General features: G+C 38.2%; 1 long non-coding RNA gene and 7 gene segments (V, D, J or C); 1 reads left to right on the top strand and 7 right to left on the bottom strand.

Annotated features, from left to right (window-relative positions):
- Window positions 1–740: 740 nt before the first annotated feature.
- On the top strand, window positions 741–48494 carry LOC124869349. The segment is given in 5 exon segments: window positions 741–822; window positions 46707–46910; window positions 47017–47067; window positions 47155–47262; window positions 48199–48494. Coding segments are annotated over 5 exon segments (405 nt in total).
- Window positions 48495–49700: 1206 nt separating this feature from the next.
- On the bottom strand, window positions 49701–60908 carry LOC124869354. The gene is made up of 4 exons (XR_007038563.1): window positions 60611–60908; window positions 50320–50486; window positions 50104–50242; window positions 49701–49919 (listed from the first exon to the last, which is right to left on the bottom strand). It is a non-coding gene; the product is annotated as an uncharacterized LOC124869354 (long non-coding RNA).
- Window positions 60909–78823: 17915 nt separating this feature from the next.
- LOC124869337 lies at window positions 78824–79841 on the bottom strand. The segment is given in 2 exon segments: window positions 78824–79558; window positions 79662–79841. Coding segments are annotated over 2 exon segments (435 nt in total).
- Window positions 79842–86689: 6848 nt separating this feature from the next.
- LOC124869347 lies at window positions 86690–87728 on the bottom strand. The segment is given in 2 exon segments: window positions 86690–87484; window positions 87588–87728. Coding segments are annotated over 2 exon segments (420 nt in total).
- Window positions 87729–88246: 518 nt separating this feature from the next.
- Window positions 88247–89124, bottom strand: LOC124869345. The segment is given in 2 exon segments: window positions 88247–88647; window positions 88933–89124. Coding segments are annotated over 2 exon segments (420 nt in total).
- A 4610-nt stretch (window positions 89125–93734) lies between these two features.
- Window positions 93735–94744, bottom strand: LOC124869329. The segment is given in 2 exon segments: window positions 93735–94586; window positions 94665–94744. Coding segments are annotated over 2 exon segments (456 nt in total).
- An 8333-nt stretch (window positions 94745–103077) lies between these two features.
- On the bottom strand, window positions 103078–103845 carry LOC124870168. The segment is given in 2 exon segments: window positions 103078–103605; window positions 103692–103845. Coding segments are annotated over 2 exon segments (558 nt in total).
- A 12945-nt stretch (window positions 103846–116790) lies between these two features.
- LOC124870167 lies at window positions 116791–117395 on the bottom strand (the record flags this gene model as incomplete). The annotated part of the segment is given in 2 exon segments: window positions 116791–117107; window positions 117265–117395. Coding segments are annotated over 2 exon segments (366 nt in total), but the record flags the coding sequence as incomplete, so codon positions are not given.
- Between the last annotated feature and the right edge of the window lie 4501 nt (window positions 117396–121896).

The raw sequence follows: 121896 nt of genomic DNA, 5'->3' as shown, positions 1-121896 counted from the left end.
AAATCAGAATAAAATGTATTTTTTAATTTATTTAAAAGCCTTCAGAGAACATTTCTTCTTCTGCAGAGTTTTAAACACTTTATCAGGCAACGAGTCTCTTGGTGTCAGTTCTGGCTCTGGTTCTGGTTCTGACAAACAGCTGCAGGCTGAACGGTTTCAACACGCAGCAAATTAAAACTAGTTTTTAGGTTTTTATGTTGAAAATATTTTTCCATCAGAAAACAATTTGTTTCTTTTGAGAAAAACTGAAGAAAAATTCATTTTTCTGTGATTTTGATCTTCATGAAACCAGATTTCTGCTGCAGAACCGTTCTGGTCGGTTTTTGTTCTGCTGTTTCGTGTTGTGTGAATTCTGGTGCTGGCTACGGTAAACTGCTGTTTGGATCAGGAACCAGACTGACCGTTCACAGCCGTAAGTTCTGGACTAAAAACTTTTGGACCTGATTATTTTATTGATGAGTTCTGAGGTTTTAGCAGAGTTTTTTGTTTCCATAGAAACTAAAACCCAGAACTTCTTAGTAAAGTGAACGAGATAATCCGAATCTGAGTATTTAATGAGGTTCAGAACCAGATAAAAATATGCTGCAGTTTGGATCAATGTTTGGATCCGAGCTCAACCTGGATTAAATTAAATCTGCCAGAACCGTTTTACTAAATGGATCCAATAATTTCAACAAGTTCGAAGAATAAATTCTAAGAAGTTAAAATGACTGAGAGGATAAACGGGCCGGATCAGTTTTGGGTCAGCTGTCAGTCACTGTGTGACAAGAGGAAACGATAAGATGATCTTTGGAGAAGGAGTTCTGCTCAGAGTTGAAACAGGTCAGTTTTTCAACCAGAACAAATCAATTTGGGCCCGGTTGGTGGATTTACAGTAAATTCAGGAAATTCAAAGATCAGGTTTGGTTAAGAATCAGCTGCCGGTTCTGGTCGGATGGAAAGAAATATGGTATGTGGTGCTGAAGGCTCTGCTTCTGGGTTTTTATTCAGTGAAGTTAAAGAAAAACTGGGTTTGAACTCAGTTTGGATCTTTATCACAGTAAGACATTATAAAACGGGTCAAAGTTCTTGGAACCCAACCATGAATCTGGTTCTGGACTTGGTTCCATTATAAAAGTTTGTTGTGTTTCAGATTATTTTGGAGGTTTTTCTATGAGTTGAAAACTGGTTTAATGACCCAAGGCTGAGAGGTTCTGGTGCAGAAGGAGCTCAGCTAAAGATTTTCAAAAAGTTCCTGAAACAGACCCAGAGCCGAGGTCCAGTTGAAGTTCTGATTATTGGTGTCGATCAAGTAAGAATTTTCTGTCTCAAAAAAGAGAAACGGCTCCGGGTTTAAGTAAAAACTTTAGTCTGCTGCCAGGACCGGTCCGTTTGGCCCAGTTCGTTTTTCAGTTTCTGTGTCAGGCAGCAGCAGAACCAGATATAATGATCCAAACCCGTTTGGCAGGATTATCTGCTGTGAGCTATTCTGGGTTTCAGGTCTCTGTGTGAACTGGTTTGGGTTTTTGTGCTGCGTTCTGGAGCTGTGTGAAGGGTTCTGGTCTGGATAAAATCCTGTTTGGATCTGGAACTAAACTCATCATAAATTCCAGTAAGTTTCACCGTCTCCATGGTTCTGTTTGCAGTTCTGCAGGAACATAAAGTAGAGAATAAACCTGTTGATAGTTAAAGGTTTCAGAACCTTTTCCATCTGGTCTCAGAACCAGGAAAACTGGGTCAAGTTGCTTTTAAATCTGAAACCAGTGAAATAAATTTAGGCTTAAATATCGGTTTAAAATTCAGCTGATTGACCTTAAACAGATTCAGGACTGGATCAGAACCAAAGCTCCAGTTTTTTGGCTGCGAGTCGGGTCTAAAGCATCTGTTCTCAGCAGTTTTTGTTCTGAGGCTTTGTGATGTGTGAATTCTGGAGGTTTGGAGAAAATCCACTTCGGCTCCGGAACCAAACTGACCGTCGAGTCCAGTGAGTCTCACCAGTTTTATGTTCTATCAGAACTTCTGAACCATTGTTTCAGATGCTGAACTGGGTTTGGACTGAGATCTGATCAAAATGTTCAAACTAAAAATATTCCACCTTAAAATCAGACTAACAGAACCGAACCGATCCGGTTCTCAGCTTCATGTTTTTGAAAGTAAAACATTTTCTTCATGTTTCTTTAATCTAAACATGTTTTCAATTTTCAAAATTTTAATCTCCGAAAAATTCTAACAAAATTCCCAGAAATGGGTCAAATGAAAACAGCTTGTTTGGGTCCAGCAGAGGTCCAGGTAATCAGAACCATGTGAAGGAGGGATAAAACATCATTTTTGGGACTGGAACCAGTTTAACCATCAGGACCAGTGAGTCCTAGTTTAGATCAGAATCAAGTAAAAATGGTGAAATTTGCTGCAGTTTAAAGGTTAAAGTTTTTCCATCAGTTAAAATCTGGAATAAAAACAGAACCGACTGGAGAGAAAACAGATAAAAAAGTCGATTCTGAATCTAAAATCGTTCAAGAAAATCTAGTTTGTCCAGAAAATTTTCCGATTTGCAGGAATAAAAAGTTCATAATTTAAAAAATCATTTAAATAATTATCTGCAGCTTGATTTGGAGACAAACCCAGAATTTGGTTCGGTTCTTCTGTGAGTTCATGTGATGGAGCTTCATGTTGTGTGAATACTGGTGCTCAAAAGATCCTCTTTGGACCTGGAACCAGACTAACCATTGAAACCAGTAAGTGCTGCTATTCATGAGGATTGGATTTTTATCAAGGTTTATTATTTAAAAAAAAAATTTATTTCTGAAATTATGAAAATATTTCAGAACAACAGAAGTTTTATTACAAATCAAAGAGAAATTCTCACATTTTAAACAGGTGGTTCTGTTTCTGAGTTTATGTTCTGAAGCGTCATGTTGTGTGAATGTTGGACAGAAGCTCATCTTTGGACCTGGGTCCAGTTTAACCATCAGAACCAGTAAGTGATCAGAAAAAGGAATGTTTAGCAAATGAAGCTAAAATAATCCTCAACATTCTGAAATATTTCTGTTTAAAAATCCAAAGAGAGATTTGGTCCAAAGTCTGGAAGATATGATTCTGTAAGGTTCTGTTCAGAGCCGAGGACAAAACTGGAGCATAAATAGAATCATTATAAAAATATAAAATGAATAAAAGCGTCGGTTGTTCCTGTAAATATTTAAACTTTTATCATTTCATCTGATTCAGTTAATGAACAGAACTTTTTGTTCTGAGACATCCTGATGTGTGAAAACTGGAGGTTTCCAGAAGATCCTGTTTGGATCCGGAACCAGTCTATCCATCAGAACCAGTAAGTGTAGGAAAATGTTGGAGCTGTGAGATTTGGTCCAGTTAAAGTAAAATAAAAACTGATAAAATGTTTGAAATCTGAACTATTTAGTCTGTTGGGTCCAAATTCTGCAGAACTCTGCAGTAGCTGATGTTTAATAGAGAGAGATGTTGACTGGAGGTTCTGGAAACGGGTTCAGATTAACCAATAAATCCAGAATCTAAAGATGTTCAAGAAGAAAAGCAGAAAAATAAAATTAACTGAAGGCATAAATTCTGTTTTATTGCAGCTATAAATAAACATAAAGCTTTTCACCTTTGGTTTAAAAATATTAAAATGATTTTTAGAAAAATAATCAGAATCAGTTTGAATATGATCAGAATAAATTAATTCATTTTACAGAAACTCTTCATTAAATCGTGTTTTTAGTTTCTGCCATGAAGCTTCCTGATGTGTGACTGGAAGCAACAACAAGATCATATTTGGGACCGGAACCAGTTTAACCATTGAAACCAGTAAGTGCTGGTTCTGATTCTAAAAATAACTATCAGGAATATCATTTCTGATGATTGTTTAAAGCTGAAGAATTAATCATCTAAAATCAGAACCACTGAAGATAAAAAAGGAAAATCTATGTTGATGGTTTCTAAAAATTCTGCAGAATTTGAAATGTTTCATAATGAACCGGACCAGTTTGGGTCCATAAATGCAGCGTTTACTGTGGGATACTGCTGAGAAGCAAGCAGATTAATTATTGAGAAATTTGATTATTTTTATGTTGATCAAAAACAGCTTTTTTTGGACCAGAATCTGAACCAGAATCTTCAAATCACTTTTTCAAAAACCAGAATAAAATCAGCAGAAAATGTTTCAGAAAGAAAAGAACAGGAGGTCCGAGTTTTATCTGACAGAACTCGTGATTTATACCAACCGGGTCAGAAGGTCCGAACATGTTGGAGCAAAAGAACCTTCTCATCGGTAAAAACTGAAGAGTCTGGTTTAATGATCAGAACCGAAGAACTGGACTTTTTCTGAACACAGTTTGGTTCGGCTCATCTTCTCAGTGTAACTTGTGGACCTGAATGTTGGACTGAACAGAATCGTCTTTAGTACTGGAACCAGATCAAATGGATCAGTACCAGTCTGGTCCCATAAACGACATAAGCTTCTGTTTTTGTTACATTTCTGTAATAATTTTTGCACAGATGTGACATATCTGGGTCAGAACCTGCAGATCACTGATGGAGTTTGGGTCATCGTCTTTCATGCTGTGTGACTGGAACAAACCAGTATAAGATCTTCTTTGGGACTGGAACCAGTTTAACCATAGAAACCAGTAAGTGTCTGGATTTGGTGTTCTGACATCTTTAATCTGGTTCGGTTGATCCAGATTGGGCCACATGTGTTGGGTTTTTAATCATAGTTTGTTTGTTTGGGTTGTTCTGCCGGGTCACATCAGCGGCTGCTGTCCAGGGTCCGTGTTTGTGGTTCAGTTCGGCTGAGTCGGGTCTTATTTGGGTTAAAAACGATTATTCAAATGTGAAGCCGTGGTTCTGAGACGGTGGAGAAGCGCTCAGATGGGTATCGGATCACCAGAGTTCTGCTTCTAAATGGGTTTTATTTGGATCCAGAGGGAAGCATATTGGGATCTGTGTTTAATGATGACGGATTCGGCTTCCTCTGCTGTTTAGATGGTTGGGTTTAAAAGTTCTGATTGGACCAGTTGCTGGATCTGCTAAGTGGAGCTAGAAGACAAATTCTGTTGACTTGTGAAGCTTTGAGCCCAGTTTGCTGCAGTGGGTCGGGTTTGTGTGCTGACGGTTCAGACTGTGTGACTTATTCTTCTGGAGGAAACCGGGTTGTGTTTGGTACCGGAACCAGACTGTTGGTGAACAGCAGTAAGTTAAATTCTGATGTTTTTTATTGCTAATAATTAAAACTGGGTTCTGCAGCCTGTTTATATGAGACAGAACCATTTCATTTAAACTAGTTGATCAGATTGGGTCACGGAGCTTCATGCTGTGTGAACACTGCTGGATATAAGCTGCTGTTTGGTACCGGAACCAATAAGTCCTAAACTAGATCTTCCAGTTGGGAAAAAATAGTTTCTGGAAACCTCCAGTTTGTTCTGTAGAGTAAAAACAATCAGAACTTTTCAACAGAACCAGATATGATGGTCAGATGCTAGGATTCAAACCCAACAATGTTCTGGTCCTCATCTGAGTTTATGCTGAGGAGCTTCATGTTGTGTGACTGATGGCAGAAAGATGATCTTTGGAACCGGAACCAGAGTAACCGTTGAACCCAGTAAGTCATAAATGGCAAAGGTTCTGAAAACCCGAAACCCGATAAACCCAAAGTTTATCAGATTTATTCATAAAATATCTTTTAAAAATTGTACTTATCAAAGTGTTTAGATGTCAAATAATTATCAGAACCAGACTGGCTACTGAAACTGGGCAGAACCAAAATTATTGAGGATACTTCTCTGAAAACAAAGACTTGACCTTGTCATCCAAACCAGAACAGAACCAGAAGCTCAATCAGACGTTTAAATGAGTCCAATTAGTGAATTAATAAGAAATGGATTCATATTTATGAAAGAAGAAGAACAGAACTTTTTATTACTGGAGCTTCAGCTGCTGGAGCTCCAGGTTTATGTTCTGGAGCCTCGGGCTGTGTGAATCAGAACCAGAATAAGATGTTCTTTGGATCAGGGACCAAACTGATGGTAGAAACCAGTAAGTTCAGAAATATTCTTCCATATTCAAAAAACAGAGCTAATAATATTAATAATTGTTACATTTTTACTGATGAGATTATTTGAGTTTAAAGATTTATTATAAATATGAACATGAAAAACCTGCTAATGACACCGGAACCAGTTTAACCAGTGAAACCAGTCTAGATAAATATTATCAGGCTGAAGCATCTTTCTATTAATCCCAGCATGACGTCTGGGAGTTAAAACATGAATCCCAGTTTAACTGGAAAAACGGCGAATGCCGATAAGTGGATCTCAGATTTGAACGTTTGGACTTGGTTCTGTTCACTGGTGCTGTGAACTTCTGTTGTGGACCTTCATGCTGTGTGACTGAAAGCAACGTTAATAAATTGATCTTTGGAGCTGGAACCAGATTAACCAGTGAAACCAGTAAGTAGCGACATTTTAGATAAATTCATCCTTCTCTAGTTTCATATTTAACCAGTTTTAGGGTCGGTGCTGTAAAAGCTGATCCCTCTAAAGGAGGTTCTGGTTGAACTGGTTAAACTGGTTGAACTGGTTTGTGTTGGGGAGAGTCGTGCTGTGTGACTGGTACTGATCGGAATAAGTTGATCTTTGGTTCTGGAACCAGATTAACCATCGAAACCAGTAAGGCTGTTTTTCTGATTTCATTTTTTTTTTTTGAAATTTAACGTCATAAAACTCAGATTTAAATATTTTTATTCATCTGAAGTTTAATAAAATCTCAATAAAACGTTAAGTTTTAAGAAAAGTTTTACTATAACATTAAAAAAATGAATCTTTCAGAACCTTTTGCTGAATCTAAAAACTGAATTCCAGTCAAACAATAATTCTACAAACATGGATCCAAATTCTGCTAAATAATAATTCTTCAATTATGAAAACAATTTAAATGATGTTTCAGTAACAGAACCGTCCTTTAAAATCAGAAATTAGTAACTAAAAAAACTGTTTTTCAATAGAACCGGGTTCAGTTTCTCATGAACCCGTTTGTGTTCTGGGTCATCATGCTGTGTGACTGGCAGCAGTGGATATAAGATCATATTTGGACCTGGAACCAGACTAACCATAGAACCCAGTAAGTTCTGATCTACATTTTTAATGGTTCCAGTCAAAGGCTGATTAAAACTTCTTGTTTTCTAAAAAACCGACCCGATAGTCAGAACCGGACCTCTGCAGGAAAACCAATAAAGTTTTTAGGTATTTTAATAAACAGTTATTAATCCAAACATTTAATTGGATCAGTTTTCCTGTAGAACCCGTCTTGGTTCTAGAATGAGTGTTTATGAAATGGACCCGGTTCAGATTGTTTCTGCTGGGTTTTTGTGGTGGAGTTTCATGTTGTGTGAATGCTGGGAACAAGATGTTCTTTGGACCTGGGACCAGTTTAACCATTGAACCCAGTAAGTTCTGACAGAATTTAATAATGTTTGGTCCAGTTAAACTGAACCTTGTTCGGGTTCTGAAAAAGTGAGCGGATTGTTCCTCTTGGTTCTGTTAAAGTGACAAAAAGCCCAAAGTTTATTTATTTGTTTCATGATCTTCTTGAAACGGACCAGCAGAACCAGAAACAATAAGTTCTGGTTCTGTTTATCACAGCTGAGATAACCTCATGGACCTTAAACTAACTGTCGAACCCAGTAAGTGCTGATCCAAATCATTCATGATTCTTGAGATGTAATCTTTGGTCCGGTTTTCCTGAACCTGTTTATCAGTGAAACGGGTCCAGAAAATGTTCTGAAAGGATAGAAATTAAAATAAAACCAAAATATCTGGGTTTTTATCGATATAAGAAGCAGGTCCATATTGACTTGGATCTTTAAAGTAAAAGTTTTTAAGACCAAAGTTTTCAGATGGGTTCTGGTTCTGATTCTGTCTGTCAGGATGAAAACTTGGATCAGCAGAATGTTGAAACAGGGTCAGAACCTAATGACAGGTGTTGGATGTTCTGGTCAGAGTTCTGTTACAGTAGATGTGAGTAGAGTCCAGATTTGGTTCCGACTGAGTTTGTGTTGAGGAGCTTCAGGCTGTGTGAATTCTGGAGGTGGAACTAAGATCTTCTTTGGAACCGGAACCACTTTGACCATTGAACCCAGTAAGTTCTGACAGAATTCTGTCCATTTGGATGTAGAAATGGTTCTGTTGACAAGGATGAAATTCCAGTAAGAAACTCATAACAGGTCAGAACCAGGTTAGAACCAGGTTAGAACCAGGCGGAAAATATGTTTATTTTAGTAAAAATGAAACATAAAAAATTGTTTAATTAATCTTAAGAACAACAACAACAAAAAATCTTTAAATAAACAATGAAATCCTTCTGTCCAGGTTCTGTCCAGGTTCTGTTCAGGTTCTGTCCACGTTCTGTCCAGGTTCTGTTCAGGTTCTGTTCAGCTGTAATAATTTAATAACATTATGCTGCTTCCTGTTGTGAGAACGGTGGAGGTAGAACCAAGACCGTCTAAAGTAACCATAGAACCCAGTAGGTTCTGGTTTTAATTGTTTTCTGGACTCTTTTTAGAACCAGATCTGTGAATTTTTGGATTTTTTTCATATTTCAGAGAAACAAATAAATTAAAATGTTATAAAATAAGAAAAAGTTATTAGAAATTAAGAAAATCTGATTTAATGTTTTATGTTTTCGTCTGAAACCGGTTTTTCTGTAGAACCAGGTTCTGGTTCCTTATGAACATTCTCTGTTTAAAAAGCTTATTCTGATAAATATGTTGGAATAAGTTCGGTCCAGCTTGGTACCGACTGTTTGTGTTGGGAAGCTTCATGTTGTGTGAATGATGCAACTGGAAAGCTTCTCTTTGGAACCGGAACCAGTCTAAACGTAGAACCCAGTAAGTTCTGGCTTTACTTGTTTTCTGGACTCTTTTCAGAACCAGATCGGGTTTTAGAGAATGTTGTTTCTCCAACAGAACCTGTAGATCAATGAGTTAATGGATAATTTTCTCAATTGGACTCGGAACCAAATGAGTTTTAATAAATGATGTTTCAGTAACAGAACCGTCCTTTAAAATCAGAAATTAGTAACTAAAAAAACAGTTTTTCTATAGAACCAGGTTCTGGTTCCTTATGAACCCGTTTGTGTTGTGGCTCATCATGCTGTGTGACTGATAGCGGTGGATTTAAGATCATATTTGGACCTGGAACCAGACTAACCGTAGAACCCAGTAAGTTCGGATTTATATTATTTAAAGGAAGATAAAAAGTTCAATTTGATAAATTATGTTGATGATTTAAAGAGGTTCTGAACGAAGTTAAAACGGGTCAAAATGAACTGAATCAGTTTGGTTCTGGTTAAACTAATGGAACCAGTTGGAAGCAGATTGGACATTTTTACAGTACGTTGGATCATAACCAGAACTATTTTAACGCAGATAAAACAGTTCAAGCTTTTATTTAGTCGGGTTTTCACGACCCGATTTTAAATCCGACCCGGCAAACTTCAGAAACAGAAATTAAATATTTAAGATTCAATAATTTTTTGGAGTTAATTAAAAAAACAAAACAGAAAAACAATAAAAATAAAAATAATTTTTTGCTTTAATGAATCAAACTCCTCATCATGAGGAGAACTTCTCAGAACCGGGTTCTTGTTGGGGAGCTTCATGCTGTGTGACTGGTGCTGATCGGAGTAAGATGATCTTTGCCCGTGGAACCAGATTAACCATTGAAACCAGTAAGTAGCGACATTTTAGATAAGTTCATCCTTCTCTAGTTTCATATTAATTCAGTTTTAGGGTCGGTGCTGTAAAAGCTGATCCCTCTAAAGAAGGTTCTGGCTGAACTGGTTGAACTGGTTTGTGTTGGGGAGCTTCGTGCTGTGTGACTGGTACTGACCAGAGAAAGGTTCTGTTTGCCAGTGGAACCAGATTAACCATTGAAACCAGTAAGTAATGATGTCCCATCAGAAGAGAAGTTCTTTTTCAGTTTTCTAATCATGTAGTGAAACCAGATCAGAAGTTTATCAAACTATCATCATTTGGACAGAATTCATATTTCTTCATGTTCTGTTTATGATTTAAAAGCCTGATGTTGTAAACGATATAACTGGTTAAACTGGGCTGTGATCCAGTTTGTGTTCTGGACCTCCATGCTGTGTGACTGACAGCAGTGGAATAAGGATGATATTTGGTTCTGGAACCAGATTAACCAGTGAAACCAGTGAGTTATGTTTCTTTTCATGTTAATACAAAATCATTTATGACGTAAAAATAAAACTTGAAACCATCAGTTCTGCAGAATATTTATTATATTTATAAATCTATAAATCTATTGATAATATTTAGAATTTGATTTCTTTAGTTTATGAATCATAAGAGTCTCTGATAAATGCTGCTAATAATCATAAAACTGGAGGCTTTTAGGACCGATTTTTGACCTGAAAAATTCTCTGTTTGACTTTTTATTACATTAAAAACAGAAAAACAAACTAAATATTTAACAACGTAAATGATGGACTTCTCCAGAACCATGAACGGGTTCTTTAGATCCATCTTCTCCTCAGTTTATGTTCTGGAGGTTCTTGATGTGTGAATGTTGGATCTGCAGAAAGAATCAGGTTTGCTGACGGAACCAGAATAACCATTGAAACCAGTAAGGCTGTTTTTCTCATTTAATATTTTTTTGAAACATCATAAAACTTTATGCAGATTTTTACATTTTTATTTATCTGAAATTTCATAAAATGTCAATAAACTGTTAAATGTTTTACTAAATGTCAGAAATGTTTTACCGAATAAATCTAAAAAATAAATGAAATAATTCGATAAAAAAAAGTTTGATTTTAAAACTCAGATTTTTAATCAAATTAAAAATAAATTTGCAAACAGGATCATCTTTGGATCTGGAACCAGACTAACCATTCAAACCAGTAAGTGAACAGAAATAAACTTCATATTTTTACTGTAAATCTACTGATCAGAAGTTGATTTAATTATTTATAAACTGAATTATTATTGAATATTTTTATTCAGTAAAAAAGAAATTCTGCAGATTTTATAGATTTTATTCCTAATGAACTTTGACTAGGCCCTTTTAAATCAGCAGCAAAAAGAAAATTCATCAAATGATAAAAATATTCTGTGAGAAATAAAAGTTTTAGAATTGAAATAAAAACTAATTCAGTAAATTTATCAGCCGGAACCATCTTTCCATCACATCAGAACCTCAGTCGGGTTCTGCTGAGTTTTTGTTGTGGACCTTCATGTTGTGTGACTTCTGGAGGTGTTTATAAGATCATCTTTGGTTCTGGAACCAGATTAATCGCTGAAACTAGTAAGTTCTGATATTTATCACATGTTTTTCTGAAGAACCTCCGGAGAAGAATTGGGTTTCATATTTAAAACCCAGAACCATGTTTAGAATCATTTTGTGGTTCAGTTCTGAAAAAAGAAAAAGTCTAAAATGAAAAATTGCTTCTTAAAAATGTTACAAATTTCCTAAATAAAAAATTTTAATGAAGATTTTTTTAGAATAAAGAGATTCATGAGAATAATAAAAAATAATTTTTTGTTCTCAATGTTTAAAATTTAAAATAATTTATATTATGCATAAAAATCCATAGAAACGTCTCACTAATTATAATAATGATGATGAGACTCTGAAAACGGTTCTGGTCCAGTTTGTCTTGGCCCAGTTTGTGTTATGAAGCTTCATGCTGTGTGAATACTGGGTACAAGATGTTCTTTGGACCTGGAACCAGACTAACCATTGAAACCAGTAAGTTCTGATCAATAATATAAAAACTAGTTTTATCAGATTTTATGCTGAGTATGAATCCAGTTATGATGCTGTTTGGACCTGGAACCAGAAGTTGATTATTGACCCAAATGTCTTTCAGAACCTTTTGGATGAATCTAAAAACTGAATTCTAGTCAAACAATAATTCTACAGATTAAACTTCAAAAATTGATCCAAATTCTGCTAAATATTCATAAATTTGACCTTTTATTAAAAACAATATTTCAATGTCAGGTTGCTGTTCTGTTCTGTTCTGCTCGGCCCAGTTTCTGATGTGAAGCTTCATGATGTGTGAATCAAGTTAAGACAGTCTTTGGGTCTGGAACCAGTCTGACCATTGAAACCAGTAAGTTCTGCTATTTATATAGAAGTAGAATAAAAATATTAAATATTTCTGTCAATCCAGTTTGTGTTCTGATGTTTCACACTGTGTGAACACAAATCAGAACAGGATTATCTTTGGAACCGGAACCAGTTTAACCGTAGAACCCAGTAAGTTCTGGTTTTAATTGTTTTCTGGACTCTTTTCAGAACCAGATCGGGTTTTAGAAAATGTTGTTTCTCCGACAGAACATGTAGATCAATGAGTTAATGGATCATTTTCTCAGTTGGACTCGGAACCAAATGAGTTTTAATAAATGATGTTTCAGTAACAGAACCGTCCTTTAAAATCAGAAATTAGTAACTAAAAAAACAGTTTTTCAATAGAACCGGGTTCAGTTTCTCATGAACCCGTTTGTGTTCTGGGTCATCATGCTGTGTGACTGGCAGCAGTGGATATAAGATCATATTTGGACCTGGAACCAGACTAACCATAGAACCCAGTAAGTTCTGATCTACATTTTTAATGGTTCCAGTCAAAGGCTGATTAAAACTTCTTGTTTTCTAAAAAACCGACCCGATAGTCAGAACCGGACCTCTGCAGGAAAACCAATAAAGTTTTTAGGTATTTTAATAAACAGTTATTAATCCAAACATTTAATTGGATCAGTTTTCCTGTAGAACGCGTCTAACCATAGAACCCAGTAAGTTCTGATCTACATTTTTAATAGTTCCAGTCAAAGGCTGATTAAAACTTCTTGTTTTCAGAAACAACACATAAAGTTCAGGAAGCAGCTCCACGTGCAGAAAAGTTGTTTGATGGTTCAACTAAAAGTTAAAAGTTCTGAAGGTTCTGAAAGGTTCTTTAACCTCCAAACCAACCCGGCTGTCAGGTTCTGGTCCGGCAGCTCTCAGGGCTCAGGTTCATGTGATGGAGCTTCATGCTGTGTGAATTCTGGAGGAAATCAATTCAAGATCTTCTTTGGTTCTGGAACCAGACTCACCATTGAACCCAGTAAGTTCTGACATCTTCACAAGAAGCTAAATTCCCAGATAAACTGGGTCAACTTGTTCTGCTGAGATAATGAAACAGGGTCAGAACCTAATGACAGGTGTTGGATGTTCTGGTCAGAGTTCTGTTACAGTAGATGTGAGTAGAGTCCAGATTTGGTTCCGACTGAGTTTGTGTTGAGGAGCTTCAGGCTGTGTGAATTCTGGAGGTGGAACTAAGATCTTCTTTGGAACCGGAACCACTTTGACCATTGAACCCAGTAAGTTCTGACACAATGTGAGTTACTGGATCTTTTTTATATTTCAGAGAAACAAATAAATTAAAATATTATAAAATAAAATAAATAAATGTTAAATTTATTAATTAGAAAAAGAAAAAATCTGATTTAATTTTAATATTTTATATCTTCACCTGAAAGCAATTATTCTATAGAACCAAGTTCTGGTTCCTTATGAACCCGTATGTGGAAGCTTCGTTGATACCTAAGACAAAAAGTTCAACTTTATTTAAAGATGTTCTGAACGACTTTAAAATGGGTCAAAATGAACTGAGTCAGTTTGGTTCTGGTTAAACTAACGGTACCAGCTCCTGAGTTTGTGTTGCTGATGATCATGCTGTGTGACTGATGGTGGATATAAGATCATATTTGGACCCGGAACCAGTTTAACCATTGAACCCAGTAAGTTCTGATGCTTGATAACCAAAATCTTTATTCTTTTATCCAGTTTTACTAAAAACCTCTCCAGGTTCTGTTCAGATTCTGTTCAGGTTCTTAGAATGATTGTTCTGTTAATGTTCTTCTGTCAGTGAAATAAAAGCTGTTATTTCATCTTAACTTCATAATGGAGAACATTAGTGCAGAACCAGAACCAGAACCAGTACCAGAAGCTCTCTTGCAAGATCTGGTTCTGTTTACCACAGCTGAGATAATGTTATGGACCTTCATGCTGTGTGAAAACTGGAGTTGCTGCTCGGCTCATGTTTGGATCCGGTTCTAAAATTACCATAGAACCCAGTAAGTGCTGATTTGGATCTTTCATGGTTCTAGTTGGAGATTCTGGAGATGTACATTTTTGGTCCAGAAATGTTGTAGAATAACAAATAAATGTATTGGGTCATTTTATTGTATTTGGGTCTGGTTCTGTTTGTCTGATGGATCCTTTGGGAGTGTGAATTCTCTCAATGACACAAATAAGATGTTCTTTGGATCCGGAACCAGTTTAACCAGTGAACCCAGTAGGTTCTGGTATATCATCTCCATGTTGTTCTCCAGTTCTGTTCAGGTTCTGTTGTTAAAGTAAAACCCCAGATTATTGAGCTGCTAAGTCTGAATCATGTAAGCATCAGTTATGGCTGGTTCTGATGGACCCAAGTTCAGATTTGGACCTGGAACCAGTTTAACCATTGAACCCAGTAAGCGTTTCTTATCTGAATGAATCTTTTCAGTTGGAGAAGGTTCACAACCAAAATGGTTTCAGTCCTTGAACCTTGGATCCGTCCAGAACTCATTTGGGTTTTAGAGAACCGGACACAGAGTAGAAAATAAATGTTAGAATAGAAGATTAAAAGCGGTTCTGTTCTGATTGGTGCTGCTCGGTTTGTGTTGAGGAGCTTCATGCTGTGTGTTTACTGGAAATAAGATCATCTTTGGGTCCGGAACCAGACTTACCATAGAACCCAGTAAGTTCTGGTTTTAATTCTTTTCTGGACTCTTTTCAGAACCAGATCTGTGAGTTATTGGACTTTTTTATATTTCAGAGAAACAAATAAATTAAAATGTTATAAAATAAGAAAAAATAAATTTAAAAAATATTAATTAAAAAAAGAAGAAAATCAGATTTAATTTTAATATTTTATATCTTCACCTGAAACCAGTGTTTCAATAGAACCAGGTTCTGGTTCCTTATGAACCCGTTTGTGTTGTGGCTCATCATGCTGTGTGACTGTTAGCGGTGGATTTAAGATCATATTTGGACCTGGAACCAGACTAACCATAGAACCCAGTAAGTTCTGATTTATATTATTTAAAGGAAGATAAAAAGTTCAATTTGATAAATTATGTTGATGATTTAAAGAGGTTCTGAACGAAGTTAAAACGGGTCTCAATGAACTGAATCAGTTTGGTTCTGGTTAAACTAATGGAACCAGTTGGAAGCAGATTGGACATTTTTACAGTACGTTGGATCATAACCAGAACTATTTTAATGCAGATAAAACAGTTCAAGCTTTTATTTAGTCGGGTTTTCACGACCCGATATTAAATCTGAACCTGTTATATTATCTGATCTTGTTATAAAACCGTTTAGACGTTGGTTCTGTTTTTATGGACCTTTGAAGCTTTTTTAAAGTGACGAACGTCTGATGAAAAAACTTCAGAATCTGTTTCATGTTGAGTTTATTTCAGACTACAGCCGACAGTTTGGTTCAGTTTGGTTCCGTTTGGGTCTGTTTGGGTCTGTTTGGTTCTGTTTGGTTCTGTTTGGGTCTGTTTGGTTCTGTTTGGGTCCGTTTGGTCCCGTTTGGTCCCGTTAATGAGCAGCTCGGTTCTTGATGTCAGCTCTAATGTTGTGTGAATTATGGAGGAGGTGCCGCTAAAATGATCTTTGGTTCTGGAACCAGTTTAACCATCGAAACCAGTAAGGCTGTTTTTCTCATTTCTTTTTTTTTTGAAACGTCATAAAACTTTATGCAGATTTTTACATTTTTATTTATCTGAAATTTCATAAAATGTCAATAAACTGTTAAATGTTTTACTAAATGTCAGAAATGTTTTACCGAATAAATCTAAAAAATAAATGAAATAATTCGATAAAAAAAAGTTTGATTTTAAAACTCAGATTTTTAATCAAATTAAAAATAAAATGAATAAAATTGAAACTGATTTGAAGGATTTTAAAATCAGGAATATTTCAGCTGATGAAACGTCCTCCAAGATTAAACTGAAGTTCTGTTCAGTTCGGGTTCAGTTTCTGCAAACAGAACTGGAACCAGATTAACCATCAGAACCACTGAGTCCAAAGCATCAGAAATGATTAATAAGCTTCAGTTAAAACTATAAACAAATCTGGATTCATTGTTGATTAAAACTGATTAGAACTGAAGAGAAAATATGAAAAATAATGATGGCAACAGAAGGGTTCTGATCCGACAAAGTCTGATGGTTCGGATTCTAAACACAAACCCAAAGTTCAGCCAATTAAATAAAACTAAAAACTGATGAAAAATAAACTAAATATAATAAACTAAATCAAGTTTTTAACCAATAACTTAAAAATCTGCGGTGTTCTGGTCCAGTTCCAGTTTATGTTCTGGAGGTTCTTGTTGTGTGAATGTTGGATCTGCAAACAGGATCATCTTTGGATCTGGAACCAGACTAACCATTCAAACCAGTAAGTGAACAGAAATAAACTTCATATTTTTACTGTAAATCTACTGATCAGAAGTTGATTTAATTATTTATAAACTGAATTATTATTGAATATATTTATTCAGTAAATAAAAAATTCTGCAGATTTTATAGATTTTATTCCTAATGAACTTTGACTAGGCCCTTTTAAATCAGCAGCAAAAAGAAAATTCATCAAATGATAAAAATATTCTGTGAGAAATAAAAGTTTTAGAATTGAAATAAAAACTAATTCAGTAAATTTATCAGCCGGAACCATCTTTCCATCACATCAGAACCTCAGTCGGGTTCTGCTGAGTTTTTGTTGTGGACCTTCATGTTGTGTGACTTCTGGAGGTGTTTATAAGATCATCTTTGGTTCTGGAACCAGATTAATCGCTGAAACCAGTAAGTTCTGATATTTATCACATGTTTTTCTGAAGAACCTCCGGAGAAGAATTGGGTTTCATATTTAAAACCCAGAACCATGTTTAGAATCATTTTGTGGTTCAGTTCTGAAAAAAGAAAAAGTCTAAAATGAAAAATTGCTTCTTAAAAATGTTACAAATTTCCTAAATAAAAAATTTTAATGAAGATTTTTTTAGAATAAAGAGATTCATGAGAATAAAAAAAAATAATTTTTTGTTCTCAAAATTTAAAATTTAAAATAATTTATATTATGCATAAAAATCCATAGAAACGTCTCACTAATTATAATAATGATGATGAGACTCTGAAAACGGTTCTGGTCCAGTTTGTCTTGGCCCAGTTTGTGTTATGAAGCTTCATGCTGTGTGAATACTGGGTACAAGATGTTCTTTGGACCTGGAACCAGACTAACCATTGAAACCAGTAAGTTCTGATCAATAATATAAAAACTAGTTTTATCAGATTTTATGCTGAGTATGAATCCAGTTATGATGCTGTTTGGACCTGGAACCAGAAGTTGATTATTGACCCAAATGTCTTTCAGAACCTTTTGGATGAATCTAAAAACTGAATTCTAGTCAAACAATAATTCTACAGATTAAACTTCAAAAATTGATCCAAATTCTGCTAAATATTCATAAATTTGACCTTTTATTAAAAACAATATTTCAATGTCAGGTTGCTGTTCTGTTCTGTTCTGCTCGGCCCAGTTTCTGATGTGAAGCTTCATGATGTGTGAATCAAGTTAAGACAGTCTTTGGGTCTGGAACCAGTCTGACCATTGAAACCAGTAAGTTCTGCTATTTATATAGAAGTAGAATAAAAATATTAAATATTTCTGTCAATCCAGTTTGTGTTCTGATGTTTCACACTGTGTGAACACAAATCAGAACAGGATTATCTTTGGAACCGGAACCAGTTTAACCGTAGAACCCAGTAAGTTCTGGTTTTAATTGTTTTCTGGACTCTTTTCAGAACCAGATCGGGTTTTAGAAAATGTTGTTTCTCCGACAGAACATGTAGATCAATGAGTTAATGGATCATTTTCTCAGTTGGACTCGGAACCAAATGAGTTTTAATAAATGATGTTTCAGTAACAGAACCGTCCTTTAAAATCAGAAATTAGTAACTAAAAAAACAGTTTTTCAATAGAACCGGGTTCAGTTTCTCATGAACCCGTTTGTGTTCTGGGTCATCATGCTGTGTGACTGGCAGCAGTGGATATAAGATCATATTTGGACCTGGAACCAGACTAACCATAGAACCCAGTAAGTTCTGATCTACATTTTTAATGGTTCCAGTCAAAGGCTGATTAAAACTTCTTGTTTTCTAAAAAACCGACCCGATAGTCAGAACCGGACCTCTGCAGGAAAACCAATAAAGTTTTTAGGTATTTTAATAAACAGTTATTAATCCAAACATTTAATTGGATCAGTTTTCCTGTAGAACGCGTCTTGGTTCTAGAATGAGTGTTTATGAAATCGACCCGGTTCAGATTGTTTCTGCTGGGTTTTTGTGGTGGAGTTTCATGTTGTGTGAATGCTGGGAACAAGATGTTCTTTGGACCTGGGACCAGTTTAACCATTGAACCCAGTAAGTTCTGACAGAATTTAATAATGTTTGATCCAGTTAAACTAAACCTTGTTCGGGTTCTGAAACAGTGAGCGGATTGTTCCTCTTGGTTCCCTTAAAGTGACAACAAACCCGAAGTTTATTTATTTGTTTCATGATCTTCTTGAAACGGACCAGCAGAACCAGGAACAAGTTTTGGTTCTGTATATCGCAGCTGAGATAACGTTATGGACCTTCATGCTGTGTGAAAACTGGAGCAGCTTCAAGGCTCATATTTGGATCCGGTTCTAAACTAACCATCGAACCCAGTAAGTGCTGATCCAGATGCTTTATGGGTCCAATTGGAGATTCTTGAGATGTAATCTTTGGTCCGGTTTTTCTGAACCTGTTCATCAGAACATTGTTTATTTAAAAATTCCGATCCAAATAGAACAGTATGGGTGGGTCCAGAAAATGTTCTGAAATATATAAATAAAAAGAAACTAAATATTTGAGTTTTTATCGACATAAGAAGCAGGTCCATATTGGTTTAAAAGACCGCGGTTTTCAGATGGTTTCTGGTTCTGATTCTGTCTGTCAGGATGAAAACTTGGATCAGCAGAACGTTGAACCTCAGATGAAGGAAAATTACAGACAAAGAATAAAATAAAAATATTTTTAAACAGAAATCAGTTTTTATGATCAAATCAATCAAGAGTCTTGGTTCTAGAATGAGTGTTTATGAAATGGACCCGGTTCAGATTGTTTCTGCTGGGTTTTTGTGTTGGAGCTTTATGTTGTGTGAAGGGTGGAAACAAGATGATCTTTGGACCTGGGACCAGTTTAACCATTGAACCCAGTAAGTTCTGATGCTTGATAACCAGAATCCTTATTCTTTTATCCAGTTTTACTAAAAATCTTCTCCAGGTTCTGTTCAGGTTCTGAGAACGATTGTTCTGTCATTGTTCTTCTGTCAGTGAAATAAAAGCTGTTCTTTAATCTTAACATCACCACAGAGAACATCAGCACAGAACCAGAACCAGAAGCTCCCCTGCAGAATCTGGTTCTGTTTAACACAGCTGAGATAATGTTATGGACCTTCATGCTGTGTGAACACTGGAGGTGCTGCTCGGCTCATATTTGGATCCGGTTCTAAACTAACCATTGAACCCAGTAAGTGCTGATTTGGATCTTTCATGGTTCTAGTTGGAGATTCTGGAGATGTACATTTTTGGTCCAGAAATGTTGTAGAATAACAAATAAATGTATTGGGTCATTTTATTACGGTGTATTTGGGTCTGGTTCTGTTTGTCTGATGGATCTTCTGGGAGTGTGAATTCTCTCAGTGATGCAAATAAGATGCTCTTTGGATCCGGAACCAGTTTAACCAGTGAACCCAGTAAGTTCTGAAAACAACCAATTAGTCTCCAATATGTTTAACTGAACCCGACCCACTGGACTGTGTTCTGAGAACAGTTGGACCTCATCATTATATTCAGAACATTCTCTGTTTAAAAAGCTTATTCTGATAAATATGTTGGAATAAGTTCGGTCCAGCTTGGTACCGACTGTTTGTGTTGGGAAGCTTCATGTTGTGTGAATGATGCAACTGGAAAGCTTCTCTTTGGAACCGGAACCAGTTTAACCGTAGAACCCAGTAAGTTTTGGTTTTACTTGTTTTCTGGACTCTTTTCAGAACCCGATCGGGTTTTAGAAAATGTTGTTTCTCCAACAGAACGTGTAGATCAATGAGTTAATGGATAATTTTCTCAATTGGACTCGGAACCAAATGAGTTTTAATAAATGATGTTTCAGTAACAGAACCGTCCTTTAAAATCAGAAATTAGTAACTAAAAAAACAGTTTTTCTATAGAACCAGGTTCTGGTTCCTTATGAACCCGTTTGTGTTGTGGCTCATCATGCTGTGTGACTGATAGCGGTGGATTTAAGATCATATTTGGACCTGGAACCAGACTAACCGTAGAACCCAGTAAGTTCGGATTTATATTATTTAAAGGAAGATAAAAAGTTCAATTTGATAAATTATGTTGATGATTTAAAGAGGTTCTGAACGAAGTTAAAACGGGTCAAAATGAACTGAATCAGTTTGGTTCTGGTTAAACTAATGGAACCAGTTGGAAGCAGATTGGACAGTTTTACAGTACGTTGGATCATAACCAGAACTATTTTAACGCAGATAAAACAGTTCAAGCTTTTATTTAGTCGGGTTTTCACGACCCGATTTTAAATCCGACCCGGCAAACTTCAGAAACAGAAATTAAATATTTAAGATTCAATAACTTTTTGGAGTTAATTAAAAAAACAAAACAGAAAAACAATAAAAATAAAAATAATTTTTTGCTTTAATGAATCAAACTCCTCATCATGAGGAGAACTTCTCAGAACCGGGTTCTTGTTGAGCAGCTTCATGCTGTGCGACTGGATCTGGTGGAATTAAGATCATATTTGGACCAGGAACCAGTTTAACCATTGGACCCAGTAAGTTCTGATACACAAGATGCCTGTTTTAGAAGAATTCTGGTTTAAAACCAGTTGAACAGATGAAGGAGATGAGATGATTCATGGGGTTCATGAAGGTCCAGAGCATTTGGCCAAAAATGTAGGGTTGGGTGGTTCTGACCCAGTTTGTGTCACTGAGCTCCACATTGTGTGGCTGGTGCTGGATTTAAGATGTTTTTTGGAACCGGAACCAGACTAACCATTGAACCCAGTAAGAGCTGAAATCTTCTTGCTCTATAAATATAAATGTCACAGAAATAAATAGAATAGAATAGATTCGTGTTTCTAATGGAGCCTCCATGAATCACATTATTATTGTTTTAATAATAATCATCAGTGGAACCAGGGAAGTGTGGAAAGGTTCTGACTGGTTCTGAAATTAGCAAAAAAATATTTGATTAATGTAACAAATATTTTCTCTCCATCTTTTTATGAGTCGTTTTCTAAAATAAAAACTAAATCTAAAAGTTTTATTTGAATTAAAATCTCCTCTAAATATTAATCAGTTTGTTCTCAGGATTAAAATCATGAATTCTGGTTCTGGTTCTGTCAGCTGAGTTTGTGTCACTGGGCCTCATGCTGTGTGAATACTGGAGGTGTAAATAAGATCTTCTTTGGACCTGGAACCAGACTAACCATTGAACCCAGTAAGTTCTGTGTTTACTCAGAGAAATGAACGATTTGGACCAAATAATATGAACATAAATGATTCGTTTTATTTGACTCGGATTAGATTCATAAAATTGGTGAATTTTATTCAGTTATTTATAAAAACTGGTTTAAAAATGTCACAAAATAAAAAAAAATCTGCAGTTAAAATCCAAAAAGAAATTTTATGATCAAATTTAAATCTTCATTTTTCCATTTCTGAGTTGATTTAAAGTCTTATGGGAAGGACTGTCAGTGTTGGGTTTTGGTTCTGAAGCTTCATGTTGTGTGAATTCTGCTGCCAATAAGATCATCTTTGGTACCGGAACCAGACTCACCATTGAACCCAGTAAGTTCCGATACAGACCATAATATTATCTGTTACAGAACAATAATTATATAAAAGTTCAGTAACATCAGCGCTGCTGAGGGTCACAGATTGGACTCACCACACCGGAACCAATCATTAGAAACCAACAGAACTGAACAGAACAACTTTTTAAAATAATTTCCTCCATCTGCTTCACAGATGAAAACTTAGACCAAACTGATCCTGATTAATTTCCTCGGGTTGAATCAGAACCTTATTCAGTTTGGAAGAAGTCCAAATGTTCTTCATCCTGATGAAGAGTTTATGTTGTGGAGCTTCATGCTGTGTGACTCAGGGTTCTAATCAAAACAAGATCTTCTTTGGTTCTGGGACCAGACTAGCCATTGAAACCAGTAAGTTCTGAATTTAAAAGATTTCTCTTCATAAACCGTACAGAACCAAAGATCCAGTTTGACAGAAATAAGCTAAATAATGAGAGTAGGATCAGAACCTTCTGTCCGTTTAGCATCACAGAACATTTAGGTCCATTGACTGGATCTTCTACCTGCTGACTTGTTGTTATGAAGCTTCATGTTGTGTGAATTCTGCTAAGATCTTCTTTGGTACCGGAACCAGACTGATCATTGAACCCAGTAAGTCATGTTCTGGTTACTAGTTACAGGTTAGTTAACAGTTGGGTCACTGAGGCAAATAAACCGATCATTGAACTAAAGGAGAAACGTGAAAAATCTGGTTCCAAATGTTTTTCTGGATTGTTGCAGCAGAGAAATAATTTTTATAAAAGTTTTTATTTTAAATCCTGTAGAGAAAATAACAATAAAATATAAAAAATGCTGCAGATCTTCCAGCAGCTTGTTAGGTTCATGTTCTGGAGCTCGGCGCTGTGTGACAGCTGGAGCAAATCAGAACAAGATGTTGTTTGGATCTGGGACCAGATTAACCATCGAGTCCAGTAAGTTTCGCATTCTGATCCAAAGTGGAATAAAGAAAAGGTTCTGTTGAACTCAGATGAAGAAACAGACAAAAACTTCAAAGTAAAATATCTGAAAATGATCTAAAACAATAAGAGAAAAGATCTTTATAATCAACATGTTTTATTTAGAAGGCGTCTAAATAAAACTGAAACTTGTTTAATTGGCTGAAATGATTTAAATGAATCGATTTAACATGATTTAAAACTTATTAATTTAGACAATAAAGAGTTTAATTTTTATTTCTAATTACAGTAAAAACACAGTTTGTTGCTCCGCATCAGAAGTGATAAATGATTGAATTCTAGCTCAATATTCAGAACATTTGTTTTAAAATAAAGGGAAAAGGTTTTTAAAGTGAACCGGGTTGAACCAGAACCGAGTTTCTGCTCTGGACTTTGATGGTGTGTGAATCTCGGCGCTGCAGACCGGATCATCTTTGGAGGAGGAACAAAGTTAAATGTTGAAAACAGTGAGTATTAAATCCTGCAGGGAGACAGAATCTGGAAAAATTAACCTGAAAAACTAGCTTCACTGTTTCACTTTAGAGTTTAAAGTTGTTTAATATGGACACGGTTTAATGGTCCTGGTTCTGCTGCTAGAGAGAAACGGGTTTTTGGACGTGGAACCAGATTAATCGGTGAAACAAGTGAGATGATTAGAAATGGAGGAAATATTACTATTATTTACTTTAAAACTGTGTAAATTTACTTAGTTTCATCCCAGAATTTCATCTGCTTAATCAGAACCTTTACTCTGGACTCATAATCAGAACCATATGAAAATCCTCCTGATTAAAACTAAATCTTTCATCCGGTGGGACCAATGGGAGTCAGTCCAGATTCTTCTGTGGAAGAGGAACCAAAATAAAACCCAATAAATCAGAATAATTCCTAAAATGATCATAAATTCTGAGTTTAATATTAGTCCGTTTCTCTAACGTCCGACTTGTCGCTGGTTCTTCCTTGAACTCGGACCTGAATTCAGACACAAGTTAAAAATGAAAATAAGGAAAATCTTAGGAGACAAAAGTAAAAACTGCTTCTTCTGCAGATCCATTAACTCCAGAACCGGAAGGTCAGAGAAACCGTTTGGCTTGTTTCTGTTTTCCTGACAAACCAAGAACTTAAATAAACCTCGGAACCAAACTGGACTCAGTCAGAACTTGTTAGTCAGTAATCTCGGTAATGTTTAAATATAAAAGAATCCATTTGAGAAAAAAGGACCGGTTTCTGTGTTTGGACCTGAGCTCGGTTCCCTCTAGTTAGTTTGTGAGCTGAGTCGTCTCGCTGTGTGAATGCTAACAAGATTCTTTTTGGAAAAGGAACAAAACTACGAGTTTCTACCAGTAAGTGGAAACATTTTCCTTCATTTTTTCTGGTTCTAGTTGAGTTCTCTGCAGTTTGAACCGAACTCAGGAATCTAAATGGTTCCTTCAGGAAGATTCTTGTTTGGTTCTAGTTTGAACTTGTCTTTGGCTGACAGTGGATGTGTTGAAGAAAAAACCAAATTATAAATTGTTAAACGACATTTAAAGAAAGTCAGGTGGTTTGTTCCTGGTCCGATGTTCTTGATGTTCTCTCCTGAATGAGACGATGAGAACATTTAGATGTTCTGGTTTTTAACTTTAACTTCCTGCTGTGAGACAAATGCAGTTAAAATTGTGTTTGGATCAGGAACCAAACTAGCAGCAGAAACACATGAGTTTGTTCTCTACATTCACCAGTAAGGAACCACAAACTAAAACCATCAGCAGATTAATTTTCTTCAAAATTCAAAGAATACAATTTTAAACTTGAATATTTGATGTTTTATTTTCACCTTCCATTCAAGCGTTTCTCAGCCCAGATATAAACGTCCTGTAAATGTCACCAAGTAAGATTAAATGCAGGTTATGGTGAATATATCATCTACATATTAGATATTAAATTCAGCATCTCACATCACGTCATCAGAAACCTTTAGAGCTGCAGCTCAATATTGTTAATTATTAGAATTAATAGAATCAGAGAAATTATTTTTAATTTCACAGACAGGAATAAACTGGAGGGACGTTAAAGTATAAAAGGTTTGTCCATGCTGGGGGGTGGGGTGGTTGGGTCAGAGGTCAAACCCAGCCAGTCGGTCCAGTTGATGTTTAGAGACCATTTTAAATCCAAACCTGAAGATGATTGTTCTGTTTTAATTATATTTATTAATGATCCGTTTATGAAATGAATCCTTCAGATAAAGAGTTCAAACAGCCTTTAAAGGACAGGAACTGGTTTTCACAACAGCAGAAATATTCAAATATAAATTTCCTCCCGAGCCGAGGCTGGTTCCTGTGGTTCTTGTTGGGTTCTGATAGACTGTGTGAAGTATACTGGAAACAACAAACTGGTGTTTGGATCAGGGACCAGAATAACCATACAGACCAGTGAGTACTTTCATCCAAAAAAGGGTTTTAAATGTTGAAATTCAGTTTTTATTTGCATCTAAAGGCAAAACTTAACTTTGTTTGAGTTTAAATTGTTCAGCATCCATAAAGTTATATTACTGATTTATATCCAGTCTGCATCATATCTTATATGTTCACCAGGAGGCCAAATACTGGGAAAAATGTTCATAAAATTATTGTTTTAGACCATAATTTTACAAAATTTTACTTTTTATAAACTATTTACCCATTTCAATCGGAGAAAATTATTAGGTGAAATAAAGTTTTCTAGTTATTGTTAAATAAAGAGATTCTCTGAAAGTCTAATTATAGTTTTCAATGGGTAAAGCTGACAGTAATTATAATATTAATTCTGACTAAAATAAGTCCAGTTTGTTCCAAAGAGAATTCAGATTTTAATTTATGATCCGTTTGTGATCTGTGAAGTGATTGACTCCAAATATTGACTGAAATAAATCTGTTTATTTCTTACCCACAAAGTCTAACTAGGTTCAAATTCATTTAAACAAATATTTCTGCAGCCAAACTTTGTGTTTTTAACATTTTAAAAAGTATTTTTTCCCAATATTTGAGCCTGTGAACTGGATGTTTGAACGTTAGATGTTGTTGAGGAAACTCAGACTGTGTGACGACGTCTTCAAACTGGAAAATGCTTTTTGGAAACGGGATCAAACTGACTGCAGAGAGCAGTGAGTATAAAACCTAAAATCAGCTAATACAGCCTGATACTTATTTATATTCATATAAATTATAACTGCTGCTGAGGAGCTAAAAGGACACATTAAATATTCCTAATGAAACATTTGATACCATGCAGATAATGTTGTTAATGTTATTATTTTCTTGGAAAAATCCCCAAACCCTGATGGTCATAAGAGTTATTATTTCATAAACAACGTGATCCAACTTTAGAGGATTTAAGGTTCTTGCTTTTGGTTCCGTTGTGACCATTATTTTCTCGGATCCAACAACTGCTGCTGAGGCAGGCGGTTCTGGTTTGTGATGTCGTGTTTATCAGAGTGTGTCTCTTTCTGCCAACCAACTCATCTTTGGTACCGGAACCAAACTCATTGTCCACTTAAGTAAGTAATGAGGGTAAATTGTGATAAATTATTGGAGAATATGATGGTAAATATATTGCATTAAATATATTTATCATCCAATCATAAATGAATGAAATCGTTTATCTAATCAGTATCTATCAGAATATGAAATTTCTCTTCATTTCTCTAAAGCAGATAAAATAAGTCTCAACTTTTCCTCATGAATACTTTTACATCTAATTGATATAAATAGAAAACAGTTAAATCTTTTCTATTTTACTTTATTACAGTCAGAGAAACCAAACTTGACTATTATTCTCTAAATATGCAACTTTTGATCTTTTTACTTTAAAAACTGTTTTTAAGAATCAAAAAATGCTATATAATATCTGAATGATGTCTTCAGCTTGATGTGGTTTTTGTGAGGAACCAATACTCTGTGTGACTGGAAACTATAAAGTTCTGTTTGGACCCGGAACACGAGTGATCATAGACAGCAGTGAGTATCACATTTTTATTCAGATCTGAATATTAGAACATTTCAGCCCGTTATGGAGGTATCTCCTTAATGTTTACATAAAGTTATAGTAAATCTCCCATAATGTCAGCGGCTCCTTTAATCCAAACTTTAATTTGCTGTTGATTCATTTACTTTAAATCCCAGCCAATCAGGTTAAACCCCTTAAAAATAACTACAAACGCTGTTTGTAATATTTACATGTAATACAACATTATCTGAGTGAAAACAGATTCAGATCTCACAGAATAATCTTCTGATTATTTATCAAATTAATCCACCACCATTTCTTCTACATGGTACCATAAAGCAGTTTGGTTCTGCTGGTTCTTGTTGAGAGCCGCGGTGCTGTGTGACTGGATCTGGAAACAGGAAAATACTTTTTAGTGAAGGAACAAAGTTAACTGTTGAATCTCGTGAGTATAAAAACTAATTTGCTTTGGTTTGGTAGAACATTTTTGTGAAATTCAGAATAATTTTACATATAAAAAAACACAAAATGCTAAACGTTTGATTAGAACTGAAGATATTATTGTTTGTGTCCCAGATTTTGAGCTGTAGTCAGTTTTAAGTAATCTATAATCGATTTGCTGGAGTCAACGGTTAATGTTTACGTCCCACTGACTGTGTGACTCAGTCTGGAAACCAAAAACTCCTCTTTGGAAATGGGATCAAACTGAGGGTAGAAAGCAGTGAGTATCAATGATAAATGATGTTAAATTAAACACATTTGCAGATATTTATAAATCAAACTCTGCAGTAAAACCTAAAGAACCTAAAGAACCGATTATCACAGTGATGATGGAAAAACATAGCATAATATGCAGACGATGTGATATACTTCCTAATAAGTTGGAAAAAAGGCAGCAACCTGCTGTTGTTGGACAAGGACATTATGTCAATTAACATAAAATCCTTTTATTAAGTCAAACTAAAAACAATCTGTTCTAGTAGTTTTGATTTGGCTTGTTCTAATGCTTCCATAAATAATTGAATGTGCAGTTCTTTTAAAGTCCGTGTTCTTGGGTTCTGACCCATGAAAAAGTTTTCTTTCCAAAATGCAAACAGTTTATGTTGCTCTGTTTGTCAGAGTGTGTCTGGATCTGCTTCAGCTAAAATCCTCTTTGGTTCTGGAACAAAACTGACGGTTAATTCAAGTAAGTTGCAGAATTGTTGCTAAACTAAACTGTAGACGAGTTATTTTTATAGCTTTATACTTTAATCAGCCAAACGTTGCGTGACAAGTAAGTTGGAGCAGAACCGAAGAATAAAATCTTCACGTGAAACATAATTTAGCAGAAGTTGCTTCTGTTCTCGCAACGTAATTAAGGTCAGATATTAATGTAGATTAGTTCATATTTATTGTTCTGGAGGTATGAACTTCAGTAGCTAATAAATGTAACAGTAATTAAGTTTGTTAGCTGTTACTGAATGATGGAAATGGACCTAACTGAGCCTCTGTGCAGATATTGCTCAGAGCAGATTCATTGTGTGACAACTGGGTCAGGAAACTACAAACTAAGGTTTGGAAAAGGAACCAAATTGGCCGTAGAAACCAGTGAGTAGCTTCTTATTGTCTGTTTTGTTCAGTTTGTTGGTAAATGAAGCTAAAACAAATGATTAAAGCTTTGACTTTATGAACAGACTTTCATTAAGGCCTCAAGCTTGTTCAACTGGATTAAAAATGTGGTTTTAAAGCTGATTAAAACTAAAAACAAGTTTTCAACTAAACTGCATTTAGAAAAATGTAGATATTGATTTATTTAACTAAACTTACGTAAAAAACAATAAAACTGAGAGATGTTATCAGTAAAACTAATTGGAAAATGTAACTTTTTCTAGAATTAAAATAAAGCTTCAGAAATGTAAAATATTTTTGCTGATTGTTGATTTTGTTCAACAATAAATCTCAGCAGAAGCAAGAAAAGTTGAGGCGGTAAATGTTGAACTCAGATTCACTGTGAGACCTCTGGAGCTGGAAACCTGAAGCTCATCTTCAGCCGGGGAACCGGACTCTCTGTAGGAACCAGTGAGTGTTTCTATCTGGATAAATCTGGTCACATCCGGAGGTTTGTGGTTAAAAATGATAAATATGCTGATGGCTTATTGAGATAAGAGATCCAGATTACTGATGGGTTTATGTTTAAAAAATATGAAGTTTTATTCTGTAAAAAAAAAAAAAAAAAAAAAACACTAAACAGAGAATCTAGAAGATTTTACAGATGAGGTTCGGTAATCCAGTCCTGATCCAGTCAGTTGTCCTGTGTGTGTCCACAGCTGGAGCAGCTGCTTGGGCCCTCACTTTAGAAAGTTAGAGTTAAACAGTAGAAATGAGTATCAAATGAATCCAGAAAGACACGTTTACTGAGTTTATTTAGGCTTTTTGTTCCAATGTTCAACGTGTCATATTTTCAATGCATCCAATCATTAAAAGCCCAAAATCAAAGATGATTTTAACCTGAATAATCAGGAAATGTCTTTATTTTAAACATTAAAATGCCACTAATGGAAAAAACCTCTCAGCTGCTCAGAAATTTAGTCACGTGTTTATTTTAAACTATATTTATTTCATCCAGAAAAAAGATGTTCATTTGTTGTAAACAAACTATATTTATACAAGCTAGACTGAACCGTAAATAGGGAAGCTTTATTGATGTTTAAAAGTACAAATTATCCTTCCAGATACTTTGAATTCATATTTAAATCCTCACACTTTTCCTGGTAAACGTTTTTATTCCCAAGCCTTTTAAATTGATTTAGTTTATTTTGAACCGCTCCATTTGCATCGCTGAGTTTATGTTGACGAATTTCTCAGAGTGTGAAGGGTTCTGGTACCGGTAAACTCCTCTTTGGTTCTGGAACTAAACTTACTGTTTTCTCCAGTGAGTATATTTCAGAATTATTCAATTTGTTGCTTTGGATGTTTAAAATTCCTCCATAGGTTATAAAATCCATGAAGTTTTAAAAAACAAGAAGAAGCTGGATAATTATTACAGCACTTTAGTTATGTCAAAACAGTATTAATGTCTGTTAAATAATATTTTAGGCTCTAAGAAAGTTAAATAAAAGTTTACAGCCACTAGTAAGAATCAGAACCTGCTCCTTTAAAACTATTTTCTCTATTAGAAACTAACGTATGGGTTTTAAACTTTAATAGTTAAACATCAGGATTTTGTCCTGTAATCTTACTGTAAAAGAGATTAAAAATGAACAAAATTAGCCTCTGAACTGTTCTTGCAGTAAGTGTTGGGGTCAGACTGACTGTGTGTCTGGAGCAGGAAACTATAAACTCATATTTGGAAAAGGAACCAAACTCTTCATAGAAACTAGTAAGTTCTTTAAAATAATACATTAATAACTGATGAGTGAAATAATACTTGAATGAGATCAAATATTATCTTTTAATACTTAAAAATAAACCTGATACAGATATTATATCTAATGATCCACTAACAGAAACAATGAATAATTTAATACTTTATTTTAATTTTAACATAACATTTTCTGGTTATCTGTTGGTTTTAGGGTTTATGTGTTCAGAAATCTTTCACAGCAAAGTTAACCATCAAATCAAGGGAAAAAGTAATACTTTACTTGAATATTCACCAATATCATAAATACCTTAATCTAGACAAGAATATTATGGTCTTTAAAAGATGCACATACTCTGCTCATCAAAGCCTTAAGGTTTAATTTGTATCCTCAAATGTTCCAGCAGTTATAGTTTAGGTCCAAGTAATTGTGTGACAACAACAGGAGGCAGAAAGCTGATCTTTGGAAAAGGAATTAAACTTACGGCAGAAAGCAGCGAGTAAGAAAAAATGTCTAATTTATCAGTAAATTATAACTTTTTGACACCAAATATTTTGTCTCAGTGTGAAACGTTTGAGCAGAAGCAAATTTTGATTTTTGATATATATTTGATCAAAAATATAAAGTTTTCTATTATTTTACTACATAAATTGTGCCACTTGGTACAAACACACAATAATAAATAAACTTCCAGACACGTTGTCCCTAAATGCATCATTCTCTGTTAAACATGTTGGACGCTTTGTAGGATTGGAGATTAAATGCTGCAGTTTTAGCTTAGAGCTCAAACACAGTGTGACTGGGACTGGAAACTGGAAAATCATGTTTGGGAGGGGAACCAAACTGGTCGTTGAGAAGCGTGAGTAGATATTAGTTTTAAAGCTGGTTTTAATGATGAGCATAAAGTTGTAAGGCCTTAAAGTGCAGAATAATAACTCAGGCAGTTAATATTCAAAGACATACAGTCAGTATGTTGTTGATTTATTCCTGACAGATTTAAGCTGAATAACTGACTGAATAAATGACCCAAATCTAAAGTTTGAACCCGAGAGCTCGTTCATCCTCAGAGTTACTGTCAGAGTCGTTCCTGCTGTGTGAATAATTATGGAAGTAAACTCATCTTTGGTTCTGGTACCAAACTGGTGGTTCAGACAAGTAAGTTGTAATGCTGTTTACACGACAAATCATCTAGACTTTATCTTACCTGTAATACACTCAGGTGATTAGGTCAAAGGTAAAAAGGTAAAGTTTTAAAGAGAGACTGGAACTCGACCTTTAACCTTATGGTGGTGTGACTGGATTAAGAACAAATGTTTTTCCAATATGGAGTCTTGTATATATTGATTTGATTAAAATAACGCAGTTTCTTTCCCATTAAGGCATTTTTAAAATGGGAAAGAAAATATTGTTGACTTTTAGACCGGTTGATCAGCTTATTATGATGGTCAAAGATGAACCATAATAAAAATGTTTGGTTCTGGTACCAAACTGAACATTTGGACAGGTACGTTTTAATTCTGCTGTTCAAAAAAAGTATTTACAACTTAACCCTATTCATAAATATTGGACTATGATGTCACATTTTCTTTTAAATATGCATTCAGTAGTATCTACTACAGTAAGTGTTTTTCAAATAACTTTTAGAAACACCCAGTTTAATAATATTATATGGATAAGTACGCTGTGGTTCCTGTCAGGGATCAGAGTTTATGCTGATGACTGTCTGACTGTGTGTCTGGTTATGGAAACACAAAAACCATCTTTGGTTCTGGTACCAAACTGATAGTTCAGTCAAGTAAGTTTTTCTGTTTTAATGTAAATCATATATACAACGATCAGTGTATGACCTAAACTACATATTAGAATATTAAACTTCCTTAAAATTTTAATGGAAATTGATGGTTTTCTACAACTACTATAGTAACATTTATTTTCCGTACTAATTAGTATTAAAGATTATTACCAAGTTAATTAGTTGCCATATGTATATATTTTAAGTAGCCTGTGGTTCCTGTCAGGGATCCAAGTTTATGCTGACGACTGTCTGACTGTGTGTCTGAATATGGAAACGCAAAATTCATTCTTGGTTCTGGTACCAAACTGACAGTTGAATCAAGTGAGTTTTTATTCTTTAATATAATAATAATAATAATAATAATAATATGTATTTATATATATGTATATGTATATTCTTAATATAAATATATTTTTAGTTTAACTCTTAAAACATTTTAATAAACTAAACTATAAGTCATACTTCCCACCAAAATGTGGACATTTCTGAGTTTTTTTGTTTGCTTAGGTTTATACAATAAGAGTAAAATAGTTCATTCATTATGCATAATTATGTAGTTTATAGTTTAATGTAGTTTATAACATTTAACCAAAACATATTTCATCGTAATTTAATGACAGCTAATATTAATCTGCAGAGAAAACCCAGTAAATGAACCTGAAGACATATTTCTATTTATTTGGTTCATTTCTTTATATGAGAATTTATATTTCTAAGATGGATTTCATGGATCAGTTTATGTCGTCACCTTGTCTGCTGTGTGAATACCTTTAGCAACACGAAGCTCTTGTTTGGTTCTGGTACCAAACTAATTGTTGAATCAAGTAAGTTTTTTAATTCATTTATGAGAAAACTTTTTTACTTTTGTCAATGAGGAATATTTCTCCTCTGATCGCTGTGTTGAAAGAGTTTCTCCAGAGTTTAAATGCTTTTCTGTAGTCTCATTGGAGGCGACTGGTACCGGATCAGAACCGATCAAACTAAAGTTTTACTCCTGTTTGTACTTTAGTTTCAGCAAACAGAAGATTTTACATCAGTTTTGCTCCTGTAATCACTTTATTTTTACAACGTTTGGGTTCAGCTCTAGGGGTTAAAATGTTCTCCAGGTTTCTGTAGTTGAGGTTCTGACTGTGTGAAGGGATACTCAAACGACAAACTCATCTTTGGTTCTAGCATGAAACTGATGGTGTAACCAAGTAAGCAAACAGATTAACTTTAAGAATGTCTGGTTTCATTGAGGTTTCTACTGTTGGTACCGGGTCAGAACCGATTAGCCATAGTTAGTTATCTCTATGATCATCATGGGATCTTTTTTAAACCGGACCCACAGTGTGGCTGGTTCTGCGGCAGGATGGAAGCTGCTCTTTGGAAAAGGGTCCAATCTGGTGATAATAAGCAGTGAGTATGAAAAGTTTCAAATTTAAAGACCTTTAGACAGACCTGAGAAAATAACTTAAAGTTAATTATGAATCACATTTTATCATTTGAAGGATAAAACCTCAAAGCAGCCTGATGAGTTTAACTTTAGTTTAGACATTAAGTCCAAATCACTGCGAATGATGCGAGTTTTATCACAGGTCAGAAATGGGAGAATCGTTTTAAAGCAGTCAATTAGTTTGGTCCTAAAAAAGGAGCAAAATCTGATTATTCTGATAAAAAGTGATATGTTCCCATGGAGACCGCGAGTACCTTTTGTAAGTGTTAATGTTTTTTTGAGTTTTAGATGAACTGTTAAACATTTAGCTGTAAAAACTGAGCTGGAGTTATTGCTCAGGTCAGATGAAGTGTGTGACTGCTTCAGGATCCAGCTGGAAACTTTTCTTTGGAGAAGGAACCAAACTGATTGTAGCGAGCAGTGAGTTCACTTTAATGTTTTATTATAAACCTTTAAATCAGTTCGGTTTCATAAAATCATACAGTAGTTGTAATATTTAAGGGAAACCTCAGAGACTGAAATCACATCGGTTTAGATCAAAATTAATCTGAAAACAATGAAGTTCCATCTTGAATTCATGTCCATTTAATTTAAACATGTCGCATATATTAAAATATTTATATTCTGCAGCTCACATTACAAAAACATCCTTCCCATCATCTATGAACCAGATCAGATCAGAAATAAAAAAATGTTTTTAACTGTTGTAAGAAAATCTAAATCTCTAAAGTTTAATAAAGACCAAATTTGGATCAGAATCGTTTTAAATATCAGACACCACATCCTTAATATTAGGTTCTGTAATGTGACACAATGATCCGGCAGAGGAAAGAAATCCATCAGTTTTAGTTGAAATATTTCCAGACTTTGTACAAACTTTACTGAGTTTGTTCTTTCTCCTCCATTTTAACACATTTCCATTAAAACCATTAAAACTTCTAAAAGCAGCTAAAACCAATAGAACCCAGACTGAGAGGTTTGCACAGACTTTTTTGGGTGTTTCTGTGGGATCATTAAGTTTTTGTTCAGTTGGTTTCCAGAGTGTGAATGATGGAGTGAAAATCCGCTTCGGTTCTGGAACAATTCTACACATAGAAACCAGTAAGACCAGCAGATTCAGGATATTTAATCATTTCATTAACACCATAACCAGGATTCTAATAAGTTTAAAAATTTTATGTGTTTTATTTTACTGGTGCTGATACTGGAAACCAGTTTAACCACCAGTATTACAGGAAAGAGTTCAATTGGGTTAACTGGTTGAACTGGGATGTGATATACTTTTATTGGGTCGCATCATCAACTTTCAGACCTTTTTATGTTTTAATGCTAAAAACATTTCATTCATAATGAACTCCAGATCATATCTGGTAATATTTACATGAGACCTCAACTTGTTGAGTTGAACTTTTGCTCTGCTGAAAATTGTCCATCAACCGAGTTGGATCTTGTTCATGTTGGTTCTGTGTGAATCTGGAAGGATCCAAACTTCTGTTCGATCGTGGAGTCGCTCTGCTTGTACAAAACAGTGAGAGGTTTCAGATTTTGTTATTTTCAGATTATCACCTGTTGCAGCTGTTCATTATTACTGTTTATTATTAAACCAAAAGAGTTTCTGCAAAAATGACTAAAATGTTTACATTTAACACCTGAAACCAACATCTAAACTATTTAACCCAAAATGAAGATTCTCCAAACAGAACTTGTTTCAAAGCTGAGGTTTATGTTTAGTCGCTGACTGCTGTGTGACTGACTCTGGAGCCAGAAAGCTTCTGTTTGGATCCGGAACCAAGTTAATAATCACAACCAGTGAGTCTCTGCTCAGTTATTTTTATAGGTGATAATAAACCAGGTCAGTTTCCTACCAAAGGGTCAGTGGAGAAAAACCTCTCGGATGCAGGTTCTTGATATCAGATCCTGTCAGTAATATTCCTGTTATTCTGGTTCTGAGAGTAAATGTTAGTGGATCAGATTTAAACTGATAAGATTATTATTTTTCCTTGAGGATAAACACTAAACTAAGATTTAACAGAAAATATTAAAACTTGATTTACTGAGTAGGAAACAAAACCAGTTCTCTGAACCGTCCTGAAACTGTAAACAGTTATTTAAATTTGAATCGACTCATATTTGTACAATATAGTCATAGAGTTGAAACACAGCGATAGTTACTTGTAGTACTTTTTATGAATCATGTGAATCATCAGTTTAAATGAACTCAGCATGGTTGGAGGTATTAGTTCAGAAACCCACGTTCAGCTGCTCTGATGGTTAACGTTGGCATGCGTCTCACTGGGTGAATGATGGGACCAGAAGACTGATGTTTGGACGAGGAACTGAGCTTAAAATACACAAAAGTAAGATTAATAAACATTAAACAACACAAACCAGATCTTCAATAATCATTTTAAACAAAAATCACCAGATAAACAACTAAACGGTTCAACAGTGATAGATAAAATGTTTCACTATTTAAGAATTCATCATTTATTCTCAGATTTTCAACTAATACATGAAAAAGCCCAAACCTTTAAAGTTGCTACATACAAGTTATTGGTCAGTCATCCTGAACTGTGTGACTACGGCTGATTACCAGAAACTCCTGTTTGGTTCTGGAGTCAAACTCTCCATCTACAGCAGTGAGTAAAAAATAATATATTATCTTTAAAAAAACTACATTAGATGCTGTTTCCATCTGCTTTAAACCTTAGTACAAAAAGATTTATACTTTTATGGCATTTTAGAGTAAAAAACATATTCACATCATCTGCGTACGGTTTGACTTTGACTTAATGACGTAGGTTTATATATGCATTTATTCTGATTTTATCAAACAGAGAGAAAAGTTCTTAGTGGGGACCAGACGTTAAATGTTTGGAGGTTTTTGAGATGATAATGTGAGTTGTGTGAATGATGCTGCAAGAAAAATCATCTTTGGCAAAGGAGTCAAACTTTTCATCGAGCCCAGTAAGAATTCACAATTATTGTTAATAATTATGTGACATTTTTGAGTTTGTAAAGCTTCACGATAAACCCTACAGAAATAATTAAATCACTGAAACAATGAGAACTATATTAGTCACAACCACATAATCTTTTCAAACATGTTTAAAACAATCTGTTTTTAACTTTAAGGCAGAAATTTGTTGATAAATAATTTGCTTCTCAGATTCTAGATTATTTTGGTTCTAATTACTATGACTTCAGTTCTAAATAAATCTATTATTATGAAATCAACCATTTAAAGAAACATTTACATTACCTGTTCATATGGTTTGATTGTTAGTTCTTTGTTTTACTGAGAGAAAAACACATTAATTTTGCTGAAATTAATTTTCATTTACGTATCGTTTAACACACAGCTGTATGTGGAGACTTCAGGGTCAGTTTAGATCTTCAGTATTCAGACATTGAGAATCCAAACAGAAACAAACCTGCTGTTCTAAATCTCTGACATCATCTTAAACACTTGAGCAAATTTATGGTAAAACATGTCGGAGTCTTAAATGCTTTGGTTAAAGTTGAAACCAGCAAGGATTCCTGCTGAGTTTGTGCTGAGCTGTATGTTGGTGTGTGAATGACGGGACGTGGAAGATGATCTTTGGACGAGGAACTGAGCTAAAAATTCAAAACAGTAAGAAAATTTATATTTATTAAACACAAGTGAGACAGAGTGAACAACACAACATTAACATCATAAAAAGCTGCTTTATGCAACACTAAGCACATATACGTTCGTATTCAAATGAAATTAATTATTTAAATGTAAGAATGAATCACTTGATTCTTGGAGGCATCCAGTAATAAAATTTCTGTTCTTTATGCCTATGCAAATAAAACAATAAATGAAGTTAATATCAAGTTATCGTCCAGAAAAATGTTTGGCTCACCTTAACTAAAGTCTCTTAACTAAATCAGATTCCGGTTCAAAAATAAAGAATATTCTTAAGAACTCTGGATTTTAAACTCCAATAAATCTATACTAAATCCTTCAGAACCAACCTGAAACGGTGAAGACCTAAAGGTTGTTCCATAGTTTTTGCTGATAGCCGACTGACTGTGTGAATACAAACAGCTACAAACTGCTGTTTGGATCTGGAGTCCGGGTCACCGTGTCGCAACGTAAGTTAGATTCAGATCCGTTTTGTCGGTTCCACAAACATTTAGGATTTTTACACAGAGACTGTAGAGTCTGGGTTCTGTTAGAGAACATAAAGCTTTATTTAAAAATGTGCTTTGACTTTAAATTAGGAAAAACATTATAACAACAGAACAAACCTGATGTTTATCTCAAAGAAACCAAAAACAAGCAAAAAAACCATGTCAACTCTTGATAAATAATGGAATAATCCAAGTAAATCTCCGAACCTCCAAATGATAAATGATTGATTTCTAGTGAACAGAACCGTCAAACATATCTAAAAACCATACCAAGTGTTTGGCTTTCACGTGAATCTGAGTTTGAACAACAATCAGAATTTTATTTCAAATAAATGTTCTAGGTTCTGGAGGAAAGGTTCCTGTTTCACTTCTCAAAATGATCAAATCAGATCATCAGACAGACGCTGGTTCTGCCATAAACAATTAAAGAACCAATGGTGTTTTTGTCCAACACCGGATCGTTGTGTGACACAGAGCGGAATCGTTAAACTCCTGTTTGGACCTGGAACAGACCTTTTAGTGGAGAAAAGTGAGTCAACATTAACATTCATCATTAATTTAACTTTATTTTGGAGGAATTTTCCTAAACAACAAAACGCACATTTATTCAACACATGCTTCAAATCTTCAGTTATTGTAAAATAAACAGTAAATGTTGAAGCTATAGAATCAGATAGTTCAGAAACATTAAACCCAGATACTAATCCTGATTTTAGGTCCAGTTTAAACACTGGAACATATTTCATGGGTGAACTAGTTTTTGTTACTGGTTCCGCTCCAGTGTGAATAACAACAATTTTAAACTCCTGTTTGGATCTGGAGTCAAACTGCTTGTTTCATCCAGTAAGTTGATTTCCAACATTTTAATGATGTTAAATAGTGTTGTAAAAAAACAAAGTTAAGAAAATAACAGTTGTTTTTCATGATCAAAAAACTGTTCTCTTAATATCCAAGAATATTGTTTCAGACTAACATCATCTTCTAATACATGACAGAAAAACCTTTTACAGATGTTATATCCAATAATCTACTAACAGATCCTTTAACTGCTTTATTTTAATTTTAACATAACATTTTCTGGTTATCTGTTGGTTTTAGGGTTTATGTGTTCAGAAATCTTTCGCACCAAAGTTAACCATCAAATCAAGGGAAAAAGTAATAATTTACTTGAATATTCACTGATATCATAAATACCTTAGGCTAGACAAGAATATTATGGTCTTTAAAAGATGCACATACTCTGCTCATCAAAGCCTTAAGGTTTAATTTGTATCCTCAAATGTTCCAGCAGTTATAGTTTTGGTCCAAGTAATTGTGTGACAACAACAGGAGGCAGAAAGCTGATCTTTGGAAAAGGAATTAAACTTACGGCAGAAAGCAGCGAGTAAGAAAAAATGTCTAATTTATCAGTAAATTATAACTTTTTGACACCAAATATTTTGTCTCAGTGTGAAACGTTTGAGCAGAAGCAAACTTTTTCCGAAAAATCCAGTTTCACAAGAAAATCAGTTTACGTTTAGTGGATGAAATCTGTTCAAACACCATTTTCTGTCCATGAAAGTGACGCACTTTGCTGATGATGTGATTGTATTTGACTGTGTTTATGTCTTGTTTTACCTAAACACCAACCTGACATAGACTCATGGTGATCCCTTTAGTTCAATATTTATTAATTCATTTGAGGATAAATTATTCATTTAGGCTTTTGATTTTAATATATATATAATATTTGATCAAAAATATAAAGTTTTCTATTATTTTACTACATAAATTGTGCCACTTGGTACAAACACACAATAATAAATAAACTTCCAGACACGTTGTCCCTAAATGCATCATTCTCTGTTAAACATGTTGGACGCTTTGTAGGATTGGAGATTAAATGCTGCAGTTTTAGCTTAGAGCTCAAACACAGTGTGACTGAGACTGGAAACTGGAAAATCATGTTTGGGAGGGGAACCAAACTGGTCGTTGAGAAGCGTGAGTAGATATTAGTTTTAAAGCTGGTTTTAATGATGAGCATAAAGTTGTAAGGCCTTAAAGTGCAGAATAATAACTCAGGCAGTTAATATTCAAAGACATACAGTCAGTATGTTGTTGATTTATTCCTGACAGATTTAAGCTGAATAACTGACTGAATAAATGACCCAAACCTAAAGTTTGAACCCGAGAGCTCGTTCATCCTCAGAGTTACTGTCAGAGTCGTTCCTGCTGTGTGAATAATTATGGAAGTAAACTCATCTTTGGTTCTGGTACCAAACTGGTGGTTCAGACAAGTAAGTTGTAATGCTGTTTACACGACAAATCATCTAGACTTTATCTTACCTGTAATACACTCAGGTGATTAGGTCAAAGGTAAAAAGGTAAAGTTTTAAAGAAAGACTGGAACTCGACCTTTAACCTTATGGTGGTGTGACTGGATTAAGAACAAATGTTTTTCCAATATGGAGTCTTGTATATATTGATTTGATTAAAATAACGCAGTTTCATTCACAATTTGGCATTAAAAAAATTATTATTGAACTTTAGAGCAGCTGATCAGTTTATTATGATGGGTCTCTGAACATCATAATAAACAACTTTGGTTCTTGTGCCAAAGTGATCATTCGGACATGTATGTTTTTATTCTGCTGTTCAAAAAAAATATTTACAACTTAACCCTAACCATAATTATTGGACTATGATGTCACATTTTGTTTGAATATACATTTAGTTTAATGAAACACAGTAATTATTTTTCAAATAACCAGAAGAAACAAGTAGATATGTTCAAAAGTTAAATTATATGGATATGTAGCCTGTGGTTCCTGTCAGGGATCCAAGTTTATGCTGATGACTGTCTGACTGTGTGTCTGAATATGGAAACGCAAAATTCATTCTTGGTTCTGGTACCAAACTGATGGTTGAATCAAGTGAGTTTTTTATTATTTCAAACAAATATATATTTAGTTTAACTCTTATAAAGAAGTTTCAATGCGATTAAACTCAAAATCATAGTACAGACCAAAATGTTGTCCTAAATATTTAGAAACTCTTGTGGTCATTTCTGAGTTTTTTTGTTTGCTTAGGTTTATACAATAAGAGTAAAATAGTTCATTCATTATGCATAATTATGTAGTTTATAGTTTAATGTAGTTTATAACATTTAACCAAAACATATTTCATCGTAATTTAATGACAGCTAATATTAATCTGCAGAGAAAACCCAGTAAATGAACCTGAAGACATATTTCTATTTATTTGGTTCATTTCTTTATATGAGAATTTATATTTCTAAGATGGATTTCATGGATCAGTTTATGTCGTCACCTTGTCTGCTGTGTGAATACCGTTAGCAACACGAAGCTCTTGTTTGGTTCTGGTACCAAACTAATTGTTGAATCAAGTAAGTTTTTTAATTCATTTATGAGAAAAAATTTTTACTTTTGTCAATGAGGAATATTTCTCCTCTGATCGCTGTGTTGAAAGAGTTTCTCCAGAGTTTAAATGCTTTTTTGTAGTCTCATTGGAGGCGACTGGTACCGGATCAGAACACATCAAACTAAAGTTTTACTCCTGTTTGTACTTTAGTTTCAGCAAACAGAAGATTTTACATCAGTTTTGCTCCTGTAATCACTTTATTTTTACAACGTTTGGGTTCAGCTCTAGGGGTTAAAATGTTCTCCAGGTTTCTGTAGTTGAGGTTCTGACTGTGTGAAGGGATACTCAAACGACAAACTCATCTTTGGTTCTGGCATGAAACTGATGGTGGAACCAAGTAAGCAAACAGATTAACTTTAAGAATGTCTGGTTTCATTGAGGTTTCTACTGTTGGTACCGGGTCAGAACCGATTAGCCATAGTTAGTTATCTCTATGATCATCATGGAATCTTTTTTAAACCGGACCCACAGTGTGGCTGGTTCTGCGGCAGGATGGAAGCTGCTCTTTGGAAAAGGGTCCAATCTGGTGATAATAAGCAGTGAGTATGAAAAGTTTCAAATTTAAAGACCTTTAGACAGACCTGAGAAAATAACTTAAAGTTAATTATGAATCACATTTTATCATTTGAAGGATAAAACCTCAAAGCAGCCTGATGAGTTTAACTTTAGTTTAGACATTAAGTCCAAATCACTGCGAATGATGCGAGTTTTATCACAGGTCAGAAATGGGAGAATCGTTTTAAAGCAGTCAATTAGTTTGGTCCTAAAAAAGGAGCAAAATCTGATTATTCTGATAAAAAGTGATATGTTTCCATGGAGACCGCGAGTACCTTTTGTAAGTGTTAATGTTTTTTTGAGTTTTAGATGAACTGTTAAACATTTAGCTGTAAAAACTGAGCTGGAGTTATTGCTCAGGTCAGATGAAGTGTGTGACTGCTTCAGGATCCAGCTGGAAAATTTTCTTTGGAGAAGGAACCAAACTGATTGTAGCGAGCAGTGAGTTCACTTTAATGTTTTATTATAAACCTTTAAATCAGTTTGGTTTCATAAAATCATACAGTAGTTGTAATATTTAAGGGAAACCTCAGAGACTGAAATCACATCGGTTTAGATCAAAATTAATCTGAAAACAATGAAGTTCCATCTTGAATTCATGTCCATTTAATTTAAACATGTCGCATATATTAAAATATTTATATTCTGCAGCTCACATTACAAAAACATCCTTCCCATCATCTATGAACCAGATCAGATCAGAAATAAAAAAATTTTTTTAATTCTGGTGTTTCTGTTGAATTGTTGAGTTTTGGTTGAGTCGGTTTCCAGAGTGTGAATGATGGAGTGAAAGTCCGCTTTGGTTCTGGAACAACTCTACACATAGAAACCAGTAAGACCAGCAGATTCATGATATTTAATCATTTCATTAAAACCATAACCAGGATTCTAATTAGTTTTAATATTTAACGCAGGTTCTTGAAATCAGATCCTGTCAGTAATATTCCTGTTACTCTTATTCTGAGATGAAATGTTAGTGGATCAGATTTAGATTGAAGAGAAGATTATTTTTTCTCAAGGATAAACACTAAACTCAGATTTAACAGAAAATATTAAAACTTGATTCACTGAGTAGGAAACAAAACCGGTTCTCTGAACCATCTTGAAAGTGTAACCGTTATAAACACTTCAGCAATTAAACCCTGTAAAATTTGTAAAAATGCTCATTGTACATAAATTATAGTGTTGTATGTATTTATATCAAATTCTTAATATTATTTATCTTTATTTAAATTTGAATCATCTCATATTCTTACATTGTGGTCATAGAGTTGAAACACAGCGATAGTTACTTGTAGTACTTTTTATGAATCATGTGAATCATCAGTTTAAATGAACTCAGCATGGTTGGAGGTATTAGTTCAGAAACCCACGTTCAGCTGCTCTGATGGTTAACGTTGGCATGCGTCTCACTGGGTGAATGATGGGACCAGAAGACTGATGTTTGGACGAGGAACTGAGCTTAAAATACACAAAAGTAAGATTAATAAACATTAAACAACACAAACCAGATCTTCAATAATCATTTTAAACAAAAATCACCAGATAAACAACTAAACGGTTCAACAGTGATAGATAAAATGTTTCACTATTTAAGAATTCATCATTTATTCTCAGATTTTCAACTAATACATGAAAAAGCCCAAACCACCTTTAAAGTTGCTACATACAAGTTATTGGTCAGTCATCCTGAACTGTGTGACTACGGCTGATTACCAGAAACTCCTGTTTGGTTCTGGAGTCAAACTCTCCATCTACAGCAGTGAGTAAAAAATAATATATTATCTTTTAAAAAACTACATTAGATGCTGTTTCCATCTGCTTTAAACCTTAGTACAAAAAGATTTATACTTTTATGGCATTTTAGAGTAAAAAACATATTCACATCATCTGCGTACGGTTTGACTTTGACTTAATGACGTACGTTTTTATATGCATTTATTCTGATTTTATCAAACAGAGAGAAAAGTTCTTAGTGGGGACCAGACGTTAAATGTTTGGAGGTTTTTGAGATGATAATGTGAGCTGTGTGAATGATGCTGCAAGAAAAATCATCTTTGGCAAAGGAGTCAAACTTTTCATCGAGCCCAGTAAGAATTTCACAATTATTGTTAATAATTATGTGACATTTGAGTTTGTAAAGCTTCATGATAAACCCTACAGAAAAAATGACGTAAGTGAAACAATGACTAAATAGTTACTAAAGTCAGTCAGTCAGTCAGTCATTTTCTACCGCTTATTCCATAGTGGGTCATGGGGGAGCTGGTGCCTATCTCCAGCAGTCTATGGGCGAGAGGCAGGGTAGTTACTAAAGTCTCTTAACTAAATCAGATTCCAGCTCAAAATTAGGAATAATTTTAAGAACTCTGGACTTTAAACCCCAATAAATCTAAACTAAATCCTTCAGAACCAACCCGAACAGGCAACGAACTAAAGGGTTTTCCATAGTTTTTGTTTGTGGCTGACTGACTGTGTGAATAGAAACAACAACAAACTGACGTTTGGATCAGGAGTCGAAGTCACCGTGATGCAACGTAAGTTAGATTTAGTTTCGTAAATATTTAGAATTTTTAAACAGAGACTGGAGTCTTGGTTCTGTTAGAGAACATAAAGCTTTATTTAAAAATGTAATTTCAATGTAAATTAGGAGAAAACATCATCACAACTGAACTAACCTGATGTTTATCTCAAAGAACTCCTGGTAAATAAGGGAATAATCCAAGTAAATCTCAGAACATCCAAATTATAAATGATTGATTTCTAGTGAACAGAACCGTCAATTTGAAAACCATAACAATAGTTTTGGTTTCACACGAACCTGAGTTTGAACAACAATCAATATTTTATTTAGAATAAATGTTCCAGATTCTAGAGGAAAAGCTCCTGTTTCACGTCTCAAAATGATCAAATCAGATCATCGGACAGACGCTGGTTCTACCATAAACAATTAAAGAACCATGGGTGTTTTTGTCCAACGCCGGATCGTTGTGTGACACAGACCGGAGTCACTAAACTCCTGTTTGGATCCGGAACAGACCTTTTAGTGGAGAAAAGTGAGTCAACATGATATAGAAACGTTTTTAGTTTTCTTTGTTATTCTTCTTACAGCAGCAGTTCGTTTGTTCTTTAAAAAGAAAATAAATCTCCATCATATTCAGATCCTCACATTTATTCAACATGCTTGCAGGATGAGAACAAACAACGGTTTAAAACCACCAAATTAAGCAAAGAGACAGAATATTAAAAACATTTCTAATTTACTGGACGACCCCTTTCCCCTTTTTGACACTAACAGGTTAGTGATATGTGCTTCTATGTCCCTGAATCGTGGCTCAATTTCAGGTTTAATATCCAACAAACTGGAAACAACATTCAAAATGAACCTGAGAATGTTTTTATTTCCATATAAATCAAGGATCAGGAGTTTTCATCACAACCAGAGTTGGAAATGATTAAATTCATGTTCTTCATTAAAATTAGCAAATCAAAAATGGATGTAAATCCATATAAATAATGTTGTTGAAAACATTCTTTATTGTTTTATATAATAATCTTTTTACTCACATTTAAAATAAGCTGATTTTATGTGGATTGTTTGATAAAGAATTGAAGGTTTTTGTCCAACGTCGGATTGTTGTGTGACACAAACTGGAGTCGGTAAACTCCTGTTTGGACCTGGAACCAAAGTTTTATTGGAGAAAAGTGAGTCAGCGTCAACATTCATCATTAATTGAACGTATGGCTTTCATTTTTGCAGGAGTTTGATGAATAATAAACCAACATAAGTGAAAGAAATAGTTACATTTTGAAGCTGAAAGATCAGATAGTTCAGAAACATAAAACCCAGATATTGGTGCTGATTTTAGTCCAGTTTACACACTGGAACATATTTCAGGACTGAATGGGTTCTTGTTGCTGGTTCCGCTCCAGTGTGAACAAGTCAAACTGCTTGTTGCATCCAGTGAGTTGATTTCCAATATTTTAATAATGTTGAATAATCTTGTTATAAAAGAACCAATAAAATCTAAATTATTTACATTATAGATGATTTTATGATCAGAAAGCAAGATTGTTCTCTTAACATCCAAGAAAAATATTTCAAACTAACAAATTTTAGGTTGTTTAAAAAAAATACCTAAATTGTTCCTTTAATTTGTTTGACAATTATTCACTTCAGATTCATATTAATTAAATTTTGACCTGAATATTAAACAGTTTTAGGAGAAATCCAAACAGAGTTAAAAAGTATTTTAATTATGAAAAAGACAACTTAACAGAAAATGTTTTAAACTCTGTAAGGATTTTTAAGATTTTATTCAACATAAATATGTTATTTAATTAAGCACAAAAAGATTGAGTTATGGTTTTCCTTTTTGTAATGACCCAGTTGGTTGTGGTAATCCCAGCGAGAGCTCTACTCCTCCTGGTTGGGTTCTGATCCAATAATGCTGACTAGAACATGTAAGTTAAGACTAATGTTGCTTTAGATAGAGTATTTTACTAAAACCATCTGGCTTTAGGGAAGAAAATCTAATTTACACAGATCAGATCAAAAACTGTCTTTAAAGTTTTGTTTGGTTCTGTTTATGTTTTATTTGAATGACCCGAAGTCTGCTTGGTACCAATGGTTTAAACACAACAAACCCAGTTTTTCCTGGTCTTTACTATAATTGTTGTCTTTATTGGACTTGAAGGAAAAATCCTGATAAGGAAATAAAAGTCTTGGTTCTAAGGTCCAATATAAAAAAAACCCAAACAGAACTTTTTCTTCCACAAAGCTACAAACTAATGTTGAGCTTTAAAGTTTTACAGAAACAATGAGAACATGAAATGGTCTATAAGATGAGGTCAGTCAAGAAAACCTCAACCTGTTTCTGATGTTCTGAATGAGTTGAAGCTAGTTGGTTTTGGTCAAACCGATTCAGAACCACTGAACCAGTTAGACCTGGGTTCCTGTGCCTGATGGATAAAGGTTTACTGAGACGTGTTGTGACTCGGAACAACACAGCAGGAGACCAAACACCCGTCATGTTGATATTTTTACAGGCTGGATGTTCATGACTTCTCCTTCTGTGTGTTTCAGAGCAAGAAGTTGACCCGCAGTACTACAAACTAGGTTCTGATGAGAGTGAGACCAAGGTTTGTCTGGCAACAGGATTTACGAGACACAATGCAACCAAGGACAACATGCCGGATGGAACAGAGGCCAGTCAGATAACAAAAGACGGAAAACCAACAGGTGTCTACAACCAGGTGGCATTTCTAGAAAGTGACCGAAAATGTGGAGGTGAGCCTGAAGGAGTTGAACCTTCCAGCAGTTACAGACATGACATAGTTTCCAGGTATAATTACCAAAATAAAACTAATGATCAGCTGTTGTGTTTGTTTAACAGACAACAGCATAGTAAAGTCACAAGAGCCGTGTATCTCCACTCTAGAACCAGGTACGTGTGGAACCTGACTGAACCTGCCTCTGTGTGTTTTAAAGTGTTTTCATCTTGGTTTAATTGTCCTGTTGCTGCTGTTTGCAGATGAGATGGTGAACCTGGCCTCTTTGACCATCTTCGGCCTGAGAGTGATCTTCATGAAGACTGTTGTCTTCAATGTCCTGATGACGCTGCGGCTGTGGATCAGTCAGTGTGAGTACCAAACCTCAGGACTCACAAACACACAAACATGACCTTCAAAAATCCAGATTATCCAACGTTAATGAGGAAAACATTACAGAAAATAATTCAGTCTTCATTTTAAAAGCCTTAGAAGCTCGTCACAACGAAGGCTTTTATTCTGAAAGTACTGCAGGAAGCTCTGAGCTCAACTTTTAGAAACCCAACTTAGAAAACAAAAAACCAAACAATCCCAGAAACTTTCATCATGATGAGAGAAAACTGGTGCCAAAATCTGCTGGTCATTTATTTACCTGTTTCTGGGTTTTCTGACCCTGTTCTGATTCAGAGAGAATAGTTCTATAATTAAAAAAGTATGAAGACTACAGACAGACGTGGAGTCAGATGGAACCAGAATCGACCCGTTAGTTTTTGAGCTCCGTTGAATTTTTCAGTTTCTCCTAATTTACTCTATTTACTTTATTTATTCATGGGACAAAGATGCATTAAAATAGGACGTTGTTGAACATTTAAGCAGAATTCAGGTCCAGCTGCTGGACTCACAGACCTCAGAACGTTCTGGTCCATTCGTATCTGGTCTCATCAGTGATAAACATCATCTGGTATGAAATGAGCTGAACCTAGAAAACCTCAGAGGAAAACTAAAAGCTGGATTCGGGTTTGGAGACGATTTACTGAAGGACTCATGAAGACAGAATTTTATGCATCCAAACGGGTCAGTTTGACCCGATCATCTGGACCTCTGATGTGGAGACATGTCCAGGTGATTGTCCCAGTTATTATCTGAACTGTTTGTTGTTAACATCAGCAGAACGTTTAAGATGCTGAATAATTCAGCTTTAGATGTTTCTCCTCAGTGATTCAGAGTCAGTGTCTTCAGGTTCACGTTTTGTTGAATAAAACTGTTTCAAATCTGATCAATTAATGATTTTCCTGTTTGTTTTTTAGAAACTGGTCAAAATGAAGAAACCCTCCTGGATGGACCTGGTTCTGGATGAAGCAGAGCTGGAGGAGCTTCGTTCTCTGTAGATAAAACATGTTCAGAAGATCCTGTTAATAACATGATGAGAGCTAATATGAAGTTATTGTGTGAACATTACTTTTAAAATCTGTTCCTGATGAATGAATTATTGTTTCCTTCCTGTTGGTGTAAATATTACAGTTAGAATATCTATCAGAAAAATATCTTCTGTTTTCATGAGTGAAACTTCCTGTTTGACTGAAAATAAAAATCTCAAACCAAACAGAGACGTGATGGTTTTACTTTCTGCCCCAATGAGGAACAAAAAACCACCAGCAGCTTTAAACTGATTGTTGATGCATCCACTACATTCAATTTACATTTTTGAGCAAATGAATATTTTCCCGGCTACATGCTGCGGGAATATGTGGACAGGCACATACAGCATATACCGCCATCTTCAATAAATGAGTTATTATTGAACAGTTCATTTATTCCAGTAACTCCATCGCTGAGTGAAACATATTATATAGATCATTTAGTCACAGACGGATGTTTTAAGCCTTTATTTCTGCTAATTATGATGATTTTCTGTTTCCAGCCAATAAAAACGCAGCGTTTAAGTTTAGAAAATTAAATCAGACCAATAAAAACATTTTAATACAGAATTATGGGTATGTTCAATACCTGTTTAAAAGTTTTTTTCTAAAGGTTCTGACAAACGGACCTCATCAGAACCAGGTTCTAATTTACTCAGTATGAGTTTATATGTGTTTAGTTTGAGCCCAGAGACCTAAACTCCAGTTTACCTTTGAAAAATGAAAATATTTCAAATGAACCTTAAAGTTAAACCTGTTTGGCATCTTTTACAGAAAATGTATCTTTAGTTATGGATCACATTTCAAACCACAGCAGAAATATTACCACAGAAAACTTATAAAGACAAACATTAACATACAGTAGAAACATAAAGAAAGAAGCAAGAATAAGTTTATTAAAGACTATCATCTTTATCCACTTTAGATATTTTCAAAAACAATCAATAAATCAATGAGTTTTTTCTGAGGTGAAGAGAAGAGTTAGATTCTAAAGGAAAGACGGGTTGGGATCCTCAGAAGTTTCTGTGAAACCAGAAGGATTTTAAATGATTTTATCAGGCCTGGACCTGGAGATGAAGTGATCTCTGCATCGGTGCTGCCCGTCAGTCCATGTGGGATCTTCTAGGAGTTATTTGGACACTATTAGGCGGTTAAACACTTAAACGTGACCTTAATAACAGGATGGAAACAAACAGCATTAAGGCAACATATCCAACAAGTTATCATGTGTTCTGATTCCTTTTTATTGGGCTTCCAGGTTTACTGGTTAGTAACTGAGTCAAAGATGAATTCAAGATCATTTTTATCAGGTTTAGAGCCCAAATTCACAGGGAAACCGCTCACTCATCTAATTTAGAGATGGACAAGAGTTTAAAAGGCATCTGTGGAAATCCACCCACTGAACCTACATGTGATGGTGCTTCATGCAGATGAAACCGTCTGCAGGATTGTTTCTGAACAGTCCCAAACAGAAGTGAAACTCTCACCTCTCTGAAAGCAAACAGTTTAATAAGGTGAGAAACAGTCAGAGGAGCAGCTGTTCAGTAAAGGTTAGAAACGTGGAGCTCCTTCTGGTTAACAGAGGATAGAAACATCCAGACTCCAGTGTTCTTCTCAAGGAGGCAGTAGATGGGATGAAACGACATCAGGATGAAGAAATAAAAAAAAAACAGTTGAACATATAGCAAATACAACAGGCCTGAAATACCCAATAATATGTCTGTTATAACAGATGCAGCATGGTCACACGTACAGGTCCAAAGTCTGACCGCTGGTCCGATCCTAGCTACTTACAGCGGTCCTTCATGGGGAGTGGTGGAGCAGATTGCTTGTGTTCTGGCAAGGCAGCAGGTTCATTGGTTCGAATCCCACAGACTGTCACTCTGGGTCCCTGAGCCAGACCTTCAGAAAGCTCCCTGGGTGCTGCAGCCCTCTGCTCCCAGAGGGAGGGATTAAATGCAGAGGACACATTTCATTATAATGTAATATATAATAATATCAAGACCATACCTGTTCTGATGACACAGAACTGTTGATCCTTTGGTTTACATTCAGAACATGTTCTCCATTCTTCATTCAGCTCCTTCTGTGACTTTAGGTAAGCTGAGCTGAATGTTTTATTACCAGATCGGAGCGGTCAGTGATTTGATCCTGCAGCTGCCCTCAGTCAGGGTTCTCTGAAGAAAAAAGTTCAGATCATTATTATTTTAATATTAACACCAAACCTTAATAATTAAAGACACTTCAGCTTCATCATCAGGAAAGTCGGACCATAAATCTCTAAGAATAACTAAACAGACAGGTCCAAGCTTAAATGGAAACAGGAGCTTCTGATCCATCCATCCATCCATCTACCATCCATCCATCCATCCATCCATCCATCCATCCATCCATCTACCATCCATCCATCCATCCATCCATCCATCCATCTACCATCCATCCATCTACCATCCATCCATCCATCCATCCATCCATCTACCATCCATCCATCCATCCATCCATCCATCCATCCATCTACCATCCATCCATCCATCCATCCATCCATCCATCCATCCATCCATCCATCTACCATCCATCCATCCATCCATCCATCCATCCATCCATCTACCATCCATCCATCCATCCATCCATCCATCCATCCATCTACCATCCATCCATCTACCATCCATCCATCCATCCATCCATCCATCTACCATCCATCCATCCATCCATCCATCCATCCATCTACCATCCATCCATCCATCTACCATCCATCCATCCATCCATCCATCCATCCATCCATCCATCCATCCATCCATCCATCCATCCATCTACCATCCATCCATCCATCCATCCATCCATCCATCCATCTACCATCCATCCATCCATCCATCCATCCATCCATCCATCCATCCATCTACCATCCATCTATCCATCCATCCATCCATCCATCCATCCATCCATCCATCCATCCTGGTTGTGATGATTTTATTTTCTGACTTTTGGTAACACCACTTTGGTCCAGTCAGAAATAAAAAAAAACCTCAAAGCTCTGGATAACCGTCCTGCCTACGTTGTGACCTTCACCAAATATGGATCTTGACCAGAAGAACCAGATCCTGGCTACAGTATCAGTATCAACTTATTTTTGTCCCCATATAAAAAGTTTCCTTGCAGCCTGTGGTGAAAAACATCAAAAACACAGACACAGTTACTGTACAACAATGAAGTGTGGTTTCCCTACACAACCTGTTACTCCATGACCTCCATGATCTCAGAGAAACGGAAGAAAGTGAACGGATGGGTCCTTAATAATAGTAATAATAGTACATTTTATTTATAAGTGCCTTTCAAAACACCCCAGGGACAACAAAATTAATATTACACACAGAATAAAATTGGACAATACGATTTTAGAAAATTTTCCATCTAAAACAGGTGGCTTTTGAGTCTGGACCTGAACAGAAGGAGAGTCGACACACAAAATTGTTGGTGCCCCTCGGTTAATGAAAGAAAAACCCACAATGGTCACAGAAATAACTTGAATCTGACAAAGGTAATAATGAATGAAAAGTTAATGAAAAGGAACAAATGAAAGTCAGACATTTTTTTTCAAACATGTTTCAACTGAATTATTTAAAAAAATAAACTCATGAAACAGGCCTGGACAACAATGATGGTACCTTAACTTAATATTTTGTTGCACAACCTTTTGAGGCAATCGCTGCAATCAAATGATTCCTATAACTGTCAATGAGACTTCTGGACCTCTCAGCAGGTATTCTGGACCACTCCTCGTGAGCAAACTGCTCCAGTTGTCTCAGGTTTGAAGGGAGCCTTTTCCAGACAACATGTTTCAGCTCCTACCAAAGATGCTCAATAGGATTTAGGTCAGAGCTCATAGAAGGTCACTTCAGAATAGTCCAATGTTTTCCTCTTAGCCATTCTTGGTGTTTCTAGCTGTGTGTTTTGGGTCATTATCCTGTTGAAAGACCCATGACCTGCAACTGAGACCAAGCTTTCTGACACTAGGCAGCACATTTCTCTCTAGAATCCCTTGATAGTCTTGAGATTTCATTATACCCTGAACAGATTCAAGACACCCTGAGCCAGATGCAGCAAAGCAGCCCCAGAACATAACAGAACCTCCTCCATGTTTCACAGTAGGGACAGTATTCTTCTCTTCATAAGCTTCATTTTTCCATCTGTGAACATAGAGCTGATGTGCCTTGCTAAAAAGTTTAATTTTTGTCTCATCTGTCTGTAGGACATTCTCCCAGAAGCTTTGTGGCTTGTCAACATGTAGTTTGGTAAATTCCAGTCTAGCTTTTTATGATTGTTTTCAACAATGGTCTCCTTCGTCGTCTCCCATTAAGTCCACTTTGCCTCAAACAACATCGGATGGTGCGATCTGACACTGATGTTTGTTGAGCTTGAAGTTCACCTTTAACCTCTTTAGAAGTTTCTCTGAGCTCTTTTGTTACCCTTCGTATTATCCGTCTCTTTGTTTTGTCATCAATGTTCCTCCTGCAGCCACGTCCAGGGAGGTTGGCTACAGCCCCATGGATCTTAGATTTCTGAATAATATGTGCAGCTGTAATCACAGGAACATGAAGCTGCTTGGAGATGGTCTTATAACCTTTACCTTTAACCTGCTTTTCTATAATTTTCTTTCTAATCTCCTGAGACTCTTTCCTTCCCTTCCTCTGGTCCATGTTGAGTCTGGTACCATGTTACCAAACAGCACAGTGACTTCCTGTAGCCCTATATATAGACCCACTGACTGATTACAGGAATGTAGACACCTGTGATGCTAATTAATGGACACACCTTGATTTAAAATGTCCCTTTGGTCACATTATTTTCAGGGCTACCATCATTTATGTCCAGGCCTGTTTCATGAGTTTATTTTTTAAAATAATTCTGTTGAAGCATGTTTGAAAAGCAACATCTGACTTTCATTTGTTCATTTTCATAAACTTTTTATTCATTATTACCTTTGTCACATTCACGTTATTTCTGTGACCATTGTGGGTTTTTCTTTCATTAACCGAGGGGTACCAACAATGTTGTCCACGTGTGTATATTTCCAATGTCTGGTGGGAGTGAAGACCAGAGTTAGTGCTAAGGTGACCAGAGGGTCCAGTCAGGTGGATGGAGAAGGATGTCCTGAGGCAGCGCCCCTAAAAATAATAAGGGGTGAGATTGTGGACCATCCTAAAGGTATGCAGGAGATTTTTTAATTTATGTGACGTGTGCAGGTAAATTCTGGCCCATTTCAAGCTTATAGGGAGATTTGTGAGGGAGACCAAAGATTAGAAGGTTAGGACAGAGCCCTGGAGCACACCTGATGTAACGGGGAAGCGATCAGATCTGAAGGACTTCTGACATATGAGTGAAACCGGTCAAGACGGGTGTTTCTGATGTTTGTGGAAGATGACCTATGAAGAAGGAGGTATTGATCTGCAGTCACACCAGGGAAGGAGAATAGGGAACAGACCAGACTCTGCTGCCATGATCAGATCATTGGTGCCTGCTGACTGCTTTTAGGACAGTATAACTGCTCAGTTGTAGATAAATCTTATGAACAGTGGGTTATGTAAACTAAGCCAGATATTCAGAGAAGCTTCTCCACACGTTTCTGAGAAGGAATCTGTCTGAGGACAGTGTTATGAGTCCTGGCCGTCCGCGACCCTGGAGCATGTGATGAAGGTGAACTGTCTGTAACCTGCATGCCTAGTAAGACGCTGTGGTGATGAGCGATTTCTTTCTCCCTGCACCATGTGAGAGCTTGCAGCAGCTTGTGGTGGTCAGGACGGTCTGATTAACACTCTGTGACTGGTTCCTTCTGTCCAGGACAAACTAAGGATAAACATTTCAGATTCAAATCTGCTTTCTTCTCACAGAACCAAAGACACCTTTAACAATGCGACAGCAGGCTTTGGGGTTATCTCTGTGTTGCCTTATGATGAACATTTCCAGGGTGAACAGCCTCTAGCTGGATGACTGCTGGACAAGGACACAACTGATGAAATTTACTGAATTATTTTGGCTGTATTTTCATGGTCTTCCTAGAGATTGGCTCAAATATGTGAAGGCCTCTTGCAGCTTTTTACTGATTGCCAGAAACATAAAACTTTTTACCTAATCATTGCTCTTCTCACACACCTGAATTTCCCTACTGAGGATCAATAAAGGATCTGTTTTCTTTTTATTCTAGTTTGACAATTAGAAAAACTCCTAATGTATGCTATCTATGTTTGAATTGAGACAGCAAAGATGTCCAACAATGAGACGTTTATGGAGCAAATGACTAAAACATTTCTTAGAAAAATGTTTCAGTTAACACTTGGCGGGTTCATGTGAGGAGTTTATCAGCTGATGTTCTCAGATCTGATTGGTTATCAGTAAAAACCTCCTAATCAAACGTTCTTTCAGCTCAAAACTCTTCACACCTCAGATTCCAGTGAGATGCTGCAGAATCAAACTGGATTTGTCGATTTTCAGTAATTTTTTGGCCTGAAACAAACTGAAATGGGTGATTAATTAAAAGACTGATTTGTAATCAGTGTTTGCGATCAGCAGAGCGGCTCAAACTGGAGCGAGCAGCAATTGTTTCTGTGGTTTCCTGTTTGTTCTGCTGCAAAACCTGCAGCACAAAGATGAGAAGGTGTGTATTCCAACACAACTGTGTTAAGCAATAATGCATGAAAACAGGTCATTTTAACCACACTAAATGACATTATGTGTTGAAAACAATGATACAGTTGGTGATACGTTCATCAGACAGGTGAGACTCTGCAAACCAGTCAGCTTCTGCCTCAGTGACTTTTGGAGAGAAGGAAAATATGCATGAAAATGTTCTTATTATAATAAAAGGCAACAAACAGAAGAAAGAAATAAAAGTGGTAAAAGAAAGATGACAGATAATATAAAAGAAATAACTAATAATAACCGTAAAGCGAGCAAACAAACATCTTAAGGAAATCATCTGCAGAGAAAATCAAAAATAAAAACTTTATTTCAGCCGGAGATTCACCTTCAGACGGAGGAACTGTCAATATTAAATCTCCCTCTTTCCTTCTCTCTTGAAAAGTGTTGAAGCAAATGAAGAAGAACTCTGTTTTCTTAAATATTAATGAGGATAATAGATTATATTCATTGGTCCCAAGCAGCAAATTAAGACCAGAACAAGAATCTCCTGGAAAATGTTGATCCTGCTTCAGAAACTTTATTCAAACTTCTCTGATCTTTGGGAAACAAGGCAGGACAACTAAACCCCGAGGACCAAAATAAAGGTCTAGATGGAGTCCAAACTCTAATCTTGTACAAAACTGTGCAGCACCGTGCTGTCATGGTTGTCTGTTTGGTGTTTAACTGGTTCTGATAACAGAATCCATGAAATAACCCGTCTCTGTAAAGTCAGAAATAGTGCAGAAGAAGAAAATGTTTTAAGGGAATATCATGTATTAAGGTCATGGATCCACTGTGACTCATGAAACACTAAAGTTAGGATCTGCAGAGATTTTAGTCAATTAAATGATAGAAAAAATGAAATCTTAAAACATTTAACACCATAAGTATTTGGAGATTTATAAAATGTGGTCATTATCATTATTGTTCAGGTTAAAAATCAGCATTTTTTTAATGTTGAGTTTGAGGCAGAGTTCATTGGTTCTGTTTTTGTAATTTTGTGGATTTGAACCTGAAAAAAAGAGAACCATTAAACCAAAGCTTTTCTTCATGTGAGAGAAAACCAGATTATAACTGTGTGCTTTCTTGACTCACACCTTTCTTCTGAAAACATGTTCAAGTCCTCAGTCTAGTACCAAACTTTACCTCCATCGAGCCTCTCTGAGGTGATCTCCATCATCTGTCCCATCCAGGAGGGTCTGGAAAATGTGAGCTGCTTTAAATTTATCAAACCACATACTGAGCCACCATCCTGTACCAAAGAAGTTCATTATTGTGAAGTAGAAGTAAGTAGAGATAAATATCTGAAAAGTATGGTGTGCATTATCCAGACCCCTTTACTCTAAACCCCCCAAATAAAAATGCAGTAAGTTACATTCAGATGTTATAGAATTATAAAGTGTTAAATATTCTGAGTCTGACTGTAGATGATCTGTTTCTAGCCTCAGAGGATCTTCACAGAACATTAGAGAACAATCAGTGTGGTGAAGACCAAGGAACACAGCATTACAGGTCTTTAAGAAAGTTCTGGAGAAGTTTAATTTCGAGTTCGGTTCTACAACAATATCCCAGAGTTTTGTTCAGTCCATCATCTGAACATGGAGAGAGGATAGACCACCTGCAGACCTATCAAGACATGGAGGTCCACCTAAACTGACAGGCTGGGCAAGGAGAGTATTAATCAGACAAGCAGCCAAGAGGCCCACGGTAACTCTGGAGGAGCTGCAGAGATCAACAGTCCAGGTGGGACGATCTGTCCACCGGACAACTACTAGTGTTAGACTCCACATCCATCTGATCTTTATGGAAGAGTTACAAGAAGAAAGTTGAAGTAAGTCCTGTTTGCCATGAAGGAGAAACAGAAAACATATAGAAGACTGATTTTTTGTGGTCCACAGTCCTGATATGTGAAGGAAAACTAACACATTCTGAACATGTGGTGATGGCAGCATCATGCTGTGGGGATGATTTTCTTCAGTAGAAACATGGAAGCTGGTCAGACTTGATTTGAAGATGAATGGAGCTAAATACAAATAAATCCTTTTAGAGGCGTCAGAAGTTTAAGATTACATTAAGAACTTCACTGTCATGTTCTGAGTATCTTCTGGGTTGAGGTTTCTACTCCATGGGCTCGCTCCAACACCATGAAAAACATATTGTCATAATTAATCACAAATAAGCACAAAACATCACATTATAACTCCACAGATAACACCACAGACTACTTAGAAGCTAAAAATCTATAATTAATTTAAATTAAGTTGGCAAAACAAAACAAAAAAACAAAACTAAAATCTCAGTGAATTACATTCATGAACTTCATGACATGTGAAAAGGTTCACTGGGTGTGAATACTTTTGTTAACCTCTGTTACTCTTTGAAAGAAGAAGAATATCCACCTCTATGCAGACGATGCCGTATTTTATGATAAGGTTTTCTTTCAGTTTACAAACTGCCTGTGATATCCTTTGTTTAGCCTACTGCCTGTTTCACCATGTTGCTTCTAACGAGAACGTCACGTTCGTTAACACATTCACTCATTTCCTTCCTAAAACATCTTTATTCAGCCTCAGAAAAAATAATGTGGCATTTACACATCAGAAGATGTCACTGAATTTTACTAATTATTATAATAATGACAATATGAAAAGCTTTAAAACACATAAACGGAACCAAAAATAGTGTGATTTGTTGAACAGGTCAGAGGTCAACCAGGTTCCCGGAAAGAAGCTTTTAGAATTTCATGGACCATCTCCTCCTGAGTTCTGTGAAAGCGATAGTTTGATGAAACATCGGGTCTCCTTCATAGTTGACTGCATCCAATGGAAACGAGCAGTTTCATCCTCATCCCAGTTAATCGCTGGACAGTGTTGGACATTTTCCACAACTGCTGGATCCAGTTAACATCCGAAGTGGGAGCCTGGTACCCACATCCAGAGGTCAGAGACTGCAGGGAGTGTTACACCTTGGATGGGTTATGAATCAAGCTATGAATCAATTTTAAAAGATGTTTTTCTTTAATCAGATTAAATCATGTTTGCCTGATCAGAACCCAGAGATGGACGGGTCCGGCTGTTTTACCTCTGAGGTTATTTTATTTTTAGAATGTTTTATGTTTGGTGCTTTTTTGATTGTTGATTAAAATAATTTGAGGCCAGAATTTGTCCCAGTCGAGGGTGTAGAGCTGCTCAGTGTTCTGACCCATAAACGCCTTATATTCTGATCTTGGTGACATTTCTGGCAGGTGACTGATCAACCCGACACATGAAGGAGCCGCGCTCCACTTCCTGGTAGAGACTCAGGAGTTCAGATGTGAGACGATGAATCATGTTGATCTGATGATGAATGTGTTTCATCACTTCCTGCTGACAGACTGAATGGAAAGAAGAGGAACCACAGAGTAACACACAGGTGTGTGTGTGTGTGTGTGTGTGTGTGTGTTAGATCCACAGATACACCTCTGCCCACTTCCACTCCACCTGTTTTCCATTGGCAGAGTTCTGATCATTCATTGCTTCATTATTTTAAGGTTATTTCACACAAAACAAGTTTGTATATTTAAAGAAAATATTCAGCGTATTTATTTTATAATGCAGGTGTCACATAACTATGATTCTTTATAAATCCTTGTTTTAACAAGAAAAATCTGCTCTTCACACTTTATAATCATAAAGAAATAAAACAGCCTTTCTGATGTTTGATGAGGGGATCCGTGAAAATCCAACTAAACAATGACCTTCTCATTGCCATGGCGACAGCGCCTAGACTGATTCTTATTGGTCGTGTTATTAAAGCATCACCTCACAGTATTACAGGTAATGGCTGCATGTTCCTGTAGAGAAGCTGAAGTAAAACCATCAATAACTTTCAATGAATTATTTCCTTAGAAGTATCTGATGTTCTGCTTTCATTTTATCATAATCAGCTCACTTTGATTATAAAACTACAGTTATAAAATTAAAATTGAACTGGATCTAAAAGAGACTGAATGATTGGACTGGGTTGAATCCAATCATTAATTAATCTGAACTGAACCTGGACTAATATGAACTCTAACTTGTTGTAGTCTGATGTCATGTAAAACATTGAGTTGTTTTTTATGTCGATATAATCATGTTTAACGTGTTGCTACATGAAGAAGCTTGACTTGGCTACCAACAAGAATCAGGAGGAATAAAGGTTTGGGATCCGCTGAGCTTCTAATCGACTGACATTAGACCAGAACTTTCCTCTTATTCTTTAACTTTTCAGCTTCACAATGTTCACCAAGGTTTGGGGTTTGGTATCAAACAGTCATCAGTTTCATAAAGGTTGCTGTTATAGCCTCCAGATACAGTCGGGGTCAGAAGGAAAGTAAGCTCCCTTTAGAGGGTTTATTAGTTTTTACAGGTCATGTTTCATAATTCAGGTTTACCAACTTTTGGCCTCATATTTTATCCATTAAATAATGATCGTGTCGAGTCTGGTTGTGTACATTTGAGCTTAGATTTAAATGAACCCAATGTAGATCAGGTCATTTATACTTTAAAATTGGAGAACTGAAAGAGGGTGTACTTTCTTTCAATGGTGGTAAAAACTTACATAAGATAACCAAAGTTAAACCTGGAGGGGCAGCCGGACCAAAACCAAAAGAATCAAATGAAATAAACCTGGATGGACCAGATGAGTTGAAAGTGGCAGAAGAGACCAGGGGGTCCACTGGGAGGAGTAATTACTTTATGGGTGTAAGGTGCTAATAGATAACAGCTGAGTGAGGAGCTGAGCAAGAGACAACTGGGCAAAACTAATGGGAGGGCAGGTCAGAGGGTCATCCAGTAGCCTAACCCAGTAGATCATCCAGTAGATCTTCTGGGAAGAAGTAAAGAGGTGGTGTGGTAAATGTTTTCCTCCTAAATGGAGATCAAAGTGTTTGCTGGAAGGACGAGTTTAGAGACGACCAATCAGAGGCATCAACTGTAATTATTAACTGCTGATAATATAAATGTGCAACACTGAAATCTAAACCATGTGATCGTTCCTGAATGGTTGACCGCTACACCTGACAAGCTACTGAAATGTATTTTTGTATTAAAATTCTTTCCATATCATTAAAATCTTAGTCTGACATCAATTAATCTGTTTTACTGAGAAGAGCCATAGTTACTAATTTATAGAAAAGGAAAGATGGGAAAACATTAAAAATCGATTTATTCTTTGAATCGCAATCTTGAAAATGTAGTGATTATATTGAAACCAGTGACTTATAGAACCACTAATTATCCAATGAGTTATTGTTACATGTCAACGATTAATTCAGTAAAGCAACAAAACATACCATAAAAAAACAAACTCTTAATACGTTAGTATTAAAGAGAAATACTTCAGGGAAGTGAGAATGAACCTTCATAGTATTACTGGTTGATGATCTGCTGTAGATCAACGTTTCTCCATCTGGAACATCTACGCCTGGAACCGTAAACTCAAGCTCTGATGTTTCTCTGAACTTTAAGGAAATTTTCAAGAGGAACAATGAACTATAAGTGGAGGAGGACCACTGAGGTCTGGCAGGTTCTGACACCTAAAAACCTTAATCATGGAACAGGTGGGCTTCGTCCCAACTGTTGGGTCTGTTTTCTTTCTTGGAACCAACCTGGTTTTTGCTCCAGGTTCTGGCAGCTCTCTGCTGACTCTCAGCTTTGGCTTCAACAGTTGTTCTAGTGGCCCAGGGAGGTCGCTCTGAAGCAGGGAGGCTGTTGGTTCTGTGGTGTAGTCCAGATGTCTTGGTGGTGCCTCTCTCTGTATTCGGAGAACTTTTGGGTTTGTACAAACAACTAATTTAGCTGGATAAGCTGAGTTGTCTCCATGGCAACTGCACAAAAACAAAACAGACAAAGCTTGCTGGAACTTGATTGGACAACAAACAAAAACAAAAACGTACCTTGAATGAAACAAATCAACCCTGTTTGTGGTCGGATCAGGCCCAACATGTAGGGTCGGCTCAGTATTATTTTCATTGCTGGTTCTGTGTCTCACCAGTTGGTCGGTCCATCATTCTCACCGTTCGACTGATTCCTTCAGCAGACTCAGAACTGGACACACAGTAGGGTCCAAGCCTGGGATTCGATTTTTAAACCCTGAGGTTCATGTTTTCAGAAAAGTCCAAAACAAACAATAAAAACTGTGCGGAGCTGCAGTCTAACGGACGGTTCTGGAAATGCTTCAAGAACAAGTTGAAATCTGGCAGAATGAGATAATTTGACCGGTATCGATATGCATCTAAATAAACAATTATTTCTAACATTTTATGTAGACATGTAAAAACTGAAGGATAAAAATATATAATGTTTAATGTCATGATGAAGGGTTATGGTGAGCTCAGATTTCTGAGTTTCTCTAATGCTTCAACAACTAGGAAGCGTTGATGAAATGAGAAAAATGGGTCTTTATTAAGTAATGTGTCAAAGCAGCTTTCAGGAGCTGCTTTAAGAAATTCAGTTAGTCGCTCAATAAAGTCACATCTAATCTTATCTTATCTTGGCCCAGTCTCTCTTTCTTGTTGTTGAATCATGACCTCTGACCTGAACTGAGGCAGTGAGGCATGCAGAGGTTTACATGTTCTGGGTTCTTCTGTGACCTCCTGGATGAGTTGTTGATGCTCTGTTGGAGTCATTTTGGTAGGTTGGCCTCTCCTGAGAAGGTTCTCCACCGTTTCGTGTTTTCTCCATGTGTGCACAAGGGTTCTCACTGTGGTTCTCTGGGGTCTCAAAGACTTAGAAATGGCTCTGGAACCCTTTCCAGACTTTGTTGATGTGTTGCTTTTCAAAATGGTCTAGCTTACTTCATGATGCAGTGCTGGTTCTGTTTAGCGGATTTCTTTATCATGCATGTCAGGCAGTAATCATGCCTGGGTGTGAAGTTGAACATAGGGTCAGGTCATGTTGGAGAACGTTTGGTTCCCTTAATAAATAAAATCATCATTCAAAACTGCTTTTTGTGTTTATCTTTGCCTGATATTAAAATCTGTTTGAGGACTTGAAACATCTGAGTGGGACAAAAAACCAAAAACAGAAGAAATCTTTGGGGAAGGAAATGTAGGTGAACATCATCAGAACTTCTTGTTCCAAGCAGGAGACACAGCTGACCCCAAAATCTACCGTTTCATTTTTCTATCTAATACTGAATCTTTTACTCTTTAAATTTGAACAAAATCAGTTTTTTAATAAATGTAAATTCAGTTTGTTTCATTTCATAAAAACAAAACTACATTTTCTGTTTAAAAACAGAAAATATGAACACATTTCTACATGACCTTTGAACTCTGTGAAAACGTTCTCATAACCCAGAGGGAAAGATCAGAGCACATTCAGACCAACGACAAGTCAACATATGTGGAGTGAGAGTGTTTCCAGGCAGTTAGTGGAGACCTGGGCAGAAAGTGAAGGTCAGCAGACATGGTGGACACCCCAAACACCTTCACCAGCCCTTCAAGGAGCTTCATCTGGGTCACATTGTGGGTTTTGCTAATGGTCGTGTCTTGCAGCTGTCCTGCATGCAGGACTAGTTTTTATTATGTAAAACTAATATGACTCCAGAAATAAATGATCCGACTTGGATTGATTCCAGCAGCCACCAATAAAACAATCCTGTGGCCTCAAACCTGATGGAAATGCTACCTGATGCATTCAGAAGGCCTCCACTGTGTCTGCTGACCTTCACGATCTACTGCCTCAGGTGTTGGTTCTACAGGTACCTGATCCTTACCAGTGAGGTCCTTAAATCCTAACAACTGGTCTGCATGTGACTGATCACATCCAAACGGAACAATTCCTTTGGTACCTAACCGGTTTTAAATGCTAGTTCATTTAGTAGCACAATAAATAAAATAAGACCATCCAGCTCCAGTACATGCAGTGGCACAGAGGGGTTTCAATGTTCCTGTAATATTTGTATTATTTCTGAGCATTATGAAGATGCATGAAGGTAAGGATACCATCATCGTCCAGCATAGACATAGGAGGGTTCTTCAGAAGTTACTTTAACAGGAGCATTAATAATAAGATCTTATTAGTATTTAAACTAACTTCTTGAAAGTGAATGGGACAAATTTAGTTTTAACTTTGCAAAACTCCCAGAATGCAGACTGAACAGTGCTGTAGGAGTCCTGTGAAGCTACTTACTAATGCTACTCCAACCTCCAGGTGGTGTCTGTCTCCTTGAGCCTCAATTTAAGTTAAGTTGGGAGAGTGGGTCAAATATTCGGCAAATGAGAAAATGTTTGCAAGAAGCTGCAGGTCTCCTCATTTTTCACGTTTTCCGTTTACTTAAAACCCATGATATGGGGTTTGTCTGCAATATGATGTTTAATATTTAACACTTTTGTCCACTTTACCTCAAATATTGTAGTGAGTCATGATTTCCTTGATTTATTTCTTCTGTAACATTTGACCTCTTCTTACATCACATTAAGACTCAGGACACTCTGAGGCTTTGGCCTGAAGGTGCATTAAAGATTATCGAGCTACGTTTCAGCAGAGCAGCTGAAAACTGTCGTACGTAGAACGTACAAAAAACATAGAAAATCAAAAAGAATGAAACCCTAGTAAGGAACCCTGCAGAATACCAACCCATCCAGCTGCATTGATCAGTCAAATCGTTGTTTAAAAGACATTTTCATGATTTATAACCTCAGTTCTCTCAACCAAACACTAAATAAAAATATGCAGTTATTTTCAAAGTTAATGTTTTTGTATTTTCTACAGTTTAATGGCAAATAGAATCATATTTTATTGCAAACAGATGTTAAACTTGTATTATCAGCATTAATGCCTGACTGCAGACACAATCGTGTTTAAAATCATTGAACCAAAGGTTAAAATCAGCTAAATCAACCATCGAATTGAGGCTTAGTCCTGTTTTTACTCAGGAAAAAGTCAGTCAGAGTTTGTTTAAATTAACCAACATCATTTTACAGCTTGTTACTAAATGTTTTTTATTTAATGAACAAATGATCAGTAGAGTGAAGGCGTGAAGCATAACTCCTGTTTAAATAATCAAGATTATTTTAAAACAAATTTAACACAGATGAAGATTATTTTATTGTGATTTAAAAGTGACACTTTCTGTGGTTCGTCTGATTACTCGTCATGTTGTGTGGGCGTCAGCATCTGTGTTCTGATTGGCTGCTGCTGCTGCTGGAAAATCTTCTGCCTCATTGTTTCCACAGGATGTGGTCGCCCGGTGAGATCGAAGCTGCAGCGCGACGTCACAGACGAAGGCGGCTGCGGTTTGTGCCTCAAAGCCTGCTGGGACAGGAAGTCAGAGGGGCGTGGAGATCTGGGTCAGGCGGTGCTGGAGGTGGAGGCGTATCTTCAGGTGTGGCCTTAGGATCAGTGTGGGAAAACCGATCAGACACCTACATTTAAAGCAGAGCAGGTCACACTCTTCCTGCTGCCTTCAAGCACAAATATGGAGATAATAATCCAGCATGAATGTTCAGGTGTGAATGCATGAGCAGGTGGACCCATGAACAGCTGCTCAGTGGCCGGAAAACCACCATGATGGCTTACCGAAACATGAACAGCAACAAAAAGCCTCGGAGTCCATAAAAACCTCAAACATTTCGTCCTGAGTTCAGTGCAGCCTACAGGTGGTAGGCCTGCATTTATCTTCTTCTACAAGATGTTTATCTAAAGTTCATTATTATCTGAATGAGGCCAAAATAAAACTGACAAAAATGTTTTAGAGCAAAAAATATGTTTGCAGTGAGACTCAGAAACTGACAAAACTTGTTTAAAGGTCATTTCCTGTTTCATATAATTAATAAATAAGTGCTTGCATTATTAAGTGAGCTTTTATGATGCAAACAGGAGTTTTATGGAAAGTTTTAAACATTTTGCATCAAAAATAATTCAATGAACAACATTTACATTTTAGTTACATTTTATTCTAAGGGTTTACAGATAAAAATGATCTTATTCCCTGAGGTAAATACCACCTCAAACATTATAAGACGTGATGTATAACCATCATCACTCAGAAGAACTGAGTCCACCTCAAGATCCAACTGTCTTCAGAACCGTCCATCAGATGTTCTGATGGTCTCTCACATTAGTGTGGAGGATCTCTGGTCCACTCTTCTCTCCAGCGTTGCTTCAGGTCATTGAGGTTTACAGACATTTGTTGCTGCTCAGCTTTCTGAAGGTCCCACCACAGAGGTCTGGACTTTGACTGGGCCATTCCAACACCCTGGTTCTTTCTCATTCATTCAGTAGTAGTTCTGCTGCTGTGTTTGGCCTCATTGTCCTGTTGATTTATTGTCTTTATCGGTGTTCAGTTTCAACAGATGCTAAAACATTACATCTGGAGCCCAAACAAATTTTTGACAACGTCTCAAGATTAGATTCTAGAAGCAGATCTTGGTCCACTCAGTGACTTCATGGTGTCCAGGTTCTGTGGATGGAGAACAAGTCCAAATCATAAACCCTCCACCACTGTGCTTTACAGTTGGTGAAAGATGTGTTTGCTTCTCTCCATCCATGAAGCTGCACATTATGACTGAATGTCTCTGCTTTGGTCTCTTCTGTCCAGAGGACATTATTTATTCAGATGCAACTAACCTAATTCCTGCTGCCACCTTGTTTTTAGAGAGAAGATACTTTCTCCTTCAACCCATCCAAGTCAGACTGGTTCAGTGTCATGACCTTTAACCTTTAACCTGCTGACAGAGGCCTGTAGAGCCTGAGATGGAGCTCTTGGGTTTTCAGTCATTTCTCTGAGCTTTACGCTCTGACCTTGAACTGAATATGTTGGGATGTCCACTCCTGAGAAGACTGACAGCTGTCTGAGATGTTTTCCTCTTGGGAATAATTTTCTGTAGAATGATGGACTTGAGAAGGTTTGGATATGACCTTTTAACCCTTCCCAAGCTGAAGGGCAGCAACTGGTGCTTCTCTACGGTCACTGATGAATTTCCATCTTGGCATTTTGTTGACACACACCTGTGACATTCCATCCATCCATCATCCATCCATCATCCATCATCCATCCATCCATCATCCATCTATCATCCATCCATCATCCATCCATCATCCATCTATCTATTCTCCATCCATCATCCATCCATCTATTCTCCATCATCCATCCATCTATTCTCCATCCATCCATCATCCATCCATCATCCATCCATCATCCATCTATCTATTCTCCATCCATCATCCATCCATCTATTCTCCATCCATCCATCCATCTATTCTCCATCATCCATCCATCTATTCTCCATCCATCCATCATCCATCCATCATCCATCCATCATCCATCTATCTATTCTCCATCCATCATCCATCCATCTATTCTCCATCCATCCATCCATCTATTCTCCATCATCCATCCATCTATTCTCCATCCATCCATCATCCATCCATCATCCATCCATCATCCATCCATCTATTCTCCATCCATCCATCATCCATCCATCATCCATCCATCTATTCTCCATCCATCCATCATCCATCCATCCATCCATCTATCTATTCTCCATCCATCCATCATCCATCTATCATCCATCCATCCATCATCCATCCATCATCCATCCATCTATTCTCCATCCATCCATCCATCTATTCTCCATCCATCCATCATCCATCTATCTATTCTCCATCCATCCATCATCCATCCATCATCCATCTATCTATTCTCCATCCATCCATCCATCTATTCTCCATCCATCCATCATCCATCCATCTATTCTCCATCCATCCATCATCCATCTATCATCCATCCATCCATCATCCATCCATCTATTCTCCATCCATCCATCATCCATCTATCTATTCTCCATCCATCCATCATCCATCCATCATCCATCCATCTATTCTCCATCCATCCATCCATCTATTCTCCATCCATCCATCATCCATCCATCTATTCTCCATCCATCCATCATCCATCCATCATCCATCCATTCATCATCCATCCATCTATTCTCCATCCATCCATCATCCATCTATCTATTCTCCATCCATCCATCATCCATCCATCATCCATCATCCATCCATCCATCATCCATCTATTCTCCATCCATCCATCTATCTATTCTCCATCCATCCATCATCCATCCATCATCCATCCATCTATTCTCCATCCATCCATCCATCATCCATCCATCTATTCTCCATCCATCCATCATCCATCCATCATCCATCCATCATCCATCTATCTATTCTCCATCCATCATCCATCCATCTATCTATTCTCCATCCATCCATCTATCTATTCTTCATCCATCCATCCATCCATCATCCATCTATCTATTCTCCATCCATCCATCCATCCATCATCCATCTATCTATTCTCCATCCATCCATCTATCTATTCTCCATCCATCCATCATCCATCCATCTATCATCCATCCATCTATTCTCCATCCATCCATCTATCTATTCTCCATCCATCCATCATCCATCCATCTATCATCCATCTATCTATTCTCCATCCATCTATCATCCATCCATCCATCATCCATCCATCATCCATCTATCATCCATCCATCATCCATCCATCATCCATCTATCTATTCTCCATCCATCTATCATCCATCCATCATCCATCCATCATCCATCCATCTATTCTCCATCCATCCATCATCCATCCATCATCCATCCATCATCCATCTATCTATCTATTTTCCATCCATCCATCAATCTATCTATTCTCCATCCATCCATCATCCATCCATCATCCATCCATCTATTCTCCATCCATCCATCATCCATCTATCATCCATCCATCCATCATCCATCCATCTATTCTCCATCCATCCATCCATCCATCCATCATCCATCCATCTATTCTCCATCCATCCATCTATCTATTCTCCATCCATCCATCCATCCATCCATCATCCATCCATCTATTCTCCATCCATCCATCTATCTATTCTCCATCCATCCATCCATCCATCCATCATCCATCCATCTATTCTCCATCCATCCATCTATCTATTCTCCATCCATCCATCTATTCTCCATCCATCCATCATCCATCTACCATCCATCCATCTATTCTCCATCCATCCATCTATCTATTCTCCATCCATCCATCTATTCTCCATCCATCCATCTATTCTCCATCCATCCATCATCCATCTACCATCCATCCATCCATCCATCTATTCTCCATCCATCCATCATCCATCTACCATCCATCCATCTATTCTCCATCCATCCATCTATCTATTCTCCATCCATCATCCATCCATCCATGCCTATCTCCAGAGGTTTCTAGGTGAGAGAAGGTGTATATGCTGGTCTTCAGGTCATTACAGGGCTGTTATGGTAGATCTCCAGTAACTTTCCAGACTTTTAGTTTAAAATCATCATTGTAATAAAAATAAGCTTTAACTGTGTTTTTGTGTCACTGCAGTGTGATGCTGCCTGCACTGCCAGTTTTACCAGAAAACATCAGAGTGTTTGTTGCTTTGTGCAGCCTGACCACATACAGGAAGGCAGCAGCTGAAGCTCAGTGTTGCTGAGGTTAAAGACTTGCAAAGAAAAGCTCGAGGCAGCAGCAGCGAGAACGCTTTGAGGTCGGCTCAGAACCTGACAAACATCCGGCTTCAGACGCAGAAGAAGAAACACTCCACCTCAGAAAGTTTCCGACCCAGTGGATGGAAAAAAAAGCTGCAGCTGAAGCTGCCTTCAAACTTTCAGGAAACATTAATAATGTATCCGGTTATAAAATGTTCAAGAAAAACAGCCTGTGAGATCCAACAGGTGGAGCATTTAGATCAACATATTTAGAACCTGGGTTAATGCAGAGGCTTGTGTCAGATTGAAACTAGAACCTTTAAGAGGGACTTTAATCTAGAAACCAGAGATGCTTTCAGATTCCTGCAGGTAAAACACTTCTTCATATAGAAATTAAAAAGGGAATCTAACATGAAGGTAATGAAGTTAACATGATTAATGCTGCTTATAAGAGCAACAGAGCTGGATTCCATGTGGTCTGGTGAACACCAGACAGAGTCACATCTGTTGGTCGTGTGCAAAACTCCAAACCTCCAGGGCTGATGATCTTTTGAAGCTGGACGGTTCGCTGCGGAGCGGGATCACAACCATCCTACTGCTGGGACTGGACTCTACTGGTACTGGAGATCAGCACAGGATCTTACGGCCTTTAAGTTCAAACAGTGATCTCTGCTTCCAGCTGGATCTGCAGGAACGTTCAGGGATGTTTCCTTGTTGGTTCCTGGCATGGATGTCTTCTCTGAAAGTTTTGGATCATTTATACTCAGCCATAATTGCAGCATTTATTAAACGGTTTCTGTTCCCCAGGTATCACACCTGATGAGGCCTCTGATTGGTTCATCAGGTGTGCCTCAGACCACTCCTGATTTGCTCTTATGATTCATTCTTTTCAGCGAGCTGAATCATTTTCAGAGGGCAGTAGTCCTTTTGAGAAAATTCTGATAAAATTTGTTTTATTCAATTATTTAACTGTTTTTTGTATAATTTGCTCTTTGCAGATACCTAAAAGATTTGAATTTTGTCAATAAACCTAAGTTGAAGTTGGAGATAAATTATTTGGATGTAAACATTTCACTCTGGGGTTCTTTTTATTTGATTTTATCATACTTCTGTACTCTTTCTTTTCAATGTTCTCAGAAGTTTGGATTTCCTGCAAATGCAAAGTAGGACTGATGATGTTTGATGTCTGAGAAACTGGCACATTGTTTTTTAATTAGTCATATTTCTGTGTGGTTGCAAAGAGTTGAGAGATGAGTCAGATCAGGCTGCAGGAGGAGTTTCTGCAAACGTTCACTGAAGAGTTAAAATCGGAGTGTTTCCTCCCACAGTCCAGATGTTCAGTTCAGACCAACAACCCGTCTCATGAATCTTCATCTTTACTTCTTATTGTAAAATATAACATAATCAAATTAGAACGAATTAAACATCCAGAACAATCAGAACCAGTTAAACAACAGACCAAAGAGATTCATTTTATGTTTTAATGTTTTTATTCATAAACAGATTTCCAGTAATAAAAACAGTTCTAACATCTTTTCATATCAGCTGGTGTATAAAATGTGATGCATCTGTATGTTCTTACAAATGTTCTGATGCTGAACCCAAACATCTGGTTCTGACTGGATGTCTGGGAACTATTTTGTCTTATATTGGAAGTAAAACCCAGATTCCAGAATTCCTCCACAGTTTTCCATCTCATATTACATTGAAAAACTATTATGAAATGAACTCCAGAGTCTGATGGATGCAGCCGTTGGGACCCATCTGTCCTGCAGGTGGAGTTCTCCATGCTCTCGCTTAGTTTTTTATGTGAGGCAACAGCGCCATCATGAGGACGTTTAATGAACTGCTACAGCGCTGAGAAGGCTGGAGAGTTCTCTGGTCTGGTTCAGGGAGGAAACATAAAGAATATTGGAGATAAAGTCATGATAAGAAGCTTCCTGATGCTGGTAGATCTTTATTCCTGTTTAAAAAGTTGGGCAGCAGATTTGAATGGAAATCCTGTTTATCCACAAACAATTGTGTTTGTCATAGAGCTGAATAAAAAGAGGAATAAATGACCTCTGGTGTTCATCAAACTGTTCCTCTTCTACATCCGGACAGCAGCAGGGAGCTCCAGCTTCAGGAGTTTCCATGTTTCTGTTGAACTTCCCCCAGTTTTATCGCATTCCTTGGATAACAAAGATTAAAAATGAACTCTAACAGTTTTTAATTGACAGATGATCCAGCTGTGTTGGGTCTGATTTCTGGGTAGGGGCAATCTGCATTCCTGAGGAAGGTGGAATGAAGGTCGGAGTGGTCTGCTGTTAACAACCTCGTCCAAAGATCTGGTCTTCAGGAGGAATAATCTCACTCTGGACCTTCTGACAGATGGTTCAGAGCCATGAAGGTTTCTATGCCAGTTTTAGAACAACAGTTTCTGTGTTTATGAAACCAAACCATATAAATGTGGAAATGTTAAGGACTGGTCCCGGTTGTTTTCTAAAATCTTCCATTTATTATTTGATAATTGTTCCAAAACATCATTGTATTGATTTATGATGATGTTGAATATATTCTGATTCAGGTTTCTATGGTAACATTTAAAACCGCTAAAAGCTTTTTATTACTTATGCATCAAGTGCCTCCGTGATTAAACACTAAACCACATTTACTGCAGAGAATAATCTACTCAATATTTGTTGGTTTCTTTCTATATTTCCTCAGTGCATCAGTTCTATTTCTGCTTCTTCCAAAAGGAAAATGTATCACTTCATTCTCTCCATATTTAGTTCAGTCTTTATGTTTGAGACCCAGAACTTACCTGAGTTCTGTGTCAGAACTCAAGTATTTCTTGTATTGATTAGATCCTGATTAGTAGTTTTCTGCCATGTGTTTTATTTCTTTTTCTTTTCTTTTAACTTCCTGTTAACACCCGTTCTTGAGCTGGTTGTCATTTCTGGTCTTAAGTTTATAGTTCCTCTTGTGTTGAAGAGGGATGCTTAACGAGACTCATTGGGGCTGAAGACCACAGAAGATGCAGGGAGGTCTGGTGCTGCTAAAGACTCAGAACTTACATTTTAACAACCTCATAAAGTCTGTTTGTAAATCTGCTTCACTTCATTAGATTATTTTTTTGCTGAGAAAAGACAAACTGCTGCTTGCCTTTGTTGTCAGTAGGTCAGATCAGCTGCAGCCAGAGTCCTGACCAACACGGATCATATCAGAACCAGTCCTTGAATCTCTGCACTGACTCCCTGTTTGTAGAGAGTATAGATGTTCTGCTATTGGTCCATAAAGCACTAAATGGTTTTGGGCCAAAAAACATCCCTAAGTTTCTGGGACCATGAACCATGTTGACCCCTCAGGTCTTCAGTGACCTGTTGACTCAGTGTTCCCAGAACCAGAACTGAACAAGGAGAGGCAGCATTTAGTTTCTATGCTCCTCAGATTTGGAAGAAACTGCCTGTTGGTTCCTTTAAATCAGAACTGAAAACAGCTTTGGATCAAAGAATCAGACTAATAAACTCTGTAAAGTGAAACTGAAGATTACAATTAGCATTTGTTTCTTTTTATACAGTATTTTAAAGCGTTAAACTCTTTTTAAGCAAAGCTTAAATGTTTCTTTTATTTGAATGATTTTTAATGATGTCTTGTAAACAGTTTGGACTGTCTGTGTATGAATGGGGTGTTGTAATTAAACTTGCCCATCTAACTGTCTAACAGCTGAACCTTTCTGTAAAAACTCTCTTAAAATAATGTTTAAAACATGTGTCATCAACTTCACCAGCTTGATGCATGGACTTTCCAATCAATGTTATAAACAACCTCTGTGCTTCCTGCTTCCAAAGCCTTCTTCAGATAATGTTTCATTATTTTGCGATAGAACACCACCACCACCTAGTGGCCATATTTGGTACTAGATTTGCATTTCACCAAACATATTTGGACGAGATTGAGTTGCAATGGTTCGGGTATAGGAGCAAAAACAGCAGCTTCCCCTATGTGTAAAAACATTTAGCAAACTTGGAAAAGCAGCAAAAAAAACCTATTCAGGAACAAAGACAGCAGCATCATGGAAGTAAAAGACTGTTAGCAAAAACTTGGCCAAATTGTGGAAACAGAGCAGATTTTGATTAAGACCAACAGCATCATCCATGTTTAATAGTTTCTGTTAACATATATTATATATACATATACATATAGAAGAAATTTTCACGTTCAGGTAGATCAACCTGACTAAGTCCACATGATGGCGCTGTTGTTCTATGAATATGTGAGCTGAAGTCCTATCACCGGTGTGGTGGGTGAGGTTTCTGTACACAGACTGTGGGTTTCCTGTTACTGTCGGCCTCACAGCACCGCAGTGCACAGCAGAGTGCAGCAGAGGAGATCTTCTGGATCTTCTTACTTTGATGCACTTTGATCTTCAGCCCAGGAACTGGTTTATTTAGCTCCAACCCAGATGATGAATGTGAGATGAGAGACTGCAGCTGATTTCCTGGATTGTGGGAACTAGAAAAAGAAATTATTTGATGAAAGCTTTGAATATTGATATGAAACACAAACAGGGTTTTCTGAAAGAAGACAGGTCTAATTTTTGTTTAGACTCACATCTGCTGGAAAAAAGAATCATTAAATTAGGGATACAGTCTGCAGAGGAACGCGCCTATATTGGAAACTAACCTATTATGTTAATATTTACTTAGTAATTAGCTGACAACTCAATGAAAACGGATAAAGTTACTGACTAATTATATATGAATAAGACCAAAGGCACCAACAGTGTCAAAGCACAAGAAAACCTGTCCATACTCCACATACTGACCCATATAATGAATGTCTGATTAAACTCTAAGAGGTTCCTCTGGTCTGCACACCCCCCCACCCACTGATGTCACTGATAATCAAGCCAGCAGAACTTCTCTCTTCATCTGTTTCACTAAAACTGACCCATTTGGTTATTTTAAACTTGACTGCAATGACATTTATTTTCAGTTACAGTTTCAGCAAATCTTTTTTCCTCATATTACTTTTCAGCAGAATCAGGAATGTCCAGTTTTGTCTGATATTTCCTGTCTCTAGGAGCTGTGGCGAACATCAGAAGCAGATGGTAGCATCTAATCAGTCTGAAAAAGAGGAAAATGGCGCGCTGCTCATTTTCTAACTTTATTGACTGATCTGCAGCTTCCTGATCTAACTGAAGTTACAGGAATAAAAGGAGAAAAAACATTTATAGTTTATATTTCGTTTAGATTAGTCAGTCATTTTTTATTTGCAGGACTTTTGGTACCTACAGGGTGCTTTATGCCGAGTCTTTGTCGTAAAGCAGTTTTACTTCGGATGATGATTTTCTGCAAAGCTTTCTAGGCTTTAAAATCCGATTTTTCAAGTAAGTTGTTGAAAATGAAAGTTGAATGACCTGCGGTTGCTTGCTCTGCTATCCGTTACAAGCATAAAAATAGATTTTATTAGACAACTAGATATTTTACAGTAACTGAAATGTTTTCTGTCAAAGCGGTTTGATGTGATCACAATAAGATGTCTGGTTGTTCTGTAAAGATGGAAAAACAATTCTATGCTCTTTATGTTCTGAATAAAACAGAGTAGAAATCCACAGAAAACATCTGATTTCTGCTGTTTGATGAAACTGGTCACAGTCAAAGGTCTAGAAGCTCATGAGATGTTCTTCCTCCGTAAACTAACCAGACATTTCCTTAACATAGGATTGAAACACGTAAGAATATTTCTACTGATGTTTCATTTAACTGCCATCTTTTTACCTGAATATCAGAAATACATTTTCAGGTTCTGAACTTAACATCTTCTTTCCACTTCCTCTTTCCCCTGCTTGGTTCCACTTCATTTTCCCTCTTAACCTATATAAGAATAATTAAATTAATCCATAGTAACATAACTTCAACACCATCTGCAATTATTCATAAATCATTAAGAATATCCACAGATTAAAGGTGCAGCATTAGACTGGTTCTGTTCATACCTGCAGGACAGAGATTTCTGTGTTCATACAGAAAATGTAAAGTCCATTATAGCTCCTTTTTCCTGTGGAGCTCCTCAAGGGTCAGTTCTTGACCCTCTCTATTTTTCATTAAATCTTCTCCCTTTAGGGTCACTTCTGAGAAATCATGGCATCTTTTTTCACTGTTAAGCAGATGACTGTCAGACTGATCTCTCTATAAAGCCAAACCATCTATGCTCCATCCAGCCTCTTCTTGATTGCATTGACAACATCAATGCTTCAAAGCATCCACCATCATCCCTATCCCCCAAGAAAACCAAGGACCTCAGGAATAAATGACTTCAGACCTTTCTCCCTGACCTCTGTGGTAATGAAGTGCTTGGAGCACCTTGTGTTGACCCACCTGAAGTTCATCACAGAACCATTTCTGGACATCCTGCCTACAGAGCCAACAGGTCTGTGGATCAATAAACAGGGCCCTTCACTACATCCTGCAGCACCTGGACTCTTCAGGAACCAACGCTAGGATCCTGTTTGTAGACTTCAGCTCTGCTTTCAACACCATCATTCCGGCCCTGCTGCAGGAGAAGCTCTCCCAGCTGAGGGTGCCAGACTCCACCTGCAGGTGGATCACAGACTTCCTGACAGACAGGAAGCAACACGTGAAGCTTGGAAAACATGTCTTTGATCCCAGGACCATCAGCACAGGTTCCCCTCAAGGCTGTGCTCTTCTCCCTGTACACCAACAGCTACACCTCCAGCCACCAGTCCATCAAGCTACTGAAGTTTGCGGATGACACCACCTCATTGGGCTCATCTCTGGGGAGGTGAGTCTTCCTGCAGGAGGGAGGTTGACCATCTGGTGATCTGGTTCAGCCAGAACAGTCTGGAGCTCAACGCTCTGAAAATAGTGGAGATGATTATGTCCTTCAGAAAGAGCAGAGCCCCACCCAGCACCATCATCCTGTGGACTCCTTTCATTTCCTGGGCACCATCATCAGGCAGGATCTCAAGCAGGAGCTGAACATCACCTCCCTCGCCAAGAAGGCTCAGCAGAGAAGGTACTTCCTGCTGCCGCTGAAGAAGTTCCGCCTGTCAAAGAGAATGATGGTGCACTTCTACTCCACCATCATTGAGTCCATCCTCACCTCCTCCATCACCATGTGGTACGCTGCTGCCACCATCAGGGACAAGGGCAGGCTGCAGTGTATCATTCACTCTGCAGAGAAGGTTGCAATCTTCTTTCTCTTCAGGAACTGCTTCCAGGACTCAGAGGCAAGCAGGACAGATTACAGCTGACCCCTCCCACCCTGGACACAAACTGTTTCAGACTCTCGCCTCTGGCAGGAGGCTGTGGTCCATCAGGACACAAAAACAGCTTCTTCCTGTCTGCAGCTACACTCATTAACAAGGCCCTGGTCCCCCACTGACACTTGCAAATAATATGAATATCTCAGCACATGAAAATACTATTTCATTTAATGTTCATATTGTTATTTTTATTTACAGTACAGACCACAAGTCTCTCATTCAACACAACTGATGGTCCCAACCCCATTTATAAGGCTTGAAATCCCACTTATTAAACCTGACAGGGCACACCTGTGAAGTGAAAACCATTTCAGGTGACTACCTCTTGAAGTTCATCAACAGAATGCCAAGAGTGTGTGGAGCAGTAATCAAAGTAAAAGGTGGCTACTTTGAAGAACCTAGAATATAAGACATATTTTCAGTTGTTTCACACTTTTTTGTTCAGTATATAATTCCACATGTGTTAATTCATAGTTTTGATGCCTTCAGTGTGAAGCTACAATATTCATAGTCATGAAAATAAAGAAAACTCTTTGAATGAGAAGGTGTGTCCAAACTTTTGGTCTGTAGTGTACATCAACCGTATGTCTATGTGTAGCACTTTACCACCAAAGCAAATTCCTCGGAACAATACTTGGCAATAAAGTTTTCTGATTCTGAGAGCATAAACGGCCATGATTTTTCTCAGCTTTGATAAAAATAAAAGAGAGGAGATTTTATTCAGTCTTAAGAGTAATTCATACACCCCTCCTCCAATTATAGTGATCTGAAACCACATGTGAAGCAGCAGGTTACAAATCTAGGTGTAACCCTGGATTCAGGCTTTACTTTAAAGGCTAGGCTCAAAACTTTCTTTTTTGATAAAGCTTATAGTTAGATAGGCTTAGGTTATCCTGCGCTATAATGACCACTTCCCCTCACTCTGTTACATTTTCCTACTACTCTGCAATTTTGCATTATTTGCTGTTATTCCAGCTTTTAACTCTATGTTCTCTCGCTGTTTTTTCTTTTCCTAGAAACTACACCTGGCCTGACTCTTTGTTTAGCCGTGACACTTTCCTGGAGGGGGCATCAGCTGAGATGCTGGTTCTAACAACTTAATGCTCACCTTCTACAGATGATCCACATAGCCCTGTCTTTCAGTGTTTAACCCTTTCTCTCTCCTAGACATGGCTACTGACTGAGCTTCTACTGTGACTAACTCTATGTTCTCTCTTTCAGACTCTAACCTTGAAAACTGGATCAGAGTTTATCTGTTCTTACCTTTCTAGATGAAACGACTAAAGGAGCTACATCCATTAACATTTACTTTTCCTTCCCATAGAAAGTACTCCTGGATCAGTGCTTCTTTGTTCTCTTTGTGTCTCTGCTCTGTTCTCTCAAACCTCCAGTCGGTCGTGGCAGATGGCCGCTCACACTGAGCCTGGTTCTGGTTCTGCTGGAGGTTTCTTCCTGTTAAAAGGGAGTTTTTCCTCTCCACTGTCGCTACATGCATGCTCAGTATGAGGGATTGCTGCAAAGTCAACACCAGTGACTGTCCACTGTCTCTACATGCTCATCCAGGAGGAGTGAATGCTGCAAGTCACTGACTGGATGCAATCTGCTGGGTTTCCTTAGATAGAAAAACTTTTTATCCAATTTGAATAAAAAACTGAATCTGACTGTTTGATAGTTAGGATTAATTTGAATGTATGAACCTGACTTGAAATCTGTATGATTCGATTAAACTGACTTTGTGAAGTGCCTTGAGACGACATGTGTTGTGAATTGAATAATATAAATAAATTGATTTGAATCGAATCGAATCTGTAGGTCCAGTGTTGGGCCTGAGGACACACTGACAGGAGGTCAAAGCTGGGACGAAGCTAAAAATCGATCAGCTGACATCAGGCTTCCCTCTGATCCACAGCCACCCGTCCTCTGTGGTTTCATCACTACAGTCAGTGTTTAGGAAGTGACTTTGAATAAGTGAAGAATTTATTTTAATTAAGCAAAAGAGCCACAAATATCAAGCTAGACATTCAACATGAAATATCAACTTAACTTTCAAAATAAGCAGATAAAAGCTGCTAACAAATTTAAAATAATTACAAAATTCCTGAGATTCCAAATAACTTGATTTTCTAGAAGCTTTGGCTCAGAACCTTCAAACATCAATTTAGAAATATTGACTTGTCTGCATATTTGTTCTCAACCAAGACAAAGTTTTTATTTTTCTCATTTTTCACTTTTCAAGTTTGAATTAAAAACATGGAATTGAAAATATGGATGAATTATGGAAAGAGATGATAAACTTTCAGCTGGAGTTTTTCTTCAGTTAAAACCAAATATTAGTTATTTTCTTGGAACACCTTCGTTCTTGATGTCTTTGGACAGTCATTTTGTTCTTGTTTACTGATAAGTCTTTGCTGCTCTGGTAAACTTTATCATTGTTTTTGTTTGCAGCTGCAGCCACAAAAGATTCTTTAAAAAAGCAGAAACATCTGATCAGGAGCTGTGGTTTGTGGTTTCTCTTATCTTTGAACCGTAGTCAGATATCTGGGTTCAGGTTTTTGTACAGCCTCTTCTACACTTTGCACCACTGTGTTTCTAGAGCACAGTAGTAGAGAACTGAGTCTGCCAGGGTTGATGCTTTTATCCTTAGTTCAGTCAATGTAGCTGTTGTTACTGATCTGTAATAATTGTTGGGAATGTGTTCATATTGACGTCTTGATTTTGCTCCTTTCCACAGCAAGAACTGAGGAGCTTCAACATCAGAACGTTGTTTGTACCAGTGAAGGTCAGGATACTCAGATGTTGTCTCATAGCTACAGCTGAGTGAGACAGGTTGTCCTTCTGTCCCTCTGACTTCATCTCTATCAGCAGAGATTGTGTCTCCAGCTGTTAGTCCTGGAAAAGAAATGAAGACATTAGACTAACATTGTCCATGAGGCTGAGAGGAGAAGACAGTGGACAAATGTCCTCTGTACAGAGTTACTCTGTGGACATTCACAACTAAATCAACTGTAGAACTCTGTCAGTTCAGTTTCCAAGATGATGAGAAGCTGATTTTCATTCAGTCAGAGCAAAGAAAGCAGAAAAGTAGTGAAATGCAGTCTGTATCTGTGGTTGATGCAGCAGCTGGAACAAAACTTGAATCCCTGATCTTAAACTCACCTAGAAGGTGAGATAGAAGCAAAAAGAGGTAAAGCAACATGTCTCTGGAGCTCTTAAAGCCACACACAGCAGATGAACAATGTTCTTCCACTGTAGTAGAAGGAGGAAGAAATAATGTCATTGGAGGAGCTGAAGTTCAGTGGGCGGGGCCACTTCAACTCAACCAATCACAGAGTTTTCTGCTTCCACAGCAGCTCTGTCTCTGATCTTTACTGCTTCATGTCTCTGTTGTCTTTGTCATCAGTCCAAAGACTCAACAATCAGTGGTTTAACAGTGTGTGAGGTCCTCTAGTGGATGATGTGGAGTACTGCAGGTTCTTGTACAGAGTTCTGGTGTTTCCTGTCACTGTGGGCCTCACAGCACAGTAGTACACAGCAGAATCTGTCACTGCAGCAGAGATGATCTGCAGGTCCATCTGGGTTTTATCATCTCTCACTTTAAAGGAAAAACCAGGAACCGGATCCTGGAGTTGTTGCCCTGTTTCAGTGTGAGAGATCAGGAACTCCGGAGGTTTTCCAGGATATTGACGGTACCAGAAGAAATAATCATTCATTGCTCTTCTTGAAAAAGTGTAGCTCAGACTAACAAAGCTGCCTTCTGAACTGAACATTTCCTTTTCTTGAGGAGTAAGTTGATCACAGCTGACACCTAAAGGAAGAAATATTTGTAACTATTTTAGTTTAAAAAGTTTTCATAGTGAGTCATTGAGACATTTTACCAGTTTTAGCAGGTTTTTAAGATTCAATCTGACCTGTTAGAAGTGAGGCGATGAGTAGAGAAAGTCCATAATAGTCCATGTTGAGCAGAGTAGATGTTTATGTGTTGAACTGTGTTGAATGAGGAAGTTTGAGTTTCTTCTAGAGTTCAGTAACATCTCAGCTCCTCCCTGAACATCTCAGCTCCTCTTCCTCCTGGTTAACAGGTTCTCAGCTTCTTCTGACTCCGAATCATCTTCATTCATTGTTTTGTACCGTCCACCAGGCCCTTTTCTCAATTTGTAGATCAGTTTTCAGACCTTTTATCTGATTTAGTGTTAAATACAGATAAAGTTATTATAGTGGGGGATTTTAACATTCATGTAGACGCTGAAAGTGATAGCTTAAATATAGCCTTTAATGCTATCTTAGACTCAATTGGCTTTGCTCAAAACATTAACAAACCTACCCTCCTTTGTCTTCATTCTCTGGACCTTGTGCTGACATATGGCATTGAGTGTAAAGACATAACAATATTTTCTCATAACCCTGTCCTGTCTGACCATTTCTTAATAACCTTTGAGTTTAATTTAACTGAGTACTCCACACCTGAAAGAAAATTTCATTATAGTAGATCATTATCAGACAATGCTGTAACAACCTTTAAAGAATCTGTTCCACTTTTAATTTCCTCATTATCACTGAAAAAACACAGTGGAGGGCAATAATTCTGTTTCTGCCCCTTCACAAATTGATTCTCTTGTTCATAGTGTTTCTTCATCATTGTGTGATGCATTAGACAATGCAGCCCCCTTGAAAAAGAAGGTAATTATTAATAGGAGGCTAGCTCCCTGGTTTAATTCAGAGCTGCGTACTTTAAAGCACAATGTTAGAAAATTGGAGAGAAAATGGCGCTCTACACACCTAGAGGATTCCTACTTAATCTGGAAAAATAGCCTACTGTTGTATAAAAAGACACTTCGCCAAGCTAGAACAGCTTATTTCTCATCATTAATAGAAGAGAACAAGAATAATCCTAGGTTTCTCTTTAGTACAGTTGCTAAACTTACACAGAGTCATAGCTCTGTTGAGCCATCCATTCCCTTAGCTCTTAGCAGTCATGACTTTATGGGATTCTTCTTAAATAAAATTGATTCTATTAAAAATAAAATCTTTGACATACTCCTGAAGATGATTACTTCATCCTCAGCAAGTGAGACAACATTGGAAATAACTGCAGAACCTGATTTGTGTTTGGACTGTTTTGATCCTGTGGAGCTTCCTGAGTTATCAGAAATATTAGCTTCATCTAAACCTTCAACTTGTATGTTAGACCCAATCCCAACCAAATTATTTAAGGAAGTGTTCCCTCTGATTACCAGCCCCATTTTAGATATGATTAATCTATCTTTAGTAAATGGACCAGAACCACAAGCTTTTAAGGTAGCTGTAATTAAACCTTTACTTAAGAAACCTTCGCTTGATCGAGATGATTTAATAAATTACAGACCTATATCCAATCTTCCATTCTTATCTAACATTCTTGAGAAAATAGTTGCTAATCAAATGTGTGAACATTTATACAGCAATGACCTGTTTGAAGAGTTTCAGTCAGGTTTCAGAGCTCATCATAGCACTGAAACAGCTCTGCTGAAAGTCACTAATGATATTCTTATGGCCTCAGATAATGGACTTGTGCCTGTTCTGGTTCTGTTAGATCTCAGTGCTGCATTTGATCCAGTCGACCATAATATTCTCTTAAAAAGGCTGGAATATGCTGTAGGTATCAGGGGAACAGCGCTAGGCTGGTTTAAATCTTATCTGTCTGACAGATTCCAGTTTGTTCATGTAAATGATAAATCATCTTTAAACTCCAGTGTTAATTGTGGAGTACCACAGGGTTCAGTACTTGGTCCAATTCTCTTTACTATATATATGCTTCCAATAGGTCAAATGATCAGGCAGCATAGGATAAATGTTCACTGTTACGCTGATGATACTCAGCTTTACTTATCCATAAATCCTGATGAACCCAACCAGTTAGATAGACTACAAGCAGGTCTTGAAGATATAAAAACTTGGATGACTTTAAATTTTCTGCTTCTAAATTCAGACAAGACAGAAGTTGTTGTCTTTGGACCGGAGTCTTTAAAAAAGAAACTGCTTAGTCAATCACTTAACCTGGATGGCATTAAATTGACCTCTGATAATAAAGTAAAAAACCTTGGTGTTAACTTTGACTAGGACATGTCATTTAAATCCCATATTAAACAGGTTTCTAGGATTTCCTTCTTTCACCTCCAGAACATTGCTAAAATTAGAAATATCCTGTCCAGGAGTGACGCTGAAAAACTAGTCCATGCATTTGTTACTTCAAGGCTGGACTATTGTAATTCTTTACTATCAGGATGTCCACAAAATGCAGTTAAAAGCCTTCAGCTGATTCAAAATGCTGCAGCAAGAGTTCTGATGAAAATTAAAAAGAGAGATCATATTTCTCCTATTTTAGCTTCCCTTCATTGGCTCCCTGTTAAATCCAGAATATAATTTAAAATTCTCCTCCTCACATATAAAGCCCTTAATGATCTAGCTCCATCATACATCAGAGATCTGATTGGTCCATATGTTCCTAACAGAGCACTTTGTTCTCAGACTGCAGGTTTACTGGTGGTTCCTAGAGTCTCTAGAAGTAGAATGGGAGGCAGATCCTTTAGTTATCAGGCTCCTCTCCTGTGGAACCAGCTCCCAGTTTTAGTCCGTGAGGCAGACACCCTGTCTACTTTTAAGGCTAGGCTTAAAACTTTCCTTTTTGATAAAGCTTATAGTTAGAGTGGCTTAGTTTATCCTGAGCTATCTCTGTAGTTATGCTGCTATAGGCTTAGGCTGCTGGAGGACATAATGACCACTTTCACCCTCTTCGCTACATTCTCACACTACTCTCCAATTTTGTATTATTTGCTGTTATTTCAGCTTTAAACTTTGTTCTCTCTTTTCTCTTCCTAGAAGCTACACCTGGCCTGACTCTGTGTCTACCTGTGACACCTTTCTGGAGAGGGGCATCGTCCGAGCTTCTGCTGGCAACAACTTAATGCTCACCCTCTACAGATGATCCACATGGCCCTGTCTTTTAGTGTTTAACCCTTTCTCTCTCCTAGACATGGCTACTGACTGAGCTTCTACTGTAACTAACTCTATGTTCTCTCTTTCAGACTCTAACCTTGAAAACTGGATCAGAGTTTATCTGTTCTTTCTTTCTAGATGAAACGACTAAAGGAGCTACATCCATTAACATTTACTTTTCCTTCCCATAGAAAGTACTCCTGGATCAGTGCTTCTTTGTTCTCTTTGTGTCTCTGCTCTGTTCTCTCTAACCTCCAGTCGGTCGTGGCAGATGGCCGCTCACACTGAGCCTGGTTCTGGTTCTGCTGGAGGTTTCTTCCTGTTAAAAGGGAGTTTTTCCTCTCCACTGTCGCTACATGCATGCTCAGTATGAGGGATTGCTGCAAAGTCAACGCCAGTGACTGTCCACTGTCTCTACAGGTCCTTCTCAAAATATTAGCATATTGTGATAAAGTTCATTATTTTCCATAATGTAATGATGAAAATTTAACATTCATATATTTTAGATTCATTGCACACTAACTGAAATATTTCAGGTCTTTTATTGTCTTAATACGGATGATTTTGGCATACAGCTCATGAAAACCCAAAATTCCTATCTCACAAAATTAGCATATTTCATCCGACCAATAAAAGAAAAGTGTTTTTAATACAAAAAACATCAACCTTCAAATAATCATGTACAGTTATGCACTCAATACTTGGTCGGGAATCCTTTTGCAGAAATGACTGCTTCAATGCGGCGTGGCATGGAGGCAATCAGCCTGTGGCACTGCTGAGGTCTTATGGAGGCCCAGGATGCTTCGATAGCGGCATTTAGCTCATCCAGAGTGTTGGGTCTTGAGTCTCTTAACGTTCTCTTCACAATATCCCACAGATTCTCTATGGGGTTCAGGTCAGGAGAGTTGACAGGCCAATTGAGCACAGTGATACCATGGTCAGTAAACCATTTACCAGTGGTTTTGGCACTGTGAGCAGGTGCCAGGTCGTGCTGAAAAATGAAATCTTCATCTCCATAAAGCTTTTCAGCAGATGGAAGCATGAAGTGCTCCAAAATCTCCTGATAGCTAGCTGCATTGACCCTGCCCTTGATAAAACACAGTGGACCAACACCAGCAGCTGACACGGCACCCCAGACCATCACTGACTGTGGGTACTTGACACTGGACTTCTGGCATTTTGGCATTTCCTTCTCCCCAGTCTTCCTCCAGACTCTGGTACCTTGATTTCCGAATGACATGCAGAATTTGCTTTCATCCGAAAAAAGTACTTTGGACCACTGAGCAACAGTCCAGTGCTGCTTCTCTGTAGCCCAGGTCAGGCGCTTCTGCCGCTGTTTCTGGTTCAAAAGTGGCTTGACCTGGGGAATGTGGCACCTGTAGCCCATTTCCGGCACACGCCTGTGCACGGTGGCTGTGGATGTTTCTACTCCAGACTCAGTCCACTGCTTCCGCAGGTCCTCCAAGGTCTGGAATCGGCCCTTCTCCACAATCTTCCTCAGGGTCCGGTCACCTCTTCTCGTTGTGCAGCGTTTTCTGCCACACTTTTTCCTTCCCACAGACTTCCCACTGAGGTGCCGTGATACAGCACTCTGGGAACAGCCTATTTGTTCAGAAATTTCTTTCTGTGTCTTACCCTCTTGCTTGAGGGTGTCAATAGTGGCCTTCTGGACAGCAGTCAGGTCGGCAGTCTTACCCATGATTGGGGTTTTGAGTGATGAACCAGGCTGGGAGTTTTAAAGGCCTCAGGAATCTTTTGCAGGTGTTTAGAGTTAACTCGTTGATTCAGATGATTAGGTTCATAGCTCGTTTAGAGACCCTTTTAATGATATGCTAATTTTGTGAGATAGAAATTTTGGGTTTTCATGAGCTGTATGCTAAAATCATCCGTATTAAGACAATAAAAGACCTGAAATATTTCAGTTAGTGTGCAATGAATCTAAAATATATGAATGTTAAATTTTCATCATTACATTATGGAAAATAATTAACTTAATCACAATATGCTAATATTTTGAGAAGGACCTGTACATGCTCATCCAGGAGGAGTGAATGCTGCAAGTCACTGACTGGATGCAATCTGCTGGGTTTCCTTAGATAGAAAAACTTTTTATCCAATTTGAATAAATAACTGAATCTGACTGAACTGTTCAATGGTTACGATTAATTGGAATGTATGAACCTGACTGTTGTGAAGAACCTTGAGACGACATGTGTTGTGAATTGGCGCTATATAAATAAACTGAATTGAATTGAACAACAAAAACCAGCGCTGCTGATGTTCCTTCAAGTTTCCTCTCAGTGACACTGACAATCTGAGTTGTATTTAAACTGAATCTGCTTGTTTTTAAAGAAATATCTGCTAATAATCTGAATTTAGTTGAATTAAATTGCCTGTTTCTTGTGTTGTTGAAAAAAATGAAATGATCCAATTATGCTAAGAATTATTCTGTGATGTTTATTAAAGGTTTTGAAAGATGAGAACAAAAACAGTCCAACGAGAATGACAGAGTTTTTCCTCAGTCATACAGTCAAAGCATTTATAATGAAGATGGGAGGAAATTAAATAAATTATTCAGGAGACCCAGTGAGATCAAGCTACTGGAACGTCAGGTTATAATGGGAACGGACCCTTTTTACAGTTTCAGTCTAGCAGACAACCTCCAGGCTGGGAACAGAGAGGATCTACACGATGAAACAGAACATAACCCCTGAACTTAAAACAGTCATAATGAGATTTTATCATGATCTACCTCTGTTAGGTTTTCAGTTTGAGCTCCTTGTCTGTTTTCATTATTTCTGTCACTATTGTTTCAGTTCATTCAGATTTATTAGAATCATCATTCATTCTTGTGTTTAGATTATGTTCTGGGATTCCTGAGTTAGATGTTTTAGTTTGTATTTCCTTGTAGATCTGGTCCTCCCTGTTGATGTTTCTTAAGTTAGATCCACTGTTTACTTATTTCTGTTCACTTAGATGGTTTGGTTATTCCCCTGGATTCCCTGATCATCTGAGTTATTTAGCCTTCCTCCTTCAGCTGTCATGCATTATCTCCCATCAGCTGCTCCCAGTTCCTTCTGATTACCTTCCTAGTTCACTGGTCCATTCTCCTCCCTATCCTAGTATTTATACCCTCTGGTTTTCATTGTTCTCTGCTGGATCCAACAGTTTACTCCCCTGTAGCATGTCTCCATGTTCCTGCCTGTAATCCTGCCTGTATTCCATTTTGTAAATTCTCAGTTGAAGTGATAATTTAAACTTTTCAACTCACCCTGCAGCTCCAGGCCTCCTGCTTGCTCTTGGGTCCTTTACTCAGTAAACTATGATAGATTTAAGAAGGAAACAGTTACTTTCCATCACATGTTTAATACATCAATGGCTCTTCAAAGATGATCTGTTGAGTTTTTCATGATAAATTTAAATCATTTGATGGTTTTGTTTCCTGCTGGATTGTTGAATTGCTTCTCCTCTGCTGGTTGGACTTCAGCCTCCTGTTTCCAGGGTAACACTGGAGCTGTCCTGCCTCCTTTAAAGATGCAAACAGATCAGTCATGATTTATTGAAAGACTTTTGTTCCACAATATTTTAGTTTTAGGTTTTTTCCTTGTTACAGTTGGATTGGGAATAATTCCCTAACAGTTGAGTTTTTCCTCTTAGGACACTTGACTAAGTGTCCTAAGACAGGTCCTTACCTGTTTTTTGTTACTTCTGTCTTTTCTTGAGTTAAAGTAATTCATAAATGAAGCACCGCCTGTGAGCTTAATCGGGCAGTCAACTCAACCTGTCCTGGTGCTTCACATGGGATCTCTCCTACATTCTCAGCATAGATCTAACTTGTTTTTGTTGTTTTCATTCTCAGGATAATCTAAACATACGAGCAACAAGCATTTTCCTGCTTTTCTTGGTTGTGAAAAGCTCAAAAGATGTCACACAAAAAGCAACAGTTTGCATCGAACACATTCAATCTTTTATGATTTTTAAATATTTTTTATTTTAATACACTTAAACCAAAACCAAACCTGAAGACATTTTAGAATAGAAACAGAATATAAAAACCCATTATTGTCCTGCAGTGGGAAAATTCAGGTGTGTCAACAGCAAAGTGAAAGACAAATGGAAGCAACCAGACACTGAAAGAGGTACCAAATATAAAAATTAAAAAGTAAGAGCAGAGCATAAAAGAACAAATCATGGACAGTTATTAAAATGGCACTCAGATTAATGAAATGTGAAACTGAGTAGGTTATTTGAAAATTTACAACAGACAACCAAAGACTGCATTTCTCCGTCACACAACGTAAGGTCACTGAAGCCATAGAAAAGAACAATCCTGGATCCAGATGCTTCTTCGCTCAGAGATTCACAAGAATCCATCTGTAACTTTTCTATGAAGTTCCTCTAGTGGATGATGTGGAGTACTGCAGGTTTTTGTACAGAGTTCTGGTGTTTCCTGTCACTGTGGGCCTCACAGCACAGTAGTACACAGCAGAATCTGTCACTGCAGCAGAGATGATCTGCAGGTCCATCTGGGTTTTATCATCTGTCACTTTACAGGAAAAACCAGGAACCGGATCCTGGAGTTTGGTTCCTGTTTCAGTGTGAGAGATCAGGAACTCCGGAGGTTTTCCAGGATATTGACGGTACCAGAAGAAATAATCATTCATTGCTCTTCTTGAAAAAGTGTAGCTCAGACTAACAAAGCTGCCTTCTGAACTGAACATTTCCTTTTCTTGAGGAGTAAGTTGATCACAGCTGACACCTAAAGGAAGAAATATTTGTAACTATTTTAGTTTAAAACATTTTCATAGTGAGTCATTGAGACATTTTACCAGTTTTAGCAGGTTTTTAAGATTCAATCTGACCTGTTAGAAGTGAGGCGATGAGCAGAGAAAGTCCATAATAGTCCATGTTGAGCAGAGTTGATGTTTATGTGTTGAACTGTGTTGAATGAGGAAGTTTGAGTCTCTTCTAGAGTTCAGTAACATCTCAGCTCCTCCCTGAACCTCTCAACTCCTCTTCCTCCTGGTTAACAGGTTCTCAGCTTCTTCTGCTTTCTATGACTGTGCTGTCATAGTTGTCAGACCTGTTAGGTGGTCAAAGAAGAGGCCCAAACACTTTGGATCTCTTCATAATGAAGCTCCTCAAGTCATTTTAGACCCAACACATTCCCAGATGTTCCCTGCAGGTTGTTCTAGAGCAGGAAGAGTAAAGAACCCTTCAGGCTGTGGGATCATTAGTATCAATTATTGCAGCAGGTGGATCAGTGGAGTTAAGACCTTATCAGCCACAATGGACAGACTGATGGTGAGATATAACCAGACTCCTAAATACATGGAGGTTTATCTCCAGCATAGTTGCTGGTGGGACCAGTAGGTATCCTAACTCTGATCATCCTAACTGGAGGATCCACTGGTTTCCACTGACTTCTCCCACTTTGAACTGTTGTAGAGGCACCAAGTGAAGGTGCTGCTGCCTCACAGAGTGGATTAAAGTTTGGTTCCAGCAGCTGCACCTCATGATCCTGCAGCCTGATTCATGAGGCCCTCTAGTGGAGGTTGTAGAATATTGTCCTGTTTTCACTCTGCAGGTTCTTGTTCAGAGTTCTGGTGTTTCCTGTCACTGTGGGCTGCAGAGCACAGTAGTACACAGCAGAGTCAGACAGATGGAGATCCTGGATCTTCAGATCAAAAGCTGAGTTGTTAACCTCTGCTTGAAATCTGTCGTTGCTGAACTCTGGAGCATTCTCTCTGGATTGATAGTATTGTTTCAGCATGTACTTTGGAGAACTGTTGAGCTCCAATTTGTACCAGAACAATGTAGGTGCTGTAGAGCTGGTTTCAAAAGTACATCCCAGAGTCCGTGATTCTCCTTCAGCAGCAACAACATCTCCTTCTGGCTGCTTCACTGTGTCTCCTTTACACTCTGGAGAAGAACAGAACATGCAGAGGAAGAGATGAATCAATGAAGATGATTGATTAAAGGAGAACAATCAGCAGCTTTAAAGACTTCTATTACATGTAGAATAGATGTCATTTTCACTGATCATTGTCACTTTGAACCATATCAGGTGTTTCTACAAGGTAACAAATGGCAGCAGAAATGATCTGCTCTGATCTTCTGTAGAAGGAACATTAAAAGCTCTTCATGTAGAGCTCAGTAATGTGTTCAAGTGTTTGAAGAGGAAACATGTTGAGCTTTCTATCTTACCAAAGAAAAGAGCAGCAAGAATAATCCACAGCCAATGTTCCATCTGTCCAACAAGGTTTAAATCAGCAGGAGAAACTAGCTGATGTTCAACATTCAGTCTGACAATTGTTCTCTTCACAGCACCACTTATTATTGACACAATGCTGGAGCACAGAGCACAGGTAGAGCACCGCCTACTGGATCATGTCGCCCTCTAGTGGAGCTAGAAGGTGCTTTCTGGTTATTGCAGATCAAACTGAGGTTCATACCTTGCAGTCCCAGCTTGGTTGTTGGTATTAAAGCCCCTGCTTGGTACAAATCATAGAAAGAAGGTTTCCAGTCTGCATGTTCAGCAGGAAGTGTTGAAGATTCTGTGATTTAGTCCAAATAAATTCTCAGTCCAGCTGTTTGATGCTGGTTTGACAGAACAATGAATGATTTCATGGCTTCATTCCTTGTTTTTCTGTCTGTTTAGATGAAAACCACCAGAAGATGTTAAAATTCCTCCTGAGAGACACATTTTATACAGATTAATGTTTTATTTTTGTTTAGTTTAGAAATATAGAAACATGATCCATTATTAGTCCAAACTTTTAATCTTGATATTTAATGTGTCAAACTTTGAATGTGATCCAGTCCTGAATTTAGAGCAATGATGACATGTTTGAAATATGAAAACAACTCAGTGATGAGACAGTTTAGTAGAACGTTATATATTGTTAATACTTGGAAAACTTGGAATCTCTCCAATTCCCTGAGGAAACATTTCATTAACAGGAAATACACTGCTCATGAAAATAAAGGGAACACTCAAATAACACATCCTAGATCTGAATGAAGGAAATATTCTCATTAAATACTTTGTTCTGTATAAAGTTGAATGTGCTGACAACAAAATCCCACAAAAACCATCAATGGAAATCAAATTTATTAACCAATGGAGGCCTGGATTTGGAGTCACACACAAAATTAAAGTGAAAAAACTCACTAGAGGCTGATCCAACTTTGATGTAATGTCCTTAAAACAAGTCAAAATGAGGCTCAGTATTGTGTGTGTGACCTCCACGTACCTGTATGACCTCCCTACAACGCCTGGACATGCTCCTGATGAGACGGTGGATGGTGTCCTGAGGGATCTCCTCCCAGACCTGGACTAAAGCATCCACCAACTCCTGGACAGTCTGTGGTGCAACGTGACGTTGGTGGATGGAGCGAGACATGATGTCGGCTCAGTTATGGTTGAGGTGCAAACACACCCTCCATTTCTGCTACCTGTATGACCCCTTCTCTTTTCCAATGGTTATAATCAGTCTGACAGAGAGAGGTATCCCAATCCTTCTGGTTTTTAGTATAACAATTACCATCAGTGGGACCCTTTATGAGGTTCCTTGAGACGACATTGTTGTAAATAAGCGCCGTTTAACTAAATAATCTGAACTGAAACTATCTGTGTAGTTATGCTGCTATAGGCTTAGACTGCTGGAGGACATAATGACCACTTTCACCCTCTTCGCTATATTCTCACACTACTCTTCAATTTTGCATTATTTGCTGTTATTTCAGCTTTTAACTTTGTTCTCTCTATTCTCTTCCTAGAAGCTACACCTGGCCTGACTCTGTGTCTACCTGTGACACCTTTCTGGAGAGAGGCATCATCCAAGCTTCTGCTGCCAACAACTTAATACTCACCTTCTACAGATGATCCACATGGCCCTGTCTTTTAGTGTTTAACCCTTTCTCTCTCCTAGACATGGCTACTGACTGAGCTTCTACTGTGACTAACTCTATGTTCTCTCTTTCAGACTCTAACCTTGAAAACTGGCTCAGAGTTTATCTGTTCTTTCTTTCTAGATGAAACGACTAAAGGAGCTACATCCATTAACATTTACTTTTCCTTCCCATAGAAAGTACTCCTGGATCAGTGCTTCTTTGTTCTCTTTGTGTCTCTGCTCTGTTCTCTCAAACCTCCAGTCGGTCGTGGCAGATGGCCGCTCACACTGAGCCTGGTTCTGGTTCTGCTGGAGGTTTCTTCCTGTTAAAAGGGAGTTTTTCCTCTCCACTGTCGCTACATGCATGCTCAGTATGAGGGATTGCTGCAAAGTCAACACCAGTGACTGTCCACTGTCTCTACATGCTCATCCAGGAGGAGTGAATGCTGCAAGTCACTGACTGGATGCAATCTGCTGGGTTTCCTTAGATAGAAAAACTTTTTATCCAATTTGAATAAATAACTGAATCTGACTGAACTGTTCAATGGTTACGATTAATTGGAATGTATGAACCTGACTGTTGTGAAGAACCTTGAGACAACATGTGTTGTGAATTGGCGCTATATAAATAAACTGAATTGAATTGAATGTCCCAGATTGTTCAATCGGATTCAGGTCTGAGGAACGGGCGGGCCAGTCCACAGCTTCAATGACTTCATCTTGCAGGAACTGCTGACACACTCCAGCCACATGAGGTCTAGCATCGTCCTGCATTAGGAGGAACCCAGGGCCAACCGCACCAGCATATGGTCTCACAAGGGGTCTGAGGATCTCATCTCAGTACCTAATGGCAGTCAGGCTACCTCTGGAGAGCCCTCCAAAGAAATGCCACCCCACACCATTACTGACCCACTACCAAACTGGTCATGCTGAAGGATGTTGCAGGCAGCAGATCTCTCTCCACGGTGTCTCCAGACTCTATCACGTCTGTCACATGTGCTCAGTGTGAACCTGCTTTCATCTGTGAAGAGCACAGGGCACCAGTGGTGAATTTGCCAATCCTGGTGTTCTCTGGCAAATGCCAAGCATCCTGCATGGTGTTGGGCTATGAGCACAACCCCCATTTGTAGACGTCAGGCCCTCATACCATCCTCATGGAGTTGGTTTCTAACCATTTGTGCAGACACATGTACATTTGTGGCCTGCTGGAGGTCATTTTGCAGGGCTCTGGCAGTGCTCCTCCTGTTCCTCCTTGCACAAAGGCGGAGGTAGTGGTCCTGCTGCTGGGTTGTTGCCCTCCTACGGCCTCCTCCACGTCTCCTGGTGTACTGGCCTGTCTCCTGGTAGTGCCTCCAGGCTCTGGACACTACGCTGACAGACACAGCAAACCTTCTTGCCACAGCTGGCATTGATGTGCCATCCTGGATGAGCTGCACTACCTGAGCCACTTGTGTGGGTTGTAGAGTCCGTCTCATGCTACCACGAGTGTGAAAGCACCACCAACATTCAAAAGTGACCAAAACATCAGCCAGAAAGCATAGGTACTGAGAAGTGGTCTGTGGTCCCCACCTGCAGAACCACTCCTTTATTGAGTGTCTTGCTAATCACCAAAGATTTCCTCCTGTTGTCTTTTTCATTTGAACAACAAGATGTGAAATTAATTGTCAATCAGTGTTGCTTCCTAAGTGGACAGTTTGATTTCACAGAAGTTTGATTTACTTGGAGTTATATTGTGTTGCTTAAATGTTCCCTTTATTTTTTTTGAGCAGTGTATATTCAGTTTTGACTCTGTAATGTGAACCTTGAGAGGGACCTCTGGCAAACTGAGCCACTGAGCAGAAACCCAAATGTTTCTCAGGCTGCAGGAAGCTGGGAACTGTCAGCAAAGGACCTTGGTTCTATCTCCTTCTCCTCTTTTCCTCATAAGGCAAACTTTGACTATGAAACAGAATAATTGTTCCTGGAACTTTTATTGACCTTTGTTGTTTTTATTGTGAGGTTTTCCACAGTGGAGTCCCACTAAGGACCTTTATAACAGACACAGAGCTGGTAACTCTTCCTGCTGCCATAGTGTTGACCGGGGTCTCCTTCAGACAGCAGCTGAGTGGGAGAGAGGCTCCCATCATGAAATTATATCCAGAACTTAAAAAAAATAAATCTATAATTAATGGTTCTGTAACAGTAATTAAACTTTGTAATTTATATACACTCACTGCTAAGACCAGAGAAAAATATAACTGTATAGATCCTTTTAAGAGGACATTGTGAACTTCTGTGATCTTGTGAGAAGACAGAAGATGAGAGACCACAGCACTCAGGATTAAAAACTTGTTCTTTTTTTCCATGATTCCTGTCTAGGCATTTCACACCACCATGACACCTCCATGCTAGACTCACTGCCACCCCAGGGCACCACCCAAATGCTCAGTCCGCTCATGAAGAGCACCGCCCTGGTGCCAGCATCCCCACACTCCTCAGCCCCCAATGCCGTGGTGGCAAAGCCCATACCTTCTACGCCACTAAGTGAGGTATTCCATTATTGGAGTCCAAGCAGATTCAAGTATTTTGCCGGGTTTTCTTACAATCAGACATTCACTCTGTAGAAACAAAATCTTGTTACAAACTCTTCAAATAAAATTACATTGAAAGTTTTTATCAGGAACGGCTCTTTGAGAGAACCCAAATGCAGACAGGCAGGAGCAGATAGGTGAAAATAAGAAGGTTTGACAAATTTAAAAAACCTACAGGTGAAAATCATAGAGCAAAAACATTAAGGTTTTACCATGAAACTGACTTGACTAGACAAAAACAGTTGACAAAAACAGAGCAGCAGAGATGAATAAACCAGCAAGAAACAAACAAATGAGTATATATGAGGCATGACACAGGTGGTGCAAGGATACTGATTGACATGATGCAGGTGGACCAAATGATGCTGATTGCTTTGGCAGAAGAAGAGAGAGAAAGCAAAACATGGCTGGAACAAAACAGAAGTTCACAGACACAATCTAACCTAAGAAACATAGCTATAACAGAACATAAATCAGAAAGCACTATGAACAGAATACAACAATCATAAGAAACCAAATTAAAGCACCACCTTGAAAACAATAAACAGAAACAGGATCCAAAGCTCAACTGTGAGAACAAAAGATAAGAGAAAAACCCAAAACCAAAATTCAAACACCCCCAAATCGTAAAACATTGTTTATTCTTCCAGTTCTTAAATATCGTTTCTTTTGCAATGTTTAGAACTGCAGGAAGGATGTGGCGTCTATTTGTTTCCAAATACACTTTTGTGGAAGTTTAGAAATGGACCTGATTCCATGAGAGGAAAAGCAACATGTCTCTGGAGCTCTTAAAGCCACACACAGCAGATGAACAATGTTCTTCCACTGCAGTAGAAGGAGGAAGAAATAATGTCATTGGAGGAGCTGAAGTTCAGTGGGCGGGGCCACTTCAACTCAACCAATCACAGAGTTTTCAGCTTCCACAGCAGCTCTGTCTCTGATCTTTACTGCTTCATGTCTCTGTTGTCTTTGTCATCAGTCCAAAGACTCAACAATCAGTGGTTTAACAGTGTGTGAGGCCCTCTAGTGGATGATGTGGAGTACTGCAGGTTCTTGTACAGAGTTCTGGTGTTTCCTGTCACTGTGGGCTCCACAGCACAGTAGTACACAGCAGAATCTGTCACTGCAGCAGAGGAGATCTCCAGGTCCAAATGTTTCTCTCCTGTCAGTTTAGTGGAGAACCTAGTTGCTGATTTCAGAGATTCTGCTGATCTTGATCTGTTGAGCCCTGAGATGTACAGGATGAACTCCGGAGGTTCTCCTGAATATTGTCGGTACCAGAAGAAATGATCACTAGCAGCTATATTGTTGGAGTAACCATAGGACAGAGTAACAGAGCTGCCTTCTAGGCTGAACATCTCAGTCTGCGCTGCAGTGAGATGTTGACAGTTTACACCTGAAATAATAAAGAAGTCAGTTAATCAAACAGCAGAGATGAAAGTCAGTTTCTTCTCTCTGAAAAAGTCCAACAAACCTGTTCTGATGAGCAGAACCAGCAGAGTAAATCCAGAGGTTATTAAAGACAGCATGTTGAGCAGAGTTAATGTTTGTGGTTTGAACTGTGTTGAATGTGGAAGTTATAGTTCAGTAACAGCTCAGCTCCTCCCTGAATCTCTCAGCTCCACCTTCTCTGACTTTCAGCAGGTTTCCTTCAACACTGAAATAACTTTTGGACCAACAGTCTGTTCAACAAACTTTGGCAAAGCTGCATTTTAGCTGTAATTTGACAATATTAGGAAAGTTGTCCTCAGTGATTCAGTCACATTTTGGATTCTCCAACATCATCTGATTGTTTTCTACCAGTGATATCATATAAAATATGTCCATCCATCCATCCATCCATCCGTCCATCCATCCATCCATCCATCCATCCATCCATCCACAGCTTAGATAGAATTTTTTTTGATCCAATTTGAATAAATAACTGAATCTGACTGAACTGTTCAATTGTTAGGATTAATTGGAATGTATGAACCTGACTTTTGTGAAGAGCCTTGAGACGACATGTGTTGTGAATTGGCGCTATATAAATAAACTGAATTGAATTATTCTGGGGGATGTTAAGGTGTTACCAGGACAAAAATTATAAGTTTTAGTTCAGTAACAGCTCATCTCGTCCTTCTCTGACTTTCAGTCTGATCCGGAGAGACGGCATCCATCCCACTTTGGATGGAGCAGCTCTTCTTTCTAGGAATCTGGATGAATTTATTAGTTCTCCAAAACTCTGACAACCCAGGGTTCAGACCAGGAAGCAGGGTCGTAGTTTAACACTCCTCTCTGCAGCTTCTGTACTGCTACCCACCCATTACCCTATTAAGACAGTGTCTCGCCCACGGCCAAAATTGAATAGATTAAAAAATAATCTAAAACGAGGAAATCAGGAAAATCTCATAAAAATAAACACAACTCAGACTGAAAAGAAAAATAAAACAATTAAATGTGGCTTACTGAACATAAGATCTCTCTCTTCAAAGACTTTGCTAGTTAGTGACCTGATTTGTGACAATCAGATTGATTTATTTTGCCTCACAGAAACCTGGCTGCAGCTAGAGGATTATATTACTATAAATGAGTCAACTCCTACTAATTATTTAAATTTTCACATTCCTCAAATTACTGGGCGAGGAGGAGGAGTAGCAACCATCTTTCAGTCTGATTTATTGATTAGTCCCAGACCAATCAATAGCTACAACTCTTTTGAATATTTAATCCTTAGTTTTCCTCATCCAAATTGCAAAGCACTAAAACCACTTCTGTTTGTTGTTTTGTACTGTCCATCAGGCCCTTACTCTCAATTTTTACATCAGTTTTCAGACCTTTTATGTGATTTAGTGTTAAATACAGATAAAGTTATTATAGTGGGGGATTTTAACATTCATGTAGACGCTGAAAGTGATAGCTTAAATATAGCCTTTAATGCTATCTTAGACTCAATTGGCTTTGCTCAAAACATTAACAAACCTACCCACCTTTGTCTTCATTCTCTGGACCTTGTGCTGACATATGACTTTGAGTGTAAAGACATAACAATATTTTCTCATAACCCTGTCCTGTCTGACCATTTCTTAATAACCTTTGAGTTTAATTTAACTGAGTACGCCACACCTGAAAGAAAATTTCATTATAGTAGATCATTATCAGGCGATGCTGTAACAACCTTTAAAGAATCTGTTCCACTTTTAATTTCCTCATTATCACTGAAAAACACAGTGGAGGGCAATAATTTTGTTTCTGCCCCTTCACAAATTGATTCTCTTGTTCATAGTGTTACTTCATCATTGCATGATGCATTAGACAATGCAGCCCCCTTGAAAAAGAAGGTAATTATTAATAGGAGGCTAGCTCCCTGGTTTAATTCAGAGCTGCGTACTTTAAAGCACAATGTTAGAAAATTGGAGAGAAAATGGCGCTCTACACACCTAGAGGATTCCTACTTAATCTGGAAAAATAGCCTACTGTTGTATAAAAAGACACTTCGCCAAGCTAGAACAGCTTATTTCTCATAATTAATAGAAGAGAACAAGAATAATCCTAGGTTTCTCTTTAGTACAGTTGCTAAACATACACAGAGTCATAGCTCTGTTGAGCCATCCATTCCCTTAGCTCTTAGCAGTCATGACTTTATGGGATTCTTCTTAAATAAAATTGATTCTATTAAAAGCAAAATCTTTGACATACTCCTGAAGACGATTACTTCATCCTCAGCAAGTGAGACAACATTGGAAATAACTGCAGAACCTGATTTGTGTTTGGACTGTTTTGATCCTGTGGAGCTTCCTGAGTTATCAGAAATATTAGCTTCATCTAAACCTTCAACTTGTATGTTAGACCCAATCCCAACCAAATTATTTAAGGAAGTGTTCCCTCTGATTACCAGCCCCATTTTAGATATGATTAACCTATCTTTAGTAAATGGATCAGAACCACAAGCTTTTAAGGTAGCTGTAATTAAACATTTACTAAAGAAACCTTCGCTTGATCGAGATGATTTAATAAATTACAGACCTATATCCAATCTTCCATTCTTATCTAAAATTCTTGAGAAAATAGTTGCTAATCAAATGTGTGAACATTTATACAGCAATGACCTGTTTGAAGAGTTTCAGTCAGGCTTCAGAGCTCATCATAGCACTGAAACAGCTCTGCTGAAAGTCACTAATGATATTCTTATGGCCTCAGATAATGGACTTGTGTCTGTTCTGGTTCTGTTAGATCTCAGTGCTGCATTTGATCCAATCGACCATAATATTCTCTTAGAAAGGCTGGAATATGCTGTAGGGATCAGGGGAACAGCGCTAGGCTGGTTTAAATCTTATCTGTCTGACAGATTCCAGTTTGTTCATGTAAATGATAAATCATCTTTAAACTCCAGGGTTAATTGTGGAGTACCACAGGGTTCAGTACTTGGGCCAATTCTCTTTACTATATATATGCTTCCAATAGGTCAAATTATCAGACAAGACAGAAGTTGTCGTCTTTGGACCGGAGTCTTTAAAAAATAAACTGCTTAGTCAATCACTTAACCTGGATGGCATCAAATTGACCTCTGATACCAAAGTAAAAAATCTTGGTGTTATTTTTGACCAGGACATGTCATTTAAATCCACCATCCATCCATCCACAGCTTATTCTGGGGGATGTTAAGGTGTTACCAGGGCAGAAATGATATTTGGTATTTCCAGCAAGTGACCATGGTCCTCATCCCATAGGGAGATACCCAGAAAACATCTAAACGGAGGGGCTAAGGAGGCAACCTGATCAGGGGTCCAATTTATAAATCATTGCAGACATATAAAACCATTCACATGCACACCAGCAAGCAATGTCCCCTTTCTAAATCACAGCTGCATCTCAACGTTTGGTACATGGTTCCTCCTCATGTTCTGCTCTCTACACGCCCACATTCAACCATAGATGGTCGATGCAAAGCACCTCATGAATATCAATGTGTATTTAAATGCTGATCAATGGTTACCAATGGCAACCATGGAAAAAGGAGCATAGAGACGCAGCTTCACGCTGAATGTCTCCACAGTGTTTAGATGTTTACAGCAGTCAGTGTTCTTGCCTCACACCTTCTGGGTTTATCTGTGGTCCAGATCACCCTGGAGGTCATCAGTGAGAGGAATGAGATGGTGAGAAAACTTTGATGAGATGTTGAGAGGACTTTGATTGAAGGTGACTTAAAGACCTTTTTGTATCCATGTGAAAAGTCCTGATGTATAGTTCTGGCCCACCAGCACCAGCATAAATAACACTGTGGTTCTGAATGTTTATGATGACATCAATCTATGATTAAAGTTTGATATGGAGAGAAACTAAATGTCTGAAAGGAATCATGATACAGTGTGGCTTCAGTTCCCCACCTCTCCATCTGCGTCGCTAGTTTCCCTCGTCTTCAAAACGAGCGTACCCATGGGTCAGAGGTCACATAAGGGGCCTCACCTTCTCCATCAGGTTGGTTTTTATAGATCAGAACCTTTTTGAGGAAAGTGACGTACGCCTGTTTCTGGCCTGTTAATAAATGAGACCTCTGATGATTGAACCATTCAGCTGATTCCTTTTGATACAAGGAGACAAAACTCTACTCCAAGGTCTTTGCAGATTAAATTCAAATCCATTTTATTTATTAAATACATTCAATGCTCGTCCTGGATTGTCCATAACTAACACCATGTTCAAACATAAGGGTGTCCATACGTGCTTTTGGCACCAGGACACCCTAGGCCGCAGTTCGATGATCAACTTTGTTGTCTCGTCATGTGATCTGAGGCCGCATGTCTTGGACACTCGGGTGAAGAGGGGAGCGGAGCTTTCCACTGACCACTACCTGTTGGTGAGCTGGCTGCGATGGTGGGGCAGGATGCCGGTCAGACCTGGCAGACCCAAACAAATCTTGAGGGTCTGCTGGGAATGCATTGGGGACTCTCCCATGAGGCGGAGCTTCAACTCCCACCTCTGGAAGAGCTTCAAACACGTTCCGGGGGAGGTGGGGGACATTGAGTCAGAGTGGGCCATGTTCCACGCCTCTATTGCTGAGGTTGCAAGGTTGTTGGTGCCTGTCGCGGCGTCAATCCTGTTCCGCATCAAATAAACAAACTTAAGAACTGCTTTCTATCTCCTGAGTTTTTCTGCATGTGGGTCAAAGCCATTAATATTAAGATGACATAAACTATGAACTATAACCCTAAAACTACTGAGCTTTGCTCAGGTTAGCGTAAAAGGGATTTCTTTTCACACACCAGTTGGGTTTAACCCACTTGAACCAACGAACCCGAGGGTCTCCAGGTCCATAATAATAAAGAAAATACCCAATTATAACAGTAAGTGTAATACTACAAGCAGAAAAAACTAGTTGATATGAAATGTCAGAGAACCCCGACCAAGCTTGTCATCCAACATAAAATAATGAAAGTAAAACAAATCACCAAAACAACAGTCTAACCACAGAATTTCTCTAGCTCAGTACGCAGGATTTAGTTTTATACAAAATCAGAGCAGCAGCACCACCCAATCACAGACACCCAGGGGGAAGGGAGTGGCACTGGGTGACTGGACCTCTTATCCACTCCATTGATGAGAAGGAGGGACTCCAGCTGCGCATCAAGGTGTGACAGCAGGGTTTGGCAGGCCTGCAAACAAACAATAGAAGATACTCTCTTCTAGAGCAGCAATGCCCAATTCCATACCTCCACAGCTGCTATGCTGCAGCTTCTAGCTGCGTCCCTTCTCCAACACACCTGAATCAAACAAATGTCTCATTACCAGGGCTCTGCAGAGCTGAAAGGCTGAATGGTGATGAGGGAATTCAGCTAATTGATCCAGGCGATGAAGAAGGGATGCATCTAAAAGTTACAGGATAGCGGCGATGAAGGTGTGGTCTTGGGCACCACTGCTCTAGAGGTTAGTGGACATAACAGACTCAGTAGTGTTTAAATGTATTTCTTTCAGAACTGTCATCAGTGCAGTCTCAGTGCTGTGGCGATGGACCTGTGATCATTTCTTATTGATGCATCTAGATGTGGTTTCTTTAAAACAGGTTTGATCTCTGATGTTTCAGGTTCTGTGAAAAACGACCCGATTGAGGGTAAGTATGTACTATGTGTAATATTTCTGGAGCATCACAGATAAAAACATGATGGACAACGAGTCAAGGCAGCAAGCTGTGGATTTTGGGTTCTGAAGTGGTTCTGACAAAGATCCATAATTCAATTTGTTAAATTAATTTAGATAGAAGTTTAGTCTTTATCCATAAACAACATAATATTCAGACTAAAGTTTTTGACAAGGTCATGAACAGCAGCTGAAGTGCAGACTGGGTGATGGTGAGAAGACCTGAGTGAACAATGCAGAGGTCTTACCATTGATGCAGCGTTCCACCTTGGTTCTGGTTCTGATTCCAACGATGATCCCTTTAAATAGAAAACAGAAATGGTCAGAAAGAGCAAAATCAGAAATGTTACCTCTGGAAAGAACCAGAACCAGTAGATGTCCCTTGTTATGGGTTGGTTCTGCAACTGGTGAAAATCCAAAACCATCAAGAATTCCCATAACCATGTTACAGTTCTGAACATTCAATTAATATTTGACAATAAAATCAGTGACAAGAAATTATATCAATTTCCCATAATCCCCAGCTCTAATACAGCATCCCATATATTATTAGGAAAGAAACACACAGGAATACAGTGATGATACTAAAAAATTATCATTTAATTTATTCACACAAATTAGAAGGTGATCAGAAGGAAATGAATTTGAGTGTAAAACATGTGGGCTGAAAACTATGGACAGCTGGGCTTCAAGGCGTCACTTCCTCCTACACAAAGAATGCTGAGTCAAAGCTAAAATGCTGACTAATGTGTAGCTAATTTCAGTTAAAACTACATTTTTCATCTTTCAGACTGAATAAAATAGAAGAGTTTGATTTGTTTAAAGTGTCAGCGTCCGGTTTCTGTCCTGTGAGTCTGTGATTCACACCTCAAATCATCTCCTCTACATCCCATTCAGGAACAAGTTCTTCCCACAAAGCTACCAACCTCCTACCTTCAGATCTTCTACCTGCACTAAAGATCTCAGAGGAAGATGTAAACAGGCTCTTTCAGCGCATGAAAACACAGAAAGCTGGAGGACCTGATAACGTCTCCCCATCATGCTTGAAAGCCTGATCAAATCAACTCGCTCTGATCTTCACAAGGATCTTCAACAAGTCACTGGAGAAATGTGAGGTCCCCTCCTGCCTCAAACGATCCACCATCATCCCGGTTCCCAAGAAACCCACCATCCTAGGATTAAATGACTACAGGCCTGTAGTCCTGACGTCTGTGGTCATGAAATCCTTTGAGCGGCTGGTGTTGAAGCACCTGAAAGACATCACAGGCCTCCTGCTGGACCTCCTGCAGTTTGCTTACCGAGCAAACAGGTCAGCAGATGATGCTGTTAACTTAGGTCTACACTTCATCCTGCAACACCTCGACCATCCAGGGACGTACGCCAGGATCCTGTTTGTAAACTTCAGCTCGGCCTTCAACACATCATACCAGACATCCTCCACCAGAAGCTCACCCAGCTCAACGTCCCAGCCTCCACCTGTCAGTGGATCAACAGCTTCCTGATGGACCGACAGCAGCAGGTGAGACTGGGGAGCATCTTCTCCCGATCCAGATCAATAAGTACTGGTGCCCCCCAGGGGTGTGTTCTATCTCCACTCCTCTTCTCTCTGTACACAAATGACTGCACCTCATCGGACTCGTCCGTGAAACTCCTTAAGTTTGCAGATGACACCACTGTCATTGGACTGATCCAGGACGGTGATGAGTCTGCATACAGACAGCAGGTGGATCGGCTGGTCCACTGGTGTTGTCAGAACTACCTGGAACTGGTGGTGGACTTTCAGAGAACACCACCCCCATACACCCCCCTCACCATCCTCAACAACACTGTATCGGCCGTGGACCACTTCAGGTTCTTAGGAACCACCATCTCTGAGGACCTGAGATGGTCTTCACACATAGACACTGTTCGAAAGAAGGTCCAGCAGAGACTGTACTTCCTGAGGCAACTCAAGAAGTTCAACCTTTCACAGGAGCTGCTGGTCATCTTCTCCACTGCCATCATTCAGTCTGTCCTGTCTTCATCCATCTCAGTGTGGTTTGGATCATCCACCAAACAGGACAGGTCCAGACTGCAACGAATAATCAGAGCTGACCTTCCCTCCATCCAGGACTTATACAGGTCAAGGGTCAAGAAAAGAGCTGCTAAAATCTCTGCAGACCCCACACACCCTGCACATAAACTGTTTAGAGTTTTACCTTCAGGTGGCGCTACAGAGCACTGTTCACTAAAACCAGCCGCCACAGAGACAGTTTCTTCCTCCAGGCTGTTTCTCTGTTGAACATTTAATAGAGTACAAAACAACAGCATACAGATGTTGCAAATGTACCTTTTTATTATATATGGGTATATTGTACATTGTAAATATGTATATTCTGTAATGCAAAAACAGAACCAAAGAGCAAAGTGTACCGGAGTCAAATTCCTTGTTTGTATGTAAGAACTTGGCAATAAAGCTGATTCTGATTCTGATCCGAAACACAGTTGGTCCATCTAAGCTGGTAAAGCAGAACCACATCATGTCTTACAGAATCTGCTTGATTGGAAAGTTTTCTTTTATACAGTTGTATAATTGTTCTATTGTTTATAACTGTGTTTAATCAGAAATAAAACATGCTGATGTTCAGCTGCTGTTCTTCATTGTGAGGATATGAAACATCAGTCAGCCTCAGTTCAAAACTTTCTCTTTTATTCTCCTTTATAAATTCAGTCAGATATTATTTAATTAAAACATAAAATCCAAAACTTGTTTCTTCTCACTCAGCTGCCATCACTGTTGTTCTTTTTATCTCCAATGATTCATCAGAAGCACATCCTGGTTTCTGCTGCTGAGGTCCTAACAGTTCAGTGATGAACTACAGACAAAGATGTCTTTTTCAGACAGAATCAGACTAAATCCTAGCAAATCATGGAGGGGGAGCAGTGTGTGGGCCCTCTAGTGGATGTTGGGAGGTATACCAGGTTGTTGTACAGGGTTGTGGTGTTTCCTGTCACTGTGGGCTGCAGAGCGCAGTAGTACACAGCAGAGTCAGACAGATGGAGATCCTGGATCCTGAGAGGAACTGATCTAACAGCAGAATCCAGACTGGATGAAAATCTCTCCTTCTCCACTGTTTTCCCCTCTCCAACCTTAAAGCGACTCAGGATGAATTGGGGACTGCTGCTTCCTTCCTGTTTGTACCAGTAGAGGTAATGGTTGGATGAACTGGTGTTATACAGACAGGCCAGAGTTCCAGTGTCTCCTTCAGCAGCAGTCATGTCTCCATCTGGTTGCAGCACGCTGTCTGTCTGTGCTCTGCATTCTGGAAAACAGTAACAAACAGGATGAGTGAGCCGGTCCAGAATCATGTGTTGGTCTGATATCAAGAACAGAGAGCTGTGTTCATACCGAGGCCCACAGCAGCCAGCAGCACTGAGATGAACAGAGAGCTCATGTCTGCAGTGCTGAGGAACTGGGAGGAACTGGGAGCTTCATCTGCACCAAGTTCACTCTGACAGGAGCTCTGAGTTGCTCCTCCTACTGACAGCTTTACACTCAACATATCTATGTGCTGCTCTGCTTCACTGCTATAGGCTGTCCTAATTTATGTCAAGGATCAAAGCAATAATTTTCATTCAGTTGAATAATTAAAGAATTAGACGAAATACAACAGAAATTCCCAACAACTTGAAATCTTGTCTGGGTCCTCAGGAAACATAGTTTTAGTCCAGATCTACAGACCACCAAACCGGCCTGCAGAGGTCAATTAAAAACCTTAAACTATACCTGCAGTGTTATTTAGACATGTAATATGCTGCTTTTATTAAAAACAACTTTTATTTTTAAGGAGAATGATGTCATCTCTCCGACTGTAGCTACAGTAACAGCTTCTCATGTGGACTAATGTTGGCTCATGATAGAGAGAAACTGCTACAGATATGTCATCATCACAGAGTCAGTTTGTGTGTTCATAATATATTTAATGGTTGTTCACAATATTATTGGTGGTCGTTGCTTCCAAATGTTATAAATTCCCACTTTTCATGCCAGGTACATTTGGAGTTTCACAGCTGAAGATGCTAATAACGATGCAGATGATGGAGATCACCTTGCTGAAGAGTGTTGGAGACACTGATGGAATATTCCAGTCTCCTGAAACTGTGCAGACCTGTTCCTCCACATGTATTTACTGAAGGTGTTTGTGGAGAACATCTTCTTGTTGATCACAGCTTTAATTAATAGCAGAGAAACTTACAGTGAAATGCAACAATTTGCACATTTTCCATTGTTTTTAAAAGTATTCGCTGGCAGATCATCAAAGGTTTTAGCTGTCAGTACAACAGGTTGCATTGCATATATTATATCATTGTTAGGCTGTAATGATTAATATAAAAAGTAGCACATAAAAGAAACAGACTAGAGTTTATTACCAAATATAATTGCAATAAGCGAGTTCAGCCAACGATCTGAAGCTCAACAACAATGGTTTGGAAAACTGCCCACTGATGTTTCAGATGGTCACCTGCTTCAGCATCCCTGTTCTAGATTGATGGGTCGGTGAAAAAGTTCAGCAAAACTCAATGACAACCTGTTGAAGTAAATCATTCCTTCATTGCAGACATGTTGGATCAGACGGTCATCTCTAAACTCAGCAGAACATCGTTCCCTGAAGATCAAAACTGAAGGTCCAGCCAGTGGGAATCTTTGGTGTGTGCAGGAGATGAAGATGCTCTGATTTATGAGTATTTATGACTTTAATGTTGTTTGTTCCCTTTGAAATATATCAGTTACATGCTGTTTACATTTTTAGTTTTTCTCTTTTGATTTTGGAAAAACAAACCAATCATAGACATAGAACAGTGTATGAGGCCCTCTAGTGGCTGTTGTGGAGCATTGTCTTGTCTTTGTTCTGCAGGTTCTTGTTCAGAGTTCTGGTGTTTCCTGTCACTGTGGGCTGCAGAGCACAGTAGTACACAGCAGAGTCTGACAGATGGAGATCCTGGATCTTCAGATCAAAAGCTGAGCTGTTGACCTTTGCATGAAATCTGTCTTTGCTGAACTCTGGAGCATTATCTCCTAGTTTAACGTATTGTTTCAACATGTACTTTGGAGAACTGATTTCTTCTTGTTTGTACCAGAACAAGGCATCATTTCCACCACTGGTTTCAAAAGTACATTCCAGAGTCAGTGATTCTCCTTCAGCAGCAACAACATCTCCTTCTGGCTGCTTCACTGTGTCTCCTTTACACTCTGGAGAAGAACAGAACATGCAGAGGAAGAGATGAATCAATAAAGATGATTGATTAAAGGAGAACAATCAGCAGCTTTAAAGACTTCTATTACATGTAGAATAGATGTCATTTTCACTGATCATTGTCACTTTGAACCATATCAGGTGTTTCTACAAGGTAACAAATGGCAGCAGAAATGATCTGCTCTGATCTTCTGTAGAAGGAACATTAAAAGCTCTTCATGTAGAGCTCAGTAATGTGTTCAAGTGTTTGAAGAGGAAACATGTTGAGCTTTCTATCTCACCAAAGAAAAGAGCAGCAAGAAGAATCCACAGCCAATGTTCCATCTGTACAACAAGGTTGAAAGCAGCAGGAGAAACGAGCTGATGTTCAACATTCAGTCTGAGAACTGTTCTCTTCACAGCAGCAGGTCTTATTGACACAATGCTGGAGCACAGAGCACAGGTAGAGCACCGCCTACTGGATCATGTCGCCCTCTAGTGGAGTTACACTGTCAGTGGGTCAGATGTGCAGGAGGAACTGGTTCTCCTGGAGATTGTTGATAGCAGAAGAAATGATCAGCAGCAGCTGTAGTGTTGGAGTATCTGTAGGATGGAGGACCAGAGCTGCCTTCTAAACTGGACTCTTCATCCTTGACTGCAGTGAGATGTTCACAGCCGACTCCTAAAGGAAGAGAGAAATGTTGCTGAAGACCAGATTAAACTGGCCTCATTTATTCAAGGGATTTCTAGCAAACAGTTCCTTCATTTTTCCTCCTTTCAGATTTATTTTAGTGTGATGACAAACAGAGGAAACATGACACAGTGATCAAGTGACATCATCTTCCTCACATTATCTATTCTGTCTGCTTTGGTTATTGAATTCATCTGACAGTGGGAGTCCTTTTGTGTTCTGATGTCTGACTGTTCTGTTGCTTCTCAGCTTATTCCTCCTCTTAGATCTCTGGATGCGAAAAACACCAAACCTGAACATATTTTTTAGCTTTAAGCTCAGCTCATGAACCTTTGGGTTTTTAACTTCCAGGGGGTTTTCTGGCAACTTCATGTTGAAAATAGTCCAGAAAATGTTCCTGGAGTACCGTGTTGTCTGCTGTGTCCAGTTGTCAACATAATCGATACAAGAAAAATGAAAAAAATTAATTATTCAAAGATATGAATTTGCATCAAAATCTATATTAACTGATCCATTCTTATTTGCCCAAATTATCGCAGTTTTTCCAGCAGCAGCGCTGCAATAACAAACACTCAGCCCCGCCCCTTCCTGCAGCCTCATTGACCAAAAAAATGAGCTGCTGAAGGTTTTAAACTCTGCAATCATGACGAGTACATCCAGAAAAAAACAAATGCAACCCTCTTTAGCCGTTCACAAATCGTTCAGAGGTACTTTCACCATGACTCAGACCAACAAGAATAAAACGAAATGCTGAACGATGCCAGATGTTAGCTGCACTAACAGTACAAGCTAACGCTAAGACACTAATGTTTGAAAGCAGCTTAAAAAGGTCAGTAAATCTCCTGCATCTGCAACAGTGATGTAGTAAACTTCCTGGATGACATAAGCTAACAATATCTGTTTAAATATTAGCTTCATGGACGCAGATACTCCAATGTTCTGTCAGTCTGAGCCTCCTTGACACATGGGTCTCCAGATGCAGATCAAACCATTCAACGCTTGATTGGAATCACTCTGTTCTAATCGTGCAACCGTAGGCGAAAATCCCGAGGGGGACACAGGAGATGTGACCCCCCCTTCCATAAAGCTGCCCCCCACAAAATGATTGTAAACACAAAAATCATTTTTAAATAATAATATAGTACTCTTAAAAATGTACAACTCAAGCCATTTAAATCATAAATGTAAAATGTGCTTCTTAATTACTGAAAGATCATAACCCCCCAATTCCACAAGTGGTTTGGTCCGCATGCTGTTTCCAACAGGTCGGGCTACCGGCAGCTCCTCTTGGCAGCTCTGTGTTTCAGAGTGACAGGCTCACCCGATGAAGAAACTGCACCAATGTGTAAAAGCCAGTAAGTCATTTATCACACCAGATGTTCAACGAGCACAAGGTTGGAACTTGAAAAGTGACATTTCTCTTCCTATGTCCGAAATCAGTCTGTTTTGTTATAAGCTCGCTGGTTACGCAACTAGCCGAGCTGATGATGGTCAACAAGCTCAAGCGAGGACGTAGTTTAGCAACAGTGAAAGGGGACAGAGGAGGACACAAGAAGATGGTGGGAAGAGGAAGAGAGAAGAGGACAGAATGGAGGGAGGAGGAAAAAGAGAGACCACTGAGGACTGAGAGGAAAACTAGATGAGGGAAAAGAGGGCAGGAAAAAAGAGGCCAGAGTTTTGAAAACTTTCTGTCAGGAAGTTAATGTCAGATATAAGCCTAATTTATATTTGCTGTTAAAGTTGATGATTAGTTTGACTGATATCTAATTTATTTTAAACTCAAAGATTGTTCAGTTTTATTGTTAAAAAACTTGATACAAAATAATCTATATATTATTTTTATTTAATATTATTATTAACTATGCATATTCATTTTTTTTGTCTGGTAGTGGATGTGTGCTAATGACATCTGCTGTGTGTGTGTGTGTGTGTGTGTGTGTGTGTGTTCCTGTCTTGGCATCACAGTGAGACCATTTTCCCGATTTCACCATCAAATTGAGGACCGTTTGTACCAAAGTGAGGACATTTTGCTGGTCCTCACGACCTATTTTGCTAACAGTTAGGTTTAGGACTAAGATGTGAATTGAGTTTAGGTTAAGGTTAGGGTTAGATAAGCACTGGTAATGGTTAGGTTTAGGGTTATTGTCAGGGTTAGGGCATAGAAAGGGTTGAAAATGACTGAAAACCAATGGAAGTCAATGGGAGTCAACACATGGTCCTCACTACATATAATAAAACAAGTGTGTGTGTGTGTGTGTGTGTGTGTGTGTGTCTCAGCCAAGCAGGTGAGTAAAGAACAATGCTATAACTACTATTATTACTTTTAATAACGTTATTTAACATTTTGAGGCTAAACCCTACAAGAAACGTCACAAAGGGGCAGGAAAAAGAAAGGCAGAGAGATAATTTTCATGTCCTCCTCACAAATTACTCTCGTAGATGCTGCTTACTGCACCCCCCAAACAACAGTGAATTAACATTAAATGGGATTTTTGCCCCTGCATGCAATGCTACATTTTGATTATGGGACCATTTGCTCACAGTCGATAACTAAACAGTGAATCAACAAAATTAACCAGTGCTCCCATCACCACCCCAGCATCCATTCCTCTTCTGTTTAGTTGTAAAGGCACTGGAGGCACTGGAGGCTAATGTGGCTAATAATAACACAGGTTATGGTGCTGTCAGACTGAAGCTGAATATTAGCGCAGAAAGAAGTAGGAACCTGTAGCATCCTACCCTGCTGTTATAGCTGATCAATAAAGAAAATATTAAGCAAAATTACCAGAAAGACAGAAATTGTACACGTCTGCAGCTGAATACATTTCCATGGACCTTGGTCCTTCCGGGTTTTGACTGCTGCATTGAGCTGATGCCTACCCAATGTGTTGTGGGCTCTGGGGGGGTGTCCCCTGCTTGGTGCCGGGTGGTCTTGCTGCCGGGGGTTGGTGTGCGCCCTGTGCCGTATTTTAATACTGTAACTGTTCCTCTTTGGTTGCTTAAGTCCTTCTTTTCAGGCAAATAGATTCCATTTACCCTTTAAACTATAAATGACATACTACAACTGTAATTAAATTTGGAATATTTTATGCAGAAAAGCAGAAAAATAGTATAACCACGGTACCAGGGTCCAAATCCTACTCCTCTCATGGATGAAGAAGGTGGAACACACCGAAACTAAGAAGACTCATCGTGATATACTCTACGCTCTGCCTTGTTACATGAGACCGAGCACAAACCTCAGTGTATCAATGAAATTTATGTGTCAGCCTAGAGCAGCTTTAACTGGATTGAACAGTGTGGTCAATTGATCTTCTCGTTCCAAACACCACCTCTTACATAAACTATTCTGAAGAAGGAGGTCCAAAGGTGGCTTAAGAAGCGAAGTTGGTCCAGCTCAACCATGTGGTGTGCACAAATAAAGAAACATTGCAGCTTCTCAGTAGCAGCGGGGGTCGGGCTGCATCAGCATGCAGAACTGTGGTTCTGAAACCTTCTTCTCCGGTTGTGGACAAAACCACTTCAGGCGACGTAATAAAAAACGACGTCTCTTTGAGGACATCTCTGGCTCAGGTTGCTTTTCTGCAAAAGCTCAGAAAGAAACGTTGAAGACAAGCTTCTCCTTATTACCCCTTTTGTATGAACACTGGATTATTCGGACAGCAGATCATACTTAACATTGGTTGCTCTCAATCAGCGGGTATTGGACCTTCTGATTGTTGTCAACTCTGGATCCAAGTTTGAAGAATTCGTTCAGCTTGCCAGCAGGTCGGACATTTATGCGCGATGCCTCTCCTGTTCGGTCTTCTGGGAGTCGTGGAAGAGAAACAAAGTTCGGCCAGCAAAGTGTTTTTGTTTCAGTGGCTCTATGACATCACAGGGGTTCCAGCTGTGACTCCTCCTTCCTGGGCTGGACTAGGTGGGGGTTAGCCTACATTTAAAGGTGAAGCGTTTCCTACCAGCATCTTGTTTGTGGACAGTTCAGATTCCATATTTTATCCATGATAATTAATGGCTGGGGGCACAACAGTTATTTGTATCAACATCAATTTGACAGGCAAATGGAAGCACACAGCGGCACACTGTAGATAAGTAATTATAATAAGATAAAATAATTAAATCACTGAATTAAAGGTATATACTTCCATAAAGGATATTAACACTTATACTCAGCTAAACAGGGAAGTAGCACTTAAATCATAGATTTGTCTAAATAAGGGCTGAATTGTTCTATACTTATTGGTTTAAGGAAGTTAAAATATTGTCATTTGTAACTGAACATATTTCATCATTTTTGCTCTTAAGCAGAAAGAACTCCGTACCTTCAAAAAAATTCTGTGGTATCAAAAATTGTATCGAGTATTTTTCTTGGTATCGGTATTAAGTTTGAAATTTAGTATCATGACAAGCCTGGTCTGAACTACATATGGTGATGAATTGTTTTACAGGCATTCAGTAATAATAAAATGCATCATGAATTTTCATTTCACTTGGACCATATCGACCATAAAGAGTAAAGAATGAACCCTCTAAAGTCCCTTCTGCCCAGGTGTCCTTTCACTTCTAGTTCTGCTTTCGACCCCTCAGGACTGGGCTGCAGCCATGGAGTGGACCCACTCCACATCTCAACATGTAGGACTGCAAGAGAAGAACTACAGAAGAGAACCACTGGGTTTACAAGCAAATAATTGTTCAGAACCTTCTAGCTGTGAATTCTGAACATAATATTTAGATCTTTGTGAAAGGAACTTAGAACTAGTTCTTGTTGAGAGTGAATCTGCATAAAACTACAAATCAAAGAGATGTTCGATTTATGGTTGAAGCTAAACCAGATTCTTTGGGGTCTTCTGGGGATATTATTCCAAGAAGAAGCTTTCTCCTTGACTCCTAAAAATACAAATTGGGGCTTAGACCATTGGAAAGGATAGGAGGAAACATTTTGCCAGGACTTCTGCTTCTGTTCTTCCTGAGTCCATCTCAAGCTCATGCTGAAAGGGGATAGCACTGGTTTTCAGCGTTTGTCAGTGAGTTTGTCTTAGATATAACTGGTCTAAGCTCTAGCACCAGTTAAGCACTGACACCAGTTTGGTGAAAAGGCTGAAAGTGACAAAGTTGTGAGGCTCTGGTTGCTTGCAGGAAACCTGGAGTTGGTCTGTTGTGTTAATTGTTCTTTAAGGAGGAGGTTGTTGAAGACATAGGAAGATGGGAATCAATGCCATTTCTCAACTTTGGTTTCCATATTGAATCTGTTAAAATGATAATTCTGCCGAGGTTACTTTATCTTTTTCAGTCCCTTCCTATAGATATACCTGATCAACAGTTTCATGAGTGGGATAAACTCATATCGAGGTATATATGGAAGGGACGAAGACCAAGAATTAAATTTCGGAATTTACAGTTGGCAAAGAATGAGGTTGGTCTAGCGCTCCCTTGCTTCAAAGATTATTATACAGCTGCACAGATCAGACCATTGGTGTCTTGATGCAACCCAGAGTATAGGGCTAGATGGATGGAGATAGAGGGGGCCAGAATGGCAGAGTTTCCAATTCAAGCAGGATTAGGGAATAAGGGAATGATGTATGAGTTAATTAGTCTGGGGAACCCATGGATTGGTCTATCAATTAAGACATGGAAAAAGGTAATAAATACAAATCATTTGACAGAGGCGATAAAATTATTGAGATGGTGCTTATTTGATCTAGACTTTATGCCAAAAAGCATAGATACAAGATTTAAAAGTTGGAAAACTCGTGGTTTAACAGCGTATTGTACTTTTTTGTGTAAAGGGTCGGTGAACAGTTTTCAATGCCTTAAGAGACAGTTTGATTCAATTAATGCTGATTTCTATAGATTCTTACAGGTTCGTCACCGTATTGAGCAAATCAGGAAAGAGATTAAACAAGAACACTGGGACAGTGATATATTGAAAAATTTATGGATGCATACGCTTCAAATTCGAGAAAAAAACAAAAAACTATTGCTAGGCTATATAGAGGTTTACAAAAGAAGAAAGGGAGTTCTACGCAGGTAAAACAGAAATGGGGGAGGGTAGGAAATCTAGTAATAAAGAAGAAGATTGAAAACATCTTTGCGAGATTCAATGGAGAACATCAAACTCGACAGTATGGAGAGAGTTTTGTTGGAAAACCCTAATTAGATATTTCATCACTCCAGTCCAAAAAAGTCACTACACCAATTCTTTGATATGCTGGAGACAGTGTAGATGTCTCAAGACAAATCATTTTCATATTTTCTGGTCTTGTCCAATATTACTCCCTTTCTGGAAAGAGGTATGTGATATTCTGCGAAAGGTATTCCAAACGGGGGTTCTTTTTGAATTTGTATCTTTATATCTAGGAGCTCTACCATTAGGAGATGTCTCTTCCAGTGATAAATACTTATTCCAGATCTTGAGTGCTGCATCTAAGAAAGCCATAACGAGGAAATGGTTGAAACTAGAGAGGCCTTCAGTGGAGGAATGGTTCGACAATCACTTCAAGGACTCATACATCTCTACAGCAAGACCTCCTCTGGGCAAATCAGATCACAATCTTGTTTTTCTCTGCTCGAAATATAAGCCCCTTGTTCAGAGGCAACCTGTAATAAAGAGGACTGTGAGAAAATGGTCACAGGAAGCTGAAGAATCTCTGCAAGGTTGCTTTGAGGCTACAGACTGTTCCAGCCACATGGAGAGGACATCAATGCCATGACTGAGTGTGTAACCGACTATATAAACTTCTGTGTGGATAACATCATCCCCACCAGAACCGTGAGATGCTTCCCCAATAACAAACCTTGAATCACCAGTGACCTGAAGGACCTGCTTAACAAGAAGAAAAGAGCCTTCAGAGAGAGAGACAGATAATTATTGAGGAGTTTACAGAAGCAACTTAAAGTCAAGATAAGAGACAGCAAGGAGGTGTACAAGAAGAAGCTGGAGAGCCGCTCCAGCAAAACAATATCAGAGATGTGTGGACAGGGATGAAGAAGATCACGGGCTTCAAGCAGAGGGATGATCGGACCGATGAAGGTCTGGACAGAGCCAATGAACTGAACACATTCTTCAATAGGTTCAGTTCAGAAACAAGCTTCGCATCTTCCTCTCCTGCTCACAGCCACACAGACATTCCACCTTCCTTTGACCCACAGGACCCACAGCTGTCCAGTAACACCTCAAATTTTTTATTTTCCACCTCAGCCATAGAACCTTCTGCTTCTACATGTTTGCCTTCAACCATATCAGAAGATGCTGATACTTCCTTTGCTTCCCCCTTCCACATGTGTGTCTCAAGAAGTCAAGTGAAGACACAACTGGAGAGACTGAATAGGAATAAGGCTGGAGGTCCAGATCATGTCAGCCCCCCACCCCTTATACTGCTCTATATTTACTCTCACTCACTTAAAACTGTGCACATATATTAATATTATATTGTAGATATGTTTATACTGTTTAATTTGTATTGTATTGCACCGACTACGCCAAAACAAATTCCTTGTATGTCCAAAAACGTACTTGGCAATAAAGCTTTTCTGATTCTGATTCAGAAATACTCGGATGATTCTGCAGTCGTGGGGTGGATCAGAGATGGACAAGAAGCTGCGTACAGGAAGGTGGTGGACCTCTTTGTGGCATGGTGTGGAAACAATCATCTCATTTTGAATGTGACTAAAACAAAGGAGATGATTGTAGATTTTAAGAGAAACAAGAATAAGTCAAAAACTATTTCTATCATGGGAGAAGAAGTGGAGGTGGTGGAGGAGTATAAATACCTCGGTGTTCACCTGGACAACAGACTAGAGTGGAGATGCAACTGTGAAGCCATCTACAAGAAGGGACAGAGCAGACTGTACTTCTTGAGGAAGCTTAGGACCTTCAATGTTTCCAGCAAGATGCTGCAGATCTTCTATAAGTCTGTTGTGGAGAGTCTGATCTCTTCTGCCATCATCTGCTGGGGAAGCAGCATCAGAACCAGGGACTTAAAAAAGCTCAACAAGCTGATAAAGAAGACTGGTTCTGTTCTGGGGACTCCTCTGGAACCTCTGGAGATCATTGTGGAAAGACGGATTCTTCATAAAATGAAGAACATTATGGAGAACCCTGAGCATCCTCTTCATGAGACTGTCCTACAACAACAGAGTGTCTTCAGTCAGAGGCTTCTTCAGATCTGCTGTAAGACGGAGCGCTACAGGAGATCCTTCCTGCCCACAACCATCAGCATCTACAACGACTCTTTGAGGAAACCTTCATAATATGAGCTACAACAACATTTAATTTCCCTTTAGGATTAATAAAGTATTTTTGAATTGAATTTGAATTGAATTGAATTATGCCATAAGACTACAAAAGGGTATATTCTTGAAAAGCTGGGAAAGATGGATTAGTTTTGTTACACCACTTTGACCATCTTTTGTCTGGTTTAAGGTTGTTGTATCCATTCATATCCATCTGTCTTTCTTTTGTTTTGGTACGATAAATATACATCCCACAGGTCCTGTTCTAGAAAGTTTTGATTTCACAAATAAATCCTTGATATTGTTTAGGGAGAACCAATCATCCCTCCTTCTCTGTAACGGTTGTGAAATAATGTTTGGTGATGTAAATTTACTGTAATGTACAGAAGATGGGATGAGATTGTAAAATTGTGATGTGAACAAACATGTAAACCATAAATTCAGACTCTAACCTTGAAAACTGGATCAGAGTTTATCTGTTCTTTCTTTCTAGATGAAACGACTAAAGGAGCTACATCCATTAACATTTACTTTTCCTTCCCATAGAAAGTACTCCTGGATCAGTGCTTCTTTGTTCTCTTTGTGTCTCTGCTCTGTTCTCTCAAACCTCCAGTCGGTCGTGGCAGATGGCCGCTCACACTGAGCCTGGTTCTGGTTCTGCTGGAGGTTTCTTCCTGTTAAAAGGGAGTTTTTCCTCTCCACTGTCGCTACATGCATGCTCAGTATGAGGGATTGCTGCAAAGTCAACACCAGTGACTGTCCACTGTCTCTACATGCTCATCCAGGAGGAGTGAATGCTGCAAGTCACTGACTGGATGCAATCTGCTGGGTTTCCTTAGATAGAAAAACTTTTTATCCAATTTGAATAAATAACTGAATCTGACTGAACTGTTCAATGATTACAATTAATAGGAATGTATGAACCTGACTGTTGTGAAGAACCTTGAGACGACATGTGTTGTGATTTGGAGCTATTTAAATAAACTGAATTAAATTGAATTAAATAATTTTAATAAAGAGGAGGTTGTTTATATTTTCTTTGATTAAACCTTCAGAGTTTGTTTCCGATTGGACATCAGTGTTTCAGTCTTTGGAACTAACTACTGTTCAGATGTTTGCTTTATTAAATAAAGACATTTTATTTATTTTTTTTATTTTCAGGTTTTATCTCTTTATTATTAGACCATCTAAAATAAGACAAAAAAGAAATGTAGAGTTTTCAGTCAGTCTTTGTCTCAACTTAAGAGTTTGATATATTTCCTCTACTTGTCCCTGTGAGTGAGGTAGATCAGCTGTAACTCTGCTCCTGTGGATCCTCCTCAGTGTTTGATTAGCAGCTGTAACCACAGAGACTCTGATAAAACAGGAATTAGAAGAATCCATCTGATATGAAGATGTGCTTTGAATACCACTTCCCTCCTCTTTGAAGAGTAGTCAGATATCTGTGTTCAGGTTTTTGTACAGCCTCTTCTACACTTTGTATCACTGTGTTTCTAGAGCACAGTAGTAGAGAGCTGAGTCTGCCAGGGTTAACTCTCTGATGGTCAGCTCAGTGGATCCAGATGTTGCTGCTGAGACACATCCACCATCAGGAAGATACTCAGCTGAGGAACCAGGTGGTTCTTAGAGGAGCCTGAAGGTCAGAATGATGTCTGAACCAGTGAAGGTCAGGATACTCAGATGTTGTCTCATAGCTACAGCTGAGTGAGACAGGTTGTCCTTCTGTCCCTCTGACTTCATCTCTATCAGCAGAGATTGTGTCTCCAGCTGTTAGTCCTGGAAAAGAAATGAAGACATTAGACTAACATTGTCCATGAGGCTGAGAGGAGAAGACAGTGGACAAATGTCCTCTGTACAGAGTTACTCTGTGGACATTCACAACTAAATCAACTGTAGAACTCTGTCAGTTCAGTTTCCAAGATGATGAGAAGCTGATTTTCATTCAGTCAGAGCAAAGAAAGCAGAAAAGTAGTGAAATGCAGTCTGTATCTGTGGTTGATGCAGCAGCTGGAACAAAACTTGAATCCCTGATCTTAAACTCACCTAGAAGGTGAGATAGAAGCAAAAAGAGGTAAAGCAACATGTCTCTGGAGCTCTTAAAGCCACACACAGCAGATGAACAATGTTCTTCCACTGTAGTAGAAGGAGGAAGAAATAATGTCATTGGAGGAGCTGAAGTTCAGTGGGCGGGGCCACTTCAACTCAACCAATCACAGAGTTTTCTGCTTCCACAGCAGCTCTGTCTCTGATCTTTACTGCTTCATGTCTCTGTTGTCTTTGTCATCAGTCCAAAGACTCAACAATCAGTGGTTTAACAGTGTGTGAGGCCCTCTAGTGGATGATGTGGAGTACTGCAGGTTTTTGTACAGAGTTCTGGTGTTTCCTGTCACTGTGGGCCTCACAGCACAGTAGTACACAGCAGAATCTGTCAATGCAGCAGAGGAGATCAGCAGATGAAACTTCTTTGTTGGTTTTTCATGTTTCAAAGACAACCTTCCTGTTGTGTCTGAATTTCCTGAGGTGACCAGCTGTGGAGATGAACTGGACATCTGTTGGTACCAGAACAGCATCTGTGTGGTTCCTGAATAGTTGCAGGACAGAGTCACAGTGTCTCCTTCCAAACCCAGAAGAACATCTTTAAATGATGTCAGTAAATCCTCAGAGGATCCTGAAAACAACAAAGATGGACATCAGCAGAACATCTGGATTTGAGTTCTGTGTCTTTAATCTCAGTTTATTCTTCTAGAAGTGAACACATTGAAAGCTCTAAATGTTTTCATGTCTACGTCTCCTTTTCCACCTGCCTGCATGTTCAGATGACTTACCTGGTTGAAAGGAGATGATCATCATCATCCAGAAGAAAAGCAGGAACATTATTTTCACTCGTACTAACTGAAGAACAGAGAGAACACAGCAGCTCTTCAGCTCCAACACAAAACCTCTTAGAGTAGAGCTCCTCCTCTGGCTGAGCTCTGGTTCTATACAGTCTGATGACGGGCCGTCCCAGTAGAACCAGTCCAAACTTAGAGTGTCTGATGATAAAAGAAGGTCAGAATTACAGTCCAGGATCTGCAGGGAACTCTGCAGCTGTTGGATCAACAATCAGAAAGACTTTTCTCACATTTGTCCTCCAAGGGATTCATGAATAAGAACGTTAGGGTCCAGTAAGAACATTTAGAGTCCAGCTACAGTTTGTCACTAAACAGACACACAAAGAACGACCTTATGAATATTGATATGAATATTATGATCCCAACAGATGAGTTAGAGATCAAGAAATGATTCAACATGTACATTTTCTCTGTGGTTGTCTTCAAGTATACCAGGTTCAGCTGTTGTTACTGTCTGAAAGACAATCAGATGTTGGCTTGTTCTGATATGTGACGACGTCAAAGAGACAAAAGGAAGATATATAAGTGGAACATTTAAGGAATTACTCCAGAATTAAAAACTGATGTAAATCAATCAGGGGAATCTAGAACTCACAGTCTTGAAAATCTGAGTTCAAGTTTCACAAAGTCTTAATTTTACTGATCCAGTGAAACAACACAGGTGATTGTTGAACATGAGCTCATATGTTTCTTCAGAGCCTCAGTTTATTTGTCCACCTGAGAACACCTGAGAAGACCTGGTCTGTGAAAAACTGTGGAAAATATCTTCTGAGCTCTGATCATATAAAAAGAATAAAGCAGTCCTTTCTATTTTTAAAGTTTTAAGTTTCAAAAAGTAAAATGAAAAGAGACTAAATTAGAAAAATTGGAATGAATAAAAAAACAAAGTCTGTTCATCTGATTGCATCAACTGATCTCGTTTTGTTCCAAGTCAAAAAGGAGCAAAACCAGAATTTTTGACTCGCTCTAGAAATGTTGGAACATTTGCTAAACACAGAACTCAAATGTATGAGTGTGTGCTTAGTTGTTTGTGTGTTGCCCTGCGATGGACTGGTGATCTGTCCAGGGTGAACCCCGCCTCTCGCCCTTAGACTGCTGGAGATAGACACCAGCTCCCCCGCGACCCACTATGGAATAAGTGGTAGAAAATGACTGACTGACTGAAATAATATTTTAAAGAAAGATCTGCTGAATAAAACCAACCTTCTGGATGACCAATTCTCAATGGTGTCTAATTAGTTGCCTTTATTTATTGAAATAATATTTAAAGAAATATTATTAAGGAAATAGTAAAATATTTAAGGAAATATTTTGGAAAAGAGCCAAATCTTTCTGGAGAAATGGGGCTTAATGGTGTTTACTTAGTTATCAGATTTAGTAAAATGATGTTTAGGGACTATTATTTACTGGATTGAAATCTAACAACCTTTCTGTTAAATACTCTTTAGCACCAGAATCAAACACATATTTTTAAAATACCAGGGTCAATAAAAGGGTTAAAATGAATAAACGCGGACAGCGCGTTATGATCAATATTCTGTTTAAAATCACCCTTCAAGTAAAGTTTGTCTTAACTTTAAAACACACAAAGAACACAACCTGAACACGTGTGCTGCAGATAGTTTGCTAGCACCAAGATAGCTGAGTTCAACACAAACAAAACCAAACTTCATAAAATGAAAAACGTTTAGATCATTTCAATGTAAATCCTTCTATTTCTCTGCCCAAACACTTAATCTCATGAACTGTGGTGAGGAAATGTTGTCCAAGACGAAGAAGTTTGAAGAAACGTCCACAGTCAACAAACGGTTAGCTCTAGCTAACCTCCGTAGCTGTGAATGAAAGACGGCCCGTTCTTTCCACCAACCACACTGCACGTTAACACAGTGATGCGGTCTCTGCTGTCTCCCTTCCAGACTGGGAGACAGTCTCCTCTGCAGGGACTTTTCTGGAACACCGTTTGCTTCTGTAGATCTCAGAGAGAAAGTCAAGCCAGGCTTATACCTTAATCACCCCGTTCATGAATGAATCTACCGGATACACAAACAGTTATTCACTCGTATTTAACTGGTGCATATAATCACGTGATCTTATGACCCTCTTGGATCCAGTTGAAGAGTTTGTCTTTTTTGCCAGCAAAGAGACATCAGCGCACTGGGCCTTCCCAATCCTGGTCCCGCAGAGGAGCAGTGGAAAGAGGTCGGCTTGTTGGAGAAGGGGTGCTCTTATTCAGACAGTGGCATCATGGGAAGTCTGCTGCTACCCCCCTTTCCTCAGTTGCTGGAAGTCAGTTAAATGCAATTTATTTTGAAAGTTCGAAAAGTCTGTTCGGGAGTTTAATGTTGAAATCCATGGCTGGATCCCAACACTGAAATGTATGAGTTGTCCCAAAGCTTGTTTTAGTCTTCAGCACAGAGAGAGAGAAATAATATCAGAATCAGCTTTATTACCAGGTTCGTACATACAAACAAGAAATTTGACTCTGGTACACTTTGCTCTCTGGGTTTTTAAATATATTTTAAATATATTTATGAATGTATCTTTATGTCCTTAAATATTCATATATACAAAGGTGCATTTGCAAATTCAGTATGCAGTTGTTTGGTTCTCTATCAAATGTTCATCAGAGAAACAGCCTGGGGGAAGAAACTGTCTCTGTGGCGGCTGGTTTTAGTAAACAGTAAAACAACAGTAAACAATATAAAACAATAAGTACTTCATAGTCAACTACTGTCATTTAATGGCCTAGTGCCAAGGTTCACCTCTATCAGTGCTCTCAACTTTCTTGTTCTGTCAACCACTAGCTTAAAAGGGGCTATGCAAGGCTCTGGTGGGTATCCTGCCCTCCTGATGTCCCAGGGGCTAACTCACCCAATGGGAATGGTAAAATACCCTCCCTATCCTGGTCATTTCCAGTTCAGGCTGCAGCAGTGGGCTGATGGCTGCCCAGTGGGTTGGTGGATTTGGGAGGTCTGATTGGTGCTGGGAGGTCTTTCTGCTAGGGGTACTGGGCTTGGCCTGCGCAGGGAGGAAAGCAGTGTGGCTGGATCGGGAGGCCTGGTGCCCCACGTCTTGCTCTGTGCCTTTTTGTGGCCTGTTGACTGCTGCTCCCGTACTTCACTGATGACCTACTTTTGTGTGGGTCATGTAGCAGACCGGTCTTGGTATCTTCCAGATATGAGTTTATTCTTGTTTATTCCTGCAAGCACTGCTAAGAAACCTTTGAGGAAACCTTCATAATATGAGCTACAACAACATCTAATTTTCCTTTGGGATTAATAAAGTATTTTTGAATTGAATTGAATTGAATTAAGAGTCTTTTGACCATGCTGCCAAAGTGTGCATAACTGAAAGGGTACATCTGATTGGTCAAAAAGTCTCACATACACAACAATGATATGACTGTTGTATATATATCTCAACTCATGTAAGGGAATTTGTATGAAGATGTATACAGAGATGTGTTCTGAATAAAAGGTCCCCCGCGTCGGCTTTGTGAGGAAACCAGTTGTCCCTTCATCATTTTTAAATTATTAAACTTTCTTCTCCCACACCTTCTTTGATGCTGAATCCAGTCTTGATTTAATGAACTCAGTCACGCAATTGGAATTTCATTTAGATATATGTTTTGTAGAGCAAATGTTTCCTGGCATATGTAAACAACCATGGTATGCCTCAATACAAGACAGGACACCAACACACAAACAAACTGACCCTTCAGCACCATGGACAGCACCATTGCAGAAATCAAGTTGAAATAGGCTGGAAGACCTTCAATGATTCCTAATAAGTAGCTCTAAATTGCTTGTTGCGTGTGATCTACAAAGACTGGGTATGCAATGGATAACAGGTGCAAAAGAGGTGCAGACTGCCCTAAATGAGGAAACTGCGTGTGCTACTGGCTGTCACCATGGAGAGTGTTGGAGAGCAGAGCAGAAAGAAAAATGAAGTTTTAAACCATGGAGTTTGAGGTAATAATAATGAGAACTATAATAATAATACAAATCATTTTAATATTAATAATAAAAGTATAATGCATTTATATAACTATCTCAAATCATGACAGAAATATAGCTTTAAACAGTTACTTCCGCCAACACATACACACATGTCCTGCGTACAAGAAGCACATAGGACCAAATTGTTGTTTATTTGATTTCCTTCAATGTTCCTTCGGCTCCATGATGGTTTTCTGGTCTCTGGTGGCTATTAATGTTCAGTCTAGTTTGTTAAATAACATGGCACAACATTTTGCGTGAAGATTAGCACCTGCCTTTCAGAAGTACTGAATATAGAAGCTAAAACAACAACCTCAATCCGTTTATCACCTGCAGGCTGATAAATCACACTGCAGATGGTAAAGGATTACATTTGCATTTCCTCCTCCCATAAAATTGCTAGTTTGGATCATTCTCTTATGTTTTGCATTCATGAAGGCAAATGCTAAAATGTTCTTGCTCAATGTTAAGTGAATTTTACACACGCAATTCAATTTGCAGCTGGTTTGTAGATTAGCTTTGTCCACGCAAACAAGTTTGCAAGTGTTTTTATACATGCAAACCTTTT

Source organism: Girardinichthys multiradiatus, chromosome 6, assembly GCF_021462225.1.
Source record: "Girardinichthys multiradiatus isolate DD_20200921_A chromosome 6, DD_fGirMul_XY1, whole genome shotgun sequence".
Lineage (NCBI taxonomy): Eukaryota > Metazoa > Chordata > Actinopteri > Cyprinodontiformes > Goodeidae > Girardinichthys > Girardinichthys multiradiatus.
This window is presented reverse-complemented; position numbering and strand designations above follow the sequence as displayed.